Source organism: Jaculus jaculus, chromosome 11 (genome assembly GCF_020740685.1).
Source record: "Jaculus jaculus isolate mJacJac1 chromosome 11, mJacJac1.mat.Y.cur, whole genome shotgun sequence".
In the NCBI taxonomy this organism is placed as follows: domain Eukaryota; kingdom Metazoa; phylum Chordata; class Mammalia; order Rodentia; family Dipodidae; genus Jaculus; species Jaculus jaculus.
Window position 1 is genome coordinate 27,093,686 of NC_059112.1, and position 143,733 is coordinate 27,237,418.

The 143,733-nt window shown below is 44.6% G+C and overlaps 2 protein-coding genes, 1 long non-coding RNA gene and 2 pseudogenes across 4 annotated transcripts; 2 read left to right on the forward strand and 3 right to left on the reverse strand.

Moving 5' to 3' along the window:
• Nucleotides 1-1,007: 1,007 nt before the first annotated feature.
• LOC123453262 (TBC1 domain family member 1-like) lies at nt 1,008-41,622 on the reverse strand. 2 transcript variants are annotated; one of them, XM_045130026.1, is made up of 6 exons: nt 41,543-41,622; nt 33,427-33,539; nt 32,017-32,155; nt 11,179-11,268; nt 5,481-5,613; nt 1,008-1,404 (listed from the first exon to the last, which is right to left on the reverse strand). In XM_045130026.1, exons 1-6 carry the CDS (start codon nt 41,570-41,572, stop codon nt 1,388-1,390), a joined length of 522 nt encoding a protein of 173 aa, XP_044985961.1. In that variant the 5' UTR covers nt 41,573-41,622; the 3' UTR covers nt 1,008-1,387. The 2 variants fall into 2 exon arrangements, with proteins under 2 accessions (XP_044985961.1, XP_044985962.1); XM_045130027.1 differs by lacking the exons at nt 32,017-32,155; nt 33,427-33,539 and having other exon boundaries at nt 41,543-41,599.
• Nucleotides 41,623-49,071: 7,449 nt separating this feature from the next.
• On the reverse strand, nt 49,072-76,577 carry LOC123453340. The gene is made up of 4 exons (XR_006632738.1): nt 76,482-76,577; nt 57,312-57,479; nt 53,060-53,157; nt 49,072-49,197 (listed from the first exon to the last, which is right to left on the reverse strand). It is a non-coding gene; the product is annotated as an uncharacterized LOC123453340 (long non-coding RNA).
• A 139-nt stretch (nt 76,578-76,716) lies between these two features.
• Pgm2 (phosphoglucomutase 2) lies at nt 76,717-117,471 on the forward strand. Its single transcript, XM_045130318.1, has 14 exons — nt 76,717-76,856; nt 80,960-81,127; nt 88,022-88,128; nt 90,121-90,205; nt 93,576-93,659; nt 93,780-93,973; nt 100,370-100,559; nt 102,563-102,660; nt 103,535-103,715; nt 103,807-103,900; nt 105,159-105,288; nt 107,103-107,292; nt 108,632-108,765; nt 116,515-117,471. The coding sequence occupies exons 1-14, from the start codon at nt 76,752-76,754 to the stop codon at nt 116,615-116,617; spliced, it is 1,863 nt and encodes a 620-aa protein (XP_044986253.1). The 5' UTR covers nt 76,717-76,751; the 3' UTR covers nt 116,618-117,471.
• A 1,955-nt stretch (nt 117,472-119,426) lies between these two features.
• On the reverse strand, nt 119,427-121,284 carry LOC123453278 (annotated as a pseudogene).
• Nucleotides 121,285-129,906: 8,622 nt separating this feature from the next.
• Nucleotides 129,907-141,830, forward strand: LOC123464406 (annotated as a pseudogene).
• Nucleotides 141,831-143,733: the final 1,903 nt, after the last annotated feature.

Consider the following 143,733-nt stretch of genomic DNA (forward strand, 5'->3'; position numbering starts at 1 on the left):
ACCTCAAAAGGGCCCCCGGCTGAAACTAAGAAAAATTGGTGAAACAAGCAAGGGTGATATTTTCCTGGTGAACCGGATACCAGCACAAGGGGGAAGGAGATCAACACAGAGAAAAATCAACTCCTACCAAATCAGAGAGCCAGAGACCCAGAGGCCCCCAACACCTCATCACTGAAGCAGACTAAAAACGAACCCAACATGGCTCAGGGAAATTTAGTGGGAGGGAGGAAAGAATGCCAGAGCCACGATATACAGAGACATTTATCTTACCCATAGCTGTGGGCTCACTCCACAATGCATGGCCCATATACCTCAACAAGGAGGGGCCAAGGGGAAGGGGTAGGTCATGGATGAGCCTAATAATGGTACCAAACTGACTGTATTTGCTGAATACAAAACTAATAAAAATTTTTTAAATGAAAAAAGATATTTTTTACTTGTTTGAGAGAAAGAGGCAGTGAGAGACAGAGAGAATTGGCACGCCAAATCTTCCATCCACTTCAAACGAATTCCAGATGCATGTGACCCCCTTGTGTATCTGGCTTCCTTGGGTCCCGGAGAATTGAACCAGGATCCTTTGGCTTTACAGGCAAACGCCATAACCGCTAACCCATCTCTCCAGCCCCCCCCCTTTAAGACAAATTTAAAAAAATACATATTTACTTAAGAGAGAGATAGAGATAGAAAGAATGGGTGTGCCAGGGCCTCAAGCCACTGCAAATGAACTCCAAATGTATGTGGCAGACATCTTGTGCATCTGGCTTACATGGGTCCTGAGGAGTTGAATGTGGGTCCCGTGGCTTTGCAGGCAAGTGCCTTAACCATAAAGCCATCTCTCTAGCCCTAAGACAACTTCTTAAAAGAAATATTTTTTAATTTATTTTTTTTTTATTTATTTGAGAGCAACAGAAGAGAAAGAGGGGTATATAAAGATGTATACATATATGTAAAAAGTGGTATTTTTTTAATTTCAGCTACTCATAAAAAAATCACACAAAAGACATAAATTTATGCAATTTAAGGCATATTATTTACAATCTATGTTTAAGATTTATTTTTTGAAATCTTCATTAAAAAGTTTTGAGAATGCCCAGGCTTAACATTTCAATAAGAATGTTGGCTGGTAGGGTCTCATTATCTTTTACTTACTTTAGTGATCAAAAATAAAACAATGGGGAATCCAGATCTATTTAAAATATGTTAAAGACTTATGACATTGGAATCATTTGGTCCTCAGGAATATTGCTTTAAAAGTCAAGTTCGGCTTTGAGGGAGATAAAAATAGTGATGTACAGTCCTGGAATATTTATTCTGATTTTGCCTGTAGGTGATACTTTCCAGGCTGGAAAAACTTTTCTTCAATTGACAAGTTCCTTTAGTTCCTTCTTCAGCTGCTCAGGGTCACTGAAAAAGAAAGGGGAAAAAAATCCACATTAGTGGTTTCTTTTTTTTTTTTCAAAAATACTTATTTTTATTTATTTATTTGAGAGAGAGAATGGGCACGCCAGAGCCTCCAGCCATTGCAAATGAACTTCAGATGCATGCGTCACTTTGTATATCTGGCGTATGTCTGTTGGCTTTGCAGGCAAGGGCCGTAACCTCTAGACCATCTCCCCAGTCCTTTATTTTTATTTATTTATTTATTTATTTATGAGAGGGAGGGAGAGAGAATGGGTGTGCCAGAGTTAGCCACTGCAAATGAACTCCAGACACATGAGCCACCCTGTTCGTCTGGCTTAGGTAGGTTCTGGGGGATTGAAACTAGGCCCTTAGGCTTCACAGGCAAGTGCCTTAACAGCTAAGCCAGGCCTGGATGCTTTTTTCCTCTTCTCTGCCTTTAACGTCCTTCCACGACCCATGAGGAACCTCACCTGCCTGGGGAACGGGCTGAGGCTCTGCCCTGGCCACTGTCTCGTGGACTGAAGGGCAGGGTGGCGCTGGGTCGGGATGCCCTGGGGCACAAGCACCAGAATGCCCAGAAGTCTGGACAACCCCAATGGGGCAGTGCCCAGTGCACCCTCTAGCAGAAACAAGTTCTGCCCTGGTCATGTGTGTCCTACATGTCACTAAAGCCCCAGGGCCACATGAGTCCCTTTGCTTTCCATCTGGGACACCTGCCTCTTATACCTGGTACAACTATTTCTTCTCCACTTTCCCCGCCTCCTTTAGTTCATCTTTAATCTCTTCCTCCTCCTCATCTTCCTCCTCCTTTTCTTCTATCCTCACTACTTCTTCTTTTCCAGATGCACCTCTCTTCTCCCCTCTGTATCTGTATCCCCTCTGGCCCTTGCCTCCTTGTCCTTCTCACAAAGCTCTGGGTGGGGTTCCGCTGTCACAGCCTCTTCAGCCCCTTGTCCCAGGCGCACTGTCAGAGAAGGTGACAAAGTGTCCTGCCCAGAAGGACAGATGCACACACTTCTGTGGCATGAGGAGCTGTTAGTAGTTATGACAAGTTTTGACCATAGCTTCCCTGAAGATGGCACTGGCATTGTGGGGGCACTGTCAAGGATGCTCTGCGGAACTGCAGGATGGAAGTCGGGCCTGGACACTGGCAGCTTTGGCTGACCAGCCAAGGGTCTTGGAGGGGAACAAGGAAGCTCGACCTTGGCAGTTATTGGGGGTATGTGCGGCAGGCCGCGTGGGCTGACCAGCCAGGGTTCTTGGAGGACGATGATCCTCCTTGACGGTGGCATGAGTACCAGGTCTGTGTGGGGCAGGCAGGGCAGACTCACGAGCCAGGGAGGGCTGCCGGCAGGGTGGATGGCCACGCCGCCTCAGAAAGCCGTCCATACTGAGTAAGTTTTGCAGCAACAATGATGCTCAGCAGTGGGTCTCAGGAGACCTCACGCCAGGCTTCTCCAGCTTGGGGTTCCAGAGAAGTACTAAGGGTCCTGAGGGCCTCTTGCCACTTATGAGCAGTTGGCCTTTGTGACATCAGACTGGGACTTCTGACCAACAGGGGGCTCCTGGGGGGGAGGGGTAGACCAGGAAGTGGGTGATGAGCACAAAGGGGGTGGGGAGGGCTAAAGAGGTGACTCCCCCTGGGCAAGGGAGAAAGAAGCCCACTGTACTTTAGAGCTTCATGACTTTCAGATGCTCCCGCAGGTGTTGGAACTAGAAGGTCCACTGTGCACAGGGTGGGGATCACAGTCATGCCCAGCAATGCTCCTCACCCCTGCCAGGGCACAGCATGTCCAAAGACCAGGGCCCAGGCAACTCGGCCCTCCAGGGGCCTCTCCCGAGTCTGTGTAGTCTTGCAGCGGCCACCTTCGCAGTGATGACCCTAGGGGCACCGGCTACGCTGTACTTTTCTTTTCTGGTTACAGAAGCGTCTCTTTTCAGGTGGCGATGACCACTGGGATGACCCAAAGGCAATATAGTACTGAGAAGTAGAGATGGAGGAGTGTCCAGCACTGAAACATCTCACACCCGCCAAGGCTCAGGGTAGATTACAGAAGAGGTGGCGGAAAGAATGTAGGAGCCAAAGGAAGGGTACCACTTACATACAGCTGTCTGGACAGAACTTGGCCTCGATATCCAAGAGCTCCCATTGCCTAGCAACACCCACCCAAGACCTTCATAGTAGGACAAAAGACGATGCCATCAAATTAAAAGAGAGACTAATGGAGAGAGGGAGGGATGCGACGGAGAACAGTTATAAAGGGGAACGTGGGGGAGAAGAGGGAAATACCATGGTTTGACCTTGTCAATAAAAAATATTAAAAAAAAAGAAATAAACACTGTTTTTTTAAAAAGAATGAAAGTAACTTGTGTTAGGGATATAGAGAATTAGGATCCCTGCCTACTGCCAGCATAATCACTGCAGGAATGGTAGTTCCTTAAAATAAATAAACGTGCAATTACCACAGAACTCCTCGAGTTCACATCTGAGGATCCACCCCAAGGAACCAGGAGCAGAAACTGCACAGATATTTGTACAGCAGTGCTCATGGCGTCAATATTCACAACAGCCCTAGGGTAAAAACAACCCAAATGCCCAATGGGGAATAAGTAGATGGTTGAAATTGATTACTATTCAGCCTTAAAATGAAATGAAATTCTGACACATACTACATGAGTGAACTCAGAAGACATAATGCTAAGTGAGATGAACCAGAAAAAAGGTATCAAAACCTATTTATTCAAGTTATATAAAGCACCTAGGATAATCAATCAGTAAGCATAGAAAACAGAATGTTGGATGCCAGGCAACAGGGAAACTGAAAGAGACGAGTATTCAAGGAGTGGCGATTACAACAGATGGGCAAGTTTTGGAGATGGGTGGTGCTGTTGGTGGTTGACACAACACTGGAAATGGACTTAAGACCACTGAAGTACACAAGCTCCTTTAAAAGAGGTTAGAATGGGACTGGAGAGATGGCTCAGCAGCTAAGGGGCTTGTCTGCAGAGCCTAACAACCCAGGTTTGATTCCTCAGTATTCATGTAAAGCCAGATGCACCAAGTAGCCACACATCTGGACTACGTTTGCAATGGCTGGAGGCCTTAGTGTACCCACTCTCTCCGCATACCCTTTGCAAACATGAAAAAATATTTAAGGGATTGGAAAAATGGCTTAGCGATTAGACGCTTGCCTGAGAAGTCTAAGGGCCCAGGTTCAATTCCCCAGTACCCATGTAAGCCAGATGCAAAGGTGGCACTTGTATTTGTTTTTTGTGCCTAGAGAGCCCGGCAGATTCATTCTCTCTGTCTATCTGCCTCTCTTTCTCAAATAAATAAAACATTTAAAAAAGTTAAAACAAGGTTAAAATGGTAAATTTAAAGTTTTTGCTACAATTATTTGGAAGTAAAGGAAGTTAGGTCAAATGTCAATGGGGTTGTTCTTTATATGATTATAATTTCTAACAGGTATTCTAAATACATGCCCTCATCAAGTCTATCATTTTTTTTTTTTAACAATAACATGGGTAGTTTAAATCACACGACAATCCCAAATCTTGCCAAAACACTTCAGACATCCTCCTATAAGTGGGACAAAATACACACTCCAGAAGAGAAACCAACCTGTCACTTCGGGGATTCCCGCGCAAGAGCACCCAAACCATCATGTCTCCTGTAGCCTGTGTTGCTCCCCGCCAGGAAACTATCCTGCTGAGGGCCGTGGTGACCCTCTAGTTTGCAATCATTGTGGACGTCCCCTAGGTCTTAGCTCACTAGGTCTCGCTGTGGTGGCCAATATGACTGTCCTGCCCCCACACACACCTTGACCAATGTTGGCAGACATATTTCCCTAACACTTCCACACTTCAGAGTGCTTTGGAGGGGAGACGGAGTGAAGGGACGTGGGTTCTTATCTTTCTGTTTATAGAGCCCAGAAAAATCAACTGATGTACCAAAGACAAGAATCCACCTACAATCCCTGTGCTTGACACAACCTGTCAGTCAGAACCTTGCAACAAGCGCTCCCTCTTAGGCTTCCCCACAGGCACCTGTGCTGTAGCCTGCAAGTGGCCACGCTCACCTTCGATCCTCTCGCAGAGCTTGTGCAGGCTCTGCAAGGGGCAGTCCTCACACAGCTGGGCTGGCGCCTTGGTCGTCTGCTGCACCGCGGCCACTGTGAACACCTGCTTCAGAGTCATCATGATCTCGTCAACCTGAGGAGAAGGTGGAGCCAACAGAATGTCAACTGGCCGCTAGCTGGACCAAAATGTTGGCAAATTTGTAAAAGAGACTGTTGTAGTCAAGTTTGCATTGCTGGTAGAAATCACCCAAGCAAGAGCAGCTTGTGGGAAAGAGGTTTGTTTTGGCTTACAGGTTCAAGGGTACATGCCATGACGGCAGGGAAAACGATGGCATGAGCAGAGGGTGGATATCACCCCTGGCCCACATAAGGTGAGCAACAGGAACAAGAGAGTGTGCCAAACACTGGCAAGGGGAAAATAGAACACTCATAGGCCCACCCTCAAAAATACACTCCCTCCAGGAGGTGCTAATTCCAAAATCTCTGGAGATCAGCTGGGAACCTAGCATTCAGAACACCTCAGTTCATGGGGGACTCCTGAATCAAACCACCACAGTGACTTAGCACAAGCTGACAGAAAATAATGGCAGTAACTGACAGATTATTGTTCAAAACACTACCTAGAGAGTCAATGATCTTTTTTAAAATTTCTATTTGTATTTATTTGTAAGCAGACAGAGAGAATGAGCATGTGGCATGCTCTTGCCACTGCAAATGGACTCCAGAATCATGTGTCACTTTGTGAATGTGGCTTTACCTGGGTACTGAGGAATTAAATCTGGACACAAGCAAGTGTAATTAACGGCTGAGCCATCTCTCCAGCCCTGGATTCATCAATATTAAAGCATAGAAGGTACAAAGTAAGTGTGTGTGTGCTTTTTTTTTTTTTTTTTTTTTTTTGGGGGTTTGTTTATTTTTCCTTTTTGTTTTTCCAAGGTAAAGTCTTACTTTGGTCCAGGCTGATTGGAATTTACTCTGTACTCTCAGGGAGGGCTCGAACTCATGGCGATCCTCGTACTTCTGCCTCTCCAGTGCTGGATTGCAGGCATGCAGCATCATGCCCAGCTGAGTCTGATTTTTGAAGCAGGGTCTCACTCTAGTCCCATGCTGACCTGGAACTCACTTTGTAGCCCAAGCTGGCCGTGAACTCATGGTGATCCTCCTACCTCAGCCTCTTGAGCACTGGGATTAAATAAATGGGCCACCACACACAACCCAAGTAAAAATATTTATACTAAGTAAAAAGCAAATGCCTCTGTCTGAAAGTGCAAAATTGTTTTTTCTTTTTAAGAAGAAAAAAAAAATATATATATATATATGTTGGGGGCTGGAGAGATACGTTAGTGGTTAAGGCTCTTGCCTGTGAAGCCTCTTTTGACTCTCCAGATCCTTCATCAGCCAGACGCACAAAGGTGAGGCAAGTGCAAGGTCACAAATGGCCGCCAGGTGGCACAAGCGTCTGGAGTTTGACTGTACCAGTTGGGGCCTGGTGTGCCAATTCTCTCTATGTATCTCTGTCTCTCTTAAAAGAATTATTTGCAGGCAGAGAGAGAGAGAGAGAGAAGAGAGACAGAGAGAATGGGCATGCCCGGGCTTCCAGCCACAGCAAATGGACTCCAAATGCATGGGCTACTTTGTGCCTCTAACTTCACATGGGTACTGGGAAATCAAATTCAGGCTATTAGGCTCTGCAGGCAAGAGCCTTAACCACTGAGCCATCTCTCTAGCCCCAATTTGTTTGTTCTTAAACTTAAGATGGGGGTTTCACGATACAGCCCCAACTAGTCTTGAACTGGCCATGTAGCTGACCTGGAACTTGCAATCCTCCTGCCTCCACCTCCAGAGTTGTGGAAGCACAGGTACAGGCTACCACACTCAGACAAAATGATTATCAAATGTTATACCACACAAGAAAATAAATGGATCATGCTCTTCAAAAATAATGAAAGTTTAAAATGAAAATTCAAACAAGCTTCAGATGCATCAGACAGCATTAATCATGAGTGAATAATTAAAAGCAAATAACAAGTCAGTGAGGATATGTAGTTGTGCTAAGGACTGGAGTGCCTCCCAAGGTGCCGTGTAGGAAGCGCCCATCCTCTCTTACCAGAGCCTCACTGGTGCACTGGAACACGTAACAGACGAAATGAAAGCCGCCGCCGCCACTCGAGACTCCCGGCAGATGAACCCAAAGTGGTCCACGTGGCGGATGCCCTGAGGGAGGCAGGGGAAGAGGACAGAGGGGCTGAGTTCCATCCAGCAGAGACGCTGCTGCCAGAAAGGCAACCTCAGAGGGACACCGCCTCATCTGACAGAACACCACGAGACCACTATTTTCCCTAGTAGTTTTAAGTTTTAAAAAAATCTATTATATGAAGATCAACCATCATAAAATGTTTTTATTTCACACTGAGAACTAAGGTTTGAAAATGCAAGTTATTTTTTAGAGAGAGAGTAAGAGCGAGAATATGAGAGAGAGAGAACATCAGGGCCTCAGCCACTGTAACTGAACTCCAGGGGCTTGTGCTGCCACGTGCAACCTTGCGCTTGCCTTGCCGTTGTGTATCTGGCTTATGTGGAATCTGGAGAAAAATCGAGCATCAGTCCTTAGGCTTCACAGGGAAGCCCCTTAACCGATAAGCCATCTCTCTGCAGTCCCAAAATCCAAGTATATATATATATTTTTTCCTCCGAGTTAGGTTTTAACTTTAGCCCAGGCTGACCTGCAATTCACTGTGTAATCTCAAGGTGGCCTTGAACTCACGGCAATCCTTCTATCTTTGCCTCTCAAGTGCTGGGATTAAAGGCGTGTGCCACCACTTCTGGCTCACAAAATGCAAGTTTGGACAATCCTTTTAGTAGTAAAAAATTGGAGAAAAGGTGACAGAGATTTTTAAAGTTTTCTTGAGCATTAAAGGACTACTTACAAAAAAAAACAACAACTGCAGATTAACAAACACATCCATACACATACATGAACAAACAAGCACACACAAGTCTCATACAGAAGTATGCTGACGAGAGACTTAGACATGTTTGTACTCTTAAAATAACTAACAAGGAAATACTGAAGTAAACTGACTTGAAAAAATTTTACATATACTGAGTAGAGATGCTTTTTAGACATAAGATACTAAGGGCAAGGCTCTGCCCCAGGGTGCTAAGAGCTCTTTCTGATGATCAACACACAAACTTGTTTTAAAGGCACTGGCCAACAGAAGCAACCTAAATACAAATGACATCCTTCCTATAAATGTCAATGCACCGAGGTCTGACATGCACTGTCATGGAGAAATATGAATGCTCAGATTAATTTCTAGCTAATTATATAAACAAACTACTTCTTTAGGAAATAAGATTAACACACAAATGTATAGCATTATTTTCCAACATAAAAAGCAGCAAAAGAAGATCAAAACTCTGTGCATAATTTCATTTTCAAGCTCAGCACTTCTCAGTAAATAACTGCTGGCATAGTCTTGGGTTTTACCCATGTTCTCCAACAGAAGATTAAGCATATAATTAAGCAAATTAAATAGAGGGAGTGATTTAGGGGAGTGGGATTTAGAAAAGTGTCTTTTTGAAGATATGCATGAGGAGTTCCCTCTTTAATTTATTTAAGACTTTAATTGCATCTTTAAAGATCATCCCCTCGAGCCGGGCGTGGTGGCGCACGCCTTTAATCCCTGCATTCGGGAGGGCAGAGGTAGGAGGATCGCTGTGAGTTTAAGGCCACCCTGAGACTCCATAGTGAATTCCAGATCGGCCTGGGCTACAGTGAGACCCTACCTTGAAAAACCAAAAAAAAAAAAAAAAAAAAACCAAAAAACAAAAAACCAAAAACAACCCAAAAGATCATCCCCTCATGGACTGGAGGGATAATTTACTGGTTAAGGCATTTGCTTGCAAAGCCAAAGGACCTAGGTTCGATTCCCCAGGACCCACGTTAGTCAGATGCACAAGGTGGCGCATGCATGTGGAGTTCATCTGCAGTGGTTGGAGGCCGTGCTGAGCCCATTCTCCCTCTCCCCCTCTGTAAATACATAAATAAAAATAATAAAATATTTTAAAAAATCATCCCCTCTTGATTTGTTAAGTAGCTTGCATTACAGAACAACAAACACACAGATTTTCACTCTATCTCATTAATTATGGGAATAAAAAGTCAGAGTTTGTGCCTGGCGTGGTGGCGCATGCCTTTAATCCCAGCACTCGGGAGGCAGAGGTAGGAGGATTGCCATGAGTTCGAGGCCACCCCGAGATTCCATAGTGAATTCCAGGTCAGCCTGGGCTAGAGTGAGACCCTACCTCAAAAAACCAAAAAAAAAAAAAAAAAGTCAGAGTTTGACAAAGAAGAGTCAAAGACTGGCATAGAGATCTACTTGTCAGTACAATCTGGTGGAAAAGGCACAGCTCAACAGACTTGACAGATTCCTCCACAACCTGTCTATGACAAGCACCTGGAGGGTCCATTGTTAATCCAGAAGATGTAGTAGTCACTACATTCTGGGGTAAAACATCCTCAATGATCAGCACAATCTTTCGCACTTTTTGGAAAAAGAAATAATGGGGGTTGACATTTAAAACCAAGAATTTCTTGCCAGGCGTGGTGGTGCACGCCTTTAATCCCAGCACTCGGGAGACAGAGGTAGGAGGATCACCGTGAGTTCGAGGCCACTCTGAGAATGCATAATGAATTCCAGGTCAGCCTGGGCTAGAGTGAGACCTACCGCGAAAACAAAACAAAACTATGAATTTCTGCTGGGTGTCATGATGCACGCCTTCAGTCCCAGCACTTGGAAGGCAGAGGTAAGAGGATTACCCTGAGTTCGAAGCCACCCTGAGGCTGGCTGCATAGTGAATTCAGGTCAGCCTGGGCTAGAGTGAGACCCTACCTAAAAAAAATCTATGTATATGAATTTTTATAAAGTAGAAATATATATGTGTGGTATATGTGTGAGTTTATATGTACAAAATGCATACAAATGTACCCCTTGATGGCTGGAGAGATGGCTTAGCAGTTAAGTGTTTGCCTGTGAAGCTTAAGGACCCTGGTTCAAGGCTCAATTCTCCAGGACCCATGTATTTAGCCAGATGCACAAGGGGGCTCATGACTCTGAAGTTCATGCGCAGTGGCTGGAGGCCCTGGCATGCCCATTCTCTGTCTCTCTTAAATAAATAAATATACAAAAATAAACAAAACATTCCCTGATGATAATGCAAGACTTTACTACCAATAACTGGAAAAAGAAAAGCAGGTTTATTTTCTTCAGTGTGTTGGTACTTAAGAGCAAAATTCTGGCTGGGGAGATGGCTTAGTGGTTAAGCACTTGCCTGTGAAGCCTAAGGACCTGGGTTCGAGGCCCGATTCCTCAGGACCCACGTTAGCCAGATGCACAAGGGGGCGCACGCATCTGGAGTTCGTTTGCAGTGGCTGAAGTCCCTGGCGAGCCCATTCTCTATCTGCCTCTTTTTCAGTCTCTCTCTGTTGCTCTGAAATAAATAAATAAAAATAAACAAAAAGAGCAAAATTCTTCCACTTCAACATTATAATTCAGCTTGATACACTAAGGGAGAAATAAAAGAAAGACCACAAAGTGAGTACTTAAAACACATCCATGTGTCACACCACAGAACTTCGTCAGGGTGACAGATGTGAAAAGAACCTGGACCACATCACGGACCTGTCTGCACGTACGTGAGAGCAAAAGAAGATCTCCTTGAAACTCTTCTCCAGTGCTACTTTTTTGGTGTCAGGACTGATGAGGTAAACTTCTGATTGGCCAATCTAAAAAGACAAACAAACAGAAAACAAGCTGGCTTCTCATGGAAATTTAGTTCAATTTTATTATTGAATCCAATGAACTAGGTAGGGTTCAATTCCTAGTACCCAAGTAAAGCCAGATGTACAAACTGGCATAGGCATCTGGAGCTCATATGTAGTTGCAGGTGACCCTGGCATGCCCATCCTCACTCACTCACTCTGTTTCTCTCTCCTTGTGAATCAATAATAAAAATATGTTTTAAAATTCTAACTATATTACAGAAAAAAGAATTTCAAGGGCTGGAAAGATGGCTTAGCGGTTAAGCGCTTGCCTGTGAAGCCTAAGGACCCCGGTTCGAGGCTCGGTTCCCCAGGTCCCACGTTAGCCAGATGCACAAGGGGGTGCACGCGTCTGGAGTTCGTTTGCAGAGGCTGGAAGCCCTGGCGCGCCCATTCTCTCTCTCCCTCTATCTGTCTTTCTGTGTCTGTCGCTCTCAAGTAAATAAATAAATAAAAATTAAAAACAAAAAAGAATTTCAAAAGGTCATAGTTTATGTCACCGATTTCAGCTGACAAGCGGAAACTACAATACCTTCACCTATATAAAACAGCAGGCTTCAGAGAGGAATGGGCCACATATCTAAGTCAGTAGTAAGCCTCACAGCCCAGGACCCTGTCAAAGGCAGCGAGCTGGGCATGGAGCACGCCGCTAATGCCAGCACTCAGGAGGATGGCTGACTTTGAGGCCAGCCTGGGACGACACAGTGGGGCAGGATCCGCCCGGGCTAGAGTAAGAGCCTACCTTGAAAACCAACCAACCAGAACAAGTAAATAAATAAAAACAATATAAAGGAACCGAATTTTTGACACATATTTGAAAAATTAAAACTTTCAAAACACTTTCTAATCACCACGTTCACAACCCATCAGTGTTTTAAAATTACTGTCAAAAGTATCATTTGTACAGCCGCTATTATCGGACTTAACAGTGGGACACCAGCTCGACGTGGCGCTGACGTGCGGAGCCGGACGTCGTGACGCACAGCGCAGCGCGCGCTACCCCTCACTGCCATCGGCGCACGCGCTACCCGCCTCACTGCCGTCGGCGCATGCGCCACGACGGCCGCCGCCTCCAGCCCTCCTGGAGAGGGCAGAGTCGCACCCCACGCCGTCGGTCACTCATTCCTTCCTGTCTTCTGAGCGTCCATACTCTGCAGTGGACTACAAATCAGAACTCAACAAGCTGGTTGGAGGCTGGGGTGTAAATCTGGAGTAGCTAACTATACTCTCAATAGAGTCCGCAGGGCGGGAGAGATGGCTCAGCCGCTGTTGTGTGCCCGCAGTAACCAAGGAGCTGCGTTCCGTTCCCCAGTGCCTGCTTGAATGCAGGGTTACAGGCTAGGAAGTACCCATTCTCTACCTATGAAAGTACTTAAAAAATAATATTAAAAGGGTCTGCACTTCCATAATTCCTTCTCAGTTAGTTTCTTTCTTTCTTTCTTTCTTTCTTTCTTTCTTTCTTTCTTTCTTTCTTTCTTTTCTTTCTTTTCTTTCTTTTCTTTCTTTTCTTTCTCTCTTTCTTTTCTTTCTCTCTTTCTTTTGGTGGTAGGATCTCTCTAGCCCAAGCTGACCTGGAACTCACTCTGTAGCTCCAGGCTGGCCTTGAACTCATATTGATCCTCCTACCTCAGTCTCCCAAGCACTGGGATAAAAGGTGCACACCACCACTCCTGGCTCATTTTTAGTCTACAGTTCTACTGTATCGTCTACAGGGCACAGGTAGGCTTTAGGGTCAGAAGTTTTCTCTTCCAGTCCAGCCTAGAAAGATGACCTGGAGGCCTTTCATCCTTGTCCTTCCACAGAATTCAAGCATGGCAAATACATACGGTCAACAGCAGTATCTTCCTACAGTAGCCCGGACTGTGTCTCTCTGCAGACTCAGTATTCCTCACTTTGGATATATTTCATCTTATCTCATTATAGAGGTTGATGATTTTAACCAACATAATAAAGATAATCCACCCCCCCCCCTTTTTTTCTTGAGATAGGGTCTCTTTTTTTAAGATAGGCTGGTCTTCAGCTGGGCGTGGAAGTGCACTCCTTTAGTCCCAGAATTTGGGAGACAAAGGTAGGAGGATCCCTGTGAGTTCCAGGTCAGCCTGGGTTAGTGAGACCCTACCTCGAAAAACAAAGCTCAACTGGTCTCAAATTCACAATGTAGCTTAGAATGACCTTGAACTTCTGACCCTCTTGGACCATCATGTACAGTTTATGTGGTGCTGGTGTCCAACAAACAGTCCTTGTGCAGGCCCAAAGCATTTTTATTTAGTTGAGGCAGAGCTATAAAGACCCCATCAGAATTAAAGTCAGGCGAGGCTCCCGAGAGCCTTTGCACATCCACTCAACACTCTGTCCCTCAGCTCCACCTCCTGACATCTCATCCATCCATCCACCCTTCTCCACTCCACTGCTGTCACAGTCCGAGCACCCTACCTCTCGCCTGGAGTACTGCAACTGCTTCTGAGTCCTACTTTTCCTCCCCCAAGGACGTCCTCACTCTGTAACCAAAGCCACTGCATGCTGTGTTTTAAACTCTGCAGTGACTCTCCATTGCTTTCAGACCTAAAACAAAATTCTGGCTGGGTGTGGTGGTGCATCCCTTTAATCCCAGTACTTGGGAGACTGAGGTAGGAGGATTGCCACGAGTTTGAGGCCAGCCTGAGACTACACAGCGAAGTCCAGGTCAGCCTGGGCTATAGCAAGGCCCTACCTGGAAAAGCAACAACAACAAATCTGAATGTAAGCCATAAAGTCCCTGCTCCCCACAACCCATCTCTACCCATCTGTCCACTTCTTGGACAGTCATCTGGCCCTGTCCCTCAGCAAGGAGCCACCTGAACACCTACCCACCAGCTGTGCTTCAGGCACTAGTGACAATGGCAGTGAGAACACAGATGGAAACCTACACTGTCATGGAGTCTAAAATTCTTAGGTTTCATGGAATATAGAATATTTAATTTGTTTCTTTGTAATGAGGGTAAGAAGCAGTAATCGGGGGTGGGGTGCTACTGACATCTCTGACGTATCTCCATGATATATTATCCTCTCATCAGAGACCTAAGACCGTAAGGAGGCAAGACCCAGGACAACTGAAGGGAGTGTGCCAAGCACAGCAGCCGAGCAATGGCTTCGGGCTCTCTCGAGTATTGCGCTCCTTCCCACCCTTCATGCCTTCTCTCCTGCGGCTATCTGAATCCAGGACACCCAGCCAGCTGGCCACACTGACACCTCTGCTTGGTGAGACCTGCATCCTCAAAGATGCCTCTCGCGGTTCCCTGGGTGTTCCGCAGCAATCTCTGGCTCCTTACAGAGAGAGCTTGCTGTAGCTGTAACCGGATAGTCACTGGAGCCATCAGTTGTCTGCCTTTCTGGAATGTAACGTCCACATGGGCAGAGGCTGTTCCTGTCTTGCTCACTACAGCATTTCAAGCATGTTACAGCCCCCTTAAGGGCTTGTATAAATACCCCATGCAGGTAGCTCAGCGACATCCCACAGGGTTTTTTTTTAAATTTTCTTTGGTTTGTTTTTATTTATTTATTTGAGAGCGACAGACAGTAAAAGTGGCAGAGAGAGAGAATGGGCGCACCATGGCTTCCAGCCATTGCAGACGAATTCCAGATGCACGCGACCCCTTGTGCATTGGCTAATGCGGGTCCTGGGGAAATCGAGCCTTGATCCGGGGTCCTTAAGCTTCACAGGCAAGCGCTTAACCACTGTGCCATCTCTCCAGCCCCCTACAGGGTTTTTGAAAAAACTACACAGACCTCAGATTAAAGCACAAGTCTCACTGCCATCAAAAAGCATTCTCCAGTGTACTGGCTCAACTGTGATAAGGGCAACATCAGCCTTTTTCACTGACATATTGTCTAGATTTCAAACCCACAGTGCAGGTGTAATATGTGTACAAAGGAGATAACTAAGGTTTTCAAATGTCCCAGTCAGGAGATCGGCTCATACACAAGGGGGTGGCTGAAGCTTCGGGCACAGTGAAGGAATGAAGCAGGGTCCTGGACAAGCTGGCAACACTGCAGGAGGAGACGAGCAGGAGTGGAGGAATGTGAGGCAAGGAGGATGCCTGGGAGTTCCTTAAGATAGGGGAAGGGCTCAAGAGTGCTTAAGGCACTTGCCTGCAAAACGACTCGGGTTCAGTTCCCCAATACCCACACAGAGCCTGACGCACAAAGTGGCGCATACGTCGGGAATACATCTGCAGCACTGGAGGCCCTGGCACACCCATTCTCTCTGCCATGGCCCCTGGGTGCATGCTCACGGGCTGTGGGTTGTACACTTCTGGCCTCCGTGTACATGCGCATGGCATGTGCACATCTGCACACACATCATACCACATATGCTATACACACGCGTCAAAAAGAACAGAAGGGATGTCAATACTAACCCCAAGAGAAACAGACCAAAAAAGGGCCCGTGCAATCTCTAAAAACATACTTCAAGTGACAACCTTTCCTGCAGAAGGACAGACCCTTCTAGACTAATAGACTGAGGTCACGAGAGACAGTCTATTAAAGGAGCACTCCCAAGGGTGGAAGTGGGCACAGAGCTGGGAAAGGTTAGAAGCTCAGCTGCCCAGGCTATGAATCACGATCGTTTACATAGCAACGGCGCCTCCACTGGTATACCGCACACTTTTTCACAAACGCCCTGTCCCCCCACATGTACCCCCTGGTTGGGGGTTTCCAGTCTTTCTCTGCTGTTACTCTTTTATTTATCTATGTGTGTCTTTGTGCACACACACACGTGTGCACCAGGCTCTCTTGCTGCCACAACACTAGATCAAGTGCCACTTTTCATGTGTGAACAGTGACACCAGGACGACAGGCGGCTCAGAAAAACTGCCCAGGACTCTCTGACATTCTGGACAAAACCTGTTCACAAATACTGTTCTTAGTAGTAAATATGTATGCAAAGCTATTCTTTCTTCTATTTATTTTCATCCCATTTCTATTTATTTTACACTTTTTAAAACAATTTTGTTTATTTTTATTTGATAGCAAGGGGGGGGGAGGGAGAGGGAGAATATGGGCACACCAGGGCCTCCAGCCACTGCAAATAAACTCCAGACACATGCGCCCCCTTGTGCATCTGGCTAACGTGGGTCCTGGGGAATTGAGCCTTGAACAAGGGTCCTTAGGCTTTAGAGGCAAGTGCTTAACCGCTAAGCTATCTCTCTAGCCGTATTTTACAATTTTAAATAGCACTTACTAACAAAAGACTCAGGGTGGGGCAACCTGCTAAGGTCTAGACACCTTGTTATTTTTTTAATACTTGCTTTATTTAATTGAGAGAGAGAGAGAGAGAGAGAGAGAGAGAGAGAGAGAGAGAGAGAGGGAGGGGGGGCAGGCAGGGAGGGGAAGAGGGAGGACAGAATGGGTGTGCCAGGACCTCCAACCGCTTCAAACAAACTCCAGAAATATGCACCACTTTGTGCATCTGACTTACATAAGTCCTGGGATATCAAACCCAGGTTCTTAAGGTTTTCCAGGCAAGTGCCCTAACCTCTAAGCTATTTCTCCAGCCCAACTTTTTATTTTTGCTTATTTGCATGGCATTTCCTTCTATAATTTGCACAAAGCTGCTTTTTAAAACTTTTTTTGTTTCTTTGTTTTACAATGTAGGGTCTCACTCTAGCCTAGGCTGATGAGGAATTTACTACGGAGTCTAAGACTGGCCTCAAATTCACAGCAATCCTCCTAACTCTGCCTCCCAAGGATTGAGATTAAAGTTGTGCTCCACCACACATGGCTTGCTTTTGTAACCTTAAAAAAGCATTTTGAATTTACTTTATTACATGTGTGATGTATGTGTGGTGTCATAACCCACATGTGGAGGTCTGAGGACAGCCTCAGGATGGCTGTCCTCTCCTTCCACTTTGCTTGAGACAAGGTCTCCCTTGTTGCTCTGTTCTGTGGCTTCCTGTGTGCACCAGTCTAGCTGGCCCATGAGCTATGGGTTCTCCTGGCTCCACCTCCCACTGCCGTCAGCACATGGAGATCACAGGCACCTGTGTCCACCTCGTGTCCGCTCTACGTGGTGCTGGAGAACTCAGGCCAGCAGGCTTGCACGCAAGCATCACCAACTGCTGAGCCATCGCTCCAGCCCCTATTTTTAGTTTACATTTTAGAAAAGAATAATTTTTTAAAATATTTATTGATTGGGCTAGAGCGATGGCTCAGCAGTTAAGGAACTTGCTTGCAGAGCCTAATAACCTGAGTTCGATTCCCCAGTACCAACATAAACCCAGATGCACAAAGTGGCACATGCATCTGAGGTCTGTTTACAGTGGTTGGAGACCCAGGCACACCCATTCTGTCTCTCTTCTTTCTCTGCTTGCAAATTAATAATTAATATTTGTTGATTTGAGAAAGAGAAAATGGCAACACATGCCCTGCAGCCCCTGCAAACTCCAGGCACATGCAGCACTGGTGCATCTGGCTTTACGTGGGTACTGGTATTTTTTATGTGGGTACTAGAATTCAGACCACCAGGCTTTTCAAGAAAGCACCTCTAACTGGTGAGCCATCTCTCTGGGTCTCTACTGATGCCTTTGTTCAGCATGTCACCTGCAAAAACATACCTGGCAGCCAAGTGACAGCCCTGTCACCAGCACCCGTGAGTTACACAGCAGTTTCCAAAGGAATGTGTCAAACTTGAACTTGCTGATCCATGAGGTGGGCTCAAACATCAGAATGAGTTCTGCTCTGATCTGATCTCTTGTAAATCACCATCTGCCATCCTTCAGCACACCACACACAATGTTACAGTGGTACGGCAATCCTGTATAGTACCACACACGACCAAGACTCCTGAACTTCGTTCAGACCAGTGGCAGAAGCAGATCTTTGCTCCCCTGACCCTCCTGCCTCTCCCCTCTTCCTACAGGTGGGCACCACAAGCGGCCTGCCTTCTCTCATACCGTTCTGAGTCTTTCCTTATAATATCGAAACCTTTTCCTTGCTTCATCCTTTTCTTTAACCTGGTCCACAGGCAGATCAGAACTTGGCCACTAGCAGCTCAGTAAGAAGCAGTGTAATGATCCACATCACACTTTACACATCTTGAACTCTACCTAATACCAAGTGTGACAGAATTATACCGCTGCTGTTGGTTTTCTCCCGGGTATAAACATGAGACAGCTACAATATATACCTGTGAGCCTCAGGCCGCAGCCTCAGCACAGATCCCCAAACACAGCGGCCGGCCTTGTGCCACCGTCCACAGATGAAGCCATCGCGCACACATGCAACTGAGGCAGCATCAGGTCCCACAGAGAACAGACTCGAGGTCTTCGGTAGAAGCAGTGCCTGGCCTGCCACGAATGTTTCTCTTTGTCGCTTTACCTGCCCAGCTCCATGAGAGTAAAGCATACCTGAGGCACCAAGTGTCCCTCCAAGCCAGCTGCCCAGGATCATCTCCTCCCCATGTGCTACGAGAAAGGATTAGATTATTCCCATCACTTCTCGTTGCAGAAGCCTACTATCCTATAGCAATATGACAGCCAAAGGGGCCCAAGTCCAGGAAAGTCTCCAGCACCAGCAGCGCAGTGATTTATGTGAAATATTATATGTGAATTGTCAAAGACAACAAGAAGTGACAAAGTACCCATGTGGCAGACCCAGCTGGCCAAAAGATCATGTGAACTCAATTTAAGGATTTGGCTGTAAACCCAGGATAAACCCACAGAATGGCCTGGATACAAAGAAATGGAAGGAAGGAATCGCTAGGATAGTAGGAGAAATGTCAACCTGAAGTCAACAGAGGGATCACAGCCTTCCCATCGTGGAGGAGCAGGCCAATGAGTGAGTTTCACGTTTGGTTTTAGTAGCCTTCAAAAGCAGCACCAGGGGATGGAGAGATGGCTCAGCGGTTAAGAAGCTTGCCTACAAAACCTAACAACCAAGGGTCGATTCCTCAGTAGCACCCACATAAAGACAAATGCCCAAGGTAGTACATGATCTGGAGTTACCCCTCCCCCTCTAGTGGCTAAAGGCCCTGGCACACCCATTCTCTATGTCTTTTCTCTCTGAGTAAAGGAAGGCAGACTAAGGCACAAAGGGACTAGTGGTTTGAATGACACAAAGTACCAAATAAGTATATTCATTTTAGTAACTGACCACTGAAATTAAAAACAAAAAAAATTGGAGCAAAAGAAAAAAGACAAGCCCTGAGATCCTGTCTGAATCTGAGTGTCAGCACTGGTCCACGCCACGGGCAGCAGGCGTCTCAAAGCTCAGACGTCCTCTGCTCTCAGCTCAGGCCCAGCTCCTCTGGACTTCTGGGCCAGGGTGTGATTTCAACTCCACTAGATCTGCTAGTTTACAATCAGGAACATTCCTAGATATCCAGCCCCGAAACCAAGGCTGACAGAGATAACGACTGAGGGCAGCAGCCAAGAGCTGCTGGTGGGCACGCGCCCATGGCTGGCTGCCTCTCCCGTGCCAGGGGAGCACTCGAGTGTGTCCAGAAGCCTCCATGACTCACCCTGGCTGATCTTTGACCTCCCCACCATAGTGAGATTCAGTCCACCCAGTGGGAACTATAGACTGTGAATCCTAACATTTCCAAAAGTGACATTCACCGTGGTTTACGAGGACAAGGGGGACAGTAAAATGAAGACAGGCCCATGGGGAGGAAGGCAGCCATCCCATCTGGCTGACATCACTGCCTCTAGAAGGCCTTTAGTGAGCTGTATTTGCACTGGAGATATGAGGATGACTCCTGTGTCCTACTTGGCACTCCCCTCTCTCTGTAGGGGTCACAGCTATTCTCCCAAGGCCAACAGATCTGTTTAATCTACATCTGCACGTCCCCCCCACCCAATTCTTTTCTAAACTTAACTCAAACCTCTCATCACCTCTTTTTATTTTTTTTGAGCACATGAAGAACACATTTTTATTTTACAATCTGTCATATAATAATGGACTTACAACTTATAGAAGTTTAAGCACACAATATATGGGCCCCCATTTATGTATTTCCCTGGCTCTTTGGGTATTAGGGGTGCCTGGTGTCAGTCCAGGGTTGGGGTGGTTTTCTGTTATCCACTTCCTGTTACCTGCTTGGCTACTCAGTTATTCCATTGCCCTTCTGCTTTGTACAAATGGCCAGATGCCTTTTTTAAAAAGTATTTTTTATTTTTATTTATTTGAGAGTGACAGAGAGAGAAAGAGGTAGATAGATAGATAGATAGATAGATAGATAGATAGATAGATAGATAATGAGCATGCCAGGGCCTCCAGCCACTGCAAATGAACTCCAGATGTGAGTGCCCCCTTGTGCATCTGGCTAACGTGGGACCTGGGAAATTGAGCCTCGAACCAGGGTCCTTAGGCTTCACAGGGAAGTGCTTAACCACTAAGCAATCTCTCCAGCCCAAATGTTTATTTCTTTTTTTTTTTTTGGTTTATTTTTACTTATTTATTCGAAAGCGACAGACAGAGAAAGAGGTAGAGAGAGAGAATGGGCGCGCCAGGGCTTCCAGCCACTGCAGACGAATTCCAGATGCGTGCGCCCCCTCGCCATCACCTCTTTTTAAAAATCACCAAAGGTCAGGCATAGTGGCACATGCCTTTAATCCCAGCACTCAGGAGGCCAAGGTGGAAGGATCAGTTTGAGTTCAGAGCCACCCTGAGACGACATAGTGACTTCCAGATCAGCTGTGACAGAGCAAGGCAAGAACTACCTCCAAAACAAAACAAAACGAAAAAATCACCTATGTTTCAAGTGCCCAGGCCTTACAATAGCCCAAACCATTCATTCTCTTTGCCTGTAAGTAGGTCTCTCTCCTTACTCCTTGTTTTCCCTATGCTTTCCAGACATGCCGGGCTTGCGAGCAGGGTCACCTCTCCCCTCAGAGGGTCGGGTCAGGCTGGGGCTCTATGCCTCTGTCTACTTAATCAGGATTAAAGCACAAACTTGCCAAAGTCTACAGACAAAAATAGCAGACAGGCGTTCCACGACAGTGTGGGCTTTTCCTAACACCTACATCCAAACTGCAGTTCTAGCTCCCAGTCTGACAGTATTTTTAAGGATAACAATATCTAAGTAAGTCGTCTACAATTGGTTTTGATTAGTCTTGATTAAAATTGACAGTACTCCTGTAAAAAGAAGGGTATACTCTATACTCTAGACATGCTGGGAGGCCCGAGAGCTCCTAACCTGCCCTCTGGCAGGGCTGTTGTGACCGACTTTGCACACACGTGCCTTCTCCTCCCAGGTCAGGAAACCTGTCAGTGCCCCATGCACAGCAGACACGCACACGTACTCACACAGCACCGGATCAAACTGTGCCCTCAACTTGGAGGGGCAGCAAGACTCGGCCAAGAACGTCTGGCGACACCACCCTGCTCCGCTGGATGGCGCGGTCACCCCACACTACACACAGGGGGCACCCTGAGCGCTTTCTCTGGAGGAACAAAGGTCAGATATCCAGTCAGCAGACTTGCACGCTAGAGAGAGGCCAGTCAAGCCAACTTGGTGAGCATTCTTTCAAGCACACTGACGTTAAGTGACACAGACCACCACAACAGGGCAATACAAAGTCCTGTGTTTTACTTTCATCTGTCTAGAAACAGGATGTATTTCAGAATCCCTTCTTGTCATTGAAAACATTCAGGAATAAGGCTATTTCTGAGCCAGTAATGGGATGTAGCAGACTAGATGTCTTAATAGTATTCCATGCGTATAAATAACCTATTAATACTCAATACATAGTCACTAGCTTATTACTCCTAAGTAGGCAAATTTAGTAAGTTCCAGTATGTTATATATTTAGAAACATACATGTGTTCTTTTTTAAACTGGCACAATATAGCAGGCACAAGAGGCTGTGCAAATGTCTCCAAGCAAATATGGTCAGAAAAACCTTACAGTTCATTTTCACCTCATGACTGGTTTCCTTTGGGCCCACCCAGTAAAACAACTTCCGCAAAATACCATTATTGGCTAATTCTCTGCCTCTGGAGGACCTACAATTATAAACCCCACTAAACTAATGAACTTCCTGCCTATTTGTAAAGACTTCCAAACTTGGAGAATCGACATGTTTGGTTGGCAAACGTTTTCCAAAGTATAAAAATCTTGGCAATGGGGCTGGAGAGATGGCTTAGCGGTTAAAGCGCTTGCCTGTGAAGCCTAAGGACCCCGGTTCGAGGCTCGACTCCCCAGGACCCACGTTAGCCAGATGCACAAGGGGGCGCACGCGTCTGGAGTTCGTTTGCAGGCTGGAAGCCCTGGCGCGCCCATTCTCTCTCTCTCTCTCTCTCTCTCTCTCTCACTCTCTGTGTGTGTGTGTGTGTGCCTCTTTCTCTCTCTGTGACACTCAAATAAATAAATAAAAATGAACAAAAAAAAAAAATCTTGGCAATGAAGAAATCCATTTTGGTGCTTTGACCAGAAACTAGAAAGCAACCTCTCTGGGCCCCTATTTCTGGCAAGGGCAACTAGAGACACAGAGTTGTGACCTTGGGTAAGGTCACTCAGGCTGCTGGTGGCAGAATGAGTGTACTTCTTTGAGGCCCACTTACTTTCCTCTTATCTGATCTAAATGACCTGTGGCCTGACGACAGCATGCTGTTCCTGTTCTGCACTGCTGAGCAAGACCTCATGGCGACCCACACAGAGTCTCCATCTCCCAGCAAGAGATGCAGAGAGAGCTCTCGAGCAAGCGTCAGACAGCTTGCTGTAATAGTGGTTAACCCTCTAAGAGAGCCATGTCCCTACAGAGGGCTTCTTGTTTCTTATCTTTAAAAATGAGGGAGGGGGGCCGAAGAGATGGCTTGGTGGTTAAGGCAAATGCCTGCAAAGCCTAAAGACCCAGGTTCAGTTCCTCAGTACCCACCCCCATAAGCCAGATGCACAAGGTGGTGGTGCATGCATCTGAAGTTCCTTTGCAGTAGCTAGAGGCCCCGGCATGCACAATCTCTCTATCTGCCCCTCTCTCTCTCAAAATAAATAAATAAAAATAAATAAGAGGGAGGGGCTGGGGAGATGGTTTAGTGGCTAAGGCACCGGCATATAAAGCCTAAGGACCTCAGTTCAATTCCCCAGTACCCATATTAAGCCAGATGCACAAAGTGACACATGTGTCTGGAGTTCATTTACAGTGACTGGATGCTCTGGCATGCCCATTCTCTCTCTCTCTCTCAAACTCTGGTCCTTAGGCTTTGTAGGCAAGAACCTTAACCACAGAGCCATCTCTCCAGCTCCTTATTACCATTTAGAAACACAGAAAAGGAGGTTGACTCCCAGGATCCTTCTCTCCTCTGTGGAAGTGTGGAAATGGCTGACAATCTGAGACTATTGCAGTCAGAGAAAACTAGGCTCCAAATGGACAAAGGTACAGTGAACGTACAATGGCTGATCATTTGACTCCACGTGCCCATTTGAGATCAAGGACAGACCCTGGAGGCGTAATATGCACAAGTTCAGGGAACATGTATATACATGGTTACTTCCAGTTACTCCTACAAACTTGAGCTAGAAAAGAGAAAAAAATAGGGGAGGGACAAGGAAAAGAGAGGGAAGAGAGACCCACAGAACAAGTCAACAATAAAATGATTAAAAACAGTCTGTGGTCACCTCAAAACTGAGTCTAGCTGGACATGGAACCACACACTTTTATGATTTTTTTCTCAACGTTTATTAACATTTTCCATAAGTATAAAAAATATCCTATGGTAACTCCCTCCCTCTCCCAACATTCCCCTTCGAAACTCCATTCTCCATCATATCCCCTCCCCATCTCAATCAGTCTCTTCTATTTGGATGTCATGATCTTTTCCTCCTCTTATGATGGTCTTGTGTAGGTAGTGTCAGGCACTGTGAGGTCATGGCTATCCAGGCCATTTTGTGTCTGGAGGGAGCACGTTGTAAGGAGTCCTACCCTTCCTTTGGCTCTTACATTCTGCCACCTCTTCCGCATTAGACCCTGAGCCTTGGAAGGTGTGATCGAGATGTTGCTCACTACTCCAGCCACTTCTTTCCAGCACTATGATACCTTCTGAGTCATCCCAAGGTAACTGCTATCTGAAAAGAGAAGATTCTCTACCCAAAGTGAGAGTAGCATTAATACAAAGGTATGAACATTAATAGAAGTGCTTACTGGGCAGTTTGATGAGCATAGTATATACATTTAGCCAGACATCAGCACATGTTACACCCCTAGAGCTCATAACTACCCCTGTTTTAAGTTTTCAGTATTAGGGATATATTCCCTCCCATGGAGCCGACCTCCGGTCCAATTAGAGGGCAGTTAGTTTCCACCATGATAGATATGCCACGATTGCACCCGTTGGCTCATTTGGCCTGGCTGGCCAATTATAAGGTTTGCAGTGTCCACTGCTGAGTATCTTCACTGGTGGTATCTCTTTCTCCCATTGAACTACATGTAGAATGGCTTCTTCCAGCTTTCTGTTAGCTGGTCTACATAGAGGAGGTTATCAGCTCAGTTCCAGAAGGATTTCTCAGTGGCTTTGTAGCCCAAGTATGTGGAGTCTTCAGCAATAGAGTCTTACCATCTATTCCTGGTGGGAAACCAAGGGCCTCAGCAATAGCCTATAATTTTGGGGGGCATCAGGGACCTCCCTGGCCAACAATCACTGGAAGGTATCCCATCCCTGGCACTGAAAATTTTCTAGCAACGATCTATGGCTCCTGAGTGTTCCATTGTCCAAAACCAGAGGATTCCATATGATTTATTTATATCTTCGTAGATTTTCATTAGCCTTCCTTCCACATTTCCTTTATTCAGTCTCTTCCCCTGACCTCACTTTGGGCCTTTTCACACCCGTTAATCTATTCTTCTATTTACATATATACAATACCAACCTATTAAGTACCCTTCTCCCTTCCTTTCTCTTCCCTTTATATCTCTTTTTTAGCCTACTGGCCTCTGATACTGAGTTTTATGTGTCACACAGAAGCCCAATCATCCGTAGCTAGGATCCATATATGAGAGAGAACATGCGACCCTTGGCTTTCTGGACCTGGGTTACATCACTTAGTATAATCCTTTCCAGATCCATCCATTTTCCTGCAAATTTCATAATGCTGATTAGAACTCCATTGTATAAATGTGCCATATCTTCATTATCCACTCATCAGTTGAGGGATATCTAGGCTGATTCCATTTCCAACTATTATGAATTGAGCAGCAATAAACATGGTTGAGCACGTACTTCTAAGGAAATGAGATGAGTCCTTAGGGTATATGCCTAGGAGTGCTATAGCTGGGTCATATGGTAGATCAATCTTTAGCTGTTTTAGGAACTTCCACACTGATTTCCACAATGGCTGGACCAGATTGCATTCCCACCAGCAGTGTAGAAGGGTTCCTCTTTTTCCACCCCTGCCAGCATTTATGATCATTTGTTTTCATGATGGTGGCCAATCTGACAGGAGATGGAATTTCAATGTCATTTTAATCTGCATTTCCCTGATGACTAGGGATGCAGAACATTTTATAGATGCTTATATGTCATCCATATTTCTTCTTTTGAGAACTTTCTATTTAGATCCATAGCCCATTTTTAATTGGCGTGTTTGATTTTTTATTATTTAACTTTTTGGGTTCTTTGTATATCCTAGATATTAATCCTCTACCAGATATATAGCTGGCAAAGATTTTTTTCCCATTCTGTAGGTTGCCTCTTTGCTTCATTCACAGTGTCCTTTGCAGTACAAAATCTTTCTAATTTCATGAGGTCCCAGTGGTTTTATTGCCTCAGTAATTGGGGTTATATTCAGAAAGTCTTTGCCAAGACCAATATGTTGAAGCATTTCCCCTACTTTTTCCTCTAGCAGTTTCAGAGTTTCACATCTGATGTTAAGGTCTTTAATCCATTTGGACTTAATTCTTGTGCATAGAGAGAGAGAAGACTCTATTTTCAGCCTTCTACAGATACATATCCAGTTTTCCTAGCACCATTTGCAGAAGAGGCTATCTTTTCTCCAGTGAGTATTTTTGGCACTTTTATCAAATATCAGATGGCTATAGCTACCTGGACTTACATCTGGGTCCTCTATTCTGTTCCATTGATCTACATGTCTGCTTTTGTGCCAGTACCATGCTGTTTTGGTTACTACAGCTCTGTAGTATTGGTTAAAATCAGGTATGGTGATACCTTACCACCCACCTTATATTTGTTGCTCAGTATTATATTAGATATATGAGGTTTTTCTGTGATTCCAAATGAATTTTTGGATTTTGTTTTCTATTTCTGTGAAGAATGCCCTTGGAATTTTGATGGGGATTTCATTAAAAGTGTAGATTGCTTTTGATAAGATTGCCATTTTCACAATATTGATTTTTCCAATCCAGAAACAAGGGATTTTTTTTCCATTTCCTAGTGTGTTCTCCAATTTCTCACTTGAGTGTTTTATAGTTTTCACTGTAGAGGTCTTTTACTTTGTTGGTTAGGTTTACTCCAATGTACTTTACTTTCTGTGATGCAATTGTGAATGAGAGTGATTCGCTGATTTCATCCTCTGTGTGTTTGTTGTGAGCATATAGGAAGGCTACTGATTTCTGTGTATTTATTTTATATCCTGCTACATGGCTGTAGGTGTTTATAAGCTCTAACAGTTTGCTGGTAGAGTTTTTAGGATCCTTTATACATAGAATCATGTCATCTGCAAGTAATGATAACTTGATCTCTTCCTTTCCAATTTGTATCCCTTTTATGTGTGTCTCTTGCCTTACTGCTATGGGTAAGACTTCCAGTACTACATTAAATAAAAGTGGGACAATTGGGGCTGCAGAGATGGTTTAGTGTTTAAGCGCTTGCCTGTGAAGCCCAAAGGCCCCAGTTCAAGGCTCAATTCCCCAGGATCCATGTTAGCCAGATGCAAAAGGGGGCGCATGCATCTGGAGTTTGTTTGCAGTGGCTAGAGACCCTGGTGTGCCCATTCTCTCTCTCTCTCTCTCTCTCTAACTGCCTCTTTCTCTCTCTGTAACTCTCAAATAAAAAAAAAGTGGGAACAATGGTCACCCTTGTCTTTTTCCTGATTTTAGTGGAAAAGCTTCATTTTTTCCCCATTTAGTAATATGTTGGCTGTAGGCTTGTCATAAATAGCCTTTATTATACTGAGATATGTTCCTTCTATTCCCAGTCTCTGAAGGACTTTTATCATGAAGGGATGTTGGATTTCCTCAAATGCTTTCTCTGCATCTAAAGAGACGACCGTGTGATTTTTGTCCATCAGTCCATTTATATAATGTATTCCATTTATTGATTTGCATATGTTGAACCATCACTGCATCTTTGGGATAAAGCCTACTTGGTCAGGGTGAATGATCTTTTTGATATATTCTTGTATTCTGTTTGCCAATATTTTGTGGGAATTTTTGCATCTATGTTCATGAGGGAGACTGATCTGTAATTTTCCTTTTTTGTTCTATCTTTGCCTGGTTTTGGTATCAGGGTAATGCTGGCTTCCATTTCTTTATGCAGAAAGCAATTGGAATTATAGTGGAAGCTCCACTCTGCTCCCCGCACAACAGCATTTCTAAGTACCAGCAGGCTGAGCACCATCCCAGCCACAAGTACTGGCACACTATGCTGGGAATAAAAGAAAAGGGTCACTGAATTCTGACTCTCCCTGTGTCCCAATGATTTGGCTAACATGCCTTCTTCAAGGTTCAAAAAAGACTGGTATCTAAAACAAGACAAGACACAGGAAAATGACTCAGTAAGTAAATAAGGTGACTGTGATGCAAGCAGAGGACCTGAGTCATCTCCCTTGCACCCACATAAAGTGTATGCATCCTGTGTACTTCACACGGGCAGGTGGGCCATGCCATGATCCCAGCACTGGAGAAGCAGAGACAGGGAATCCCTGAGGTGCATTGGCTAGCCAGCATAGCCAAATTGGTAAAATGTTTGTTCATGAGAGAGCCTGTCTCAAATAAGATGGAGAGCAACTGAGCAAAACTCTCAGTGTCAACCTTGGGCTTCTACATGTGTGCACACAAATGGATGTTCACACACTATGGTAGACATGAACTCGTAACGAGCGTCCCACAGCCTGGCTGGAGAAGGTGTCACTGGCGGTGGATATTGGAGTCCACTCCTGAAGTGGGAAAAGAACAGTCTGGAGCTTTGGCTGTTGGTGTTGTCTTTCTACTTAGATCTATGGAAATGAGCCAGCTTCTTCCTAATAAGCTTGAAAGAAACCCTTTCCTCCCATAAGCTGTGTCTAGTTGTATGTTAGTCTGAGAATTAGAAGCTTATCTAAACATTCTACAAACATGGGGCTGGAGAGATGGCTTAGTGGTTAAGGCATTTGCCTGCAAAGCCAGAGGATCCCGGTTCAACTCTCCAGGATCCACGTAAGCCAGATGCACAAGGGGGCGCATGAATCTGGAGTTTGTTTGCAGTGGCTGGAGGCACTGGCATGCCCATTTTCTCTCTCTCTCTCCCTCTCAAATAAATAAGTAAACAAATAAAAATATATTTAAACATTCATACAAACGTGTACACATGCACACATGCAAAAAAAGAAAGAAAAACAAGGTACTTAGAAAATAACCCCAAATAATTCTGAAACATGCTAAAATTAGTACTAGAATTTCCTATTCTTCTCATAACCAGCTGCATCATGATCTACACTTGCCCTTTTCTAGAGACTTCACTCAGCCCTCACCTTCTCCCCAAAGCCCTGGATGGCTAGCTGATTCTCTGTGCAACATCAAGAGTCACAGTATAATACCTCAGTTGCCGTCACTGGTCTCCTCTCCCCATCAGACGGCAAGAAGCGAGAAGGCTGGGAGTGCCTTCTCATCTCAGTCCCCACAGCACATAGCACCGCCCGTTTAACAGCCTCTAACTTCCATTGCCCCATTCTACCAGGATGTTTTCTCCAGACTTTCATAAGCAGATTTTGACATTAGTCTGTCATTTATAAAAAGAAATACTGAGCTGGGAAGGTGGCACAGGGATAAAGGCATTTGCTAATAAAAAATAATGAATAACAAAAAATAAGTTTCAAGTTCTTTTACAAATGAGAAAATATACTTAGAAAAATTAACTTAGCCAAGTTCAATGAAAGGAAGTGAGCAGAGCCCATGAGTCTTATCTCATTATAACACATGACAAATACAAAGATAACTTTCAGGAAAAAAGCAACAACAAAGTAAAAAACACTAAGGAAATTATTTGCTATTATTATCTTTGTAGGTTTTTTCCATGTTCACAAATATCACTTTATAGGAATTCAAAAGACAACATTATTTCTTCTCCCTAAATTAATCATATCACAGTAGGAAAATACAAACTAAAACAGCCCTGAGACATTACTTCATTCTTATAATTACGAAAACCCAGCTCTGAGCCTCAGTACCCTCTTCCTCCTAGAAACTTCTGTGTCATGAGCAAAGCAGAGGAAGCAGCAAACGTGCAATTGGAAGTGTACACAGGAAAGATGAGGCAGGCGTCCCGGGAATGAATGGAGCCTGTGCACCCACTGGGCCTGCAAAGACAGGAATGCCCAAGGCTGCGGACACTGGCACAAGCTTTGGGATGGCATGCTACTGTTGATAATTTCTCAATGAATCTAGAACTTTCATCACCATCTGATGGCCAAGACCACCCCTCAGAGTCCTTCCTTGCTTACAACCCAAACAACCTGTTGGTCAGATGGACTTGCGGCACCCTGGGATAAGTTCTTAGTTGTGTGCCGTAAATGATGTCTTCAGCTGTCTCACAAGAAATAACAATAACAGGGGCTGGAGAGATGGCTCAGCGGATACAGCACTTACCTGCATAGCCTAACAACCCAGGTTTAACTCCCCAGTATCCACGTAAAACCAAGATGTGCAAAGTGGTGCATGCATCTGGAGTTTGCCTGCAATAGCAGCTACAGGCCCTGCTGCAACCATTCTCTTCCCTCCCCTTCTCTGTGTGCAAATAAAAAATAATTTAAAAACTTAAAATAATTTACCGAGTTCCAAATGCTGGTGAGGACAGCCGGCATGGACAATTGCCACTCACTGCTGGTGGAAATGCACAGTGGTACATGGGGTAGAAGACAGTTGGGCAGCTTCTTAAAGCTAAGCATACAGGCCCGAGAAATGGCTTAGTGGTTATGATGCTTGCCTATGAAGCCTAAGGACTCAGGTTCTATTCCCCAATACCCATGTAAGACAGATGCATTTGGAGTTTGTTTACAGTGGCTGGAGGCCCATTCTCTCTGCCTCTCTGTCTTACTTTCTCTCTCTTAAATATTTTTTTTAATATTTTTTATTTATTTATTTGAGAGTGACAGACACAGAGAGAAAGACAGATAGAGGGAGAGAGAGAGAATGGGCGCGCCAGAGCTTCCAGCCTCTGCAAACGAACTCCAGACGCGTGCGCCCCCTTGTGCATCTGTCTAACGTGGGACCTGGGGAACCAAGCCTCGAACCGGGGTCCTTAGGCTTCACAGGCAAGCGCTTAACCGCTAAGCCATCTCTCCAGCCCCTAAATAAAAATTTTTTAAACTTTAAACTAAGCATATTCTAAGTACATGACCTGGAAGGAGTGCTCCATGTGGTGTACACAGACAAGGTGAAAATATGACCACAAAAAGCCAATACACAGATGGTCACAGTAATTGTATTCAAAGCTGCCAATACTTGGAAACAACTAAAGTCTCCTTCTAGCACAAGTCAACTGGTCATCCACAGAACATCTACAGCAGCTCTTTTGCCCACTGCTGTGATCAAACACCTCACTGGAAACAGCGTGGAGGGGGGGGGGAAGCTTCTTTAGTCAGCTTACTTTCCAAGGGAATGCTTTCCATACTGCCTGCATGGTCAGGAGCCCAGCAGGGGCACATCACATCCCCAACCAGGAAGCAGAGAATGAACAGGCACCAGGCCATGCTATGGACCTCAAAGCCCACCCTGCAGGGATACTTCCTCAAACAAGGTTCCAACCCTTAAAGGCTCCACAGCCTTCCCAAACAGCACTACCAGCTGGGGACCAAGTGGTCAAATCCACAGGCTTATGGGAGACATGTTATTTTCAAAACCACATCCTTTAAGTAATGGAGTGTTTTTCAGCACTTAAAGGAAATAAGCTGTAAAAAGACAAGGGTGGAATATGAAGGCGTATCGCTAAGTGAAAGTAAACCTGTATTCCTCTCAGTACACAACACTCTTTACAGGCAAAACTCTCTTTGCAGAGAGTTAAAAGACACCTGAGGGTTACAGGTGTACAGAGAAACGACCGAGCACGACAAACTGAGAACAATGCAGAGGCCCCCAACACCTCAGCACTGAAGCAGACCAAAAATGAACCCAACATGGCTCAGGGAAATTTTGCGGAAGAGGGGGCGGAAAGAATGTCAGAGTCACATGTTGGGTCATGATATGCAGAGACATTTATCGTACCAATAACTGTGGGCTAACTCCACAATGCACGACCCATTTACATCAACAAGGAGGGGCCAATGTGGGGGGGATAGATCATGGATGAGCCTAAACAATGGTACCAAACTGCCTGTATTTGCTGAAAAGAAAACTAATAAATTAAATTTAAAAAAAAATGCTCTAGACAGTACGACAGCAGACATGCCACTACACAAGGACTGAGACAGGAATGAAAATGCTCCATACGATAAAGATGGCAGACACGTCACGACACACCGTGCATCTAGTGTAATGCCAGCGGGAGCTGTAAGCTCCGGGTGACCCAGCTGTGCCAAGGAGTGCTCACCGTGAGTGACAGCTGTGCACTCCCGTGGGGGTGTGGGTAGCACATGCGCCGAAGCAGGCCTGTCTGGGAAATCTCTGCGCACGCTCTCAGGCACATGTGCACGCATCCACACGTGCTCTGAGCAATGGTGGGTTTTTTCCTAAGAAAAGGAAGCATCGATCATTTTAACAAATAGTGTCTGATGTCTCATCTCCAGTTTCGATAACACCCTAACAGTATACGAGGCAGGGTTAAAACCACTGAAGAGTGAAGACCAGAGGCATTTGTAATTTGCTGAGAGGAGTAGTTAACACAGAACAAGTTCAATTGTTTTATATTTTGGTATGTGATGTGTGCACCATGGGGGAGTGTGTGTGTGTGTGTGTGTGTATGTAGGTATCTGCATGGTGTGTGTGTGTGGAGGCCAAAGGTCCATGTCAAGTGTCCTCCTCTACGACTCTCCACCTTACTGAGACAGGAGGAGTCAGCATTATTTACCTTCTCATTGCTGGGACAAACATCTGGCCAGAAGCAGCTGCTGGGATGAAAGGGCTCATATGCAGAATGGGTATGCCAGGGCCCCTTGCTACTGTAAATAAGCTCCAGATGCAAGCACCACTTTGTGCACCTAGCTTTACATGTGTGCTAGGAAACTGAATCTGACCATCAGACCTTGCAAGCAAGACCCTTAACCACTAAGCCACCTTTCCAGCCCTGGTGTTTTTTTTGTTTTTGCTTTTTTTAATATTTATCTCATAGGAAGTTAGTCCCTATATTCTCAAAACAATTGAAATCACAGCATTTATTCTAAGAAGTAAGAACTCCTAAACACAATGAGAGGTATAACAGAAAGCACACACACTGGGAATCTTGCTACTCAAAAGTGTAGGCCTCAAACCAGTAGCTTCCCTATCACCCAGGAGCTTGCTAGAAATGCAACACTAGGGACATATCCCAGAGCTCTAAAAACAGCCACTCTTTACAGGTCACCCACGTGATTTGTCTGCATAGGTATGTTAAACACCAGTGCCCTGGTTCACAGAGTTTACAGGCTAGCTGAGGAGGCATCACATGGAATGGACCAAACCTCCCTAAGGGATTTGGTCACAAATATGGATCCCTACTGTCCCAGATAAAACGGCAGCTTTCTGGGCTGGAGAGATGGCTTAGCGGTTAAGCGCTTGCCTGTGAAGCCTAAGGACCCCGGTTCGAGGCTCGGTTCCCCAGGTCCCACGTTAGCCAGATGCACAAGGGGGCGCACGCGTCTGGAGTTCGTTTGCAGAGGCTGGAAGCCCTGGCGCGCCCATTCTCTCTCTCTCCCTCTATCTGACTTTCTCTCTGTGTCTGTCGCTCTCAAATAAATAAATAAAAAATTAAAAAAAAAAAAACAATGGCAGCTTTCCTAGTCCCTGATCACATGTGCAGTCTCACCTGTGCTGCTTAACGGTCTCCCTCCAGCAGTGACAACCTCCCGTGACTGTAGTTCCCCAGTGGGCCTTCAGGCTTCTGCACATGCAATTCCAAAGCCAGGAATTACTCTCCACCTGTTTAACATGTGAAAAAGTGTTCTTAAATTGCAGATGCCTCAGGAACCGGGCAAAGGGTGTGACGTACAGCAGGGCAAAGCAGGCACTTGTAGGCTCAAATGGATTTACAGACCTTGTCCAGAGAACAATCTGTGATTAGCTTTCTCTTGCATTCATGATAGACCTGCACTGGGCCATGCAACCCTATGGATTAGGTGAGAGTTCTACTCCAGATCTCTTCTCTTCTCTCTTGGGAAGCCCAGCATGCACCTGAGTTACTGGCCACCAAAAGCCAAGTACATGATTTTCAACAGCTCTGCCGAAAGAAACCCTGCCTGGCTTATTTGAGCTGTGCAGGGCAGAGGTAACACATATGCCAAGTCCACAGAATGGTCTGACTGCGACATTAGGACTTCTTCACTCTTTATTAAACTTAAAACCACCACTAATTAAACGTACCACCAGTATGTACTAGAAAAATGCCTGCGTTTTTCTTTAAGTAACCATCCCACTAACCTAGATCAGGCATCTCCACTAACCTAGATCAGGCATCTAGGACAAGATAGCACTGACTTCAAGCAAGACAGCAGGTTGTTGCCTAAATAAACGCTTGGCAGCAGACAGACTGCCACCTTCCAGAAAGGCTACTGTGCTTGTGTGCTGGTAAACAGAAGAGTGAATCCAACTGGCCAGAGGCACCCAAGGTGGGCACTCCAGTGGACAGGGAACGTCAGAGTAGAAACAAGCCCAGAGCCAGGGCAGGATCGCTCCTGAATGCTGTGGCTGGCGGCGGCGGCGGCTGGGAGGAGGCGTGCGCTTGAACTCAGCGTGGGGGAAGCAGTGACTCAGACACAGGCAGAGCAAAGCCTCCAGGTCATTTCAGAAGAGGAAGATGAATGAGGTAAGGAACGGTCTTAGCCAGCAGTGGACTCTGCAAGCTACACAGCTGCCAGGAAAATAGTGACAACTGGTACAATGGTGGCTTGCTGATTACGGAGAAAACCAACTGCTCTCTAGTTGGATCTGAAGCTCGCTCCAAGGCAGCGAAGTCATGCCTGGTACTGAAAACGTAGTCAAAAGCCTGTGGCTGGGGAGGACATAAGCCCTGGGGGGAAGCTTCTACTGTTGTTTGGATAAATGGATATAATATGCCCATCAAATTGCTCTTGAAATATTTATGTTTATAAGCATATATAAATGCTGCTCTCACTTTTGGTCAGAGAAGCTTCTCAGTGTCACCATCAGATGGGTGAATACTGGGGAGACTTGAAACTCATCCAAGGGGGCTGGAGAGATGGCTTAGCGGTTAAGTGCTTGCCTGTGAAGCCTAAGGACCCCGGTTCGAGGCTCAGTTCCCCAGGTCCCACGTTAGCCAGATGCACAAGGGGGCGCACATGTCTGGAGTTCGTTTGCAGAGGCTGGAAGCCCTGGTGCGCCCATTCTCTCTCTCCCTCTGTCTGTCTTTCTCTCTGTGTCTGTCGCTCTCAAGTAAATAAATAAATAATTTAAAAAAAAAAAAACTCATCCAAGGGCTGAGAAGAGACACTAGTGCTCAGCACTAAGTGAGACCTCTCCACCACACCTCCCAAGGCTCAAGGACCCTTGAGGAAGAGGTGGAGGAAAGAATGTAAGAGCCAAAGGAAAGGGAGGAGTACTTTGCGTAACTGTCTTCCAAACATTAGGTGGGCATTGCATTCTCACAGTGGCTGATGCCACCTACACAAGACCTGCATATTAGGAAGGACAAAAAAGATGACATCAAAATAGAAGAGGGACTAGTTAAGGAGTACCCTGTGGGGTGGGGAGGTGGAGGGGGACAAGAGGATAATGGGAGGGGATTATGATCAGGCTACATTGTACATATGAATAGAGACTGTCAATAAAAAGTAAAACAAGCCAGGTGTGGTGGTGCACGCCTTTAATCCCAGCACTTGGGAGGCAGAATTAGGAGGATTGCTGTAAATTCGAGGCCACCCTGAGACTCCATAGTGAATTCCAGGTCAGCCTGTGCCAGAGTGAGACCCTACCTCGAAAAACCAAAAAAAAAAAAAAAACCAAAAACAACAACAACAACAAAAAAAAAAAAACAAGTAAACAAGGGAGGCTGAAGACATGGCTGAGCAATTAAGGCACTTGCAGCCAAAGCCCATACGAAACCATATGTACAAGGTGGCACATGCATCTCGAGTTTGCAGTGGCTACAGGTCTTGGTGTACCCATTCTCAATCTCTCTCTCAAACAAATATATATTTTTTCAAAAAAAAAGTTAAACAAAAGCCAGGTGTGGTGGCTCACGCTTTTAATTCCAGCAGTTGGGAGGCAGAGGTAGGAGGATCACCATGAGTTCGAGGCCACCCTGAGACTACATAGTTAATTCCAGGTCAGCCTGGACCAGAGTGAGAACCTATCTCATAAAACAACAACAACAACAAAAGAATAAAAAATAAAAATAAAAACACAGAAGAATAAGAACACTTAAGCAAGGGACTGGAGAGATAACTTAGCAATTATTTAGGTGCTTGCCTACCAAACCAAAGGACTCAGATTTACCACATAAGCCAGATGCATAGGGTGGTGCATGCATCTGGAATCAGTTTGCTGTGGCTGGAGGCCCTGGAGTAGCTATTCTCTTATCTGCCTGCCCCCTCCCTCCCTCCCTCCCTCCCTCCCTCCCTCTCTCTCTGTCTCAAAAAAAGAAAAAATAAGTAAAAATAAAAATTAGCCAGGCATGATGGTGCATGCCTTTAATCCCACCACTAAGGAGGCACTGAGATAAGAGGATCACTGTGAGTTTGAAGCTACCCTGAGATTACATAGTGAATTCCAGGTCATTCTGGGCTACAGTGAGACCCTACATTGAGAAACAAAATCAATAAATAATTTAGAATATAAACAAAAAATCTGGGCTGGAGAGATGTCTTAGCGGTTAAGCGCTTGCCTGTGAAGCCTAAGGACCCCGGTTCGAGTCTCGGCTCCCCAGGTCCCATGTTAGCCAGATGCACAAGGGGGCGCACGCGTCTGGAGTTCGTTTGCAGAGGCTGGAAGCTCTGGCGCACCCATTCTCTCTCTCTCCCCCTCTATCTGTCTTTCTCTCTGTGTCTGTCGCTCTCAAATAAATAAAAAATTTTTAAAAAAATGAAAAAAAAAAGGAAAAAATTTAAAACACTTTTTGCCAGGGTGGTGGCGCACATCTTTATTAGACAATAACATACGATGGTGTGTGATTTTCTGTTGGTAAAAATAACGGAATTTTTCTTTTGAGGTAGGGTCTTATAACCCAGGCTAACCTGGAATTCACTATGTAGTCTTCAGGGTTGCTCCAACTCAAGATGATCCTCCTACTTCTGCTTCCCAAGTGCTGGGATTAAAGGTGTGTGCCACCACACCTGGCTCCAAGTTGTTTTATGTGGTGCACATAAATGTTTGGGTTTGGAAAGTCTTTAAGTTGGGTGTGCATTCCAGCTCTATGTGAGCCTCCTCCTTGGTCTTGATGTCATATAAGTTTGAGACCTCTGATGTACGTGTGTCTGGAGTTAGAAAAAGTCTTTGAATTTCATGATTCATTAATATGGTAATTACCATTAAATCATTTTGGCATATATATTTTATATTGTTTTATGAAGGAACATTTTTAACGGTGGTGCTTTCCTTTACCTTGTAAAGATTATTATACTAATAAGAATGTAACTGAATTTTAAAAATCATTTCAAAATATTTTGTATTTAATAAAAGTCTATTTAAAAAGTTAAAAATAAATACATAAACAAACAAATAACAATAAAAAATTTTTTGCCAGGTGTGGTGGCTCACATCTTTAATTCCAGCACTCGGAGGGAAAGGTAGGAGGATTGCCATGAATTCAAGGCCACCCTGAGACTACATAGTGAAATCCTGATCAGCCTGAGCTAGAGTGAGACCTTACCTTGAAAAACAAAAAACTTAAGTTAAACAAAACATGGGCTAGAGAGATGGCTTAGCAGTTAAGTGCATGCCTATGAAGCCTAAGGTCCCAGGTTTAATTCCCAGGACCCACATAAACCAGATGTACCAGGTGACACATGCATCTGGAGTTTGTTTACAGTGGCTGGAGGACCTGGAGCACCCATTCTCTCCCTCACTCTCTCCTCTCAACCCCCGCTCTCTTGCTCATGGGCACACATAAATAAATAAATAAATAAATAAACAAATAAATAAATAAATGGTTTTTTAAGGTTAAACCAAAAAGAACAATGGGTAGGGCTGGAGAGATGGTTTAGCAGTTAAGCACTTGCCTGTGAAGCCTAAGGACCCCGGTTCGAGGCTCGGTTCCCCAGGTCCCACGTTAGCCAGATGCACAAGGGGGCGCACGCGTCTGGAGTTCGTTTGCAGAGGCTGGAAGCCCTGGCGCGCCCATTCTCTCTCTCCCTCTATCTGTCTTTCTCTCTGTGTCTGTCGCTCTCAAATAAAATAAAAATAAAAATAAAAAAATATTCAAAAAAAAAGAACAATGGGTAGCCATTGTTCCTCCTCACTCCCCAAGTCCAAGCCGCCATCACCTCTAACAAAACCACAACAGCCTCGTCTCCCAGCTTGCATCCAAAGTACACGGCAGCCAGTGTGACCCCCCCCCATTCTTCTCTCACTTCCCACTGTAAAAGCAAACCGAAACGGTGCTCAGAGCCACCACCCAGAGGGCCAGAGGCCTCTACACACCTTAGCCCACCCCTCTGCACCTGATGATCTACACACCCATTCTCTTTTTCCGTCTCTCCTGTCCTACCCTTCCTTTGGCTCTAACATTCTTTCCGCCACCTCTTCCCAATAGACCCTGAGCCTTGGAAGGTGCGATAGAGATACTGCAGTACTGAGCACTCTGGTCACTGGGTCATCCCAAGGTCACTGCCATCTGAAAAGACAAGATTCTCTACCAAAAGTGAGAGTAGCATTAATATAAGGGTATGAACATTAAGAGAAGTGCTTCCTGGGTACTTTGATAAGCATAGTATATACATGTAGCCAGACAGCAGCATCTTCAAGAGGTATTTTAAAATCAAATACATGGTGGCACACGAATTCAATCCCAGCGCTCAGGAGGCAGAGGTAGAAGGTTCGCTGTGAGCTTGAGGTCAGCCTGAGAGTAGATAGTGAATTCCAAGGTCAGCCTGGGCTAGAATGAGACCCTACCTCGAGAAAAAATAAAGTGACAGTTATGGATAGATTTACACCAAAAACACTAAATGAATTCTTTTTTTTAAGATTCATTTTTATTTATTTATTTATTAGAGATAGAGAGAGGGATGGAGAGAGAGAAAGAGAGAGAGAGAGAATGGGCACGCCAGGACCTCTAGCCACTGCAAATGAACTCCAGATGCATGCACCACCACATGCATGTGGCTTATGTGGGACCTGGAGAATCGAACCAGGGTCCTTAGGCTTCACAGGCATGCACCTTAACTGCTCAGCCATCTCTCCAGCCAACTGAATGAATTCTTGCTGTTGACATTCTGAGGTGTACAGAGTAATAATTCTGTAATGACATGATTCAAAATGGAATCTGGCCCACAGTCCACAGCTCCGTCCCTTAACTCCTCAAAGTCCTGCCATTTGGAGGAGAATGACAATCTTCACAAAGGTCCGTGGTGCTTCTGAAATGCCCTGGTATTTTCCCTGTCCTCTCTGTAGCAAAGTAAACAGAGATCCACCTCACTCTACAGTGAACAGCAACTTATAAAATATGTCTGGAAAAGTAAATAAAACCTAAAAACAGACTAACAGTAACAGCGTTTAAAAAGAAATAGCCCATCTTTAAAACTTACTCCTGCCGCTGGAGAGATGAGATGTCTGAGCAGTTAAGGCGCTTGCCTGCAAAGCCAAAGGACCTGACTGTGATTCCCAATTACCCATGTACAGCCAGATGCACAGGGTGGTGCATGCATTGGAAGTTAGTTTGCAGTGGTTAGAGGCTCTGATACGCCTATTCTATCTTCCTCTCTCCATCAATCAATCACTATATAAAATATTTTAAAAATATTAAAATGTACTCGTTACTGCTTCTGAAACAAAACAGCTCAGGTGTCTCAATTTCTACCCCCCTACATGTGGCTTTACAGGTACCACAATAGGATGACACATGGCAAGCACTCCCCTCCAGCATGAGCTAATGACAACTACAGATTGTCAGAGAGAACGAGCCATTCTCTTCCCGGACTCAGCCACTGGATAAGGGATGAGAGGGATGAAGGAAGGCAAAATAGGGTTGTTGCAGTCTGGTTCGCATTGCTGGCAGAAATCACCCAACCAAGAGCAGCTTGTGGGAAAAAGAGGTTTATTTTGGCTTACAGGTTCGAGGGGAAGCTCCACAATGGCAGGGGGAAACGATGGCATGAGCAGAGGGTGGACATCGCCCCCTGGCCAACATAAGGTGGACAACAGGAACAGGATGGTGTGCCAAACACTGGCATGGGGGAACACACCCAACAATAACACCACCTACTGGAGGTGTTAATTCCCAAATCTCCATCAGCTGAGAATCTAGCATTCAGAACACCTAAGTTTATGGAGGACACCTGAATCAAACCACCACATGTATACATGATGAAAATATAATACATATATACATGAAATATCAAAAATAAGCACATGCCCTCAGGAAGCTGGGGTAGAGGAGGGTCATGGGAGTTCCAAGACAGCTCAGGACTACAGAGTGAATTCCAGGTCACCCTGGACTAAAGTGAGACCCTACCTCAATAATAATAATTAACTTTTTTGTTGTTTTTTCTGATTTACTTATTGGTTTATTTATTAGAGAGAAAGAGAGAGAAGCAGATAGAGAGAAAGCGAGAATGGGCATGCCAGGGCCTCTAACCTCTGCAAGCAAACTCCAAATGCATGCACTTCCTTGTGCATCTGGCTTACGTGGGTCCTAGGAAATGGAACCAGGGTCCTTAGGCTTTGCAGGCAAACACCTTAACCCCTAAGCCATTTCCCCAACCCCTTTTGCTGATTTTTTTTTGAGCCAGGGTTTTGCTTATGGCAATCCTCCTACCTCTACCTCCCAAGTGCTGGGATTAAAGGTGTCTGCTGCCACACCCAGCTAATTTGTTAATTTAAAAAAAAACACAAGTATAACAAAAGCAACTCAACTCCTCAATCTAGATCCCATTACACACTAAATCACTTTTTATTTTTTTTAATATTTTTTATTTTTATTTATTTATTTGAGATCAACAGACAGAGAAAGAGGCAGAGAAAGAGACAGAATGGGTGTGCCAGGGCCTCCAGCCACTGCAAACGAACTCCAGACGCAGGTGTCCCCTTGTGCATCTGGCTAACGTGGGTCCTGGGGAATCGAGCCTCGAACCGGGGGACCTTAGGCTTCACAGGCAAGCACTTAACAGCTAAGCCATCTCTCCAGCCCCTAAATCACTTCTTCAATTGCACTAACATTTTTAAGATTTACTATTATATCTAAAAGCTGAAGATCCTTCGAACCACAACATGGACAAAATAAGCTTATAATGACTCAAAACTGTTTTTATAAGCCAACTCATTCCAACAGCAGCTGTTTCAGGAGGCGGTTCTGGTGGGGATGCACAGGGAATGTTATTACACAGGGCCTGCCTCGGAACTAGAGCTAGCTAGTTTGTCTCTCCACTTTTTGTCACTTAAATTACAGGTGAAGCCACATGTGCCCACAAGCAGGTATTCGGAAAAATGTAAGTGAATCTAAAAATAATAATTAAAAAACTCTAAAAGCATCGCATCATTGCTGCAGATGTAACCCCCACCTAGCTGGTATTTGTAAAGGGTCAAGAGACTAGTTCTCCCCAAGATATGTTTATTATTCAGCCTGTCCACACACACACACGCTCGGGGGAGGTCGCGCCGGGCGTCCCCCTGTGGGAAAACGGGCGGTCGGCCCCCGGGGCGGCAGGATTCGTGGAGGAACCGGCGGTTGGACGGCCCGAGACCCCCACCGCGAGCCCCGGCCGGCCGCGGGAGCCGCGCTCCAGGGCGCCCGCCCCGCGCCCGACACCGCCTACCTTGGCCACCCAGCTGAACAGCGGTGACATCGCCGCCCGGGCGGCGGCTCCTCGCCCGCCGGCTCCGCTCACAGGCTCCGCCGGCCCGTGGGCCCGCGGGCGGCCGGGGCCGGGCTCGGGGCGCGGCGGGGCGCGGGCATCCTTCCCGGCGGTGGCGGCAGCCGCTCCTGCCCGCGCGCGGCCGCCCAAAGAGAGGGGGCGCCCGCGGGCGGCCGGGAGAGGAAGGAAGGGGCGGGGCGGAGCTGGGGGCGTGGTCAGCCGTAGCCACGCCCACCTGGCCCTTGGCGGGAAGTTAGGACGCGCTGGGTGTCGCCCCCTACAGGAAGCTCAGGAAAAACCCGGCTGACTTGAGCAGCTCAGGAGCTTTCCAGGCCTCTGGGCTGTTTTTTTTTTGTATTTTTTTTTGGGGGGGGGGAAACAAGTTAATTTGGCTTACAGGCTTGGGGGGAAGCTCCACAATGGCAGGAGAAAACAATGGCATGACCAGAAGGTGGACATCACCCCCTGGCTAACATAAGGTGGACAATAGCAACAGGAGAGTGTGCCAAACACTGGCATGGGGAAACTGGCTATAACACCCATAAGCCCACCCCCAACAATACACTGCCTCCAGGAGGCTTTAATTTCCAATTGTCAACAACTGGGGAACCTAGCATTCAGGACACCTAAGTTTATGGGGGACACCTGAATCAAGCCACCACATTCGGCCCCTAGCCCCTGTAAACTGATAACCATACACAATGTAAAATGTAATGTGTTCATCCAACTTTAAAAGTCCCCGTAGTTTTTATCAATTCCAATGATGTTCATAGATCCCCAAGATCTTTTTTTTATTTAATTTTTTTTCTTTTCACAATTTTTATTAACATTTTCCATGATTATAAAAAATATCCCATGCTAATTCCATTTCCAGGCCTCTGGGCCATTCTTGGTGTTTTGTGTTTTTTTTTTGTTTGTTTGTTTTGTTTTGTTTTTTCTTTTTCTGCACAACTTGAAGGAATCTTAGACGTCTCCCCGCCCACCCCATGAGGTTTACAATCCACAGAGTTGCCCAGGGATGAGGGGAGAGGGATGGTGCACACACCCTTAATCCCAGCAGAGGTGAGTTCAAGGCCACACTGACACTACAGAGTGAATTCCAGGTCAGCCTGGGCTAGAGAAGACCCTACTTCGAAAAACAAAACAAACAAAAATGAATCCCGCAGACTTTGAGGGGACACCACTCAACGCCAGACAGTTTCCCAGGGGTCACCCCACCCCCAGTGCCCTCAGGATTCCAGATAACAAAAGGGCCAGTGTTGCCTGACCCCCTAAGACATTTATGTAACCAGAGGTGCTTTTCATGGCTCCTAACACCCAGCTACAGAGGAGTGGAATGGGATAGGGTAGTGGCAAAAGAACTGAGCCTCCAGCTTAGCTAGTTCAGAAGTGTGTGCTGAGAGCCAAAGTCTTTTTTTTTAATATTTTTTTGTTCATTTTTATTTATTTATTTGAGAGCGACAGAGAGAGAAAGAGGCAGATAAAGAGAGAGAGACAGAGAGAGAGAGAGAGAGAATGGGTGCGCCAGGGCCTCCAGCCAATGCAAACGAACTCCAGACACGTGCACCCCCTTGTGCATCTGGCTAACGTGGGTCCTGGGGTATCGAGCCTTGAACCTGAGTTCTTATGCTTCACAGGCAAGCGCTTACCAGCCCCAAAGTCTTTTTAAAACAATATATTTTATGTATTTGAGAGAAAGAGGCAGAGAGAGAGAGAGAGAGAGATAAAAAGGGGTGCACCAGGGCTGGAGAGATGGCTTAGCGGTTAAGCGCTTGCCTGTGAAGCGTAAGGACCCCGGTTCAAGGCTTGATACCCCAGGTCCCACGTTAGCCAGATGCACAAGGGGGCGCACGTGTCTGGAGTTCGTTTGCATTGGCTGGAGGCCCTGGCGCACCCATTCTCTCTTTCTATCTGCCTCTTTCTCTCTCTGTCGCTCTCAAATAAATAAATAAAATTAAACAAAATTTTTTTATTTAGAGAATACTTTATTAGTTTCTGTAATCAAACCCATGTAGATAAGACCTTATATATTTAATACAGTGCATTACCCCTGTACAAATGGAAAAAAAATTAAGTTTAACATTTCTAGACCAATATGGCAGTTAATTTCTTTACAATGCCAACTCAACATGGTAAACAGGGATTTTTTTCCAAAGTTGACAGCACAGCTAAAGTTTCCAAAAATTCAAATTATATATATATGTACATATATTTATATTTATATAAAAAGACCAATAATAGCAGTATGTTATGCGTCAATAGCAGCAACAGCTTTTCCAGGTTCTGCAGTTGTCTGAACAAAATTGTAGAGTCATCCAGCACGCTTATAAAAAAAAAAAATGTAAAGAAACAAAACCCCAGAAAACAGCCAAGTTCTGTTACTGTTATGGTACCTGGCACTAGTTATTTATTTTTTTGTTTTTGTTTTTTTAAGCTTCCCCATCATCATCTGGAAAGAAAACATTCTAGAGTAACATCATTACACACAGCTCCGATAAAGCACAGTCACTACTACGCGTCATAAAGAAGGTACAAGTTATTCTACATTCACAGAGGGATGATACAGTACTGCCCTACATCTATAATCCTAGAGGATACAATTTAAAAGGCATTATTTGAGACTTGATTCTACTTTTCCAGCAGAGGGCCCAAAGGATGCTACCACGCAGCTCTGTAGAGAAATGCACGCTTAGACAGGATTTCCTTTCCTTAGTGGCACAGCTCTAAGTGCTTGTTCTCTTCATGAACATCAGCTAAAAACCGTTGTGGGGGAAAAAAAAAACAGGAAAAATTCCCCATGAAACAAAACTGTAACCATTGAATTCATACAAAGATGACCAAGTGAAGGTAAGCAAGACTCAAGCTAGCATCCATTTTGCAAATCTGTCACATCGGGGTGCTGAGGCTCAGAGGAAGAGAGGGGAGGCCAAGTAGTGCCTCAAAGCTTCGGACCACAATCAAAACACAGCGTCACTGCAAACAGCAGCAGCACCCAAACACTGCTCGTGTGGATGCTGACATCAATATTGAATCATCTGCTCATTCATCCAGGAAGGGAAGATCAGTTACTACTGTACTTTAATTGTGTTCAACCCAATCACCACCTTACAAAAATAGCAAGCTGCCCTAATAAAAAATAAGTCTCCTTTATCCAGCACCAGTTATCTTCAGCTCACCTCAGCCTATCAATGCCATCACCGTATCTAAAGAACGAAAGGAAACAAAGAAGCCACAGCAGATGGATTATCTGGGATCACCCAGCTGGCCAGGCTGAGCTCCTCCTCAGTGGTATTATTTTCCTCCTATTTCTGGTGTTTTGTCTAACCATAAAGATTTAGGAAAAAAAAAAAAAAATGGGTGCACCAGGGCCTTCCAACCATCAGTCAGAAAGTTCTTTTGATTGTTGTATCTGATACATGTCCTTGAAATACTCTGGCTTTTTTTTTTTTTTTTTCATTCCTGCTGCCCTTACTGTAATCCATGACATTGCTTATGGGTGTTATAACCAGCCTCCCCTTGTCAGTGTTTGGCACACTCTCCTGTTGCTGTTGTCCTCCTGATGTTGGCCAGGAGGTGATGTCCACCCTCTGCTCATCGTTTTCCCCTGTCATCATGGAGCTTCCCCTCGAGGCTGTAAGCCAAAATAAGCCCTTTATTTCCCCACAAGCTGCTCTTGGTCAGGTATTTTCTGCCAGCAATGCGAACCTGACTGTAACACATCTCTTCTATTTTTTTCCCAATGAACTTTGGCTGGAGCACAGTTGTGAGGTGGACTGTATTACTGCCACAAATGCCCACTGATTGTCCCTCCAGAGGGAAGATGCCATCTTACCACGCTGAGATGTTAGATTTGGTCAATGGAATCATTTTTGGGCTCAAGGCTTTTCTGGGGTCTCGTGTCAGTTACCAGAGCAGAGCCCCCAGCATTCAAAAGTAAGAGGCAGCTGAGGGAGGCCTCAGAACACAGATGCTGGACCACCCACAGGGGACGTGTCTCTAGAGCAGGAACTTGAGCTCTGGGCTCTCTGCTAGAGGCTTGGGGGTCCCGCCCGTTGTTCTGGTTGGAAGAGGAGCAGACCCCTGAGGAAACACAGCCAAGTGGGGCCTCTGCAAATTTCCCTTGGTCAGATGCCCCTCTGCTGACCACCGCCGGTTTCCATCTTGCCAAAAGAAAACCCATCTATGCCTCTCTTCTGCTCTGTCATGTCTCCTTTCTGGATCTATCCTAATTGTGTGTGTGGCGGGGGGGGGGGGTTGGACAACAGCAGAGGCAACCCATCTTCCCCGTACCCCCTCCGATCTGTCCTTGCCCTGCTGCGGCCTTTGACTCATTTTCCTGGACCCTGTCTCTAGTGCTCAATCCCATTCTTTGGCCTGATTCTGGCTGAGCTCATTCTTGGCCCTGTCTCCATCCTGGGGTGACTTGCGTGGGCAGCCTGCAGTCACTCACGCTGGCCAGTCTCTGCACGCGCTGCCCCTGGGCTGCCCAGGCCCAGTGTCACTCGTCCTGCGCTCCCGGCCTCGCTGCTGGGTAGACGCCTGTGGGGTCAGTTGACCTCTCCAGATCCCAGGCGGTCTGGTTCCGCCCAGGGCCACAGTCCGGCCTGGCAGCCCCAGCACTCAGCCAGCAGGTCCAGAGGGGCACGGCTCACCTGGAAACAGCTGGCTGCACCAGTGTGTTCATGTATGCAGAACACGTGTGGCATAGGGGCTCTGCCCTCCTTGGGGCCTCCACGTTCAAAGCTTAATAATACTTACTGTCTTCCACACACAAAGTGGCCATGGTATTCATGACCTCACAGTGGCTAGACACTACCTACATATTAGAACCTGCATAAGAGGAGGGGAAAAATGACATCAAAAGAGAGAGAAGAGAGAGGGCTGGAGAGATGGCTTAGCAGTTAAGGCATTTGCCTGCTCAACCAAAGTTTGATTTTGGCCTAGGTTTGATTCCCTAGAACTCACATAAAGGCAGACACACAAGGGGCACATGTGTCTGGAGTTCATTTGCAGTGGCTAGAGGCCCTGGCATTCCCCTTCTCTCTCTGACTCTTTTCTCTCTATCTCTCTCTGCTTGCAAATAAATTCATTAAATTAAATTTTAAAAATCCAGAAGCTGCCTGGCATGGTGTGGTGACCCTACCTTGAAAAAAAAAAGAAGAAGAAGAAGAAAAAGAAGAAGAGAAAAGAGACTAATTGGAAAGAAGAAAGGATTCGGAGGAAAAGTGAAGGTGGTGGGAGGGGATTATGATCATGGTATATTGTCTATATGTAAGGAGTGGTCAATAAAAAGTCTAAAAAATTAGCCAGGCATGGTGGTGCATGTCTTTAATCCCAGCCCTCGGGAGGCAGAGGTAGAAGGATTGTCGTGAGTTCAAGGCCACCCTGAGACTACAGAGTGAATTCCAGCTCAGCTTCAGCTACCTCAAAAAACTAAAATAATAATAATAATAATAACAATAATAATAACGCAGTGACTGACTTCCCTTTGTTTACACCCAGACCCCAAACCACAGGAGAGCCAGGCCTTGCAGACAGGCTCACCCCAGTGAGACTAGGGTTACCCAGTCTACCGAGGCTGGTTGTGATCTGCATGGAGGCCAAGACCATGATTGGCACCTATCTTGTCTTCCGTTTACTCATCCCCAATGAGCTGTGCACATCATTCACGGGGGGGGGGGGGTGCACCTGGTGTTTATTGAACGCTTGTTAGATGGTAAGACAGAGGCCACACACTCAGTGTCTGTTCTGTTGTTCACGCTCAGTTGAAGAGCTGCAGTGTTTTCATGAGCATCATAGTGGTAAAACAGATCTTAAAGCTGGGTGTGGTGGTGCACACCTTTAATCCCAGCACTCGGGAGGCAGAGGTAAGAGGATCACTGTGAGTTCAAGGCCATCCTGAGACTATATAGTGACTTCCAGGCCAGCCTGGACTAGAGTGAGACCCTAGTGTAAAAAAAAACAAAACAAATAAACAAACAAAAAACCCCTCGGATTTTAAATGTATATATAATTATCTGAGGATATGCATGCAGAAGATGGAGGTTTGCCTGGCTCCAGAGCACTTATTTATTTTCCTATTGTGTTCTTGGTATATGTATTAGTCAGGGTTCTCTAGAGGAACAGAATTACTAGAATGAATTATTTTATAAAGGGAATTTATTGGATTAGCTTACAGTAGTCCAATAGCAGTTGCAGGCCTGAGAATCACCGAACCTGGTAGCTGCTCAGTCCACGTGGCCAGATGCCTCAGCAGTCCCGACCGGCACTGCAGATGGTGCCAGAAAGCCTGGAGGCTTCCTGAGGAGCCGCTGGGTTTCGATCCACGTGGGTCTTCAGTTGAAGTTGGTCTTTAGTCCGCACTGGTCTTCGATCCACGCTAGAAGGTAGGGAGCAGCTCCGGCAGCCAAGTGGGAGGAAGGAAGGAAAAGAGGGAACTCTTCTACCCAGAGCTTCCTTATATCAAGTCCCTCTCTGAGCGGGACCGCCCACTCTGGGGGAAGGGCTCACCCTGGGAGAAAGACCTCCTCCTTTAGTTGATCCTTCCTAGAAGCAGCCTGTGGATTACTAAACAGATCAAGTTGACAACACCTTAACTATCACAGTATATGTACAGAATATGAATATGCATATATATGGAATGTGTTTATGTATACACAGGGAGAGTTACAGATGTACATATAGGAAAATATGTACTCAAAGATATGTATATGGATAGTAAACCTCCAGATACATGTATGTATGTATGTACGTGTATATATGTACAGTTACATTCTGTGTATATGTATGTGAGTATATATGTATGTGAAATACATGTGCACATATATGTACATGTATACATATGCACACATGGGTATGTGAATTTGTAGGTAGTGAAGGTGTAAAATGTTTCTGATCTTCACTTAGAAATCGGGTACTATATTGCTTTAACCACCTTGCATCACATTGAAGGCAACATGATATCCCCCCTTTTTTCTTTTTTTTGAGACAGGCCCAACAGACTGGCCATTTATTATTATTATTTTAGAGAGAGACAGAGACAGAGAGAGAATTAGCATGCCAGGGCCTCAGCCACTGCAGTCGAACTCCAGATGCTTGCAACACCGAGTGAGCATGTGTGACCGTGAGCTTGCCACAAAGAGAGAGAAGAAAGAAAACTGTGCCCCTAAGGCTTCTGTCTGGACTCACCCCACGTCTCCACTGCGTCAGGGAGGAGGAAGTAAGGCCGTTAGAGCCCTCCTCACATGCTGTGCCATGGCCTGTTGACTCCGGTGATCAAATGCGGGAGACTGACATTTTGGCCTCATTTTTGTAGTTCTCTCTCTCTCTGAGTTAGCAAACTGGGCCCACCTTATGCAATTTTTTCTCTTGGCAATGTGGCTTTTTAGTTTTTAATAATGAAAATCAGCCACATAGTAACTGGTAGTCATTGAAATAACCTGGTTCCTGGGTGAGGGAGACAGGGAGATCTTAGTACCCACATGTGTGTCCAGGCTTCCATGCAAGAGTGCGTGCTAGGCAGCTTTATTCAGATAGGGTTCAGATTGAATCACATCATGACTTTCGGTATGATGGGTGTGGAGATCACTCAAGTCTGGAGACGTGTCTTGATTTTCCTGGAAATAAGAAAACTCACGTGGGTAAAAGTTCCGCACATGATTATTGCACTCTCTTTTTCTTTATAAAAAAAAATTTTTTTTTGAGGTAGAGTTTCACTCTAGTCCAAGCTGACCTGGAATTCACTATGTAGTGTCAGGGTGGCCTTGAACTTAAGGCAATCCTCATACCTCTGCCTCCCAAGTGCTGGGATTAAAGGTGTGCACCACCATGTCCGGCTTATAAAAAATATATTTATTTGCTAGCAAAGAGAGAGAGAAGGAATGAGTATGGGCATGCCAGGGCCTCCTGCCACAGCAAATATTTATATTATATATGTGTGTGTGTGTGTATATATACATATATATATATATATATATATATATATATATATATATATATGGTTTTCTTGGGGGTTTTTGTTTGTTTGTTTTGTTTTGTTTTCCAAGATAGGGTCCCAATCTGGCCCAAGCTGACCAGCAATTAACTATGTAGTTTCAGGGTGGCCTTGAACTCTCGGCAATCCTCCTACCTCTGCCTCCCAAGTGCTGCGATTAAAGGCTTGCACCACCACTTCTGGCTTTTTTTTGGTTTTTCAAAGTAAAGTCTCAATGTAGCCCAGGCAGACCTGGAATTCACTATGCAGTTTCAGGCTGGCTTCAAACTCACAATGATCCTTCTACCATTGTCTCCTAAATTCTGGGATTAGAGTCTTATACCACCATGCCTGGCTAAATTCTCTATATATTTTAATTTAGTTCTTCTTTTTAGATGCTTGGGGTCTAACCCAGGGCCTTGTGCATGCTTAGGAAGCACTCTACCACTGAGTTACATCACCAGGTCCCATTTTCTAGATAGTTTATAGGGTATTAACAATAATGTTAAAATCAGCTTCAATGAACTATATAAACAAATGAACCGGCTCAAGTTGAAAAACCAGCACACAGAGAAGTGTTCAGTTGACAGAAGTAAACGTGACTTACAGCTTTTCTATCAGGCCGGCTGTCATCATAGCTAGTTGTAAGATCTCTGACGGCAGAGATTTCAAAACTGCCACACATTTTGGGATAATTATTCTTCCATCATAGTTTCTCAGGTTTCCAACTTTTGTTTTTGCAATTCTTTTATTTTTAAGCTTTATTTTATCACTCTTATCCAATACACATCAGAAAACATCAATAGTGCATCTTATAGAAAGTCAGTTTACAACAAAACTGAACAAGGCATTTGTGTTTACAGAAACAGTTTTCAGCAAAAAGAACATGATACAGTCCATTGAAGGTACATAGGAAAGTGTAAAGTAAAAGTCCTTTGCTACTCAGCAAGCAAATGCAAGTTTGAAAGATTTAAATGAAAATCAGAAATTCGGGTATTTGAGAAAAGAACCTCTTAGTACTTAAACACATCTATCTACATTTATAGTCCCACTTAGTTATTAAAAAAAAAAAGCCTCACAAGACAACACACACACACACACAAAAAAAAACCCAAAAAATAACGAAAAAAAAAACCCCAGAGAACCATAGTACCAAGAAATGTCAAGACCAATAGACTACTGACACATTTGGTAGAAATGTTACAACTACTGACTGTATACTGTATTCTTGTAGTTCTGAGGCGAAGGTAAATCACAGGAGAGAAAACTCCTTGAAACTGGCTTTGGTTTAAGTGATCTTTCACAATTTTAACCAGACCTTCTGTTTCAAAAACAGCAATTCCATGTTTCCAAGGGAAAAGTTTTCATATTCTTAAGAACCACTCCAGTGCTGACAGTCTCAAGATACAAACTGTTCACTGAATTGGTCAAAACTGGATTTCTTTTTTTTTTTTTTTTTCGAGGTAGGGTCTCACTATCACTCTGGCCTAGGCTAGGTAATCTCAGGGTGGCCTCGAACTCATGGTGATCCTCCTACCTCTGCCTCCCAAGTACTGGGATTAAAGGTGTGTGCCACCACGCCCAGCCAAAACTGGATTTCTAAATCATGGGAAACAACAAAGATGGAGCCCTTCATAGGAAAAGAAAAAAATGCCTTCTACCCCAGATTTGACACTATTTAGAATATTCTGAGGAATGTTAAATTATCTAATATTTTAAAAATTAAGAATGAATGAGTAAATCCTTCTGGAAAGAACTGTGACAGTGTTATCCTCTGCTAGGCAATCTACACACATCGAGCTTACCTGTCCCTAACCACACTAAATAAACACCACTTAGTTCCATCAGGTGCTAGATCACTGGTGCCACCCAGCACACCCATGTGCAAAAGGAAACAGATGGCTGATCCCCATCTTGCTGACCCTTGGTGTGGATGAACGAATGGCACAGGACATCAAATATACAAAAGCTGGAATTCAAATACTTTATATGAATATTTAATCTGGTTTCACAAACTCTTAACAACAGCTTTCTGGGAGAATGAGGAATGTATAGGCAAGGCAATAGGTCTATGTTACAGATACAAAGTCTGGGTTTTTAAAAATAAATTTTCTTTCTAAAGCATGAACTATATGGAAGATTACTAAGACCAGTGAGGGAGCTATTTTCTTCCCTCTCCTCTTTATACTTGCATTAATCTTTCTCCTCCTTACTCTTAATTTTGAGTCGTTGGACAACACACCTTAATATGATAATACAGTTCTAGATAATTCAAACAGCTGAAGAGGTTGTGAGTTAACACATGAGTGGGTGTGAAATACCTCTCTACATCTGCTTTTGCAAACTGTCCTGGGATGTTAAATACTATTAAGCAGAGAAGAGGAAATCAATTCCAACATAGAACTTAAGAAAAAAGACAGAAACTAATGCTCACTGCTAATCAACAGTTTATGTAGCAGTAGCTCTGATTTTTATATATGGGTTCCCCAAAGGAAACAAAGGTATCAAATGAAAAGCACCAACAATTCCAGAGCTTTTCCCAGAATGCAACCCATTTTCATTCCATAAACAACATGAAAGAACCAGTCTTCTCCTGCACAACAAAGATTAGTCTGCAAGACTGGTCTCATCTTTACATAACTGGTCAGAAATGGACCTGCCACTTCACTAATATCTGAGCAGCTTATAAGCACTGCATCTTTGAAGAAGGCACACGGTGCTCACGCCAAACACGATGCAGTATACTCTGATTTTCATCTGTGCCAAAGGTTTGGTTTGCAACCGTAAGAGATAACAGGGTTATTCCTTTGTATAGACCCCATGGCCACACTTGTCCTGGGAACTGTGTCACACCCCACAGGTATTCCTGTCTGTACCATTTAAGTTCAACATTGCCAGGCTGGAGAGATGGCTTAGTGGCTAAGGCACTTGCCTGCAAAGTCAAAGGACCCAAGTTAGATTCCCCATGACCCACACAAGCCAGATGCGCAAGGTGGTGGAGTTCATTTGTAGTAGCTGGATGTCCTGGCATGCCCATTCTTTCTCTCTCTCCTGCTTTATCTCCCTTCCTCTCAAAAAAAGAAAAAAAAAAACTTTCTAAAAAAAAAATAAATAAATTCAACATTGCCTTGAAGATCCAGAGCCTCACCAAACCCACTGGCAAATACTGAGCTGCAAAGCCAGCCCCATGCAAAGGACTTTGCCCTCATTAGGCATGGAGATAAGTACACTGAGACCAATTACAAAGGGAGGGCTGGCTGGAGGCTTTTCAATTCCAAATATATACGTTGGGCTGTTGTACTCTGCACTGCATGTGGCAAAGCCATGATCTCCTGCCCTTGGGAGGCACCTTGTCCTGCGTTAGAGTCCAGTGAGATGACTTTCAAAATAAATGCAAAGTAATGGGAAACATTTTCATATAGGTTGAGCCTCCCCAGGAACACGTTATTGCCAAGATGGTGTCTTTTCTATTTTCCATGAATAGATGAACAATTAATTAATTTCACCTGTCTTGCTTTTCTGCCACAGCCAGTCTGTCAGCATCAGGATCATTGGCTAAAACAATTTTGGCCTTGGTTTTGTCAGCCAATGCAAAAGATAGTGTCTGAAAGAAGGTAGAAACACAAAATATTACTTAAATCAACAATTGAGAATAATAATTTAGTAATTTAGGGTTTTTTTTTTTTGATGTAGGGTGTTGGTCTAGCCCAGACTGACATGGGATTTACTATGTAGTCTCAGGCTGGCCTCAAACTGACAGTGATGCTCCTACCTTGGCCTCCTGAGCGTTGGGATTTAAGGTGAACCACCCCACCAGACCTGTTTGTTTTTTAAAAAAGTTTGGGCTGGAGAGATGGCTCAGTGGTTAAGACGCTTGCCTGCTAAGCAAAAGGACCCAGCTTCGATTCTCCAGGTCCCACATAAGCCAGATACACAAACAAGGTGGTTCATACGTCCCGAGTTCATTTGCAGTGGCTAGAGGCCCTTGTGCACCCATTCTCACACACACTCTGTCACTCTCCCTCTCTCTGTCTCAAATAAATAAAATAAATCTTTTTTAAAAAGCATGGGTTCTTAAGCACTAAAAGACTGTTGCCCAGAGGAAGGAGAAAGTGTTTTCTGGAGCTGGTCTTGCTTAGTCAGAGGTCAGCTTCCCAAGCCAGAGGCCGGGTAGTGAGCATCCGCGCTGGGCCCAGGCCTGCCCTGCGGCTGCACAGAAATGAGGTAACACGTACGGTTGGACTGGAATTTGATCAGCCTCACAGACCAAAGCAAACAGACTTTCTCTATACTGTTATCTAACTTTTAAATAGGAGGTGAATCATAATTTAAGTAATACTCCTTAATGAAGCCAGCTGTGGTGGCACATGCCTTTAATCCCAATACTCAAGAGACAGAGGTAGGAGGATCACCATGAGTTCAAGGCTGCCTTGAGACTATATAGTGAATTCCAGGTCAGCCTGGGCCAGAGTGAGACCCTACTTGAAAACCAAAATAATAATAATAATAATAATAATAATAATAATAATACTCCTTAATAATAATTAAGGGATAAAATACAAGGTCTGGGGAGGTTGCTTAGTGGTTAAAGGCATTTGCTTGCAATGCCTAATGAACCAGGTTCAATTTCCCAGTACCCATATAAAGCCAGATGCACAATATGGCAAATGTGTTTAGACTTTATTTACAAGAGGCTCTGGCATGCCCATTCTCTCTCTCTCTCTCTCTCTCTCTCTCTCCCTCTCTGTGGCAATAAATAAAAAATAAAAACATAATATGAAGACCCCCTTCTATTATTGCCATTTCTTTGCACTAAGGAAACACAGTAAATTAGATTTAACGTAATTAAGTTTTCAATTTTAATTTTTTAGAGAGAGCGAGCAAGAAAGAGAGAGGGAGGAAGAACTGGCATGCCAGGGCCATGGCCATAGCAATTCTCACACAATGAAAATTACAAAAATGAAGTTTACTTGATAGTGATAGCTTTGTCTGTGAAAGGGGTAGCTGGTGGCCCAGAGGTTGAAGGCCACGGGTGTGAATGTGATAGGTAGGTTTTATTATTTGATAAAGGTCGGTTACCAAGATGTCTTTACCCTCTTCAGAGTAGTCCTTACCATCCACCTTTATGAGGCAGGGTCTTGTGCTCATTCAGATTTTTAAAATATTTTATTTATTTATTTATTTTAGAGAGAAAGTGGGACAGAGAGAGAGAATGGGCATGCTGGGGGCCTCTAGGCACTGCAAAGAAACTCCAGACATGTGCACCACTTTGTGGATTTGGCTTACGTGGGTCCCTGGGAATCAAAACTGGGTCTTTTGGCTTTGTAGGCAAATGCCTTAACTGCTAAGTCATCAAACTCAGAGCCATCCTCCTACTTCCACCACCCAAGCGCTAGGGTGATAAAAGGCTGGAGCCACCACACCCAGCTACATTTCATTGTTATTTATTTATTCGAGAGAGGCAGAGAGAGAGAACAGGCGTGCCAAGGCCTCCAGCTGCTGCAAGTGAACTCCAGTTGCATGTTCCACCTATGCATCTGGCTTACATGGGTCCTGGGGAATTGAACCTGGGTCCTTTAGTTTTTGCAGGCAAGTGCCTTAACCACTAAGCAATCTCCCCAGCCCTGTTTTATTTATTTATTATTTTTTAAAGTTTTGCATTTCTTCTTTTTTAGATTTTATTTATTTATTTGAGAGAGCGAGAGAGAAAGAGGCAGGCAGAGAGAGAGAGAGAGAGAGAATGGGCACACCAGGGCCTCCAGCCACTGAAAACAAACTCCAGACACATGTACCACCTTGTGCATCTGGCTTAAGTGGGTCCTGGGGAATCAAACTGAGGTCCTTTGGCTTTGCAGGCAAATGCCTTAATAGCTAAGCCATCTCTTCAGCCCCTGTTTTATTTATTTTATTTTATATTTTTTTGCCCCTGTTTTATTAATTTATGTGCAAGGGAAGAGAGAGAGAGAGAGAGAGAGAGAGAGAGAGAGAGGGAGAGACAGAGTGAGCTTGAGAACATAGGTGTGTCAGGGTGTCTAACCACTGCAAACAATCTCCAGATGCATGCACCACTTTGTGCATCTGGCTTTATGTGGGTACTGGGGAACTGAACCCCAGTCATTAGGCTTTGCAAGCAAGTGCCTTAACTACTGAGCCATCTCCCCATCTCAATAGTAATCTTTTTAACATGGTGCCAGGCAAACTGAACACCTATGGGCAAGAGAATGGGTGTGGGCTCTTCTGTCCATGTACCAAATCTCCCTACCTGGGGACACACGTCCAAGCATCAGTTCAAGAGCTACGTAAAGTACAGAGCTCTTCATGTTGGTCACTTTCCGTCACTGTGACAGAAAACCCCAGCAAATGATTTGACACAGGGAAGGTTTGTTTTGGCTTATGGTGTCAGAAGTCTCACTGCACTGTCACTGGATCTGCGTTGAGGCATAGCATCATGGCGGGTGGGAAGCCCATGGAGCTGCAAAATGTCACCTGTCACCTGATGGTGGACAGGAGCTTCCAGCTCCAACTGACACATTCATATGTTCTATATGGTCTTTTTTTGTCAGCTCAGTGAGTAGGCTAGTGTTTCAGTTGGTTCCCATTGCTGGTAGAAATCACCCAACCAAGAGCAGCTTCTGGGAAAAAGAGGTTTATTTTGGCTTACAGGCTCGAGGGGAAGCTCCACGATGGCAGGGGAAAACGATGGCATGAGCAGAGGGTGAACATCACCCCCTGGCCAACATAAGGTGGACCACAGCAACAGGAGGGTATGCCAAACACTGGCATGGGGAAACTGGCTATAACACCCATAAGCCCGCCCCCACCAATACACTCCCTCCAGGAGGCGTTAATTCCCAAATCTCCATCAGCTGGGAACCTAGCATTCAGAACACCTAAGTTTATGGGGGACACCTGAATCAAACCTCCACAGCTAGTATGGAAATAAGGAAATCAGTTTTGTTTATTTTTACTTACTTACTTGAGAGCTATAGACAGAGTGAAAAAGGCAGGTAGCGAGCAAGAGAGAATGGGTGCGCCAGGACCTTCAGCCACTGCAAACAAATTCCAGGTGCGTACACTCCCTTGTGCATCTGGCTAACGTTGGTCCTGGGGAATTGAGCCTTGAACCGGGGTCATTAGGTTTCATGGGCAAGCGCTTAACCGCTAAGCCATCTCTCCAGCCCGGGAATTTGTTTTAATAATCTCCCATACCTGTCACACGGTAGGCAGTCAAATAAATTTGATAAATGGTTGGCTGGCTGGGTGGGTGAAGGAAGAAATACATGGATATGAGGGAGGTGGATGGAAAATCATTTGAATTTCTAAAATATTTTATTTATTTATTTGAGAGAGAGAGAGAGAGCATACCACAGCCTCCTGCCACTGCAAATATACTCCGGACACATGAACCATTTTGCATCTGGCTGTATGTGGGAACTGGGGAACAAACACAGGCCATCAGTTTTGCAAGCAAGTGTCTTTAGCCACTGAGCCACCTGGCTCTATGTGGGAAGTGGGGAATCAAACCCAGGCCGTCAAGTTTTACAGGCACGTGCCTTTAGCCACTGAGCCACCCCTCCGGCTCCCCACTTGAATTTTTAAATACACACTGCACAAGCCTCACTTTATGGAGTAAGTGGGAGTGATCCCTTTCACATGGCCAAGTCCAAAGACATACCCGTAATTAAAACAAACAAGGCTCATCAAGTAGAAAAGGAGCAAGGGACTACAGGAGTGACAGGAATGACAGCCGGGGGGTACCTGTGTAGTCTGGATGATGGTCAAGTCGTTCATGCGAGAAATCCCCGCGCCCATAGGAGCGCGAAGACCAGCTGTTCCAAACTCCATCCGGGACCCAAAGCATTTTTGCAGCTCTTCCTTATTGCCTTCTGCAATGAGTCGTTTCACTGCCTCCAAGGTTAAAGGGTTCTGCAAAACAGAAGCAGATATTCCAAACAGATGGATTACTGACAGGATAACACATCTTCCTTTAAAACCCTCAGGAGGGCTGGAGAGATGGCTTAGTAGTTAAGGCATTTGCCTGAGAAGCCCAAGGACCTAGGTTTGATTGCCCAGGACCCACATAAGCCATAGGAATAGGGTGGTGCATCCATCTGGAGTCCTTTTGTGATGGCTGGAGGCCTTGGCATGCCCAATCTCTCTCCATCTGCCTCTCTCTCTCTCTCTGTCTCTGTCTCCTTCTCTCTTAAATAAATAAATTAATTAATGAAATTAAACTCCCACAAGAATTTGAACCTCTAGGCAAAAGCTACTTAAACACATGAATTTTAATTTTCTGTTGCTGTTGAAATCTGAGGTAGCCGGCTGGTTTGACATTATGATGTATTTTTTTTAACCTACCAAAAAAAAAAAAAAAAAAAAAAAAAAGCAGGCAGTTTGGGAGCAAAGGAACAAGGGGTGTTGTAGAAGATCTATCTAAACCCACACAGGAACTCCCAGACCCATCACTTATCTTTCTAGTTTTTCCAGTGCTTACTTTCCCCATCTGCAAAATGGTCATAACCCCACACTGTACACAGCTTTCAACGTTCTATTTTTATATTTATTTATTTATTTTTATATTTTTTTATCTTTTCACAATTTTTATTAACATTTTCCATGATTATAAAAAATATACCATGGTAATACCCTCCCCCCCACACTTTCCCCTTATTTTTAAATTTAATTTTATTTATTTATTTTAAACTTTTTATTAACATTTTCCATGATTAAAAAAAAATATCCCATGGTAATTCCCTCCTTACCCCCTGACACTTTCCCCTTTGAAATTCCATTCTCCATCATATTACCTCCCCATCTCAATCATTGTACTTACATATATACAATGTCAACCTATTAAGTGCTCTCCTCTCTTCCTTTCTCTTCCCTTTATGTCTCCTTTTTAACTTACTGGCCTCTGCTACTGAGTTTTTTCCTTCTCACGCAGAAGCCCAATCATCTGTAGCTAGGATCCACATATGAGAGAGAACATGTGGCGCTTGGCTTTCTGGGCCTGGGTTACCTCTTATTTTTATTTTTAAAAGTATCTATCTATGTGTGTGTGTCTCAGCATCATCGGTGTCCTCGGTCTTTCTTTCGCTGGCCGTACTCTTTCTTCATGTAGGCCCCTTTCTGCAGTGCTCTGGAAAACAGATCAGTTAGAAGCCTGAGATGGTATTTATAGACTGACTACATGTTCATTTTTATTTACCTAGTCCTCCCATCTGCATCCGCTATTTTGATTCGGATCTAACCTGGAGCCCTTTGGACAAGAAAGTTTTGGTTTAAACACCAGAGAATCCATTTGCAGACACTTGAGGTTAGATGTGGCAAGGAAAAGTGATGCGAGATGTGCCACATTTTAACTGCCTTCTAAGCTCATTGCTTAGTCTTTCAGGTTTTAACCCCAATCCCGGTCCTGACCTCCAGAACTCCTGGGGTCTACCAATCCTGACCACTCGGGTGGGTCCTGCCTCTGATCTGACTCGTTGCTGGCGTTCCCATTGCCAGTCCGGAGGGCTGTCAGGAGACCGCCGCGCTTCCCACTGCTCTCTGCCTCTTGGCTTTCTTTTTTTTTTTTAAATATTTTTTTTGTTCATTTTTTTATTTGAGAGCGACAGACACGGAGAAAGACAGATAGAGGGAGAGAGAGAGAATAGGCGCGCCAGGGCTTCCAGCCTCTGCAAACGAACTCCAGACGCGTGCACCCCCTTGTGCATCTGGCTAACGTGGGACCTGGGGAACCGAGCCTCGAACCGGGGTCCTTAGGCTTCACAGGCAAGTGCTTAACTGCTAAGCCATCTCTCCAGCCCCTCTTGGCTTTCTTGCTGTGTTCTGCACTTCCTACTCTCTTTGTCCTAAGATATTCCTTCATTTCCAGTGCAGTGTGATTTTAGAAAAAGTTAGGGCCAATGTGTATAGCCAAACTGCTTTTTTGTTTTGAAATGAGGTGTCCTTATGCTGTCCAGGTTGCCCTGGAACTTGCTTATGCAGTCTGGGCTGGCATCAAATTGTGATTGTAAGTATGCACCACCATACCTTGCTCAACTTACTGTACAGCTTCAACCCATCAATAAAAGTAATATTTACTGGTAAGAAAAGTAATATTTAATGTTTATTTATCACATCGAATGAGCGATTTGAGCTTAGTTTTTTTTTTTTTTAATATTTTTTGTTCTTTATTTATTTATTTATTTGAGAGCGACAGACACAGGGAGAAAGACAGATAGAGGGAGAGAGAGAGAACGGGCGCGCCAGGGCTTCCAGCCTCTGCAAACGAACTCCAGACGCGTGCGCCCCCTTGTGCATCCGGCTAACGTGGGACCTGGGGAACCGAGCCTCAAACTGGGGTCCTTAGGCTTCACAGGCAAGCGCTTAACCGCTAAGCCATCTCTCCAGCCCCGAGCTTAGTTTTTAACCTTTAATTTTTTTTTTAATTTCACTTTTTTTAAAAATTTTATTTATTTATTTATTTGAGAGTGACAGAAACAGAGAGAAAGACAGATAGAGGGAGAGAGAGAGAATGGGCGCGCCAGGGCTTCCAGCCTCTGCAAACGAACTCCAGACGCATGTGCCCCCTTGTGCATCTGGCTAACGTGGGACCTGGAGAACCGAGCCTCGAACCGGGGTCCTTAGGCTTCACAGGCAAGCGCTTAATCGCTAAGCCATCTCTCCAGCCCTTTACCTTTAATTTTTAAAAATCTTTTCTTGTCTGTTGTACTAGCTCCTACTTTTTAGATCAATATTGCACAAAATTGAAACACTACATGTTGCTCTTCCTACTTCTTCCTTGCTGACGTGAAGATGTGACACTGGCTTCCTTCTCAGCCTGTGGTGCCTTCCCTGTCATAACAGACACTTCCCTTCAGAACTAGAAAGGACTTGGGTTTGCCAAATTAAACTCCTTCCGCTTAAGTAATACTAGTGGTTTCAGGTGTTTTGTTATAGCAGCAGAAAATACAATGAGAAAGAATAATGTTCCCTCAACCAGGACAGGAAAGAAATTCCAGCCCTTAGGAGACTGGACCCTTCCTGAGCCAACGAATGTGCCCCAGAATGCCATTCACTGGTTAATTCAGCCCAGCATTAGCCTGCTGTTGGAGTGATGCTGGTTCAAAGAAAATGAGCTTGCCTTCAAAAGCTAAACCACGCTGGGCACAGTGGTGCAGGCCTTTAATCCTAGCACTCGGGAGACAGAGTTAGAAAGTTCACTGTTATGTTTGAGACCAGCCTGACATTACACAGTGAATTCCAGTGAGACACTGACTCAGAAAACAAAAAAGTTAAGCCACCTCTGAAGTGGGAGATGCTGTAAACAGCAAAACCATAAGACAACCATGTAATAGGCAGGAGGAAAATTGCAGTGGTAGGAATTATCTTAATTCCATCCAAGGGCCGGGCATAGTGGCACACACCTTTAATCCCAGTACTTAGAAGGCAGAGTGGGGAGGATCATCATGAGTTCAAGGCCACCCTGAGACGACGTAGTGAATTCCAGGTCAAACTGGGCTATAGGGAGACCCTACTTAGAAAAAAACAAATAAATACATAAAGAAAGAAAGAAAGAAAGAAAGAAAGAAAGAAAGAAAGAAAGAAAATAATTCCCTCTGAGGACTTTCTCACATATTTTTGTTTGTTTACTTACATAACAGCCCCTTACATAGCGTTACTGCCCATCATAACATAGTTTGAATTAAACTTTAGAAAGCTACCAGTGAGGGCTGGAGAGATGGCTTAGCAGTTAAGGTGCACGCCTGTGAAGCCTACGGTCCCAGGTTTGATTCTCCAGGCCCCACGTAAGCCAGATGCACATGGTAGCACATGCATGTGAAGTTCGTTTGCAGTGGCTGGAGGCCCCGGCATGCCCATTCTCTCTTTTTCTGTCACTAATAAATAAATAAAAATAAAAAGCTACCAGTGCTATCTTTAATGCAAATGTTATTAACTTAATATTTAAATTTATGTTTTCATTTATTTATTTGAGAGAGTGAGAAAGAGGCAGAGAGAAAGGATGGGCATGCCAGGGCCTCCAGCCACTGCAAGCGAACTCCAGACACATGCGCCACCTTGTGTATCTGGCTTACATGGGTTCTGGGGAATCAAACTGAGGTCCTTTGGCTTTGCAGGCAAACACCTTAACCAGTAAACCATCTTTCCAACCCTAACTTAATATAATAAATAATAATATAATAAATAATAAAAATATTGCTATTAGAGTTTGAAATATACAGAAAAGTAGAGAAGGAATATTATCTCACTGGAGTGGATAACCATTGTTATAATGTATTTATTATGTCTCTATTGTGTGCATATATATGTTATACACAAAATTATGTGTGTCTATGTTTTATTTTATATTAAGTGGGTTTTTTTGCTTCTGTGTGTACTGTGTGTGTGTGTGTGTGTGTGTGTGAGAGAGAGAGAGAGAGAGAGAGAGAGAGAGAGAGAGAAGAGGGAGGTGGTGTGTGAGCTGTATGCACGTGCGTGTGCCCTTGCAGTACCCCATATGTTCACCTGAGTGGGGACTGCTCACCGGAGAATGTTGGGTGTTCCACTCCACTGCTGTTCCTCCTTGTCTTGTTTTGAACCCAAGTCTCTCTCTTAAAAAAAAATACTATTTAATAAAAATAAATAAATAAATAAATAAAACTAAGCTGGGTGTGGTGGTGCATGTCTTTAATCCCAGCACTTGAGAGGCAGAGGTAGGAGGATTGCTGTGAGTTCAAAGCCACCCTGAGAACACAGAGTGAGTTCAAGGTCAACCTGGGCTAGAGTGAGACCCTACCTTGAAAAACAAACAAAATAATGATAATAATAATAATTACAATAATAAATTTAAAAAACCTAAGTCTGGCTGGAGGAATGGCTCAGCAGTTAAAGCTTTTGAATGCAAAGCCTGATGACCCAGGTTCGATTCCCCAGGGCCCATGTATTGTTTATTTTATTTTTTTGATTTTTGGATTTTTAAAGTAGGGTTTCACTCTAGTCTAGGCTGACCTGGAATTCACTATGTAGTCTCAGGGTGGCCTTGAACTCACAAGGATCCTCCTACCTCTGGCTCCTGAGTGCTGGGATTATAGGCGTGCGCCACCACGCCCAACCAGGACCCATGTAAAGCCAGATACACAGATGCACATGCATCTGGAGTTGGTTTGCATAGGCTAGAGATCCTGGGGCTCCCCATTCTGTCTCTCTTCTCTCTCTGCTTGCAAATAAGTAAAAATATTTAAAAAGAAAACTAATTTTAGAGCTTGAGGGAGCTCCAGTGGCTGTCAGGTCTCTGTTCCCCTGAAGGACTGGCCCGCTCAGCTGTTCACGTCTGGTCTGGAGATTTGAACTCAGAGAGTTTCAGGACCCTCAGGCCCTTATGTCTTTACTGGAAGTGTATTTAACCACTGAGGACTCCCCCCAGCTCCTAAATTAAGGTTCTTATTTTTGGTGTTGTTGTTTGTTTGTTTGTTTGTTTTTGTGGCTTTTTTTTTTTTTTTGAGGTAGTGTCTCACTCTAGTCCAGGCTGATCTGGAATTCACTATGTAGTCTCAGGTGGCCTTGAACTCACAGCGCTCCTCCTACCTCTGCCTCCCAAATAAAAGGCGTGTGCCACCACACTCAGCTCCTAAATTAAGTTTTATTAATTTATTTATTTGAGAGAGGGAGATAGAGAGAGAGAAAGATGGACATGCCAGGGCCTCTAGCCATTGCAAATGAATTCCAGAGACATGTGCTACCACAAGCATGTGGCTTATGTAGGTTCTGGGAAATCGAACCTGGGCTCTTAGGCTTCACAAACAAGTGCCTTAACCACTAAGCCATCTCCCCAGTTCCCTAAATTAAGTTTTCATTCTGTTTTTCTCTTTATTATAATAGAAATATTCAGTAAAAAAATAAAATGTTTTAGAAAATTTCTGTGAAAAATATTTTGAAGTGTAATATTATAGGAGGTTTGAGGTATAATTTAGGACACACACAAAAAGCAATGTTATGATTGAGCATGAACTTTTTTTCTCCATTACTAAAATGAAAAAGTAATGCACACCTAAGTGAACGCTTGTAGCTCCCAGCCCCTAGCACCTGCTAAACTCCTACGCCCACCAGGGGGCGCCCCGAGTGCATTATACTTCACCACTGTGACAAAATACCTGACAGAGACGACTTCAGTGAGTATTCCTGTTTTGGTTCTTTCATGGTTTCAGAGTGATTTTGATGAACCGTGGCATGGCCGAGTTCATGTGGCATAAGCTTCAGTGAGTATTCCTGTTTTGGTTCTTTCATGGTTTCAGAGTGATTTTGATGAACCGTGGCATGGCCGAGTTCATGTGGCATAAGCTTGTGACCAAGCCTCCTCACATCACAGGGGACCAGCAAGCAAAGGCCACCGCTGGATCCAGAGTCCTGCCCACAGGGTGACCACTTCCAGCCACCAGTCCTCCTCTTGGCACCTCCACAGCCCTTAGAACAGCTCCCGAGCTGCCGCCCAGTCAGTGAACCACGTATCTGCAAGGGACAGCTCAGCCTCAAAGCAGACACGTGCATACACAGCGCCCTGGGTTCCATCCCTATACTGTTAAATAAAAAATGGTGTGTGTGGGCGGGGGGGTGGTGGTGGCTGGAGGGATGGCTTAGCGGTTAAGGCATTTGCCTGCAAAGCCAAAGGACCCAGGTTCGATTCCCCAGGACCCACGTTAGCCAGCTGCACAAGGGGGCGCCCACTTCTGGAGTTCATTTGCAGTGGCTGGAGGCTCTGGCATGCCCATTATCTCTCCTTCTTTCTCTGTCAAATCAATAAATAAAAATAAATATATATTGAACTTATTTTTTAAAAAAAAAGGGTTGGGGGGGAGGGCTGGAGGGATGGCTTAGCAGTTAAGGCGTTTGTCTACAAAGTCAAAGGACCCGGTTCCAGTCCCCAGGACCCACTTAAGCCAGGTGCCCAAGGTGGAGCATGCAGTGGTTGGAGCCCTGGCGCGCCCACTCTCCCTCTCTCCCTCTTTCTCTCTGTCAAATAAATAAATAAATAAATATTTTAAAATGGTGGGTCTTTGGAGGGGGTGATGAATTAGTGGGAACTAGATGATAATGGAATTAGTGTCCCTATAAAAGAAGCCAGAACTGGCCGCGCGTGGTGGCACACGCCTTCAGTTTTAGCACTGGCGCAGTAGAGGTAGGAGGATCGCCTATAGTGAATTCCAGGTCAGCCTGGATTAGAGTGAGACCCTACCTTGGAAAACCAAAAAAAAAGAAGAAGAAGGAGAAGGAGTAGAAGGAAGGGGGCGGGGAGGAGGAGGAGGAGGAGAAGAAGAAGCCAGAACCAGGCATCTTTAGACCCAGCACTTGGGAGGCAGAGGTAGGAGGATCACTGTGAGTTCGAGGCCACCCTGAGACTACCAAGTGAATTCCAGGTCAGCCTGGGCTAGATTGAGACCCTACCTGGGGGGGGGGGATCCCATGGCCCCTTCCACCATTTAAGGACACAGCAAAAAGACTCCATCTGTGTAAAGTGAGCCTTCATCAGACACCAAGTCAGCCTCCACTTTGACCTTGGGCTTCCAAACCCCCAGCACTTCTATTGTTTTTAAGCTACCCAGGCTGCAACATTTGTCAAAGCTGCCTGCATGGACTAGGGCACAAGTAGATATAAAAGCAAAACTATTGAGTCAGGCATGGTGTCACACACCTTTAATCCCAGTGCTCCGGAGGCAGAGGTAGGAGGATTGCTGTGAGTTTGAGGCTGTCCTGAGACTCCATAGTGAATTCCAGGTCAGCCTGGGCTAGAGTGAGACCTTACCTCGAAAAACCAAAAAGAGAAAAAAGAGAAAAAGCATAACCATTAAGTCATGAACATATGAATTGAGGGATATCTGACAGAGGAATGATGAAATTTGCTGAAATCCTTTAATTATTTAGATGTCCATCTATGTAATTACCTTACCCTTTAATTGGCAAAGGAGCCTTGGTAGAGTACGTGATAGTTGTCAAACCATATTTTGGCAAGATCCAACCAAGTGAAACTATGACATTGTGTTTTCAGAATGGACAACTGGCAGCAGTGAAGAATTGGAGGCAGTTTTTCTCATGCTTTTTGCAGAGGTCTATCTCTGAGCTAGTCCAAAGACATTGTGCAAAGCCATCATTTTAGCAGGAGTAACTGTTAAATTCTTTTACACTTATGGTGTCTGTGGAGTTGATTGAGAAACAATAGGTTTTCTTTACCATTGAGAGGGAACTAAGGACCCTGAGAATCAATCACAAAGGCCAGCAATGTGTGTGTGTGTACAGGTTATAATCTTACCAGGGGTCATGGAATTTCTGCAGGTGGAAAAGGAAGAGGGGTTGGGAACTTCAACCACTGAACAAAAATGGGATATGCAAGCTGGAGAGATGTCTCAGCAGTTAAGGCACTTGCCTACAATGCCTAACGACACAGGTTCGATTCCCCAGTACCCACATAAAGCCATATGCACAAAGTGGTGCATGCATCTGGAGTTGGTGCACCCATTCTCTCTGTTTCTCTTCTCTCTGTCTCTCTTTGCTTGCAAGTAAATAAAACTAAATATTTTTAAAAATATTCTTTCTTGGACTGGACAAATAGCTCAACTGGTAAAGATATTTGCTTGCATAGTCTGTGTTTGATTTTCCAGGACCCACATAAAGCTTGACACACAAATTGGCACATGTCTGAAGTTCGTTTGCAGTGACTAGAGGCCCTGGGCATGCCTATATGCATTCTCTCTTGTCTTAGACCCTCTCCTCACAAATAAATAAATAATATTTTAAAATTAACACTTCAGGGATGGAGAGATGGCTTAGTGATTAAGGTGCTTGCCCGCAAAGCTTAAGAACCCAGGTTCAATTCTCCAGTACCTACATAGCCAGATGCACAAGGTGGCACATGTGTCTGGAGTTCATTTGCAGTGGCTAGAGGTCCTGGCAAGCCCATTCTCTCTCCTCCTTCTCTCCCTATCCCTCAAACAATAAAATAAAATAAAATAAAATAAAATAAAATAAAATGGAAATGGTACAAGTCATGTTTGGTGGCACACACCTTTATCTCCAGGGCTCAGAAGGCTGGGAAAGAAGCATCATAGAGAGTTCAAGGCCAGCCTGGTCTGCAGAGTGAGTTCCAGATGTTATATACAGACATTAAATTAAGCTGTTGTGATGATGCAAGTCAGTAATCTAGCAAGTAAGCTGAGGTGGGATCATCTTAGTGAGTTTGAGGCCAGTCTGGGCTGTTTACAGCAAGATGTCATCTCAAAAATACCAAACAAAAAGGGAGGGGAGAGGGGCTGGAGAGATGGCTCAGCGGCTAAAGCTCTTGCCTGCAAAGGCCAACAATCTGGGCTAAATTCCCCAGTACATGCATAAAGCCAGATGAACAGAGACACAGGCATCTAGAGTTTTCAGTGGCCTTGGTGTGCCCATTCTCCCACCCGTTCTTTGCAAATAAATTAAAATACTTAAAACAGAATAGGAGATTAAATCAAGCACAAGGAGAAATGATGGACTTGGATATAGTAAACATTATAAACCTGCTGTCTGTTTAACAAAGATACTGTTTTACCACATTTTTTTGTTTGTTTGTTTTTTCGAGATAGGGTCTCACTCTAGCCCAGGCTGACCTGGAATTCACTCTGCATTCTCAGGGTGGCCTCGAACTCATGGCGATCCTCTTACCTCTGCCTCCCAAGTGCTGGGATTAAAGACGTGAGCCATCATTCCAGCTCCTACAGCATTTTCTAAAGAAGCAACTGTGTACACTCTAAATCAATAATTTAAAAATATAGTAACAGATGGAGACGCAGCTCACTTCACTAGTATGCACAAAGCCTTGGGTTTTATCGCCAGCATAGTGGAAAAAAATGCATAGTAAATACATAAGCCAGTCACAACACTATTTCATATCATTAGCATGTATTCTGTACTGTGCATAATTATATGCGGCATGGTTTTATATATTTGGCAGCGCAGTAGGTGTGCTTAGAACAGCAACCACAGACAAGTCAGTAACATCGCCCTTACAGTGTGTGCACATCATTAGGGCATATAAATTCCTCAGCTCCAATTATAATCTTTCCTTTTTTTTTCAAGAGAGAGGGTCTCTGTCTAGCCCAGGCTGATCTGGAATTCACTATGTAGTCTCGGGGGGGGGGGGGGCGGGCTCAAACTCACAGTGATCCTCCTACCTCTGCCTCCTGAGTGCTGGGATTAAATGCATGCGCCACTGCGCCCGGCTTCCAATTATAAATCTTATGAGACCATCATCTTCCATGAGGTCCCTTGTAAACTGAAACATTGTTGTGCCACACATGACTGTATTTACATCTACTGTAGCTCTGTGTTAAAAATATTACAGGGCTGGCTGGGCGTGGTGGCACACACCTTTAATCCCAGGACTCAGGAGGCAGAGGTAGGAGGATTGCCGTGAGTTCGAGGCCACCCTGAGACTCCATAGTGAATTCCAGGTCCTGAGTGAGACCCTACCTCGAAAAACAAAACAAACAAACAAACAAAATGTTGCAGGGCTGAAGAGATGGCTTAGCTGTCAAGGCGCTTGCCTGTGAATCCTAAGGACTGAGGTTCGATTCTCCAGGTTCCAAGTAAGCCAGATGCACATTCTTACTCTCTCTTTTCTGTCTCTCTTGCCCTCCCTCTGTCTCTAATAAATAAAAATAAAATCTTAAAAAAATATTACAGGAAGGGGCTGGGAAAATGGCTCAGCAGTTAAAGGTGTATATTTGCAGAGCTTGCTGGCCTGGGTTTGATTCCCCGTACCCACATAAAGCCAAATGCATAAATGGCACATGTGTCCGGAGTTCATTAGCAGCAGTGAGGGGCTCTGGTACACCCAATCTCTTTCTCCTCTCCCTCTCTACTAATAAATACAAAGATAGGAAAACAATTATTACAGCAAGGCGTGCTACTGTGATCTCATCTGAGGTCTGTTTGATGATGTCATTACAGTTTTAACTCAGTCACAGCGGCCGCATTTGCGCCATGGAATGTGACGAACACTGATATCAGGTTTTTACCCCAGAGATCCGCTTGTTACATATTCACTAGTACTTGGCCGAAGACAGCCCTTTGATTGAACTGCTAGCTGAGCAGAAACCTGAATTAGATGTTGACATTTGTCAGTGAGCTCAAGGCCAGCCTGGGCTACACAATGAGACACTGTCTCGCAAAATACCAGAAAACCTTGTTTTTAATTTTTTTGGTATTTTTTAACAGAAGGATCCTGCCATTTTATTTATTTCACTTGTTATAATTTATTTTATTTGTTTGAGAGAAAGAGAGGGAGAGAAAGAGGCAGATGGAGAGAGATACTGGGTGAGCCAGGGCCTTCAGCCACTGTAAAGGAACTCCAGATGCATCTGGCTTATGTGAGTCCCGGGCAGACTTTAACACAACTGCCAAGGCTCAGGGGGCATTGCGGAAGAGGGGGCAGAAAGACTGTAAAAACCACAGGGTAGGAAGGAGTATTCAGAGGCATGACACCCCCCCCCACAGAGAATGATGACTGGTGACCCCACATTGCACACTAATGGACCCACTGTGAGGGACCCTCAGTGGAATGGATGCAGGGAAGAGAAGATGTAAGAGGACAAACCAAGAGAAAATAACCAACATGCATTTGTCCATGCAGTAAAGTTCATAACAAAAGTAAAACTTAGGGCTGCAGATATGGGTTAGTGGTTAAAGCACTTGCCTGCAAAGCCAAAGGATCCAGGTTTAATTCCCCAGGATCCATGTAAGCCAGATGTGCAAGTTGACACATGTGCCTTGAGTTTGTTTGCTGGAGACCCTGGCATGCCCGCTCTCTCTTTCTCTCTCTCTCCCTAGCTATCTCTTTCTCAAATAAATAAATATAAAATATTAAAATAAAAAATTGAAGTAAAAATTGAAAATGATTAGAGGGGCTAGAGAGATGGCTCAGTGGATAAGGCACTTGCCTGCAATACCTAATAACCCAGGTTGGTTCAGTTCCCCAGTATCCAAGTAAAGCCAGATGCACAAAGTGTTAAATGCATCTGGAATTCACTTGCAGTGGCTAGAGGCCCTGGTGTGCCCATTCTCTATCTGTCTCTCTCTCTCTGCTTGCAAATAAATAAATGAACACATTTTAAAGAAGTAATTAGAGACATTGTGGTGGTGCATGCCTTTAATCCCAGCACTCAGAAGGCAGATAGATGTAGGAGGATCACCATGAGTTCGAGGCCAGCCTGGAACTACATAGTGAATTCCAGGTGAGCCTTAGCTAGAGCGAGATCTTACCTTGAAAAACCAATAAACAAACAAACAAACAAATAAATAGAGAAGGATGATGAAAAAAAGATGTCAGGTAGAAATGACTCAATCAGGAATTGGACTAGAGGCCATTCACACTACATTCTGGCAAAAACAAAACAAAACAAAAATCTGTCTATATTTTGTCCATGCCTTGAGGCTTTAAAGGAACTGGAATGTAAAAGATAATAGACTAATTAATTTGACAGAGGAAAGTTCTAGATAGCAGTATAACTGCTGAATTCTCTCTCACTAGCATACAGAAGGCCATTTTTGGACTACACAGCTTCCAATGTGGTAAGTACACACACACACACACACACACACACGGTTCTGCTCCAATAGAGAACTCTGACTAATGCATTATTATTGCCTTTATTTTAGAAACAAGGCAGTAGAGGCCAAGAGAAATTAAATGACCTGCCCAGGGTCCCCCCACAGAATAAAGCATGAGTCAGCAAGGGCCAGTGCCAGGCAACCTGACTCTATAGCCCTCCTGGTTCCCACCTCAGGAAAGAACCAGCAGACACCTGATTTTTTAAAATATTTTATTATTTATTTATTAAAGAGTGAGAGATAAAGAGACAGAGAGGCAGAAAGAGAAAGAAGAGAGAACGGGCGTATCAGGGCCTCCAGCCACTGCAAACAAACTCCAGATGTTCACACCAGCTGTGCATCTGGCTTTACATGGGTACTGGGGAATTATATTTGGATCCTTAAGGTTTGGAGGCAAGTGCCTTAACCGCAGAGCCAGCTCTACAGTCCATTGTTCATTTAAAAAAAAAGATCATTTGATACTTGCAATGTTAGGTTCTGAAATGGCAAAGATAAATACAATGGTATTCCTGCCCTCTGGCAGGTTCACAGTTCAGTGGAGGAGAGGCTATAAAGAAGAAATTGTAGTGAAATGAGTCTGCAGGAAATAAGGGTGAGAATGGAGCAGGCCAAAGGACCACAGACATGATCAGCAAAATTCAGGATGTAGGCACTGGTGACATGAAGTAACACTGAAGGACTCTTGTGTCCTCCTTCCTAACCTGGGTCCTTTGCCTTTGCAGGCAAACACCTTAACAGCTAAGCCATCCATCCCTCCAGCCCTAATCTTAAAATTTTTAATGAAACAATTGTTTTGTGCTCATTTTTCCAAAGTGTCCAACATTTCAGAGGTCTATGACAAAAATATTATAAGCAATATTGGGGCTGGACACATGTTCTCTCTCATATGTGGAGCCTAGCTACAGATGACTGGGCTTATGCATGAGAATGAAAATACTTAGTAGCAGAGGCCAGTAAGTTAAAAAGAAGCCATAAAGGGAAGAGAAAGGAAGGGAGGAGGGTACTTAATAGGTTGATATTGTATATATGTAAGTACAATGATTGTTATGGGGTGGTAATATGAAGGAGAATGGAATTTCAAAGGAGAAAGTGTGTGTGTGGGGGGGAGGGAATTAACATGGGATTTTTTTATAATCATGGAAAATGCTAATAAAATTTTCAAAAAAAATATTGGGGCTGGAGACATGGTTTAGCAGTTAAGGCACTTGCCTCCAAAGCCAAAGCACCCAGGTTTGATTCCCCCGGACCTACATAAGCCAGATGCACATGCTTCTGGAGTTCGTTTGCATTGGTTAGGGGCCCTAGCATGCATAAGACACTTTCTCTCAAATCAATAAAATAAAATAAAAATAACATAAACAAAACGGTACAATGTCTGGAAGCATACTTCTTCAGAGGAACTCAAGAGGAGACAGCGGGTGGATGAGGCGAGATTGACCATGGACTGGTTGTTACGCAAGTGCATGACGGTGACACAGGATCAGTGTTAGAAAATGTCTAAAACTTTCCACAATGAAGAATGGTGCCTGCATTGGATCCAGGGGATTGCTGCAGAAGTGTTGTGACATGGAACACTTCCACGTCAGGTAGGAAGGAGGTCACGCAGAGTCATTCAGTGTCACCTCATGTCATCAGTGCCAGAGATGGTTAATATTTGTTTTTCGTGAAGAGCCAGCTACCACCACATGGGGCCACCATGTGTTACAATGGAGCAAGTGGGATGGGATTGAAAGTGGGTTTAGGAAGTAAGGAGACTCAGGGGAGAGACCAGGCCTTGTCAGGAGAGCGCGGTGAATGTGAGTGATAGAGAGGGCTCATCATTTGCTCATCCATAATACAGGAAGTCAGACTTACTCCCTAAGAGCCCTTCCTGACCCAATCAGCTAATGAACGTGGGCTTTCTCTGCATGTAAAATGATCATCGCGGCCAGGCGGGGTGGCGCATGCCTTTAATCCCAGCACTCAAGAGGCAGAGGTACGAGAACCTTTGTGAGTTCAAGGCCATCCTGAGACTACATAGCGAATTCCAAGTCAGCCTGGGCTAGAGTGAGGCCCTACCTCGAAAATTAAAAAAAAAAAAAAAAAAGATCATTGTGGGGTCATATATGGGAAATCAATAGCCTCAGGTCAGTGGAGTAACTCTGTCTGAAGGGAAAAGACCTCCGGTGTTAGTTTCTTTGTTATAGGACACAGCACAGTATTCTACTGCCTGTAGGGAGTCACCCCACCACTGTGTAGCCTGATTGTTTTCTACATCACGTGGGAAGCTGACAGGAGTAACGGATTTTCAGCACAGTACCTAAGAACTTTGTACCTATCAGCAAGGAAGGGGAGCTTATTTACAATTTAGCAACTTCCTTGTTGAAAGTTCCTCTCTGGTTGCAAATATTATGTGCTTTCTTTTTTTTTTTTAAACATTTTTATTTATTTATTTGCAAGCAGAGAGAGAGAGAGAGAGAGAGAGAGAGAGAGAGAGAGAGAGAGAGAGGAAAGATGGACAGAGAGAATGAGCATACCAGGCCTCCAGCCACTGCAAACGAATTCCAGATCATGTGCCACTGTGTGCATCTGACTTTACATGGGTACTGGGGAATAGAACTCCAGTCTTTAGCATTTGCAGGTAAATGCCTTAACCACTAAGCCATCTCTCCAGCCCTGCTTTCTTTTCTAATTCTGTATTCTGTAAAGAAATATTGAGAAACATACTCCTTTTTTAAAATTTATTTATTTATTTGAGAGAGAGAAAGAGGGAGGGAGGGAGGGAGAGAGAGAGAGAATGGGCACAGCAGGGCCTCCAGCCACTGCAAACTCCAGATGCATGCGCCCCTTGTGCAACTGGCTTATGTGGGTCCTGGAGAATAGAACCTGGGTCCTTTGGCTTTGCAGGCAAGTGCCTTAACTGCTAAGCAGTTTCTCCAGCCCAAGAAACCTACTCCTTGACATATCCAAAGATGTTAATGTAGTTCTGACTGGACATCATCCAGGGCCAATAGTTTCTCACATAAGAAAACGGTGTCTAACGCTCCCTTGCTGACCCACTCCACATGGTTTTTAAAAACTATTTTTCATTTATTTGCAGACAGAGAGAATGAGATGGAGTGGAATGGCCACACCAGGACCTCCAGCCCCTGCAAACGAACTCCAGACGCGTGTGCCACCTTGTGCATCTGGCTTATGTAGGTTCTGGGAGTCTAACCTGGTTCCTTAGGCTTCACAAGCAAGCACCTTAAGCCATATATCTATTTGCAAGCAAAGAGATAGAGAAGACACACACACACACACACACACACACACACACAGAGAGAGAGAGAGAGAGAGAGAGAGAGAGAGAGAGGGAACAAGCATGCCAGGGCCTCCAGCCACTGTCAACCAATTTCAGACACATGAGCCACTTTATGCATCTGGCTTTATGTGGGTACTGGGGAGTCAAAACCAGGCCATTCGGCCTTACAAGCAAACAGCTTTAACCACTACTGAACCATATCTCCAGTCTCTATATTTCTTTCTTTTTCCTTTTTTTCTTTTTTAAGGTTGGGTCTTGCTCTAGTGCAGGGTGACCTAAAATTCACTATATAAAGTCTCAGGAAGGCCTTGAACTCATGGCAATCCTCCCATATCTGCCTCCTGAGTGCTGGGATTAACAGCGTGTGCCACCACACCTGGCCCCCTATGTTTCTTTTTTAAATTGAAGTTAAATGCATAAAGTAAAATACATGATGCTTAAGACTGTGGTTCAGTGAATTAATACATGCGAACATGCTGTTGCAGTTACTTTCATGTCGCGGGGACAAACACCTGACCAGAAACGGCTTATAGGAAGAAAGGTTATTATTTTAGGCTTACAGAATGCAAAGGAAACAACCTCATAGTGGAAGAAACTGGCTCCTCTCCACAGAGCCATAGCAGAGACACCATCAGTAATCAGCAGACATGACAGGCCAGAGCTCCAACACACCTTAGGGCTAAACTAGAGATCCACTCCCTGTGACGCTTCCTCCAGGAGGCTGCTGGAAACTTAAATTGCAAGTTTAGTCTTTAATCAAAAATACCTCAGGCTGGGGGGGGGGGCATAGATCCAAACGACCACAAACACACACCTATGCGTCCTCCACCCTGCTCAAGAAATAGAGCAGGAGGGTTGGGGAGATGGCTTAGTGGTTAAGGTGCTTGCCTGCAAAGCCTAAGGACCCAGGTTTGATTCCCCAGAGCCCACATGAGCCAGATGTACAAGGTGGCACATACGTCTGGAGTTTGCAGTGGCTAGAGGCCCTGTGTGCCCATTCTCTTTCCCTCCCCCCTCTCTCTTTCTCTCTAATAAATAAATAAAACTTACAAAAGAAATAGAGCAGGGGTAGAGAGATGGCTCAGCAGTTTAAGGCACTTATCTAAGGACCCGTGTTCCATTTCCCAGTCCCCAAGTAAGCCAGATACACCAGGGGGCACATGTGTCTGAAGTTCATTTGCCGTGGCTGGAGGCCTGCGTGCCTATTCTCTCTCTGATTTTCTCTCTCTTTCTTTTTCTTTTTTTTTTTTTTTTTTTTGGTTCTTTGAGGTAGGGTCTCACTGTGGTCCAGGCTGACCTGGAATAAACTCTGTAGTCTCAGGGTGGCCTCGAACTCACGGCGATCCTCCTACCTCTCTGCCTCCCGAGTGCTGGGATTAAAGGCGTGCGCCACCACGCCCGGCTTTCTCTCTTTCTTTTTCAAGGTAGGGTCTCACTCTAGCCCAGACTGTCCTGGAATTCACTATGTAGTCTCAGGCTGGCCTCGAACTTACAGTGATCATTCCTGCCTCTGCCTCCTGAGCGCTGGGATTAAAGGCGTGCACCCTCATGCCTGATATCTCTCTCTCTCTTAAGTAAATAAATAAATATTTTAAAAAAAGAAAGAAAGAAATAGAGCAGGTACAAATTGGGTATGATGGGGTACTCCTGTAACCCCGGCAATTTGGGAGGCTGAGACGGGAGGATTGAAGGTTCTAGGTCAGTATACACACATATCAAGTTCAGGACCAGCTGGATAATTTATGGAGTGCCTATGTTAAAAGACCAGAGTGGTGGGCTGGAGAGATAGCTCATCAGTTAAAGGCACTTGCCTGCAAAGTCTGACCACCAGTGCTTTCGTCTGGAGTTTGTTTGCAGTGGCAGGAGGCCCTAGTGTGCCCATTCTCTTTCTTTTCTCTCTCAAATAAGTAAATAAATAACTTTTTTTTTTTTTTTGAGGGCTGACCTGGAATTCATTATGTAATCTCAGGGTGGCTTTGAACTCATGGGGATCCTCCTACCTCTGCCTCCCAAGTGCTACTATTAAAGGCGTTCACCACCATGCCAGGCTTTGTTTCTTTTTGAGATAGGGTCTCACTCTAGCTCAGGCTGACCTGGCCAAATGCTGGGATTAAAGGTGTGCATCACCAAGTCTGGCAATAACCTTTTTTTTTAAGACAAAAATGCCCGGTGTGGTGGTGCACACCTTTAATCCCAGCACTTGGGAGGCAGAGGTAAGAGGATCGCTGAGTTCAAGACCAGCCTGAGACTACACAGTGAATTCCAGGTCAGCCTGGGTTAGAGTGAGACCCTACCTCAAAAAAAGAAGAAAGAAAGACAGACAGACAGACAGACAGAGAGGGGAGGGAAGGCAACCATGAGAGAAGTGGTGGCGAAGTAATTCAGTGGCTAAGTGCTCACCTAACATAAGGAAAGCCCTAGGTTCAAACCCCAACCGAAGCGCTGGGATTAAAGGCGTGCACCATCTCGCCCAGCCAGAAACTTTATTATTATTATTTTTTTTTGAAGGAGGGTCTCATGGATTATTCCACGCTGGCTTCAAGCTCTCTACATAGTGGAGGATGACCTTGAACTTCTGATCCTCCTCCCTCAGCTTCCTGAGTCACCAAGCTGTGCTCAGAAACATTCTAGAACGTGCTGTCTCATGCTCAGATCCATGCATCAGTCACACGTGTGACCTGACATTCTTACTCGTGTGTGATGTGAGGTGTATGTGTGTGTGTGTGCGCGGGGTGGGGGGGATTGAGTTTCTTTGTTCGTTTTCCGGTGTGGAGATCCAGTTGTCCCAGCACTCTGAAAGTGGAAGCCATCCTTCAGGGTGCACATTGGCGCCACCTCTGAGATCAGCTCTCCATCGGTTCTGCCTGTCTATTCCCTTTACTCTTCCCACTTGGAGCTTTTGCAAATCCAACCCCCCCCCCCCCCCCCGCCTTCCCGTTTCCCCCGTTGTTCTCTGAGCTCGCACCCCGGCGAACTTGACCTTGGACTCCAACACCCGACACGCGTCTGACAACAGGAGCTGAACTCACAGCTGATGCATGAATGCAGGTCGCCGCGACCTCAGAGATGGGGACAAGGGTGTTCCCACGCTCCGACCCCCGCAGCCGCAGGCCAGGCTGTCCCAGAGGCGAACCTGCGAGTTGCAAGAAGCCCGGGCCGGGGACAGGCGACGCGTCATCACCATCCATCCCGCCCCGGCAGGCTGAGCCCCGGCTTTCCCCGCCCCTCTGCCCGCCTCTCTCCCCCGCCCAGCCGGAAGAGCGATCGGGTCTCCTGGCCTAGATTGTGGCCGCCCGGGGATGGCAGCGGCGGTGGCGACGGTGACCCCGGCTCCGGAAGGCAGCGGCCCCGGCATGGGATCCCGGCTGGACCAGGAGACCGCGCGCTGGCTGCGCTGGGACCAGGTAAGGGGCGACGGCGCTCCGGCTGCGCCCAGGGCGCGCGGCTCCTCGGGGTCCCCAGGCGCCCCGCGAGCCAGCGCGGGCCCGGGCATCCTCCCTCCTCTCCCCGGCCCTGGGACAAGCAGGTCCCACGCGGGCCTCAGCAGCAGGCGTCGGTGACGGTCACTCTCTGCCCCCCCCCACGCCCCCCAAACAACCCCGGTTCGGCCAGCTGGTGACCTGGTCGAAGTTAGTCCGGAAAAGCCTGTCCCGGGACAAAGCCAGCCGTCTGTCCAGCGGGGGCAGCTAGATAACCTGGGCTGGACGCAGCGGGACTAGACTGGGGTGGTCCCGCAGATCCCGGGCTCCTCCCTAGGGATCCCCGAGGGTGCAGAGTCGCTCCGTCCCGCCCATCCCCGCGTCGCCGGCATCTGTGCACAAGGTCCCCACCCGCCCTTCCCTTCCGGAGGACTTGACTACAAGCTGGTTCTCCCCGAAGGGCCCAGATGCCCCCCGGATTCCTTCGGGACTCTGGCTTCACTGAGAGGTGACCGAGGGACTCTGGCCGCAGCTTTTCCCTGCTTGCTAACTTTCTTCCTGCGGAGGCTGAGGCAGAGTCAGCGAGCCAGCTCCAAGCATCACTTCCTCTCCTTGTCTAAGGACCTCTGTTCCTGTATCCCGTGACCCAGAACGTGCTCGGGTGCTGTCTTGTTCCTCACGCGGTCCTGTCCCCTGCGTGGGGTCTGAACTGAAGGTGGCTTTCCTAGGGAGGCCCTCGCTATCACTCTAACATCCCAGGTCTTTTCCTTCCTAGCTGTTACTGAGGTTGGAAACACAGGGAACCCTTCCTTGTAGTTTCGTTTAACGTTGCTGACTGTTAGGGAGTCCCATGTAGAACCAATGCTCGCCAAAGGACCAAATTCCTAATTTAATGTTTTGCTCAACGTGGAAGTCCTTCGTTTTCATCTTCCCTGGGCTTCTGAAAAGTATGTAGCTGGTGCTGTCTGCTCCCACTAACTCCTATGGGTGACAGGGCCTGGCACAAGGTCCTTGTGGACATTTGGTGGACAGTTGTCGTATGACCATCAGCAGGGGCCAGGCGTGGACTCACCGCTCTCAGCCCTGGAAGTGAAGTATCAGCCCATCCCATTTCCAGGGTGTTTCACTGGGCGATTGTAATTGTCTGAAAGTTAGCCTACAATGTGTAAGAGGAGGAAAATGTTTCCATTTCAGGTAACTCAGTAACTTGCAATGTGGGGAGCCCTCCTAAAGGCCAGTAAGTGAAGCCTGGTCCCCGCTGTGATGGAAATGCCCGACATGCAGGGAAAGCAAGGGTGGCTCTGCCCGGTCCAGGGCTTGGTCCCCCATGGTGGTGACTGGCAGGACAGCGACAAAGAGAGGAAAGGGAGGGCGGCAGGAAGTGGCCAGGGCCAGAGAGAGCGCCCAAAGACACACCAAACCTCCTCCTCCACCTGGCCCAGCTCCTACCTTTCAACCCTGCCAATATTTTGAAAACACCTAGGAGTTAACCGTTTATTACACCAGAGCCCTCATGGTCCAGTTTCATTGGGAACATCCTCACAGACACCCCCAGAAGTGAGCCTCACTACTCCTAGGCTTTTCTTAATCCGATCAAAGTTGGCAATCGCAAGTAAGCATCACACCCCGTGAAACTTACCCTCTGAAGAAAAGAAAAGGAAATTTCTACGGAATGTGGCATCTGTAGAGGGATTGGAATATATATAGAATATAAATCAAGGGAAATTGGACTTCTGTTTTGGTTTGGGATGTGATTTTTTTCCTCAGGACTCATTCCTTTCGGGGCTTCTTTGGTTTGAGACACAGGGCCTCTCTGGGAAGAGCCCATTCATCCTCCTTAGAAAACATTTGCAGCTGCTCTGATCCTCCCACACTGGCAAGGCCCTGGCAGGTGCCCTCTGAACCTGCATGTGCCCTGTGTCCTCAGTTCAACCTGCACTTTCAGCCCTGTGCCCTTAGCCCTGCCCGCTCAGTCCTGTGCCCGCCGCTGCTGCTGGTCTCGGTCACTCCCAGGCTGATCTTCATCTCTCCTGCCCTCTTTTTCATTTTTTGGTTTTTTGAGGTAGAGTCTCACTCTAGCCCAGAATGACCTGGAATTCACTACGTAGTCTCAGGGTGGCCTCAAACTCAGTGATCCTCCTACCTCTGCCTGCCTGCCCAGTGCTGGGATTAAAGGCTTGGGCCACCACGCCTTGCTCTGCCCTCCTTTTCATTACCTTTCTGTCTGCTTTGTTTCTCTTAAGTTACTGTTTTTTTATTTTAATTGTTTTGTAGTAGGACATCCGGTGTCTACACTAGACAATAGAGAAGTGCTGGATATTGGGTGTGGTCGGGAAGCTTGTTTCTTCCACTCAGGACTTACTGAGCTCTTTCATATGCCAGATCTGAGCTCTTTCTTTCTTTTTTTAATTTATTTATTTGAGAGAAAGAGAAAGGGGCACACAGAGAGAAGTAGTGAGAATGGGTGTGCCAGGGCCTCCTTCCACTACAAATGAACCCCAGACACATGTACCACTTTGTGCATCTGGTGCTGGAGAATTGAGCCCGTGCCATCAGACTTCGCGGGTAAACACCTTTAACTGCTGAGCTACCTCTACAGCCCCCTGAACCCTTGCTTGAGGGCACCTGATGATCTCATGGGTAAAGCTATGTTCTCTGATTGGAATCTGTTAATGAAAAGGTTCCACAATCTGGAAATGCGAGCTTAATTCCAGACTGGAAGGTTTTATTGAAATAGCATTTCAAAGCTTAATTGTCACGTCCTGCCTGAGACTTCATCTAGGTGGAGCGATGACTGGAAGATAGAAGCCAAGCACTCCATTAGTTCCCTGAACACTTCATTTAAAATCTGATATGGAGTTAATGTGACAGTTACTGTTTTGCCAACCTTAATAATTCCCACAGTTGTTATGCAAAGAAAATAGAGCAAAGTGTTATGAACTTCAGTGATGTATGTTAGTGTCTATTTGAAGCAATTAATATAATAGAAAAAGTCCCAGGTCAATGCTTAGCATGCAATGTAACCAAGTTCCTGCCTTTTCTGTATAGAAACTACCACAGATGCCCTCCATCTGTTATCTGCCTGCCTTGTAGAGTCCCTGCAACACCCAACCTGACAGGCATGCAAAGAAAACTAGAAAGCACTATGAAAGGAAGGTGTTGATCTAAATCAGATTATCTATCACTCTGGGAGAACCTGAGGATACTAGGGAAGAAGGTGAATATTAAATCACAAGTAAGTACCAGGCAGAGAAAGATACCATATGCTAATTTCATTTAAAGCCTCAAAAGCTAGCGTTGGGGAAATGGTTCAGCAGTTAAACGCACTTGCTTGCAAAGCCTGACGGCCCAGATTCAACTTCTCAGCCACTTCTGTAAAGCCAGACAGGCATTCCTTTGTAGCAGCAAGACACTCTAGTGTCTGCACACACGCACACACGAATAAATACTTTTAAAAATAAAAATAATCATAGAATGTTGAAAGCTGTGTACAGTGTGGGCTTATGACCATTTTGCAGATGGGCAAAGTAAGCACTGGAAAACTAAAAAGACTCCCAGGCACATAGTGGTAAGTGATGGGTCTGGGAGTTCCTGTGTGGGTTTAGATAGATCTTCTAAAACACTCCTTGTTCCTTTGCTCCCAAAATGCATGCCTTGGTAGGAAAAAAAAAAAATACATCGTAATGTCAAACCAACCAGCTACCTCAGATTTCAACAGCAACAGAAAATTAAAATTCCTGTGTTTAAGTAGCTTTTGCTTAGAGGTTCAAATTCTTGTGGGAGTTTAATTTCATTAATTAATTTATTTATTTAAGAGAGAAGGAGACAGAGACAGAGAGAGAGGAGGCAGATGGAGAGAGATTGGGCATGCCAGGGCCTCCAGCCATCACAAAAGGACTCCAGATGGATGCGCCACCCTATTCCTATGGCTTATGTGGGTCCTGGGCAATCAAACCTGGGTCCTTGGGCTTCTCAGGCAAATGCCTTAACTACTAAGCCATCTCTCCAGCCCTCCTGAGGGTTTTAAAGGAAGATGTGTTATCCTGTCATTAATCCATCTGTTTGGAATATCTGCTTCTGTTTTGCAGAACCCTTTAACCTTGGAGGCAGTGAAACGACTCATTGCAGAAGGCAATAAGGAAGAGCTGCAAAAATGCTTTGGGTCCCGGATGGAGTTTGGAACAGCTGGTCTTCGTGCTCCTATGGGCGCGGGGATTTCTCGCATGAACGACTTGACCATCATCCAGACTACACAGGTACCACCCGGCTGTCATTTCTGTCACTCCTGTAGTCCCTTGCTCCTTTTTTATTTGATGAGCCTTGTTTGTTTTAATTACGGGTATGTCTTTGGACTTGGCCATGTGAAAGGGATCACTCCCACTTACTCCATAAAGTGAGGCTTGTGCAGTGTGTATTTAAAAATTCAAGTGGGGAGCCGGAGGGGTGGCTCAGTGGCTAAAGGCACGTGCCTGTAAAACTTGACGGCCCCAGTTCCCACACAGAGTCAGATGCACAAAGTGGTTCATGTGTCTGGAGAACATTTGCAGTAGCAGGAGGCTCTGGTATGCCCATTCTCTCTCTCCTATAAATAAATAAAATGTTTTAAAAATTCAAATGGTTTTCCAAGCCAGGCGTGGTGGTGCACGCCTTTAATCCCAGCACTTGGGAGGCAGAGGTAGGTGAGACCCTACCTCAAAAAAAAAAAAAAAAAAGAAAGGAGAATGTCAAATGATTTTCCATCCTCCTCCTACCCACATATCCATGCATCCCTCATTCACCCGCCCAGCCGGTCAACCGTTTATCAGATTTATTGCCTACCTACTGTGTGCCAGGTATTGGAGATATATTAAAACCGATTTCCTCATTTCCATACTAGCCTACTCACTAAGCTGACAAAAAAGAGCATATGGAATATATGAGTGTGGCAGTTGGAGGGGGAAGCTCCTGTCCACCATGCGGTGACAGGTGACATTTTGCTGCTCCATGGGCTTCCCACCCGCCATGATGCTATGCCTCAACGCAGATCCAGTGATGGAGCAGCGAGACCTCTGACACCATGAGCCAAAACAATCCCTCCCTGTGTCAAATCATTTGCTGGGGTTTGCTGTCACAGTGACGGAAAGTGACCAATATGAAGAGCTCTGTACTTTACGTAGCTCTTGAACTGACCCGTGGACATGTGTCCCCATTCTTTTGCCTGTGGGTCTTCAATTTGCCTGGCACCATGTTAAAAAGATTACTCTTGAGATGGGGAGATAGCCCAGTGGTTAAGGCACTTGCAAAGCCTAATGACTGGGGTACCTATATAAAGCCAGATGCACGAAGTGGTGCATGCATCTGGAGATTGTTTGCAGTGGCTAGAGACCCTGGCACACCTGTGTTCTCATGGTCTCTCTCCCTCTCTCTTCGTTTGCACATAAATAAATAACACAATGGCTGAGGAGATGGATTAGCAGTTAAGGCATTTGCCTGCAAAGCCAAAGAACCATGGTTCGATGGCCCACGTGTCTGGAGTTCATTTGCATTTGCTGGAGGCCCTGGTGCACCCATTCTCTCACACATACTCTCTATCTCTGTCTGCCTCTTTCTTACTCTCATAAATAAATAAGTAAGTAAGTAAATAAATAAATAAATAAATACTTTAATCCAAGCACTCGGGAGGCAGAGGTAGGAGGGTTGCAGTGAGTTCAAAGCCACCCTGAGACTACATGGTGGATTCCTGGTCAGCCTGGAGCAAGACCCTATCTCAAAAACCAAAAGAAGAAAGGGGGGAAAAAAAAAACCCAAAAGCAGGGCAATGGCTTAGAGGTTAAGGCATTTGCCTGCAAAGCCAAAGACCCCAGGTACAATTCCCCAGGACCCATGTAGGCCAGATGCTCAAGGTGGCACATGCATCTGGAGTTCATTTGCAGCAGCTGGAGGCCCTGGCATGCCCATTCTCTCTCTGTCTCTCACAAATAAATAAATAACAATAAAATATAGCTGGGCTTGGTGGCACAGGCCTTTAATCTCAGCACTTGGGAGGTAGAAGTCGGAGGATCGCTCTGAGTTTGAGGCCACCCTGAGACTACATAGTGAATTCCCAGTCAGCCTGAACTACGGTGAGACTCTACTTTGAAATTAAATTAAATTAAATTAAATTAATAAATAAAAAGTGGATGAAAGGCCAGGTGTGGTGGTCTATACCTGTAGTTCCAGAACTTGAGAGGCAGGTATAAGAGAATTATGAGTTTGAGGCCAGCCAGTAGAAACCATGTTAAACAAAGAAACAAAAACAACGAGAAAATGTCAGTTATCCAAAGAGAAGGCCCATAGACCCACTTCTCAGTGACAGAAGGTCAGTGTCACATGTGGGATGGAATATAATGTTATGACTAATTCATCACACCTGCTTTTAGCCCCAGTTGTTAAGGCTGCTAGGGAATTCTTGATTAACCCAGAACTTTTTCTCCAGTGTTAGTCTGTCTAGTTTCCAAAAATGAGGAAATATATACCTAGCAAATTCTTAGCATCTATTTCACCTACCTTTTACCTAGAAGCACTTCAAGAATACTCTTCTCTAGGAGTTAAGAATCCCATAGTCGGGCTGGAGATATGGCTTAGCAGTTAAGTGCTTGCCTGTGAAGCCTAAGGACCCTGGTTCGAGGCTCGATTCCCCAGGACCCACGTTAGCCAGATGCACAAGGGGGCACATGCGTCTGGAGTTTGTTTGTGGTGGCTGGAGGCCCCGGCATGCCCATTCTCACTCGCTTGCTCGCTCTCCCTCTTTCTCTCTGAAGTAAATAAATAAATAAAATATTTGAAAAGTCAGAATGAGCACAAGACCTTGCCTCAAAAAAGTGGATGGCAAGGACTACTCTGGAAAGTAGTTTTCTGCCTTCTGCAGGCACGCTGTGGCACATGTGTGTCTACAATCACACACACATATGCACACTTTATACACACCATAAAGCAACAACGACAAAATAGAGCAGACAGGAGGAAACAGTGCTGTCTAACTCGTTGATAAAGGTCATAATTTTCTTCTGACACTTCATATCTATTTTGTGACCTTATGCTTTAATGACTTAATGTAGAATGGACAAATCAGCAACAGGGAACTCGACTGCTGTGTGAAGTAGCCAATCCAATGTTTGTATTACTCGCATTAAAAAATACTTTCAGAGCTGGAGAGATGGCTTAGTGGTTAAGGCACTTGCCTGCAAAGCCTAAGGACCCAAGTTCAATTCTCCAGGTCCCATGTAAGCCAGATGCACGATAGTGCATGTGTCTGGAGTCCATTTGCAGAGGCTAGAGGCCCTGCACACCCATTCTTTCTCTCTCTCTCTACCTCCCTCTCTCTGTCTCAAATAGATAAATAAATGTAAATCTTTAAAGTGACTGAGCGGTTAAAGATGCTTGCTTGCAACACCTGCTGGCCTGGGTTTGATTCTCTAGTACTCATGTAAAGCCAGATGCACAAAGTGGCATGTGCATTTAGAGTTAATTTGCAATGTTAAGTGGCCTTTGTGCACTCATTCTCTCTTTCTCAAATAAGGAAAAATATTTTTTAAGGAGTTTCAGCTGGGTGTGGTGGTGCACACCTTTAATCCCAGCTTTTGGAAGGCTGAGTTAGGGAAATTACTGTCAATTTGAGGTCAGCCTGGGCTACAGAGTGAGTTCCAGGTTAGCCTGAGTTAAAGTGAGACCCTGTTCAAAAATAAAAAGAAAATAGATAAATATTTTAAAAATCATAATTTTTAAGCCAGGCATGGTGGTGCACGCCTTTAATCCCAGCACTCGGGAGGCAGAGGTAGGAGGATCGCTGAGAGTTCAAGGCCACCCTGAGACTCTATAGTGAATTCCAGGTTAGCCTGAGCTAGAGTGAGACCCTACTTTAGAAAACAAAAAAATCATAATTTTTGCCAGGTGGGGTGGTGGCACATGCCTTTCATCCCAGCTCTCAGGATGCAGAGGTAGGAGGATTGCTGTGAGTTTGAGGCCACCCTGAGACTCCACAGTGAATTCCAGGTCAGCCTGGGCTAGAGCGAGACCCTACCTTGAAAAAAAAAAGTCATAACCTGTATTGGTCATAGGTCTACATGTTACAGCCATACAACAAGTCTGTGTCTTTTTAAAAAAAATATTATTTATTTATTTGAGAGAGAGAGAGAAATAGGTGTGCCAGGGCCCCTAGCAGAGGAACTCCAGGCGCATGTGCCCCCATGTGCATCTGGCTTACATGGGTCTTGGGTAATGAAACCTGGGTCCTTTGGCTTTCCAGGCACACACTCTTAACTGCTATGCCATCCCTCCAGCCCTCTCAAGTCTGTGTCTTGTGTTTTATTTATGTCTTATTGATTTATTTATTTGAGAGAGAGAAAGTAAGAGGCAGAAGCAGATTGAGAGAGAAAGAGAGAGTGGGTGCACCAGGGCTTCTAGCTGCTGCAAACGAACTCCAGATGCATGCACCACCTTGTGCATCTGGCTTTATGTGGGTACTGAGAAATCGAACCTGGGTCCTTTGGCTTCGCAGGCAAGTGCTTTAACCACTGATCCATCTCTCCAGCCCTATGCAATTGTTTTAAAATAGCATTTCAATTCTGAAAACTTTCCTCATCCCCACCAAATCATTTCTCCTTTCCCCTCAGCATGCTCTGGTCCAAAGTAGCCTTTCAAGACTTTTAGGGCATTTGGTTACATGGAATCTGGACTAAGGCTTCATTCTTCTTCCCCTGGAACATTGAGCCCACAGCACAAGGGTTGACGTGCAGGAGCCAAGCATGCTGCCGCCAATGTCAGCCGTGAAGGGTTAGGTGTCTAGGTTAAGTGACTTCTCAGGAACCCACAACATCATGTTTACATCATAGTTACTTAGCCTCAGAAGGTGTACTCAGTAAAAAAATTAAAATAAACTAAAAATTTTTTAAGTTGCTCTTAGTACAATTAGGAAAAATAAAAGGCATTCCAGGGACTAGAAAGAGGTCCAGAGATTAAAGGCAGGCTTGCAAAGCCTGCAGGCCTGGGTTCAATTCCCAACCCATCCACGTAAGCTGAATGCAAAAAAAATAAAATAAAAATTGGCCCAAGCATCTGATGTTTGTTTAGAGTGGCAAGAGACCCTGGCCTGCCCATAAACACAGACATACATGCAGACGAATAAATAGTTTTAAAGGCATTCTAAATTGACACAGCTTTACTAATCAAGGTGACGTAGTCTCCTACCAAACACCATTGTTCATTGTTTTACTTTCTTTTTTATGAGTGGATAAGTGTTATGAAACACGATTGCCCGGTCAGCCAGAGGTCACTTTCTCTTCCAATTATGCCCAGTAATCTTCATCTTTTGGAAGCCAAGTTTCTTACCTCTAACCTTTGCCGTTTGAGATTGTTGCGATGCTGTCTTCCTGGTGAGATTCTGGACGTGTCTTATTTGCCCAAGCTTTATTTGTCTAGCTGGATATGCCCTGTACTTGGACTGATTCTGGCCACTTCTTTTTTTCTTTGCACATGTGTGTGTGTGTGTGTGTGTGTGTGTGTGTGTGTGTGTGTGTTTACTTGTGTCTGTGCGCGCGTGCATGTGGAGGTCAGAAGTGGACGAGGGCTGTCCTCCTCAGACCCTGTCCTTGTTCACCAGAGCTGGGTGTCTCGCCTGGACTCAGGACTCATCAATCCAGCTAGACTGGGTAAGGAGGACTCCCTCGTTTCTGCCTCCTGGGTCGACAGGCAGCCTCCACACCATTCACGTGCGTGCTGGGGACCCGAACTCTGGCCCTCATGCCTGCAGGACAAGGGCTTTATCCACTCAGCCATCTTCCCTGACTCGAATTCTGGCCTCTTTTAGACCTCTGGGAAATATCACTAACAAGTAAATAGGTTTTTATCAGTTAATCGTCCAAACCTTATAAAGTGTATTGGGCCTCTTTGCCTTCTTTTTTTAAAAATTATTTTAATTTTTTTTATTAGAGAGAGAGAAGGAGGGGGGGGAGAGAGAGAGAGAGAGAGAGAGAATGCGTGCACCAGGACGTCCTGGCTGCTGCAGATGGACTCCAGATGCATGTGTCCCATTGTGTATCTGGTTTACGTGGGTCCTGGGGAATCAAACCTGGGTCCTTAGGATTCACAGGCAAGCACTTTTACTGCTAAGCCATCTCTCCAACCCTTTTTTAAAAAATCAATTGAATTTCTAGTTATTCATTAGAGAGAGAGAGAGGCAGTTCTTTGGCTTGATGCAGACTCTAGGCTGGTACTGTAAAAGAGACAAGGATAGTGTGTGAAAAAAATAAAAAGCATGGGCATGCCAGGGCCTCTAGCCACTGCAAATGAACTCCAGATGCATGTGCTAGTTTTTGGATTTGGCTTACGTGGTTACTAGGGAATTGACCCTGGGTCCTTAAGCTTTGCAGGCAAGTACCTTAACTGCTGACCTATCTCTCCAGCTCTGACAAAAATATTTTTATTTACTTATTTGAGGAAAGGAGGAAGAGAAAGAGGTAGGCAGAGCGAGAGATAGTATGGGTGTATGCCAGGGCCACTGCAAATGAACTCCAGAATCATGTGCCACTTTGCACATCTGGATTTACATAAGTACTGGGAAATTGGAGCCCCAATCAGTACGCTTTGCAGGCAGACATGGTTAACTGCTGAGCCGTCTCTCCAGCTCCCTTTGTGTGTTTTCATTTCACTTAATCCTGAGGACATCCCTGTGTGGTAGGTTCTCTGAGCTTAAACCAGTACTGGGGAACTGAACTCAGGCCATTAGGCTTTTCAAGAAAGTGCCATTAGCTACTGAGCCATCTTTCCAGTCCTCTGTTCATTTTATTTATTCATTTATTTGCAAGGAGAGAGAGACAGAGAGAATGACATGCCAGAGCCTCCAGCCACTGCAGACAAACTCCAGATGCATGTGCCACTCAGTACATCTGGCTTCGTGTGGGTACTGGGAAACTGAACCCAGGTTGTTAGGCTTTGCGGGCAAGTGCTTTAACCACTGAGCCATCTCTCCAGCCCCTTTGTTTGTTTTCTAAGTCACCGAACAGTCTCTCTTTCTCTGCTAATGATATTCTCCTGTGAAAGCTGAAAAAAAATATTGTTTTGGGCTAATTTTGTATGTCACATGTGTGTCATATAGATTTGTAGCTATGTTCTATTAATCGGTGAGGTGTTTTCAGGGATTTTGCAGATACCTGGAGAAACAGTTCAGTGACCTGAAGCAGAGGGGCGTTGTGATCAGCTTTGATGCTCGTGCCCACCCCGCCAGTGGAGGCAGCAGCAGAAGGTATTTAGATTTTTTTTGTTTGTTTGTTTTGAGGTAGGGTCTCACTCTGGTCCAGGCTGACCTGGAATTCACTCTGTATTCTCAGGGTAGCCTTGAACCCATGGCAATCCTCCTACCTCTGCCTCCCTAGTGCTAGGATTAAGAGTGTGCCACCACACCCATGTATTTAGCAGTTTTATATCTAATAGCCATTGCAATAACTTAACTAAATACTTGACTCATTTAGGTAAGATGATGTGTGAATTCTATTAGTAGCTCTTAAAAATTCTGACTTGGGATCTGGGGAAAAGGCTCAGCAGTTAAACGCTCTTGCTTACGAGGCCTGATGGCTTTGATTCCCAGAACCCATGTAAATCCAGATGCACAAACTGCTGCATGCTTCTGGAGTTTGCTTACGGTTTCAGGAGGCTGTGGCATGCCCATGCTCACATTTTCTGTTTTCCACTTTTTTTTTTCTATCTCTCTCTCAAATAAATAAATAATAATAAGGTAAAGAAAATTGAGCCAGGCGTGGTGGCACATGCCTTTATCCCAGCACTCAGGAGGCAGAGGTAGGAGGATCACTGTGAGTTCGAGGCCACCCTGAGACTCCATAGTGAATTCCAGGTCAGCCTGGGCTAGAGTGAGACCCTACCTCGAAAAACAAGAAAAAGAAAAAGAAAGAAAGAAAATTGTGTAGGTGTTGAGAATGTGGTACTTAACTAAAGGAAAAGAATTTTTTTAAATATTTCATTTATGTAGGTATTTATTTGAAAGAGAGAGAGAGAGAGAGAGAGAGAGTGAGAGAGAGAGAGAGAGAGAGAGAGAGAGAGAGAGCGAGCACATGCAGTAGGGTCTCCAGCCACTGCAAATGAACTCTAGACATGGCACCACCTTGTGCTTATGTGGGTGCAGGGGCATCGAACCAAGGTATTTTGGCTTTGCCGGCAAGCGCCTTAACTACTAAGCCATCTCTGCAGCCCAAAAGGAAAGGAATTTTTGATTTGAAGCTGTTAGAATCCACAGCTCCGTGGGCCCAACTACACTTTTCTGTCTGCCCTGCTGTCATAAAGTGGCGGGCATGATCCAAGCATAAGGAGGCACCAAGGGTTGGCAGGCTTTGTCTCTAAAGGGCAAATAGTAACTTTTCCCTCATTGCGTATGGGATGGTCTCCATCACATCCACTGTACCCATTAATTGCCAGTAGCATATGCCTACCTCAAGTGTGACAACCAAGCATGTCACTGTGTTACCCCACGAGGAGGCAGAACCACTGAGGGAGGCTAAGGCCTGTGCAGGCCCGGCTCTGACACTAAGTGGCCAGTGCCATGAGGCAAGGCGTGTGGCCTTTGGAGACAAAAGGTGGAATGACAGGTCCTATGTCTCTGATGCTCTATACCAATGTAAACATTCATAAAAAGGCATTTTCTGGGGCTGGAGAGATGGCTTAGCAGTTAAGGCACCTGCCCGTGAAGCCTGAGGACACAAATTTGATTCCCAGAACCCATGTAAGCCAGATACACAGGTGCTGCATGCTTACAGTGGCTGGAGGCCCTGGCAGATCCATCTTCTCTTCGTCCCCCACCTATCTCCAGATCGCGTGCACCACCTTGTGCATCTGACTTTCATGGGTACCGGGGAATCAAGCCTCAAATAGGGGTCTTTAGGCTTCATCAGCAAGAGATGGCTCAGCCATCTCTCCAGCCCTCTCTATCTCTCTCTCTCTGCTTGCAAGTAAATGTGGTGTGTGTGTGTGTGTGTGTGTGTGTATGCGTCTGGTGTGGAAAAAAAAAGAAAAAAGAACAGAAAATTTTTCTTTCTCTAGTTTCTATATGCAACCTAAATATTGAAAGGAGCTGAAGATGTAGCTCAGCTGGTAGCATTTGCCTAACGCACCGCGGCCCTGGGTTCAATTCCCGGAGCAGCAAAAAGAAGTGCTAGGCGCTCATTTGCCTGTTTCTGTCACCTGCATCTCTGACAGCTGACTTTTTTCTCCGCCTTTGTGGTTTTAGGTTTGCCCAACTGGCTGCCACCACGTTTATCAGCCAGGGGATTCCCGTGCACCTCTTTTCTGATATTACCCCAACCCCTTTCGTGGTAAGTAACCGTTTCCTTTTCTAACTTCCCATTGGGGTGTCAGGCTGAATCCAATGGGCTTTGGTGCTACTGGGCGTTAGGCATTTCAGTGACCAAGAGCTCCTTGGCCTTCATTAGGCCAACTCTCTCCAGGGAAGTTTTACTCACACTTTAGGATTATATTTCTGGTACTTAATTTCTAATTCATTGGAATGGTGATTTGTTTTTGTTGTTTTGTTTTGTTTTGTTATTTTGGTTTTTTTTTCTAGGTAGGGTCTCAGTCTTGCCCAGGCTGACCTAGAATTCACTGTGTAGTCTCAGGGTGGCCTTGGGCTCACGGCGATCCTCCTAGCTATGCTTCCCGAGTGCTGGGTTTAAAGGTGTGCGCCACCATAGCTGGCCTGTTATTTTTGCTATAATGTCCTTCTGTGGCGAAACTCAGTGGTACTGTGGGCACAGACCTGGGTTTGATCATCAGCACTGGAAAAAAAAAGGTATCATTTTCCTTTTCTTTGGCATTATATGGGTTTCTTAGCAAGTTAGCAAATGTTTATTTTTTTTTAATTTGATGAGCAGATCGTTACCCCAGTTATCAAAATTAAATTACTTAGGTCTAATTATGAGTTCACCACAAGCACTGTATTATCATGACAACTTTATTTTATTTATTTATTTATTTTGTTTTTTTTAAAATCGTGTCTTACTCTAGCCCAGTCTGACCTGGAGTTCATGATGCAGTCTCAGTGTGGCCTTGAACTCAAAGAAATCCTGTCCTACCTCTGCCTCCCAAGTGCTGGGATTAAAGGCATGTGCTACTACAACCAGCCTGAGAGGTTTTTTGAAGTAGGCTGACCTCATTCTGTAGCCCAGGCTAGCCTCAAACTCACGGTGATCCGGCTACCACGGCTTCTAGAGTACTGGAAGTAAAAGTGTGGCACACCACACAGCGCTTGTCATGAATGCTCCTGACAAGTTTGAGTATGTGCCCTCTGTAAATGCAAAATACTTCATTCAGATTTCCCTGGCTAGATGTTTATGAAGTCATGAATGACAGGATCTAAAGAAAGGACCGCTAGGGACTGTGACCGCTGTTGCTTTTGTGTGGATGCAGCGGTGAAGATCTGCCCGATGCCGGGCCTGTGTCGATGATAAGGCTTCAGGCGCAGCTCCTCCCATCAGGAGAAATGAGAGGGCCAGCGCAGGAGATGGGGTGTGTCTGCTGCCTCTGGTGCACTGGCTGGCAAATGCAGCTCCTCTGCACTTGTCCGTAACCTAGGTCACACCCACATGCGGTTTAAGTTTCATGTTTCCATGGAAACACTGCATTATGTTCAGGATCCTAACCATCCCTTCTATTATCTGTATTAATAGCTGTCAAGACTGTGTCAGGCCAGAATGGGTGTGTCCCACACTGTGACATGGTTCTGACATTATTTTCATTAAGCATATGTTCTTCTTGTTTGGTTTTATTAAGGTAGGGTCTCACTCTAGTCCAGGCAACCTGGAATTCACTCTGTAGTCTCAGGTTGGTCTTGAACTCACAGCAATCCTCCTATCTCTGCCTTCTGAGTGCTAGGATTAAAGGCATGTGCCACCATGCCCAGTAATTTTCTTTGTTTGAAATGAGGTCTTGTGGGGGCTGGAGAGATGGCTTAGCAGTTAAGCCATTTGCCTGCAAAGCCAAAGGATCCCAGTTCGATTCTCTAGGACCCACATAAGCCAGATGCACAAAGGGGCGCATGCATCTGGAGTTTGTTTCGTGTGGCTGAATGCCCTGGTATGCCTATTCTCTCTCTATCTCTTTCTCTCTCTCTTTTTCCCTCTCAAACAAATAAAGAAATAAATAAAGAAATAAACTATGTTTAAAAAAAGAAAAGAAGAGAAATTAGCTCTTGCTATATAGTCCTGGTTGGTCTGGAACTCACTATGTCAATGAGGGTTGCCTTGAACTTGCAGCACTGCTCCCAGTTCTGCCTTCTTGGCATGGGGTTTCAGGCGTGCACCACCAAGCCCCACCAGTTCTGGCCTTTCTGTTTGTACCAGGCCACCTCAGGGATGTCACGTCACTTCCAAGGGGACTCATGAATGCTGTGATTCTTGGTGGGAGAGCAGATGGGCCTCTGGTTCAGCCTCAGCTTGCCTGTGTATGGAAATTTCACCTCAGGGCTGGAGAGATGGCTCAGTGGTTAAAGAGACTTGCTTGCAAAGCCTGAAGGCCTAGGTTTGATTCCCCAGTATCCTTGTAAACCAGATGCACAAAGCAGTATATGTGTCTGGAGTTTGTTTGCACTGGCCGGAGATTCTGACACACCCATTCTCAATCTCTCTCTCTCTCTCTCTCTCTCTCTCTTTCTCTCTCTCTCTCTCTCTCTCTCTCTCTCTCTATATATATATATATATATATATATATAAATAAAATGACTTTAAAGAAAAAATATATATATAAATTAATAAAATGACTTTAAAGAAAAAAAAAAAAAAGAAATCTCATCGAAGGAAGTCTATTCAACCCGGGGTGAAAGCTAAGAAAACAGCCTTTGAGGGTGCTCTCTCCATCTTCCCAACTTTTTCCTTGGAAGCAAATGATAAAGAGAAGAAGGCAATTTGTTGAAGAGAATCAAATGAACATTTAAGTTTCTGTCCTGAGCCGAGACTTAAGTGAATGCAGAGTGCTTTTTCTTTCCAGAGTTTTCTAGCTTACCGAGAAGACAGCAGCAAGGGATCACCTAGGAAATCTTTCACCCATCTTGTTAGGACAGACACCCTGGGACCTTGGGCAGCCAGTTGGTTCCAATGAGAGCACAGTAGTCCCCCGCCCCACTTAAAGAAAGGGATGTATTATAAATCCCCCACCCTGTGACAGCCTGAAGTCACACAGTGTGAGATGTTCTCTATCCCATGCTTTTCCTATAATTCCTTTATATAACAAAGTTTGATCCATAAAGCAAGCATATAGGATATTAACAGCAATAACTGGCCATTAAACAGAACACTTATACCATGTGTTATCCTAAAAGTTAGGGGGATGTGGCCTCTGCTCACATGGGCATGGGTTAATGAAGCTGCTCAGGCACAAGCCACAGATAAGGGAGTCCCCTGTTTGCCAGCTGGGCACAGAAATGCTGACTGGCACACTATGCTTACGAAAAGAAGAACAAGTTGGTATAAGCAATGTACAATAGACATTTAAAGTGTATCTTTTTCTTTTTTTTTTCACTCTAGCCCAGACTGACCTGGAATTCACTATATAGTCTCAGGGTGGCCTCGAACTCACGGTGATCCTCCTACCTCTGCCTCCCGAGTGCTGGGATTAAAGGCGTGCACCACCATGCCTGGCTCATTGCAAGTATATCTAATCTTTTGTTCAAAGCCATCTTGTTTTCTGTCACAGCCCTACACAGTGTCACATCTGAAACTTTGCGCTGGGATCATGATCACAGCCTCCCACAACCCCAAGCAGGACAACGGTTACAAGGTAACAGCCCCGCTCTCTCCACACGGGCTGCTTGTACGGGATGGGTGTGTGTCTGTCCTGTGTGGGAGCGTGAACACTGGATGCTCAGTCTCCCTCCCCGAATGTCCCTGGCTTCCCTAGGTCTACTGGGACAACGGTGCGCAGATCATCTCTCCACACGATCAAGGCATTTCCCGGGCCATTGAAGAAAATCTTGAGCCCTGGCCGCGGGCTTGGGATGTGTCTTTGATTGACGGTAGTCCCCTTCTCCACAACCCTAGCGCATCTATCCACAATGACTACTTCGAAGACCTAAAGAAATACTGTTTTCACAGGTAACTAAACTGTTGTTTACTGACTTTAAGTGAATCAGTTAATGTGATTGGGTCAAATTCCATCCATGTCCATTAAAATTTTTTTTTTTCTTACCAGGCGTGGTGGCACACGCCTTTAATCCCAGCACTTGGGAGGGAGGCACAGGTAGGAGGATCACCGAGAGTTCGAGGCCACCCTGAGACTACATAGTGAATTCCAGGTCAGCCTGCATCAGAGTGAGACCCTACCTCGAAAAATAAACAAACAATATTGTTTTCTTTAGTTGGTGCACTTAATGTGACAAGGGCCAACTTTAATAATAATATGATAATAATAAATAAATAAATACATAAATAAATAAAAGGTCAGCTTTTCTTAGAGGGACAGATACTGAATACTGTGAATTTGAAAGCTACACAGAGATACGCCGGCAACACAGGTGACCCGTCAGTAAATCCATGCAAAGGTGGCTTTGTTCACAAAAACAGTTCTTTTTGTTTTGTTTTGTTTTGATTTTTGTTTTTTGAGGTAGGATCTCACTCTGGCTCAGGCTGACCTGGAATTCACTATGTAGTCTCAGGATGGCCTTGAACTCACAGCGCTCCTCCTACCTCTGCCTCCCGAGTGCTGGGATTAAAGGCGTGCGCCACCACATCCAGCTACAAAAGCAGTTCTTAAATCAGGAGGCCAGTCCATGGCCACGGCTTGCTAACCTGTTGTAGACACACATGTATGTGTATATATGTATATGCGCATATGTGTATGTGTATGTAGATTTAAAAGGTGTCAGAAAGGAAACACTCACAGCTTTCTTAACTCTCGGAACTTTTCTGTGCACGTACAAGCAGGTACCTATTACAAGGCTGTAAGAGGAACACAGTGTGAGTTTCATCGGTCTTGGCCTCCCCAGTGAATGTTTCTCGGTGTGGTCCTGACCTGGTTGTTGTAAAGGCCCCTCGTCCACAGGTTCAGCCGGAGGCTGGCTTGATCCTCACAGTTGGGTCTTAAGCAGGAAGGCCTGGTGGCAGCATTGCCCTTCTACAGTGTGCCCTGGGTCACCCCATCCCTCATTGGTCCCTTGCGAGAAAGCACTGGTTTTAAGAGGTTGAATTTCCATGTGGTCTCGAGTACTGTGTTAGACAACCTGGGCATATCAGTTCGGGTGCAGGGTGGGGACCTCAGGACCACCTGGAAGAGAAGCCAAAGCAACAACGGGGCTCCCTCAGCCACACAGAAGGATCTGAGTTGCTGGTCATTAACTTTTTCTTTTCCTCCAGAAAAATATCTCCAAATTTCTAAATGTGGCTCTCAATCCTCCCACCCTCTCCCTACCTAATACAAACCAAACATAGCTATGCCCTTTCCCTCTGCCCCTCTGAGTCAACTTCATAAAAAGTTGGCAGGGGGCTGGTGAGATGGCTTAGTGGTTAAGCGCTTGCCTGTGAACCCTAAGGATCCCGGTTCGAGGCTCGATTCCCCAGGACCCACGTTAGCCAGATGCACAAGGGGGCGCACATGTCTGGAGTTCGTTTGCAGTGGCTGGAGGCCCTGGTGTGTCCATTCTCTCTCTCTCTCTCTCTCTCTCTCTCTGCCTCTTTCTCTTTCTGTCACTTGCAAATAACTAAATAAAAATAAACAAAAAAATTTTTTTAAGCTGGCAGGTTTTTGTCACCCCAAGCAGTATTGGAGCCAATCGTTGCTTGAATGTCTAGCTCTGTGTGTGTCCATAAAAGAATCTTCTGGCAAGAGGCCCTGGTACACACATAAAGAAGAAAAATAAATAAAAATATTGATATTCCTCATGATGTTATTTTTGAGTTTTTTTTTTTTTTTCCAAGGTAGGGTCTCACTCTATCTCAGGCTGACCTGGAATTAGTCTCAGGGTGGCCTCAAACTCATGGTGATCCTCCTACCTCTGCCTTCCAAGTGCTGGGACTAAAGGCATGTGCCACCACGCCCGACATGAGATTTTTTTAAAAGAAATATATTTATTTATTTGCAAGCAAAGAGGAGAGAGACAGACAGAGAGAATGGGTATACCAGGGCCTCTAGCCCTTCCAAATGAAGGTCAGACACAAGTGCCACCTTGTGCATATGGCTTTCCATGGGCTCTGGGGAATCAAACTTGGTTGTTAGGCTTTGCAGACAAGTGCCTTAACTACTGAGCCATCTCTCCAGCCCTACTTTGAGAGTTTTAATTGAACTTTTTGTGGAAATTCTAACGTTATTCACATTTTTTTTTTCTATTAGAGACAGAGAGAGAGAGAGAGGGAGAGAATGGGCATGTCAGGGCCTCCAGTCACTGCACCCAAACTCCAGATGCATGTGCCACCATGTATATCTGGCTTATGTGGGACCTGGAGAATCAAACCAGGGTCCATAGGCTTCGTAGGCAAGCACTTTAACCACTAAGCCATCTCTCTAGCCCCATTATTAACATTTATTAGTCTTTTCTTTAGTCTTTTTTTTTTAATTTTTATTTATTTATTTGAGAGTGACAGAGAGAGAGGCAGACAGAGAGAGAGTGAATGGGCGCACCAGGGCCTCCAGCTACTGCAAATGAACTCCAGACACATGTGCCCCCTTGTGCATCTGGATGACGTGGGTCCTGGGGAATCAAGCCTTGAACCGGGGTCCTTAGGCTTCACAGGCAAGTGCTTAACCGCTAAGCCATCTCTCCAGCCTCCAAAGCACCATTTTTTAAATCGTGTGTGACTGTAGGTGTGGAGGTGTAGTGTATGGGGAATCTCTTCCTCTTTTTAATGTTTTAATATTTAAAAAAATATTTTATTTGAGCTGGGCATGGTGGCACACACCTTTAATTGCAGCACTTAGGAAGCAGAGGTAGTGGGATCCACTGTTAGTTCAAGGCCACCCTGAGACTACATAGTGAATTACAGGTCAACCTGGGCTAGAGCGAGACCCTACCTAGAAAAACCACAACATAAAGATAAAAAATCTTTTATTTATTTATTAGAGAAAGAGAAAGAAGCAGATAGATACATAGAGAGAATCAGCATGCCAGGTCCTCCAGCTGCTGCAAACGAACTCCAGATGCACCATCTTGTACATGTGGCTTACATGGCTCCTAACTCTGACCTGGGTCCTTAGGCTCCACAGGCAGAAGCCTTAGCCACTAAGCCATCTCTCCAGCCCAATTTTTTTTTAATTTATTTTTATTTTTTGGTTTTTCAAGGTAGGGTCTCACTCTAGCCCAGGCTGACCTGGAATTCACTATGTAGTCTCAGGGTGGCCTCGAACTCACGGTGATCCTCCTACCTCTGCCTCCCGAGTGCTGGGATTTCCAGCCCAATTTTTAAAAATACGTTACTTATTCATTTGCAAGCAGAGAGTGCGAATTGGCACACTAGGTCCTCTTTCCTGTGCAAATGATCTCCAGATTCATGCGCCACTTTTTACAACTGGTTTTATGTGGGTACTGGGGAATCAAAGTGCAGACTGGCAGCTTGAACCTCTGAGCCATCTCTCCAACCCTCAGGGTGGGTTCTGATATTTCACCATCTGAGACTACTGAGGCACACAGTTTGTGAGTGACAGAACATCAGTGCAGTATTTGAATTTGGTCAGATTCCAGAGAATGTGAGCCCCCAAGCATTACCCATTCACACTACCACATTTGATCAACTTCTAGATGGTTCCTTTTCCTTATAATCTTGCCAAAGTTCTAATCTGTACAGCTTTGAATTTTTTTTTTTTTTTAATAAGGTAGGATGTCACTGTAGCTCAGGCTGACCTGGAATTCACTATGTAGTCTCAGGGTGACCTCAAACTCTTGGCGATCCTCCTACCTCTGCCTCCCGAGTGCTGGGATTAAAGACGTGCGCCACCACACCCAGCTTGAAATCTATTTTAATCTCAGATGCTGTACAGGTTTATTCTCCTTGCTCTTACATATTTATTTTTCCAGATGCATTTTTGTTGTTGTTGCTATTTTTCAAGGTCGGGTCTCACTGTAGCCCAGGCTGACCTGGAGTTCACTATGTAGACTCAGGGTGGCCTTGATCCTCATACCTCTGCTGGAATTAAAGGCATGTGCCATCACACCTGGCCTCCAGATGCACTTAAAACACTGTTTTTTAATTATTTATTTGCAATCAGAGACAGAATGGGCACACAAGGACCTCTAGCGGCTGCACAGGAAGTCTGGTTGCATGCACACCCTGCACGTATGGCTTTACATGGTTGCTGGGGAATCAAGCCCAGGTCATTAGGCTTTGCAGGCAAGGGCCCTAACAGCTAGACCATCTCTCCAGCTCCCGGATGCATTTCATTTTCGATTAGCGACTTCTTTTCAACCACTGTTCTCTTAGAGGAAACCTTGTTTATTTATTAATTTCCAAAACAAATGGGTCCATTTCTAGCCATCAGAGCAGTGGAGGCTTTTAAAACCTTAGGTTTCTTTTTCTGTGTCTTCTGTTGATTTTTAGTGTGATTATTGTTCTGTCATTCATGGCATTGTGCCAAACAGTATTGTAACCTGGCATAGAAAAGCTTGTTTTTTACATTATATACATACATACATACATACATATATACATACATACATATATATATTTATTTATGTTTTATATATATGTATATATATATTATATATTATATATACACACATATATAATATATATATTATGTACATATAATATAAATATAAAAATATTTTTTATATCATATATATATATGTATTCACAAATTTGTCTTTGTTTCATCACAAGATACATGGAGCCCCTGCTGTTCAGCACAGGCACTTCCAAGGCTAGCACCCATGGGCCCCACTGTGGGTTTGCTCCTGGAGCCTGAGTTTGGGTCTTTGTTGTACCCCACTGCAGTATGTGAGAGCTGGACCATCAAGCACAATCTGAAAGGAAAGGAGGCACATTTGCTGAGAACAGCCTTATCTAAGAGGGAAATATGTATGTTTAGGGAAAGGGTGAATACGTTTTTGCTTGTTTGTTTTGTTTTCATTTCATTTATTTATTTTGACAGAGAGAGAGAGAGAGAGAAAGAGAGAGAGAGAGAGAGATACATTCAGACAGACAGACAGACAGAGTGAATGGGCACACCAAGGCCTCTTGACTTTGCCATTTTATGCATCTGGCTATAAGTGGGTACTGGGAAATTGAAACGGGGCTGTTAGGCTTTGCCAACAAGTGCCTTTAACTACTGAGCCATCTCTCCAACACCTCTTTTTAAAAATGAAAAGGCTGGTCAGGCGTAGTGGGGCATGCCTTTAATCCCAGCACTAGGGAGCCAGAGGTAGGAAGATTGCAATGAGTTTGAGGCCACACTGACAATATAGAGTGAATTCCATGTCAGCCTGGGCTAAAATGAGACCCTACCTCTAAAAACAAAACAAACAAACAAAAAAGAACCAGCTGGGAGAGATGGCTTAGTTGTTAGGTGCTTACCTGCAAAGCCAAAGGAACCAGGTTCTATTTCCCTAGGACGCATGTAAGCCAGATGCACAAAGTGGTGCATGTATCTGTAGTTTGTCTGCAGTGGATAAAGGCCCTGGCACACCCATTCTTTCTCTCTCCCTGTCTGTCCCTCTCTCTCTATCTGCCTTTTTCTCTGCCCTTCTCTCTCAAATAAAAACAAATTTAAAATCGAAAGTAGAAGGCTGGAGGGATGGCTTAGCAATTAAGGTGCTTGCCTATAAAGCCAAAGAACACAGGTTCAGTTCCCCAGGACCCATGTAAGCCAGATGCACAAGGTGGCTCATGTGTCTCCTCTGTAGTGGCTGGAGGCCATGATGTGCCCATTCATTCTTTATCTCTCACAAATCCTAATCGTTCAATTATCTTTCTGCATTCTTACTTCATGGATTTCTTACAGTTTCAATAATTCAGCTCCTTAATAGTTTCTACATCTACTTTTTAAAAATATATTTTTATTTATTTACTTAGAGAGAAAGAGGCAGAGAGAGAGAGAGACAGAGAGAGAGAGAGACAGAGAGAGAGAGAGTGTGTGTGTGTGAGAGAGAGAGGGAGAGAGAATGGGTGTGCCAGGGCCTCCAGCCACTGCAAATGAACTCCACATGCATGCACCCCATTGGGCATCTGGCTTACATAGGTTCTGGAGAATCGAACTGGGATCCTTTGGCTTTGTAGGCAAATGCCTTCACCACTAAGCCATCTCTTCAGCCCTCTAGATCTACTTTAAAAAGAATATTTATTTGTGAATAGAGAAAGAGAGAGAGAATGCTGCTGCAAACGAACCCCAGCTACATGCACCACTTTGTGCATCTGACTTTAAGCGGGTACTGGGCAATCAAACCTGGGCTGGATAACTTTACAAGCAAGTGCCTTTAACCCCTGAGCCTTCTCCCCAGCCCTAGGTCTTTAATTTTCAAGAGCCATGTTTGAATCTTTTGTCATTTTCTATGATGTGTCTGGCTCTAGGAGTGTGAACAAGGAGACCAAGGTGAAGTTTGTGCACACATCTGTCCATGGCGTGGGTCATGAGTTCGTGCAGTCGGCTTTCAAGGCCTTTGACCTCGCTCCTCCGGATGCTGTTCCCCAGCAGGAAGATCCCAACCCTGAGTTTCCAACTGTGAAATACCCCAATCCTGAAGAGGGTAAAGATGTCTTGGTAACCGACCTTTATCAAATAATGAAACCTACCTATCACATTCACACCCGTGGCCTTCAACCTCTGGGCCATCTTTCCAGCTACCCCTTTCACATTCAAAACTATCACTGTCAAGTAAATTTCATTTTTGTAATTTTCATTGTGTTAAAATTTCAGTGGCTGTGGCCCTGGCATGCCAATTCTCCCTTCCTCTCTCTCTCTCTCACTTGCTCTCTCTGAAAAAATAAAAATTAAACTGGGCGTGGTGGTACACGCCTTTAATCCCAGCACTCAGGAGGCAGAGGTAGGAGGATTGCCGTGAGCTCAAGGCCACCCTGAGACTACATAATGAATTCCAGGTCAGCCTGGGCTAGAGTGAGACCCTACCTCGAAAAACCAAAAAAAATTAATTAAAATTTAAAAAACTTAATTAAGTTAAATGTAATTTACTGTGTTTCCTTATTGCAAAGAAATGGCAATAATAGAAGGAAAGGGTTTTTCATATTACATTTTTATTTTTTTGCCACAGGGAGAATATAAATGGGCAGGCCAGAGCCTCTTGCAAACAAAGTGTAAACACATTTGCCATATTGTGCATCTGGCTATATATGGGTACTGGGAAATTGAACCTGGTTCAATAGGTATTGCAAGCAAATGCCTTTAACCACTGAGCAAACTCCCCAGCCCTTATATTAATATTTTTTAATCCCTTAATTATAATTAAGGAGTATTATAAATATAAATATAAATATAAATATATATATATATTTGCATGTGTATATATATACATATATATATATTGGTTTATTGAGGTAGGGTCTCACTCTAGCCCAGGCTGACCTGGAATTTACTATGTAGTCTCAAGGCAGCCTTGAACTCATAGTGATCCTCCTACCTCTGTCTCCTGAGTATTGGGATTAAAGGCATGCACCATCACACCTGGCTTCATTAAGGAGTATTACTTAAATTATGATTCACCTGCTATTTAAAGGCGAGATAACAGTATGGAGAAAGTCTGTTTGCTTTGGTCTGTGAGGCTGATCAAATTCCAGTCCAACCGTACGTGCTACCTCATTTCTGTGCGGCCGCAGGACAGGCCTGGGCCCAGCACGGATGCTCACTACCCGGCCTCTGGCTTGGGAAGCTGACCTCTGACCAAGCAAGACCAGCTCTAGAAAACACTATCGCCTTACTCTGGGCAACAGTCTTTTAGTGGTTAAGAACCCATGCATTAAAAAAAAAAAAAAAAAAGATTTATTTTATTTATTTGAGAAATAAGAGAGAAAGAGAGAGAATGTGTGAGAATGGGTGCACCAGGGCCTCTAGCCACTGAAAACAGACTCGGGACGCATGTGCCACCTTGTGCATATGGCTCATGTGGGACCTGGAGAATCGAAGCTGGGTCCTTTTGCTTAGCAGGCAAACGTCTTAACCAATAAGCCATCTCTCCAACCCAAACATTTTTTTTGAAAACTAAAATAGGGGGCTGGAGAGATGGTTTAATGGTTAAGTGCTTGCCTATGAAGCCTAAGGACCCCAGTTCGAGGCTCGATTCCCTAGGAACCACATAAGCCAGATGCACAAGGGAACGCATGCATCCGGAGTTCCTTTGCAGTGGCTGGAGGCCCTGATGCATCCATTCTCTCTCTCTCTCTGCCTCTCTGTTTTTCTCTCTCTCAAATAAATAAATAAAATATTTTTTAAGAAACTAAATTATTGGGCTGGAGAGATGGCTTAGCGGTTAAGTGCTTGCCTGTGAAGCCTAAGGACCCCAGTTCGAGGCTTGATTCCCCAGGACCCACGTCAGCCAGATGCACAAGAGGGCGCACGCATCTGGAGTTCGTTTGCAATGGCAGGAAGCCCTGGTGCACCCGTTCTCTCTTTCTCTCTGCCTGTTTCTCTTTCTGCCTGTCACTCTCAAATAAATAAGAATAAACAAAAAATTTTTTTTAAAAAAAAAGAAACTTAATTATTATTCTCAATTGTTGATTTAAGTAATCTTTTGTGTTCCTGCCTTCTTTCAGACTCTATCTTTTGCATTGGCTGACAAAACCAAGGCCAAAATTGTTTTAGCGAATGATCCTGATGCTGACAGACTGGCTGTGGCAGAAAAGCAAGACAGGTGAAATTAATTAATTGTTCATGTAATCATGGAAAATAGAAAAGACACCACCCTTGGCAATAACATGTTCCTGGAAAGGTTCAACCTATATGAAAATGTTTCCCATTACGTTGCATTTATTTTGAAAGTCATCTCACTGAACAGTCGGTGGCTTCCTCAAACATAGGACAAGAGTACAACAGCCCCTGCTTTGTAACTGGTCTCAGTGCCTAATAAGGGCAAAGTCCTTTTCATGGTTCTGGCTTTGTGGCTCAGTATTTGCCAGTGGGTTTGGTGAGGTGCTGGGTCTTCAAGTCAATGTTGAATTTATGTTTAGAAAAAAACTTTTTTTTGAGAGAGAGAGAGAGAGAATGGGCATACCAGGACCTCCAGCTACTGTAAATGAACTCCACATGCATGCACCACCTTGCATGTCTGGCTTATGTGGGTCCTGGGGAATCGAACTTGAGTCATTTGACTTTGCAGGCAAGTGCCTTAGCCACTAAGCCATCTCTCCAGCCTGGCAATGTTGAACTTAAATGGTACAGACAGGAATACCTGTGGGGTGTGGCACAGTTCCCAGGACAAGTGTGGCCATGGGGTCTATACAAAGGAATAACCCTGTTATCTCTTACGGTTGCAAACCAAACCTTTGGCACAGATGAAAATCAGAGTATACTGCATCGTGTTTGGCATGAGCACCATGTGCCTTCTTCAAAGATGTGGTGCTTATAAGCTGCTCAGATATTAGTGAAGTGGCAGGTCCATTTCTGATCAGTTATGTAAAGATAAGAACAGTCTTACAGACAGTATGCTGAGCCTGGTTGACCAGTTGTCTTTGTCCAGTGACTTCTATGCTTCCTGAAGGTCACTGGAGCAAATGTTTTTCTTACAGTGGAGAATGGAGAGTCTTTTCAGGCAATGAGCTGGGGGCTCTCTTGGGCTGGTGGCTCTTCACTTCTTGGAAAGAAAAGAACCAAGACCGCAGTGCTCTCAGAGATGTGTACATGTTATCCAGCACTGTCTCCTCCAAAATCTTGCGGGCCATTGCCTTGAAGGAGGGTTTTCATTTTGAGGTACTGTTGTCTGTGGGATTGGCCTGCAGTTGCCCTTTCTTGTGCTGTGTAGACTGTTTAAGGCATTTTTTTCTTTTCACTCTTCCTTAAGGAAACATTAACTGGCTTCAAGTGGATGGGAAACAGAGCCAAGCAGCTAATAGACCAAGGGAAGACTGTCTTGTTTGCATTTGAAGAAGCTATAGGTGAGAAGTGATAAGGAGGGGTCTGGGGAGATGGTTCACTTGGTAATCAGCATGAGGGTATGGATTCAGATCTCCACACCCATATGAGAGCCAAGCAGAGCAGTGTGATCCTATAAACCCAGTGCTGGGGACAGAGATAAGAGAATCTCAGGGGCTGATTATCTAGGCAAATCAGCCAGCCCCAGGTTTAGTAAAAAAACCCTGATTCAAAAGTTAAGGTGAGGGCTGGAGAGATGAATTAGTGGTTAAGGTGCTTGCCTGTGAAGCCTAAGGATAAAGTTTGATTCCCTGGTACTCATGTAAAGCTAGATGCACTTGGAAGGTAGAGGTAGGAGGAGCGCTGTGAGTTCAAAGCCACCCTGAGACTACATAGTGAATTCCAGGTCAGCTGAGCCAGAGTGAGACCCTAGTCCAAGGGGTGGGGAGAACACTGTCTGTAAGACCGTTCTTATCTTTATGTAAATGGTCAGAAATGGACTTGCCACTTCACCAATAGGTGAGCGGCTTTTACGCACTGCATCTTTGAAGATGGTACATGTTATATGAAAGATTTGGATTTCAGTTTCAAAGATCTCAGTGAAGTCAGAGAATACAGTTTGCTTCTCTTTGGGTCAAGTGTGGAACTGACCTACTTCCAAAACTGTCATCCCCTGCTTTATTTGACAGAAAGGAATGCCATATTTAGCATCAGGCTGTCCACACGTTAGGTAGCGCTGACATTCTGCACACAGCTGCAGAGTGCGAATCCACACGTTGGAGCTGTGGTTTTCTCAGTCCAGCTCCCAAAAGTGTTAATGAGGATGTGAGCTGCGTTTCTCCCAGGAGCAGGAAAAGGCCATCTCTCCAGCCCTATCTTATTTTTTTGAGACAGGGTCTCATGTAGCAGCCCAGTCTAGTGTGAAGCATTTTGTGTGGCCAAGGATGACCATGTATTCCTGATATTCCTGCCTGTACCTCCCAAGTGCTAGGATTATGGACATGTTCCGTCATGCCCAGCTCCGTGGAAGCTACACCGCACCACACTGGCTGGGGCTTGGATCCAGGCCCTTCCGCATGTAAAGCCGATGTGATAACCACTACCAAATGTGGAACTTCAGCAGAACTAAATGCTTCAACGTATGGTGGCAAATTAGAATCATGTGTGTGCCATATGCACTGAGGCTGTACCTCTAATATGTCACAGCCAGCATGCATGCACCTGTGTGGCCTGCCCCACCATAGTAAAGGCAGGCCATGTGTGTGGCGCGTGTCTCTGCAGGATACATGTGCTGCCCCTTTGTTCTGGACAAAGATGGAGTCAGTGCTGCTGTCATAAGCGCAGAGTTGGCGAGCTTTCTAGCAACCAAGGATATGTCTTTGTCTCAGCAGCTGAAGGCCATCTACATGGAGTAAGTTTAAAAAGCTTTGTAGTTGTTATTGTGCGTGAAATACTGGCATGTTACGTGCTTTTTTGGTGGTTGGTTCTATTGCTTGTGTAAAGTCAGATTGACTTTTCTGCTTGATGCTGAACCAGTTATGATAGTGTCATGGGGTCCGGTGTCGCACAGGTAACACCATCAACTCACGGAATGTGAGGCAAAGTTTTATTGGGAAACAGAAAAAGAAAAGAAAAAGAAGAAAGTCTGGTATACCAGGTCTGCATTCCAGAGTAGTAGGTATCTCAGGATGCAGCCCTGAACTCTTTGGAGTGTCAGCTTTTATTGGAAATAATCACATGATTTTTATAGAAAAAAAAAAAAACCCAGGATGGGAGTTAAACCAGAAATCACAATTCACGTGTTACAGTGACAGCCATAAAAGTAATTTTAAACATAGTGGGGAATTTGGTGTGTCTTAGAAGATGATAGGGAATGTAGGGAATGAAAACATGGGCCCTTTTTTTGGTTGTTGTTTTTTTGAGGTAGGTTCTTGCTCTAGTCCAGGCTGACCTGGAATTCACTATGTAGTCTCAGGGTGACCTGGAACTCACAGTGATCCACCCACTTCTGCCTCCCGAGTGCTGGGACTAAAGGCATATGCCACCATGCCCAGCTCAAAATAGGAACTTGTCAACAGGTCTGTTGGTCAGTTGCAGGAAGCGCCTGGGGGGTGTGAGGTAGGCCTGGGCCCAAGTGTCTCCCTGTGTCCTGCTTATCTGCTCTTAAGGGTTTTGTTCAACAATGTAGGCCCTGGGGTAATGCTGTATAGACCATCAGAGCCCCATTTATCTTCCATCCCCATCTGCTTAAACAAGTATTTCATTCCATTCTTTTATGAGTTCCTACAAGGAACTGACTTGTATTTTTCTTTAAGCTAGGGATAAAGAAATATAACATTTTGCTCACTTTACAATAGTATGAATTATCAACAAATGAGACCATTGTGGCCCAGTTGAATACTGCTATTTTTTAAGTGTTAAATGTCAAAAAAGACTAAATGTGTTTATAATCTATTCAATCTTTGAAATGAGTATTGAACTTAGCCTAGGAGCAGCAGAGACAGCAAAACTGTGATGGAAGTGATATGGCTGTATTCTAGCAAAACTTCACCACTATAGGCTGATCCTTAGAGTAAATTGTTGGTTTTTTTTTTTTTTTTTTTTTTGAGGTAGGGGCTCACTCTACCTCAGGCTGACCTGGAATTCACTATGTAGTCTCAGGGTGGCCTTGAACTCATGGTGGTCCTCCTATCTTTGTCTCCCAAATGCTGGGATTAAAGGCATCACCAAACTAATTAAATTAAATTTATTTATTTACTTATTGCAAGGAGAGAGAGAGAGAGAGAGAAAGGGAGGGAGAATGGCTGCACCAGGTCCTCTTGTTATTGCAAACGAACTCCAGATGCATGTCCACTCTGTGCTTCTGGCTTTATGTGGGTACTGGGGAATCAGTCCCAAGCCACCAGGCTTTGTAAGCAAGCACCTGTAACTGCTGAGCCATATCTCTCTTCAGCCCCACTTTTTTGTTTTGAGATAGGGTCTAACTTTAGTTCTGGATGACCTCAATCTCACTCTGTAGTTCCAGCATGGCCTCAAACTCAGGGCCTCCCTAGTGCTGGGATTAAAGCCATGCTCCACCATTCTGGGCTGTACCTTGGTTTTAATGCTAGGTTGCTTCTTTGAAGTGGTTTTGGTTACTTTAGAATATATTGTTTGACATATCCTGTGTACTCTATAAAAGTATTGGTTGCTCATTTTGCATGAATTTGTGTTTTTTTTTGATAGGTATGGATACCATATCACCAAAGCTTCTTATTTTATCTGCCATGATCAAGGCACCATTCAAAAATTATTTGGAAACCTGAGAAATTATGATGGGAAGAATAATTATCCCAAGATGTGTGGCAGTTTTGAAATCTCTGCCGTCAGAGATCTTACAACTGGCTATGACGACAGCCGGCCTGATAAGAAAGCAGTAAGTCACGTTTACTTCTGTCAACTGAACACTTCTCTGTGTGCTGGTTTTTCAACATGAGCCGGTTCATTTGTTTATATAATTCACTGAAGCTGGTTTTAGACATTTCAACATTGTTATAAATACCCTATAAACTATCTAGAAAATGGGGCCTGGTGATATAGCTCAGTGGTAGAGTGCTTCCTGAGCATGCACAAGGCCCTGGGTTAGACCCCAAGCATCTACAAAGAATAAATAAATAAATAAAATATATAGAGAATTTAGCCAGACACGTTGGTACAAGACTCTAATCCCAGTACTTAGTAGACAATGGTAGGAGGATCAATGTGAGTTGGAGGCCAGCCTGAGACTACATAGTGAATTCCAGGTCTACCTGGGCTACATTGAGACTCTACCTTGAAAAACCAAAAAAAAAAAAGCTGGACGTGGTGGTGCATGTCTTTAATCCCAGCATTTGCTGACAGAGGTAAGAAACATTGCTGAGAATTCAAGGCCAGCCTGAGACTACATGTTAACTGCAGGTCAGCATGAGCCAGACTGAGACCCTACCTCAACGCCCCCCCCCCCAAAAAATATGTGTGTGTGTGTGTGTGTGTATTTGTGAGTATGTATATACACATATATGTAACAAATATGTATATGTATATATATATACACATATGTATGTATATGTATGTTTATATATATGTATGTATGTATGTATGTGTGTATATATATATATATATATATATATACACACACACACACACACACACACACACACACATATATATATAAAATAAATATTTGCAGTGGCAGGAGGCCCTGGCATGCCCATACTCATTCTTTCTCTCTCTCCATTTGCTAGCAATAAATAATAAATAAAAATATTTGTATAAGGAAAATACACCCTACTACAACTTTAGTGGCATTGTGGCCATTATCAATTAAACAATCTCTTGTGGGCTTTTTAGCCCAGATTGACCTGGAATTCACTATGTAGAATCATGGTGGCCTCAAGCTCAGGGCAATCGTCCTACCTTTCCTTCCTGAGTACTGGGATCAAAGGCATGTGTTACCATGCCTGGCTTTTAGGGTCTGGGTTGTTTTTTTTTTCTGAGGTAGGGTCTTGCTCTGGCACTGTAACTCAGGCTGACCTGGAATTCACTATGTGGTCCTAGGGTGGCCTCAAACTCACGACAGTCCTCTTACCTCTGCCTCCCGAGTGCTGGGATTAAAGGCGTGCGCCACCATGCCTGGTCCACACTTTATTTTCTTGCTTACGCGGGGACAACATCAGCTAGGCCAGAAGAGTTCACGTGACTATTAAAGCGTGTGACATGTGTGCATTAATTCCTAGGTCCTTCCTACTAGTAAAAACAGCCAGATGATCACCTTCACCTTTGTCAATGGGGGTGTGGCCACCATGCGGACCAGTGGGACAGAGCCCAAGATCAAGTACTATGCCGAGCTGTGTGCCCCCCCTGGCAACAGGTATGACAAGCATGCCAGGTGCTGTGAGTTTTGTGTTTTTGTTGTTGTAGTTGTTGTTTTCAAGGAAGAGTCTCACTGTGTAGTCCCAGACTTGGCCTCGAACTCACAGTGATCCTCTTACCACTGTCTCCTGAGTGCTGGGACTAAAGGCATGTCCCACCATGCCTGGCTCAGGTGCCAAGAGTTTATAATTTTTTCTTGAGACTTCCTATTTGGTTTTGCTCAGATAGTAAGTAAAACAGCTCATGTTTCCAACAGATAGTTTAATTAGAAACTGCAGCATCACTGTAATATCCACAACTGTTTGAGCACCCTTGGATAACCGTGCTTGCTCCTTCCTCCTCCCTTACATCTCTTCTGCCTTTCTTTGTATGGGAAAATTATATACCTAATATCAGTAATAGCAAAATATTGTGCTTTTCCTGTGTTTTTGTTTGTTTGTTTTTTTTGAGGTAGGGTCTCACTCTAGCCCAGGCTGACCTGGAGTTCACTATGGAGTCTCAGGGTGGCCTCGAACTCACAGTGATCCTCCTACCTCTGGCCCCTGAGTGCTGCGATTAAAGGGGTGCGCCACCATACCCGGACTTCCTGGGTACTTTTATTGCTAACCAGTGCCAATAAATTTTTTGGTTTTCACTCAAGTGGTCTTCCCATGTCTCTGATAAAATAAATTAAAATCCATTCCAGGGCTGAGGACATGGCTCAGTGGTTAAAGGTGCTTGTTTTCAAAGCCCCGGTGGCTGGGGTTTGATTCTCCAGTGCCCATGTAAAGTGCCCCCCCCCACACAAAGTGGTTCATGAGTCTGAAATTCATTTGCAGGGGTAAGAGGCCCTGCCATACCCAAACTCTCTCTCAAATAGATAAATACAAATAAAAATAAAACCCTAAACCAATTCCATATGCACTCAGCATTTTTTTTTAATTTTTTTTGGTTTTTCAAGGTTGGTTTTCACTCTAACTCAGGCTGACCTGGAATTCACTATGCAGTCTCAGGGTGGCCTTGAACTCATGGCGATCCTCCTACCTCTGCCTCCCAAGTGCTGGTATAAAAGGCATGCGTCACCATGCCTGGCTCTCTAATTTCTTAATATAGGCACTTAAAGCTAAATATTCCCTCTTAGGACTGCCTTCATGCGTCCTAAAGGTCTTGGTATGTTGTGTTGTCATTATCATTTGATTCTGAGTTTATTTTATTTACCTTCTTGATTTCTGCATTGACTCATTAATCATTTAGTAGCATACTATTTAGTTTCCATGATTTTGTGTATGCTCTATAGCTTTCCTTGCTATTTATTTGTAGTTTACTCATATGGTGGGGGAAAGTGGTTGAGGCACTTACCTGTGATGTGTAAGGACCCAGGTTCAATTCCATAGGATCCACATAAGCCAGATGCACATGGTGGCACATGCATCTGGAGGTCATTTGCAGTGGCTGAATGCCCTGGCACACCCATTCTCTCTCTCTCTCTCTCTCTCTCTCTCTCTCTGTCTCTCCCCACTTTAAATAAATACAAAATCTCATTGTGATCAGATAGAGTACAAGGAATTAATTCAATTTTCCTGTATTTGTTAAGATTGACTTTGTGTCCTAATATATAGTCCATTTTAGAGAATGTTCCGTGTGCTGCTGAAAAGAATGTGTATTCTCTGGCATTTGGATGAAATGTTCTGTAGATATTTGTTAGGTCCATTTGTTCAATGACCTCATTTACTCCAGATGCTTCTGTGTTTATTTATTTATTTATTTTTACCAGGATGACCTATCAATTGATGAGAGCGGGGTATTGCAGTCACCCACTACAGTTGAATTTGGTGTTATCTGTGACCTTAATTCTAGTAGTGTTTGTTTGATGAAATTGGCAGCCCCCATATTAGGTGCATATATGTTTAGAATTATTATGTCCTCCTTTTGGATTATTCCTTTAATCAATATAAAGTGACCTTCTTTCTCTTTGCTAACTAACGTTGGTTTGAAGTCTACCCTGTCAGATATTAGGATAGAGGGACCTGCTTGTTTTCTAGGCCCATTTGCTTGGAATGCTGTTTTCCATCCTTTCATTCAAGATAGTGTCCATCTTTTATAGAGAGGTGAGTTCTCCATCCCTCCACCCCTCTCAGAGGCAACAAATAGAAAGATCCTGCTTTTTTTTTTAAAGATTTTATTTTCATGTATTATTTATTTATGTATTAGAAACAAAGAGAGGGAAAGAAAGAGAGAGAGAGAGAGAGAATGGGCACACCAGGGTCTCTAGCCACTACAAACGAACTCCAGATGTATGTGCCACCATGTGCATCTGGCATCCTGTTTTTTAACCCAGTCTGCAAGCCTTTGTCTTTTGGTTAGGGCACTGAGGCCATTGATATTAAAAGTTATTATGGGGCTGGAGAGATGGCTTAGTGGTTAAGCGCTTGCCTGTGAAGCCTACGGACCCCGGTTCGAGGCTCGGTTCCCCAGGTCCCACGTTAGCCAGATGCACAAGGGGGCGCACACGTCTGGAGTTCGTATGCAGAGGCTGGAAGCCCTGGCGCGCCCATTCTCTCCCTCTCCCTCTATCTGTCTTTCTCTCTGTGTCTGTCTGTCTCAAATAAATAAATAAATAAAATATTTAAAAAAAAATAAAATAAAAGTTATTATGGAGGGCCAGGTATGGTGGTACACACCTTTAATCCTAGCAGAGGTAGGAGAATTGTTATGAGTTCAAGGCCACCCTGAGACTACATAGTCAATTCCAGGTGAGCCTGAGTTAGAGCGAAATCCTCCTACCTTATAAAAGAAGGAAGGGGAGGGAAGGGAGGAAGGAAAGGAAAGGAAAAGGAGTTATTATTGAAAGGTGTATATTTATTCTTGCCATTCTTCTTGTTTTGTAGTTCTTAGTTCTTCCTGTGTTTCCTGTACTGTCTTATATTAACTATTATTTGAGTAAGGTTTCTTTTTCCCAGGTCCCTTCTGTGTGTGCTTTTCTTTCTCTTCAGCATGGGGGATTTGTTCAAGTATTTTCTGTAGAGCTGGTATGGTGGTCATATATTCCTTTAGCCAGGTTTGTTGTGGAATGTCCTTATTTCTCCATCTATTTGGATGGGTAGCTTTGCAGGATAAGGTAATCTTGGTTTACATTTGTTATCTTTCAGAACTTGTAATACATCTAAAGTTCCTTTGGCTTTGAAAGATTGTGTTGAGCAATGTGCTGTGATCCTGATGGGCTTGCCTTTATATGTGACTTGATCTTTCTCTCTAACTGCTTTCAATATATTTTCTTTGGTTTGTGTGCTTTGTCGTTTAATTACAATGTGGTGGTGAGAGGCTCTTCCTTGATTTTATCTGCTCGGCATTCTAAAGGTTTCCTGTATCTGTATTGGCACCACTTTCCTTGTTTGGGGGAAATATTCTTCTATGGTTTTGTTGAAAATACCTACTATACCTTTGGAGTCAAACTGTGCCCTGAGTTCTTATGTTTGATTCTTTCATAGTTTCCCAAATGTCTTGAAAGTCCTGTTCCTGCCTTCCTCTTAGCTGGTCTTTCTCTTTGTTGGACTGTACCAGATCTGCCACCTGGTCTTCTAGTTTCAATAGTCTGTCTTCTCCTACTGGTGAGACTTTCTACAGTGTTTTCAATTTGACTTACTCTGTTTTATGTTTCTGCTAATTCTGATTGGTATTTTTTCATTATTTCTATTTCCTTATTCATGTCTTATATTGACCTGTGTATTTTATTGAGTTGCTATCCTGTATTCTCTTGGGAATCCTTCAGGAGTCTGTTTTCTTCTTTGATTTCTTCTTTGCTTTCTTTGAGCATAGATACGATCCTTTTATTGTGGTTTTTTTTTAATTATTTATTTATTTATTTGAGAGCGACAGACACAGAGAGAAAGACAGATAGAGGTAGAGAGAGAGAATGGGCACGCCAGGGCTTCCAGCCTCTGCAAACGAACTCCAGACGCGTGCGCCCCCTTGTGCATCTGGCTAACGTGGGACCTGGGGAACCGAGCCTCAAACCGGGGTCCTTAGGCTTCACAGGCAAGCGCTTAACCGCTAAGCCATCTCTCCAGCCCATTGTTGTGGTTGTTTTTTTGAAATCTTTATTAGGCATTTCATCTAAGTCAGTCTCAAGGGAGGTCATTTCTGATGATTTAAATTTTTTGTGGAATTGTATTATCTTGATTTTTTTTTAAATGCATTTTTTGTTTGTTTGTTTGTTTGAGAGTGAAAGAGAGAAAGAAAGAGAAGAGGCGTGCCAGGGCCTCTGCCACTGTAAACAAACTCCAGATGCATGTGCCACCTTGTGCATCTGGCCTACATGGGTACTGGGAAATTGAACCTGGGTCCTTAGACTTCATAGGCAAGCCCTTTAACTGCTAAGCCTTCTCTCCAGCCCATATTGTCTTGGTTTCTTGTGTTTCTTGTATTATAATGTAGGTACTTTTGCATCTTGTGTTAATTTTATTTTCTTTTTGGTTTTTGAAGGTAGGGTCTTACTCTAGCTCAGCTGACCTGGAATTCACTGTGTAGTCTCAGGTTGGTCTCGAACTCACAGCGATCCTCCTACCTGTATCTCCTGCGTGCTGAGATTAAAGGCATATGCCACCATGCCTGGCTCATCTTGAGTTAATTTGATGCTTGGGTTTTCATTATCTGCAGGATTCTTAGCCATGTAAATCCAACATTATATATCTTCAGAGTAGCAGTTTAAGGTGACAGGTGTGGCTCTCATCCTCTCAGAGTAATAGCAGAAATGACCCTAGGTGTTGAGTTTGCTTGCTATTCAAGAATTCTAGCCAGGCGTGGTGGCACATACCTTTAATCCCAGCACTCAGGAGGTAGAGGTAGGAGGACCGCTATGAGTTCAAGGCCACCCTGAGACTACATAGTGAATTCCAGGGCAGCCTGGGCCAGAGTGAGACCCTACCTTGAAAAACAAAAACAAACAAACAAACAAACAACAAAAAAAAGAATTGTAGCAGGCTAGGTGGAGCAAATTATTGGCAAATTCTAAAATTTAACTAAGCAATATATATATTCAATCAAAACCAGCAGAGTATTTCTGCAAAATGGGAATTAAAACAAACAGATAATATAATAAAGTGAAAGTCCCTTTGGTTGCCCCACACTCAAACTTTTCAACCGGAAGCCTGAGCTTTCTGGTCTGAAATGGGTTCCAGGTCAGCCTGGGGCTGAGTGAGACCCTGCCCCCAATAGTGTCTTAAGAAAAAGACAAAGGGCCTATAAATCAGGACACATCAAAGGCAATAAGAGTCAACACCACAGGACAGCTTCTTTGAGAATGGTAAAGCTAACCAAGAATACACCAGTCAAATCTAACACATAACCTGCCCTGATATGGAAGGAGAGATCAGCACTTGTACCTGGCTTTGCATAAGTAGGCCCTGTTACCTCTTGAAAAGGCTCCCAATCTCACCTCCGCTGAGGGCCCACCTTACACCCCCTCTGCTGCACTGGGGATTTGTCAGACGGCTTCGTCGCTGGATCTGGGGTTGTGATTGGCTGTGCTGGATGCTGTGCAGCCAGGGGGTCAATGAGTTCTCCAGTGGTTTGAGGCACCGGTGGGTGGTGAAAAGAGGCTGTGCAAGGAACCTGGAGTTGTACTGCATCTGCTCACCTTGTCCCCTTTGTGATCTCTGTCAGCTGCTGCTGAGCTGGTCCCTGCTGTCTTCCACTTCGGGTTTCTTGACTTTGTGCGAGGCTGTGAGTGGAAAATCCCTTCACCTGTCTTCTCCTGCAGCTCTGCAGTGCACCAGGCCACGCAGGCGCATGGGTCAGGCCACCAGCATCGCAGCAGGAGCCGGTTTTGTGCTTCCTGTTTGGTAGAAGTTCTGGGGTTCTCCTATTTCCCTGCTATGGTTGATAATTCCTTCTACATTTTCACTTTTTGGTAGAAGAGTGTACTTTGCTGTTTTTCTCCTTACCCTCCCCCCCACCCCACCAAAGGGCTACTGGGAAGTCAACACGATTTTATTAAGAGGGACCAACCTCTTGCCAGGTGTGGTGGCGCATGCCTTTAATCCCAGCACTCGGGAGGCAGAGGTAGGAGGATCACAATGAGTTCAAGGCCACCCTAAGACTACATAGTGAATTCCAGGTCAGTCTGGGCTAGAGTGAGACCCTACCTCGAAAAAAAAAAAAAAAAAAAAAAGAGGGACCAAATCTCCACCCGTGTTTTCTTTATACTTTAGTTGTGATGGCTTTTTGGAGGTAGATCAGTAGATGTATAACACTCAGTGTACCGTTTCCTGGTACTTGTGGTCTTGTTGAAGTTCTTATGGCAAAGCCTGTCCACACGGGACTCAAAAGCCTGACTTTCGTCCTTTCCTTCCTTTCCCTTCTTTGGATGCTGGCCAAAGCATGCTTGCCCTTGAACTTTGAGGCTCTTCCGTCTTTATATTTCCAACCTCCAGTGCCTGATCTGATACCAACCCCCCTTTTGAGGAGTCCTCTCACTGCCTTAGGAGTCTCTTTCCCCTTCAGCAAATCTCCCTTGCCTTACTCAAAGAAGAGGAGCAAGGGGTAATTTTGTAGTTGAGACCTTTGAAAAAACCTTTAGAAAGAAAAATTCATATAGTCTCAGGTTCATTTTATTTTATTTTATTTTTAAAATTTATTTACTTATTTGAGAGAAAGAGAGACAAAGAGGCAGATAGAGAGAGAATGGGCACAGCAGGGACACCAGCCACTGCAAACGACAAACTCCAGACACTCGCATCACCTTGTACAGCTGTACTTATGTGGGTACTGGGGAATCAAACTCTGGTCCTTAGGATTGCAGGCAAGTGCCTTGACCACTGAGCAATCTCCCCAGATGGAGATTTTTTTTCCTTTCTTTTTTCCTAAATCAACAAATGTGTTTGCATGCATAAACCACTAGAGTTCTATTGTTTTCGTTTTTTGCCCTCTTCTTAAGGTCAAACATCAGTCTCACTAGGTCAGCGGAGGAAGCCTTTTAAATCCGCTTCCAAGCATGCAGCTCACCCTTGAGATCCCAGCACTGGTGAAGCCGAGGCTGAAGGGTTGCTTTGCGCTTTCCAGTGCTGCACAGCAAACCCTGTCTCACAGAAGAGACATGGTGTGAGGACAGTGTGGCTGCAAGGTGTGTCACCCATTGTTGCCAGTTGAGTTGGCTGCTCCGGCCGGCTAGGCGGGTGTCCCCTTCCTCCCTCGCCACTCCATGTGTGTCCCTCCCGAAGCCACACTGGGTAGAGTAAAGAGGGTGACCATCCATGAATGGAGATGGACAGGTCTCTAGTCAAGGTATACAAGTAGCTGCGCTCCCCTGCTGGAATCTCTAAACAGAAGAGGAATAAAGCATCCAGGCCTGGAGAGATGGCTTAGTGCTTAAGGCACTTGCCTGTAAAGCCTAAGGACCCAGGTTCAATCCCCCAGAACCTACCTAAGCCAGATGCACATGGTAGCTCATGTGTCTGGAGTTCATTTGCAGTGGTTAGAACTCTGCACATCCATTCTCTCTCCCTCTCGCTCATAAATAAATAAATAAAAATAAAGGACTAGGGAGATGGTTTAGAGGTTAAGGCCCTTGCCTGCAAAAACCTAAGGACCTAGGTTCTATTCCCCACGTCCAATGTAAGCCAGATACACAAGGTGGTTCATGTACCTAGAGTTCGTTGTGGCTAGAGGCTCTGGCATGCCCATTCTCTCTCAAACAAATAAATATTTAAAAAACATAAAATATTTTTTTAAAAGAATCCATTAATCTGTATTTTTTCCCTTTAATTTTCAGTGACCCTGAGCAGCTGAAGAAGGAACTGACGGAACTTGTCAATGCTATTGAAGAAAATTTTTTCCAGCCTCAAAAGTATCACCTACAGGCAAAGTCAGAATAAGCAATCCAGGACTGGCAGTCATTATTTTTACCTCCCTCAAAGCTGAACTTGACTTTTAAAGCAATATTCCTGAGTACCAAATGATTCCAATGTCACAAGTATTTACCATATTTTAAATAGATCTGCATTCCCCATTGTTTTATTTTTGATCTCTAAAGTAAGTAAAAGATAATGAGATCCTACCAGCCAACATTCTTATTGAAATGTTAAGCCTGAGCATTCTCTGAAATCTTTTTAATGAAGACTTCAAAAAATAAATTCTAAACATAGATTGTAATTACTATACCTTAACTTGCATAAAGTTAAGTCTTTTTTGTGATTTTTTTATGAGTAGCTGAAATAGAAAATTTATATCACTTTTTAGGTATATTTATACTTGTTTCTATCAGTTGCTTATAAAGTAAAATAAGTGAACAGATCAAATGTGTCAGTGATTGGAGAAAATAAAATTGCAAAGATAAGCTTTGTTTTTAACTTCAACTTTTTACTTCTCATAATGTCATCCATGTGCTAGAGTCAGTGGACCTGTCACGGTGCTGTTCCTCAGAGCTGATGACCACTGTGGCTGGAGACTTAGCGTGTTCCAGATCTGAAACCAAATCACCTTGGATTATCTTTGGTCCCCTGGGGAACCATTCTCTGCTCACCCCTGTGTTTGACCTACCATCCTGTTGACTATCTGGTGGCATTCTTGAATTTGGGGTCGGCAAAAATTGATTTTAACCTGATAGTTACAACCCTACAGACACGTGCTGTAACCTGGCTCCCTGCCGTCCCCACCAGAGTGTGTGGTGAATGCCTTGATCTGTGACTTTCTTCTGCTTTGTAACGAATAAAAGCTTACATAACCAGTCCTACCTTGGTATTTGTAATATTTTTTTTTAATCTTATTTTATTTTTTCGCAACTTTTAAAAACATTTTCCATGATTATAAAAAATCTCCCATGGTAATACCCTCCCCCCTCTTTTCCCCTTTGAAATTCCATTCTCCATCATATCTCAATAAGTCTCTCTTTTATTTTGATGTCGTGATCTTTTCCTCCTCTTATGATGGTCTTGTGTAGGTAGTGTCAGGCACTATGAGGTCATGGATATCAAGGCCATTTTGTGTCTGGAGGGAGCACATTGTAAGGAGTCCTACCCTTCCTTTGGCTTTTCGCCTATCAATAGTCATCTCAGTGTTTCCTAACATCCATCCTGACTTTAGTGACATAGCTTCTTACCTGTGTACACGTGCCTGCTCTCATAGGAGAAGAGAAGCCAAAACCTAGTGAAACATTCCAGGGCTACTCCAGTGCATGCAATGGAACAAACCCTTTGTTAGGTCAAGATCATTTTACCAGAGTTTAGATTTCAGAGTTCAAGTGTTAATCAACATCCGCTGTCTGCAATCTTTTTTACAATCATGAAACTTCACATAGCAACTGATAATGGTCTGTGAATTTACCCTTCTGTTTCTTTTTGTTATGTATAACAACTCTTGCATTTCTCTAATTCTTATCCTAATGGTATTTCTAATTAGTTGTCAAGAAATGAACTGCATTATATAATAACCCATCACAGCGTAGCAAATAAACTGGTGAAATTATGCCAGTGTGACCATAAAAAAGCTACTATCAAATTGACAGTTAAAATCTTTTCTTCTGGGGCTGGACAGATCACTCAGCCATTAAGGCGCTTGCCTGCAAAACCTTATGACCCAGGTTTGATTCCCTAGTGCCCATGTACAGCTACATGCACAAAGTGGTGCATGCATCTGGAGTTTGTTTGCAGCCACTGGAGGCCCTGGTGCACCCATTCTCTTTGTCTGTTTCTCTTCTCTATCTCTCTCTACTTGCAAATAAAATGAATAAAAATATTTTTTAAAGTATTTTCTTCTGAAATGGCATTCAACTTGTCATTGTAAACAATTATAAAATTTCATTCTGGGGAACCAGAAAGAAATGATGATCAAGAGAAACTTCACAAACATGAGACACATACTAGCAAATACCAACTTATCTTTCTGTTGTTCATCTGTACATGTTTATCTTCCTATACCTAAATTTATCTTGGCACTCAAAGATTTTAATATCCTTATGTTCCTATTAATTTTCTATCTTCAAGATATGCTTTCCCCTTAATTGAGTGGTTCTCAAATTAAATTATGTGAAATGGTTGCAGTGAAATCTTACAGAGAATCAATCTTAATATGTAAATAGTTAAAAGCAAAAATGCTCTCAAAGGAGAGGGCTGGTAGTCACGGTTTGAAAACCACAGCTCTACATTATTCATGAAAACTGAAAAAAAAGACACAGCCAATTGGGACTTCTTCATTTCCAATGATCACAAACAACTTCTCCACTGATTCCTCTATTTAAGAACATTTTTGAATGTAGCTGGTTTTACCTCAGCCCATTAATGGAATAAAAGCATGGTGTCTTATTATACTACATATTTAGATAAGGATTTGGTGGGCTGAATTCTAATTTCTTTTCTCTACCCTACTCAAAAGTACAAATTTGGGCTGGAGAGATGGCTTAGAGGTTAAGGCACTTGCCTGTGAAGTCTAAGGACTCATGTTCAAAACTCAAGGTCCCATATAAGCCAGATGCACAAGTTGATGCAAGTGTGCAAGGCTGCACATGCACACAAGATGGCACACATATTTGATTGCATTGGCTGGAGGCCGTGGGGTGCCATTCTCCACCCCCACCTTTCTCACACTAGAAAAAAAACAAGAAAGAAAGAAAAAAGGCCAGTCTGTTCAGCTAGCCTAAAAAAAAAGTACAAATTTGTATAAAATATAATCCCACAACAACATTATTAAAGTAAGTCTTAAAAATATTTAGCATGTGATAGCAAAGTTTTCTAAAGATTATCATTACTTTTGCAACTACTTTAGTCCATGTCCAAGCAATTCTTTAAGGATACACAAATCACTCTAAGCACATCTCCTGTGCAATGATTCTGTTGTGAGATTTGGGGATTTAAACAAATCCTATTTTATATACCATACTGTATTTCAAACCTGATTTGCTTAAGTGGCAAAGAAAAACTGTCAGGTCACTTGTTGGTTTCATCAAGCTTAGCTTAGAAAGATTTTACAGTGAAAACTGAAAGCTTCTTTTCTGCAGTCTGCCCTTAGGTCTCAGGTTGCTCGCTCACATTCATATTCCACAGGACTGGGAGACCTTGAAACTGATGCTTCATAAGCCTAGGCCTTCTACAAGCCACTCTGCGCTTAGCGTTATAAAAGGCACCCTTGTTCTTCGATGTTCCGGACTGGCTGGACAGGCAGCACCAGGTGGGAAATACGGCTCCACAGGCCGCTCAGTTTGTCAGAGTCCATGTGGTTGAAGGAACTGGGGGTATCAGAGTTGGTGAACTTGGCCCAGAGTAAATCCCTCACTTTTTCTTCAGTTTCCCTGGGGCCGACGTTTGCCTCTAAGGTTTCCTCGTCCAGTACGGTCAGGACGAGGGCCACATCTTTGAAGGCAGCATTTTCATGATCACAATACTTGTAGAAGATCAGGGTGGCGCCCGCAGGGAGGGACTCAAAGTGGTGTACTACAGCAGCCTTCTGACCATTCTCAAATCCATAGCTCAGCTCCAGGTCAACCCACAGCTTGACGGTGTCACTGTCCTGCAAGGCTCTTTCAGCCCCATCAATGGAGATGGCCGAGACTCTCTGGGAAGAGGCGTAGGCATCGGCAACATGGTGGCTCAGGCACCTGAGCGTCTCTTTGCCCTTGCGGGCGGCCGAAACGATGATAGTGGCCGGCTCCGTGGGGTTGGAAACATTGAGGTGCTTTTGGAGAAACTTGCGTCCTCGCTGCCACAGAAAGGAACTCTGGCCTGGAAACTTATCTTTCAATTGGCTAAACTGAGCCAGGGAGGACTCCAAAGCTGGGTTTGGGGGCACTTGCTGAGCTGGAGAGGAATAGCAGCTATTAACAGAGCTGAGCACAAAGCTGAGCACAAATGCCACGACCAGACCGCCCAAAAGCATGGGAGCATAGTTCCAGAGATACTTTTTTTTTAATTAGTCTTTTCTATTGGATCCCGTGGAACCTCTTCATTTTCACTCACTATTTGTGTTTCCTCTTCATGACTTCCAGCCTCTGGTGCAGGCAGTCGCCTCCTCACGGAAGCCTGGTTCTCTGGACCCTCACTGCCATGACCAGGACTCTGAGTGTCCCGGGAGTCGCTAGTAGGTAGCTCCTGAGATTCTCCAGAGCTGTCATCTGCTCCCTCGGGGAGGGTTGCATGCTGCTCTCTGGGCGTGCAGCTTCTCTTCCTGCGTCACCGTTGCTTGGAGAGCAGTTAGTGTCAGCATCCAAGAGCTCCTCACTCGGATGTTCTGAAGAGCGCTGACTCCCTTGTTCTCCATCCTGAGAATTCAAGTTGTCTTCACACTCTGTTTTAGCCTTTGGGTGTTTTTCAAGTTGTCCTTCATCTGGAATTTCTGACTTACCACGTGTGTCTGCGTTTTCTGGACTGTGTGCCCCTACCTCATGGTGGTCCTTGTTAAGGCCAGAGGCAGGATGGGGGGTCTGAGCTTCTTCAGTCTTTGCAGCATTACTCGGGGTGACTGTGGTATCCTGTGCCTGAGAGTTTATTGATGAATCATTTTCGAAATCCTTTTGAGAGGCCTTTGGAGGATCCCCAAGTCCACTCTCCGTCATGGTTGTGTTCTAGCTCGTCAGAGTGTGGGACAATTTTTTAGTGTCTGGTTGTCCTTGGGAAGGTATCTTGTTTTCTTCTTGTCCTAAGTCCCAACAAACTTATGCTTCCTATGGAGCCAGGAAGCAAGGAGTACATACAGTGACTTGCTTTCTGTTTGAGCCGGAGGGAGGTGGGGGCGGGGAGGGATCCTTTCTGAAAGACCTTAAATTCTAGGCAGATTTTGATCGTGGAGCTGTCAGTATGGCCGGAGCCCCCGCTGCTCCCTCTGCTCACTGCACAAGGCTGGCTGCAGCCCCGGCCACCACGGCGGACTGGAATATTTTTAAAAAACATTTTTAGGGCTGGAGAGATGGCTTAGCGGTTAAGCGCTCGCCTATGAAGCCTATGGACCCCGGTTCGAGGCTCGGTTCCCCAGGTCCCACGTTAGCCAGATGCACAAGGGGGCGCACGCGTCTGGAGTTCGTTTGCAGAGGCTGGAAGCCCTGGCGCGCCCATTCTCTCTCTCTCCCTCTATCTGTCTTTCTCTCTGTGTCTGTCGCTCTCAAATAAATAAATAAAAAATAAAATAAAAAATAAATAAAAACATTTTTAAATTATTTATATTATTTGAGAGAGAAAGAGGCAGATACATAGAGAAAGGCCTCTAGCTACTGCAAACAAACTCTGGACACATTCACCACCTTGTGCATCTGGCTTATGTGTGTCTTGGGGAATCAAACCTGGGTCCTTAGGCTTTATAGGCAAGCATCTTACCCACTAAGCCATTTCTTCAGCTCCTTAAAAATTGTTTTTAATATTTTCTTTATTTGAGAGAGAGAGACAAAAAGAGAGAAAGAGGCAGATAGAGAAAAGAAGGGTGAGAGAATGCGCATACCAGAGCATCCAGCCATTGCAAATGAACTCCAGATGTAAGCACCCCCTTGTGCATGTGGCTTACAGGGGTCCTGGCAAATTGAGCCTGGGTCCTTTGACTTTGCTGGCAAGTGGGTTAACTGCTAAGCCATCTCTCCAGCCCTTCTCTTCCATTTTGATGTCATCATTTCCCACCGCCCCCAATTTTGCAGGTCTTCTGTAAGTAGTTTTAACCAGTATGAGGTCATGAATACCACGGACACTTTCTTGGAGTGCTCGCCCCCTTCCTTTGGCTCTTGTATTTTTACCACCACCTCTTCCACAAGGGCCCCTGAGACTTGGCAGGTGTGATAAAGGTGGCTCCGTGCTGAGCACTCCTGTGTCATTTCTTCTCAGCACTCTGGTGAGTTCTGTGTCATCTCAGTGGTCACCACTGTTTGAAAAGAGAAACTTCTCTAACCAAAAGTGAGTGTAGCATTAACATATGGGCATAAACATAAGTAGAGGACAATTTTGTGGGCATAATATACCCATGTGGCCAGAAAACAGTGGTGGTGGCTATGGCCCCTCCAGCTGTATGCTTTTGATTAGGTTTTCAGTACTAGATACGGCCTTGTAACTTTCAAAAATTGTGCTAATTGGGCTGGAGAGATTGCGTAGTGGTTATGGCATTTTCCTACAAAGCCTAAGGACCCAGGTTTCATTCCCTAGTACCCACGTAAGCCAGATGCACAAGGTGGTAGAAGTGTTTGGACTTCATTTGCAGTTGCTGGAGGCCACACATTCTCTCTCTCTCTTTGTCATTCTCTCTCTTTCTCTTTCAAATAAATAAATAAAATATTTAAAAAGTGGTTCTAGGGCTGAAGAGATGGCTTAATGGTTAAGGTGCTTGTCTGTGAAGCCTAAGGACCCATGTTTGATGCTTCAGATCCCACCTTAGCCAGATGCACAAAGATAAGGCAAGCCCAAGGTGGTGCATGCCCACCAGATGGTACAAGTGTCCAGTGTTCTATTGCAGGGGCTAAGGCCCTGATGTACCAATATTCTCTCTCTCAAATAAAAAAAAATTAAAGTCAAGTACCCATGAGCTAGGACTCAAATTTTTTTGTATATATTTTTTTGAGAAAATTGGCACACTAGGGCCTCCAGCCACTGCATTCAAATTCCAGACGCAAGACGGGCATGGGGGCGCACACCTTTAATCCCAGCACTCTGGAGGCAGACGTGAGTTTGTGGCCACCCTGAGACTACATAGTGAATTCCAGGTCAGCCTGAGCCTGAGGGAAACCCTAACACACACACACAAAAAAAAAAAAAAAAAAAAAAAATTCCAGACGCATGGGCCACCTTGTGCTCATGTGTGACCTCACAAACTTTCGTCACCTGGTGCATCTGGCTTCCATGGGATCTGAGAGTCGAATGTGAATCCTTCACAGGCAAGCGCCTTAACCATGAAGCCATTTTTCCAGCCCTCTGATATTTTTATATATTTTATGTTGCTTGATGCCTTTTTCCCTCCCTCCCTGCCTCCCTTTCTTCCTTGCTCCCTCCTTTCATGGCTGAGATGGAATCTAGGACTTCACACGTGCAAGGTGAGTCCATCACCACTGAACTGCATGCCAAGACTTTTCGCTTTTTTTTTTTCTTTGCATGTATTTCACTACATAGAGGTCATTTCCTGCTGCAGATCTTTAAATTGTGTAGAAATCGATAAAAGACAACCATGAGCAGTACATCACTGGAAATGCTCTCTGGCCGAGTGATGAGCCTGTCTTCTTATAAGGTCTAACCTCTCAGGACAAAAGTATTTTAAACCACAAGAACCTCCCTTGTGTTCATACCCTGCCTTGCTGGGAGTCTGAATGTGTGCGGAAACTGGGGTCTTTGCATGTGTGAACTTTTCCCAGGGAGAGGAGCAATGTCTGTTCTCCCCAAATATGGCACCAGTGACAGACCAAAGAAAGTTCCACCAAAATCTAGCTTAGTGAGCCAATGAGTTCAGGGAGATGTACAATGTCTGTTCACCGCAGATAGGGCGCCAGTGACAGCAAAGAAACATCCACCCAAATCTAGCTCGGTGCGCCCATGAGTTTCCTTCCTGGGACACAGGCAATCTAGAGTGGTGACCGCGCTGAGAACAGCGGGCAATGTCTGGTCACGCCCAGAGGACAGCACTTGACAACACAGGCAGATGCTGGGGCAATGCCTGTAGGAGTGAGGCAGAGGCCACCTGCCTGTGATCAGGACTGAGAACTGTCGCCTGGGTCTGTCCTGATCCTGAGATCTGGATGGGGAAGATGGCCCAACGTGACAGTTCACCTCTGCTGCTGGTCTCTGTCAATCCCAGGCTGATGTTCATCTCTCCTGCCCTCTTGTTTTGTTTTGTTTTGTTTGTTTTTTGAGGTAGGGTCTCGCTCTGACTCAGGCTGACCTGGAATTCCCTATGGAGTCTCAGGCTGGCCTCACACTCACAGTGATCCTCCTACCACTGCCTCTGAGTGCTGGGTTTAAAGGCGTGCGCCCCCATGCCTGGCTCTGCCCTCTTTCTCATTACCTCTCTGTCTGCTTTGTTTCTCTCAAGCTGCTGGATTCTTGCAGTAGGACTCCAGGTGTCTACAATAGACTATAGAGAAGGGCTAGATATTGGGTGTGGTTGGGAAGTTTCCTTTTTCATCCACCCAGTACTTATTGAGCTCTTTCATATGCCTGATCAGAGCTCTTACTTTAAGATATATATATTTGAGAGAGACAGAAAAGGGCACACAGAGAGAAGTAGTGAGAATGGGTATGCCAGGGCCTCCTTCCACTACAAATGAACCCCAGTCACACGCACCACTTTGTGCATCTGGTGCCATCAGACTTTGCGGGTAAGCACCTTTAACTGCTGAGCCATCTCTACAGCCCCTGAACCCTTGCTTGAGGGCACCTGATGATCTCATGAGTAAAGCTATGTTCTGTGATTAGAATCTGTTAATCAAAAGATTCCACAATCTAGAAATGCAAGTTTAATTCCAGACTGCCAAGGTTTATTGCGATAGCATTTCAAAGCTTAATTGCTTGCCACGTCCTGCCTGAGACTTCATCTAGGTGGAGTGATGACTGGAAGATCGAAGTCAAGCACTCCATTAGTCCCCTGAACACTTCACTTAAAATCTGATATGGAGTTAATGTGATAGTTACTGTTTTGTCAACCTTAACATTTCCCACAATTGTTATGCAAAGAAAATAGAAAAAAAAAACAAAAAAAAGAAAGAATATAGACTAACATGCAATGAACTTAAATGATGCATGTTAGTGTATATTGGAAGCAATTAATATTACAGAAAAGGTCCTAGGCAATGCTTAGCTATGAGTGTAAGTAATCTCCTGCCTTTCTGTAATAAAAAATAGCACAGATACTCATGAGGGAGATTGGTCTGTAATTTTCTTTTTTTGTTCTATCTTTGCCTGGTTTTGGTATCAGGGTGATGCTGGCTTCATGGAAAGAGTTTGGTAGAATTCCTTTTTTTTCTATTTATGGAAAAGCTTTAGAAGCAATAGTGTTACTTCTTCCATGAAACTCTGGTAAAATTCACCAGTGAATCCATCTGGGCCTGGACTTTTTTTTTAGTTGGAAGATTTTTGATAACTGCTTGGAGCTCCATACTTGTTATAATGGTTACTCTTATCTTGATTTAGTTTAGGTAGGTCATCTATATCAAGGAAATCAACCATTTCTTTCAGATTTTCAAATTTGGTGGAGTATATGTTGTTATAGTATGTCCCTATGATTTTGCTAATTTCTCTGGTATCTATTTTGATGGTGTATTTTTCTTCTCTAATTTTATTCATTTGTGTCTCTTCTCTCTTTCTTTTAGTCAAATTTGCTAAGGGTTTAGCAATCTTGTTTATCCTTTCAAAGAACCAACTGTGTTTCATTGATTCTTTGGAATTTTCTTTTTTTTGGTTTCTATTTTATTAATATATACCCTAACATTTATTATTTCTTCCCATTTACTGATTTTTGGTTTGCCTTGTTCTTTTTCCAAGGCTTTAGGGTGAAGCATTAAGTTGTTTACTTGTGACCTTTCTCATTTCTTTTTTAAATTCTTTTTTTGTTTTGCTTTTTGTTTTGCAAGGTAGGGTCTCACTTTAGCCCAGGTTGACCTGGAATTCACTGTAGTCTCAGCGTGGCCTCGAACTCACAGCGATCCTCCTACCTCTACCTCCAGTGGGCTGGAATTAAAGGCATGCATCAATCTGCCCAGTTTAATAATTTCTTAATGTAGGCAATTAAAGCTATAAATTTCCCTCCTAGGTCTGCCTTCATTGTGTCCCAAAGGTTTTGGTATGTTGTGTTCTCATTATCATTTGAATCTATGAAATTTTGATTTCCTTCTTCATTTGTTCATAGTGTATTGCTTAGTTTCCATGAGTTTGTGTATGCTCTATAGCTTTTCCTGCTACTGATCTATAGTTTAATTCCATTGTGATCAATGGAATGAAAGGAATTATTTCAGTTTTCCTGCATTTCTTAAGATTTGCTGTGTGTCCTTATATATGCTCTACTTTAGGGAATTTTCCAGGTGTGGCTGAAAAGATTGTGTTTTCTGCATCATTTGGATGATATATCTGTTAGGTCCATTTTTTCTATGACCTCTTTTAATCCAATTTCATCTCTGTTTATTTTTTGCTGGGATGACCTGTCAATTGATGAAAGTGTGGTGTTGAAATCACCCACTATAACTGTGTTTGGTGTTTTCTGTGATGTTAGTTGTAATAGTGTTGGTTGATAAAGTTGGGAGCCCCCATGTTATGTGCATATATGTTTAGGATTGTAATGTCCTCCTGTTGGAGTGTGCCTTTAATCAATATAAAGTGACCTTCCTTATCTTTGCTTACTAATGTTGGTCTGAATTCTACCTTGTCAGATACTAAGATAGCAATCCTTGCTTGTTTTCTAGGTCCATTTGCTTGAAACACCATTTTCCAACCTTTTACCCTAAGGTGGTGTGCATCATTTGTAGAAAGGTGGGTTTCTTGGAGGCAACAAACTGAAGGATCCTGTTTTTTTTTTTTTAATTTTTTTGTTTATTTTTATTTATTTATTTGAGAGCGACAGACAGAGAAAGAAGCAGATAGATAGATAGAGAGAGAGAGAGAGAGAGAGAGAGAGAGAGGGAGAGAACAGACGCACCAGGGCTTCTAGCCACTGCAAACGAACTCCAGACGCATGCGCCCCCTTGTGCATCTGGCTAACGTGGGACCTGGGGAATTGAGCCTCGAACTGGGGTCCTTAGGCTTCACAGGCAAGCGCTTAACCACTAAGCCATCTCTCCAGCCCAGGATCCTGCTTTTTAACCCAGTCTGCAAACCTATGTCTTTTTGTTGGGGCATTGAGGCCATTGATATTAAGAGATATTATTGCAAGGTGTACATTTATTTTTACCATTTCTCTTGTTTTGTAGTTCCTCCGGTTTTACCTTTGCTCTCTTATATTAACTAGTATTTGAGTATGGTTTGTTTTTTCCAGGTTCCTTATATATGTGCTTTTCTTTCTCTTCAGCATGGAGGATCCTGTCGAGTATTTTTGTAGAGCAGGTTTTGTCTTCAAATATTCCTTTAGCCTGCTTTTGTTGTGAAATGTCCTTATTTCTTCATCTATTTGAATGGATAGATTTACAGGATAAAGTAACCTTGATTGACAGTTGTTATCTTTCAGAACATAGAATACATCATCTAAGCCCTTCTGGCTTTTAAAGTTTGTGTTGAGTAATCTGCTGTGATCCTGATGGGCTTGATATGTGACTTGATTTTTGTCTCTAACTGCTTTCAATATATTTTCTTTGATTTATACGTTTGGAAGTTTAACTATAATATGGCAAGGAGAGGTTCTTTTCAGGTTTTGTGTGTTTGGTGTTCTAAAGGCTTTCTGTATCTGTATTGTCATTTCTTTCCCAATTTGGGGGAAGTTTTGTTCTATGATTTTTGCTGAAAACGCCTACTATGCCTTTGAAATGAAATTCTTCTCCTTCTACTATACCCTGAATTCTTATGTTTGATCTTTTTATAGAGTCCTGAATATCTTGAAATTCCCACTCATACTTTTCTATAAGTTTGTCTTTCTCTTTGTTGGACTGCATTAGGTCTGCCATCTGGTCTTCTAGCTTAGATATTCTGTCCTCTCCTTCATCCATTCTACTGGTGAGATTTCCTACAGAGTTTTTTATTTCACTGACTGTGTTCTTCATTGCTAGTATTTCTAACTGTTTTTTTCTTTATTATTTGTATTTCCTCACTTATGTCTTGTATTGACATGCTTATTTTATTAAATTGGTTTCCTGTGTCTTCTTTGATTCCTTTGATTTCCTCTTTCATTCCTTTGATTGCCTCTTTGATTTCTTTGAACCTATTTATAATCATTCTTCTGAAATCTTTCTCAGGCATTTCCTCTAAATCAATCTCACTGGAGGTCATTTCTGATGAATTAATACTTTTTGGTGGATTTATATTGTCTTGATTTTTTTGTGTTTCTTATAATGCAGAAATTTTTGCATCTTGGACTATTTTAATGCTTGGATTTTCTAATTATCTGCAGTATGATTAGATGTAGTAATCAATCTGATGTTATATATCTTCAGGGTAGGAGCTTAAGGTGCTAGGTGTGGGTCTTAAAACTCTTAAAGTAACCAGAAAAGTGACCCTCGGTGTTGGATATGCCTGCTATAAGATTATTCAAGTAGGCTGAGTGGAACAAATAGGCAGATTCTAAAAGTTAACTAAACAATGTACATAGTCAATGAAAAACAGCCCAGAGTATGCAAGAGTAGGTATTATGACAACCAGATCCCCTAGCACAGTCACAGTCCCTAAGGATGTGTGTTGCCCCACACCCTTAATCCTGTCAACTGGGAGGCTATGATTTCTGGTCTGTAGAGGGTTCCAAGTCAGCTTGTGACCAAGTGAGAAACCCTTCCCCAATGAAGGAAAGAAGAGGAAACAAAGGCACTATAAGTCAGGAAGCAACAAATGACAAGTTCAAAATATAGCTTATTTATGAATGACAAATCTGGGCTGGAGAGATGGCTTTGTGGTTAAGGCATATGCCTGTGAAGCCTAAGGATCCTGGTTCAATTCTCCAGGTCCCACGTAAGCCAAATGCACAAGGAGGCACATGCATCTGGAGTATATTTGCAGTGGCGGGAGGCCCTGACATGCCCATTCTCTCTCTCACTCTCTACCTCTTTCTCTCTCAAATAAATAAATAAAATATAGAAAAAAAAAGAGTGGCAAATCCAACCACCCATTAGGTTTAACATATAATTTACTGGACATGGAAAGTGCAATTAGCATTTCCAATTCAAGCGTGCATATCAGGATTTTTTGGCATGTACTGACCTGGTGTAATCCCAGTTATCTTTTGGGATGGTTTTGGTCTCAATTAGGTTGCGTGCCTGCTTGGGTCTCTCTTTGCTGTGCTGTGGGCTCAGGTAGGCTGGCTGGGTCAGTGGGTTGTTACTCTGATCGCCTGTGCCAGATGCTGTTTAGATGAACGCCCTTCCCAAGGTCTCTGGGGCTTGCTGGCCCTTGCACTGGCAGTTGGCGGGGGGGGGGGGGTGGTGGCTATGAATGGTGGCTGAAGTTCTCCTGCTGGTCCTCACGACCCTCTTCCTCAGGAGCCCCTGCCATCCTCCCCTCACATTTCTTGAGTTTGTGAGGAGGCCGGTGTGAGTGAGAATCCCCTCACCTGGCTTTCCCTATGGCTCAGGCCAAGCCTTGTGGCTGTGGCCATGCAGACCTGGTGCCGCCACTGTTGGAGCTGCTTTTGCCTGCTTCTGTGCTCTCTAGATGCTCTGAATCTCTCCTACTCTGCTGCAGTTGATAATTTCTTATACACTTCACTGTACAGTATGAGTGTATTTTGCTCATTTTTTAAAAATGTTTTGACTTTTTTCCCCCTATGCTGCTTTGGCATGGTTCCTACACTGCCATATTAACCAGAAGTCCCCATATGAATTTTGAGATTGTTTTTTTCAATCTCTGTGGAGAATGATGCTGGTATTTTTATTGGTATTGCACTAAATCTACATATTGCTTTTGGTAGAACTGCCATTTTCACAATATTAATTCACCTATCCAGGAGTATGGGAGGTCTTTCCATCTTCTCAAGTCCTTCTCTATTTCTTTCTTGAGTGTTTTAATGTCTTCATTACATAGGTCTTTCACATCCTTGGTTAGTGTTGTTCCAAGGTATTTAATTTTTTTTTTTTTGTTGCTATTGAAAATGGGACAGCCTCACTGATTTCTTTCTCTGTATATTTGCCCTTTGCATAAAGAAATTGATTTTTGTACATTAATTTTGTATCCTCCCACTTTGCTGAAGGAATTTATGGCCTTTAGAAGTTTTGAGATGGAGACTTTTGGGTCACTTATATATAGGATCATGTCATCTGCAAATAGGACTAACTTGACTTCTTCCTTTCCAATTTGAATCCCTTTTATTTCTTTCTACTATCTTATTGCTTGGGCTTGGACTTCCAGTACTGTGTTGAAGATCAGTGATGAGAGTGGGCACCCCTGTCTTGGTCCCAATCTCAGTGGGAACTCCTTAAGTCTTTCCCCATTAAGTATTATTTGGACATCAGATGCTTTCTATATAGCCTTTATTGTGTTGAGTTATAAACCCTCAGTGACTATTCATTCCAGTGGTTTGATCATGAAATGGTGTTATATTTTGTCAAAGTCCTTCTCTGTATCAATTGAGATGATCATGTGGTTATTATGGTTCAGTTTATTCATGTCGTGTGTAATGTTGACCAATTTCTGTATGTTAAACCATCCTTGCATCCCTGGGATGAAGCCTACTTGAACAAGGTGCATAATGCTTTTGATGTGCTGTTGAATTTGGTTTGCAAAGATTTCGTTTAGGATCTTTGCATCTAAGCTAATTAGGGACGTAGGCATATAATTTTCTTTCCTTGTTGCATCTCTGTCTGGTTTTGGTATTAGGGTGATGCTAGCTTCATAAAAGGAATTGGGGAGGATTCTCTGGTCTAATTATGCAGAACAGTTTGAGAAAAAATGGTTTCAGGTCTTCAATGAAGATTTGATAGAATTCACCTGAGAAACCATCTGGTTTCAGACTTTACTTTTGGGAGAGGTTTTTGGTTACCTTTTCAACCTCCATGGATGTAATAGGTTTGTTTAGGAGATTAATCTGCTCTAAATTTAGTTTTGGTAGGTTGTATGCATCTAGGAATTCATCCATTTCTTCCAGATTATTTAATTTTGTGGAATAGAGGGTTTAATTTTATTTTAATTTTTATTTATTTATTTGCAAGCAGAGAGAGATAGAGAGGAGACAGATAGAGAGAATGGGCATGCCAGGGCCTCCAGCCACTGCAAATGAACCCCAGACACATGTGCCCCTTGTGCATTTGGCTTACATGGGTCCTGGGGAATTGAACCTGGGTCCTTTGGGTTTGCAGGAAAATGCTTTAACTGCTAAGCCATCTTGGAGTGGAGGTTTTGGAAGTATGCACTGATGATTCTTCCAATTTCATCAATGGCTGTTGAGATATCTCCTTTTTCATTTCTGATGTTGTTAATTTGAGATTTTTGCTTGATAAATTTGGCCACAGGTTTGTCAATCTTATTTATTTTTCCAAAGAGCCAGCTCTTCTTTCATTTTTATTGATTTATTTGAGAGCTACAGACAGACAGAGAAAGAGGCAGATAGAGAGAGAGAATGGGCATGCCAGAGCCTCCAGCCACTGCAAACGAACTCCAGACACATGCGTCCCCTTGTGCATCTGGCTAATGTGGGTCCTGGTGAATTGAGCCTCAAACCTAGGTCCTCAGGCTTCACGGGCAAGTGCTTAACTGCTAAGCCATCTCTGCAGCCCCCTTTCATTTTAAAATTTGTTTTCTTAGTTTCAATTCATTAGTTTCTGCTCTAATCTTGATTATTTCTTCCCATCTGGAGCTCTTTAGGCTAGATTCTTCTTGTTTTCCCAGCACCTTTAGGAGAACAGTAAGGCTGCTGAGAAGAATATGTAGTCTGTAGAGTTGGTGTGGAAAGTTCCATAGATACCCATTAGGTCTAGTTGATCTATGATGCTGTTGAGCCCTATTATTTCCCTGTTGATTTTCTGCTTGGATAATCTGTCTGTTGATAATAGTGAAGTATTGAAGTCTCTGACAATAATGGAGTGACAATGAGAAGGAGGCATCCTCTGACCCCCTCGTGCAACTGAAGGTGGGTCCAGGGGTATGTAAGATGTGTCAAGATCCAGCACACCCCCATGTGGTTGCCACAGGTGGAAAGAAAAATGCTTTGAAAGTGTGGGACCTTCAGCAATCTGAACAACCTGTGTTCAGGGCCAAGAATGTGCCGAATGATTGGTTTGATCTTCGAGTTCGCATCTGGGACCAGGATGTACACTGCCTCCCTGGGTCACAGAAGCTTGTCACATGCTCAGGGTACCATCAGGTCCGTGTCTATGATCCAGTGTCTCCTCAGCGCTGGCCAGTTCTAGAGACCACCTATGGAGAGTAGCCACTGACAGCCATGGCTCTTACTCCTGAGGGCAATTCTATCATCATAGGCAGCTGGCAGGAATTGATTTTGGCAAGGGCACCTACTGGGATGTCTGAAGGGACTGGCAGGTGGTGTCACCCTTCAAAACACCTAGAGTCTTGAGGATACACAGGATCTGGAATCCACGTGACCTGGAGCAAAAGTTCTTCTCAAGTCTGGTCTGAACTGCCTCCTCCTGTCAGGCAGGGATAACTGGGAGGATGAGCCTGAAGAACCACAGAAGCCCAACAATGAAAAAGACACAGAGACAGATGAGCTTTGGGTGGCTTTGCAGGCAGCTGCCAAGAGGAAGCTTCCCAATGCGGGTCTCCAAGAGACTCTTCAAACTGGAAAGAGAAAAAAAGAAACGTTCTAGATCACCAGTCGCTTAAGACTCTGTGCTTTCTAAATAAACAGCTAAACACTCTCTCTCTCAAAAAAAAAAAAAAAAAAGAATTTTAAGTGTGATGTGTCTTGGAGAGTTTTTCTTTGGTCCTGCCTATTTGGTGTTCTGTGGGCTTCTTGTATCTGGATGGTCCTCTCATTTGAAAGATTTGGAAAACGTTCTTCAATAATTTTGTTGAAGATGGTGTCTATGCCTCTGGCCTGGATTTCCTCTCCTTCTGGTATACCCATGATCCAGATGTTTTGTCATTTTAGGTGTCATGCAGTTCCCTCATATTCTGTTCACTTGATTTTTTTTTTTTTGTTTTTTGAACTTAGCAAAGTTTGTGGCCTCCCAATCAATTTCTTGTGCCATGTCTTCCAGGTCCGAGGTTCTGTCTTCCACTGAGTAACTCTGTTGGTGAGAGGTTTTTATAATTTCTATTTGATTTTTGTTTACTGTTGTGTTATTTTCCATCATGTCCATCTCTTTTTTTGAGGTATGATTTCAATTCGAATTCTGATTTTCTTGGTGCTTCCTGGAATTCATACTTGCATTTGATCAAGTCTTCATTCAGCTTACAACTGGTTGTCGAGATCTCACATTTCTTGACGTACCTTCCATTTATTCATATCGCTTTGGATGGTTCTAACATTTTCTTCAAACAAGGTAAGCCTATTGTCAAAAGCTGAATGGTCTAGGAGACTATTCTATTCAATTTCATTGATAAAATTGTTGATTCTTTGATGGTTTCCAATTTAGCAATTTATTTTTTAGTTTTTCAAGGTAGGGTTTCACTCTAGTTCAGGCTGACCTGGAATTCACTCTATAGTCTCAGGGTGGCCTTGAACTCACAGTGATCTTCCTTCTTCGGCTTCCCAAGTGCTAGGATTAAAGGTGTGTGCCACTATACCCAGCAGTTCAGCTATTTTTTTTTTTTTTTGATCATGATCTCAGTGATTGTTGTGTTTTCATTTTGGGAATGAATTTCTTTTGATAGCTCTAGATTTTTATTGGAGGCTTCTTTGTAGGACTAGGCATCTTTGGTGGATATTTCTCAGTTTTCTGACTTTCATTGGATTTTCGGCATTGTTGTCTACCCATTTTAGGAAGACTCTTACTTATTTATTTATATGAGACAGAGAGACAGGGGTGAGAGAGAGTGTATGAGAATGGGTGCACCAGGGCCTCCAGCCACTGCAAATGAACTCCAGCTGCATGCGCCACCATTTGCATCTGGCTTATGTGGTACCTGGAGAATTGAACCTGGGTCCCTAGGCTTGGCAGGCATGTGGCTTTGCTTTTGTCTTTCAAGGTAGGCTTTCACTCTAGCCCAACTGACCTGGAATTCACTGTGCATTCTCAGGGTGGCCTCAAACTCGCAGCAATCCTCATACCTCTGCCTCCCAAGTGCTGGGATTAAAGGCGTGCGCCAACACACCTGGCTATACAATCCTTTTTTCTGTTTTCACCTCTGACATGGCAACATCCTTAGAGCACATGCATGAAGTTATTCCTTCCAGAGTGGAAACTTTTCCTGATGCCACTGGCTTCTCTAAGGATGGTGTAAGTCTTCCAGCTCTTGAGTCCTTTCCCTGTGGAGGGAGGGGCAGCTCCCAAGGCCCAGGAAGTCACAATCAATGACAAGACCCAATCTCCCCTTCCTGAGGAGGCGCAAGCTGTAACACTGCTGGAGAGGAGGCTCTGCAGGGCGGTTGTCTGGTTCTGCGGAGCCAACTGTGGTGAACATTCACCCAGCCAGGGCGAGCTCTCCAGGGGTTCCCCTGCCTGAGTGATCCCTGCTCCCGTGGATCACCCCAGATCCTCCTCTATGAGTATCTCCAACAAGTTTATTGGACTTGGATGAAGTTTCCCTTTAATCTGTCTATCTGAGTGAGTAGAAACACTCTTCCCAGGATAAGAAATGCCTCACCCATTGCAGCATACAACTCTCACCATCCATTTCTCCTCACGTGGGTTTTCTGCACATGCTCTTCCCACCATCCTCTTCCAATGCCAACTCTGCTTTTTCACATTCTCAGGCTGGCCTCCAACTCACAGCTACCCTCCTACCCGGGCCTCCTGAGTGCTGGCATTAAAGGCGTGCACCACCATGCACGGCATAATATTTATTGATTGATTTAAGAAAGAGAGAGAGAGAATGGACCCACCAGGGCCCCCAGCCACTGCAAACAAACTCCAGACACATGCACCACCTTGTGCATCTGGCTTTATGTGGGTACTGAGGAATCGAATTCAGGTCCTTTAGGCTTTGCAGGCAAGCACTTTAATTGCTGAGCCATCTCTCCAGCCAAAGTTACACTTTTTTTTTTTTTTTTGAGGTAGGCTTTCACTCTCCCCCAGGCTGATCTGGAAGTCACTCTGTAGTCCTAGGCTAGCCTCGAACTCACAGTGATCCTCCAGATTCCTTTATTCTTACCTCTGTGCCTGTGTTTCCTTCCTCCACCTTCATTTTTCTGCTTGGCTGGAACGACAACCAGAGGGGAGTGTTAGGGTGACTCCTTCTCCTCTCCCAGTCACAGGAGCTGGGACTCCTTCCAGAGCTGCTGCTTGGGAAGGCTCTGCCAGTGGTCCGTGCAGAGCACGACGCCTGGTCTACTGCTGGAGCTTTCTGGTAAACTTCAAGTGTGTAAGGTCTGGAAACAGCACATACTAGATTATTTTTGTGTGTGTATATCAAATATGCAATTTTTTATTTACAAAGAATATTACATAAATTGAATTTTGAACATTCAAATAATAGTTTAAATCCAGTACATGAACTACTGTAGGAGAAATCGAAAAACTATGGAATGCTTCACGAATTTGTGTCATCCTTGCGCAGGGGCATAAAAGATTACTTTCAATACAATGGTGTCTAAGATGATATGGGGAATAAATATTATGTTCCATTTAAAGCTACAATAATAATAGATAAATGCTTACTAATTTAGTAAAAAAAGCAACTTTTAAAAATGTTAACATTAAAACAGAAGAGACTAGTTGGAATGAAGAAGGGATTCCATGAAGGGGAGATTTGGGGGAAGAAAGGAACGTGGTGGGAGGGGATGATGATCGTGGTATATTTAGAATATGGAAGTTGTCAATAGAAAAGTTTTTGAGCTAGAGTGAAAGCCTACCTTGAAAGACAAAAGCAAAGCAAAACAAAACAATAAAAAAGGATTTTGTAAATGCTCAGCATTACATTGGAGGGTCTCCGAGCGCCAAGACTGTCTGCACAGCAACGTTGGAGTCACTTTGATGTATAATTCAGGTAAAGATAGAAGTCTCGAGTCACACGGAGAACTTCTGGAATAGGCTAAAATTAATGAAACAGGCATCTCAGGTTCTAGACATACTAGTGACATCCAGTGGATGCCAAAGATACTGACGCTATCTAAGCTGGCTGTGTCCTGAGGGTTGCTCTATAGTCAGGATCTTGGCCTTTTTTTTTTAATTTTTGGTTTGGTTTTTGAGAGACTGCCTGGTAAGTTCATGACACCATAGTGAACACCTATACACCCGCTGAGGAGGCCCTTAGTGGAATAGGGTTGGGGGACCAGGGACATAAGAGTGTAACCCAGTGGGACTATCACTAATTTATAATAATGTTCCTAAATAAAAAGGCTTAAGCTGGGCATGGTGGCACATGCCTTTAGTCTCAGCACATGTGAGGCAGAGGCAGGAAGATCACCATGAGTTCAAGGCCAACCTGATACTACATAGAGTATTCCAGGTCAGCCTGTGCTAAGAGGGAGACCCTATCTTGAAAAAAGAAAAAAGTTTTTAAAGTCACCAGTGAGGATTGGGAAGGAGAAGAGACCGAGTTGCTATCTCTTAGGGAAGAAATGCAGGCCAACTGACTTTATTGTCTTCTTTGTGGTCTCTGAAATAAATAACAGCTCTTTCCCTTTGAGTTTGTAGCCACCCTAAGATGGCGCTGAGCTATAGTGAGACACTATTTGGAAAAACCAAAAAGAAGGAAGGAATGAAAGCAAGCAAGAAAGAACCACTGGGAAGGCTTCTTATTTATCTCATTGATTTTCCCAGTCACAATGCTCTTAAAAGAAAATATTATTTCACTGACAATGGAAGCCCAGGTGGTTTTAAAAACAAAGAAGTTAAGTGACATGTCAAATATGTGTGTCCCACTTTGAAGAGCTTTTGAGTGGACAGCAGCTCAATGTTAATTTCCATGCCTTAAAGTTAGGCATCCTCAGAGCGACTCGTTGGTCCATTCATAGTTTTCTGCCTGAGTCACATTTGCATCCTGCCAGGGACCAGGCATCTGTCTGCAAATTGATAGAAACATACAACGCTGACCTCACAGCTAAAGAGAAAGGCACAGTTACACACTCATATGCACATACTCTACCCACCTTCAATGTAGACGTGTTTGAACTGTGGAGCATACAGTTTTCTAAGCTCCTCTTCTGACCTTATCTCTTTCAAAATTGTCATGTTCAAGTTCTAGCATTTGTGATGAAAACAAAATGATTCTAGAAGACTATTTTCATGTCTTTTCCTGCATGATTCCTTTGTCCCACTCTTATCAATGCAGAGTAGTAACTCAGTCATTAAAAACACGCCATCAGGAGGCTAGAGAGATGGCTTAGGGGTTAAGGCACATGCCTGAGAAACCCAAGGACCCAGGTTCGATTCTCCACGTAAGCCAGATGCACAAGGGGGTGCACACATCTGGAGTTTGTTTGCAGTGCTGAAGGCCCTGGAGTGCCCATTCTTTCTCTCTCTCTCTCTCCCCCTCCCCTGCCCCCCCCCCGTCTCTACTAAATAAATAATAATAAAATCTTAAAAAAAAACAACCCATCAGGGGCTGGAAAGATAGCTTAGCAGTTAAGGCATTTGCCTACAAAGCCAAAGGATCCTGGTTCAATTCTCCAGGACCCACAAAAGCCAGATGCACAAGGGGGTGCATGCATCTGGAGTTCATTTGCAGTGGTTAGAGGCCCTAGCACACCCATTCTCTCATTCTCTTTCTCTTTCTCTCTATCCCTCATTCTCTCTCAAATAAATAAATTAAATATATATAAAATACTTTAAAAAATACTAAAAACAAGACATCAGGAGCCTGGGCATGGTGGCACACACCTTAATCCCAGCACTCAGGGGGCAGAGGTAGGAGGATTGCCATGGGTTCAAGGCCACCCTGAGACTACATAGTGAATTACAGGCCAGTCTGGGCTATAGCTAAATCCTACCTCAAAACAAAAACAAAAAATTGCAGGAGAAAAGGCTTAGCAGGTAAGGTATTTGCTGATAAAGCCAAAGGACCTAGATTTGATTCCCAAGGACCGATGTAAGCCAGATGCACAAGGTGGCTGGAGGCCTGGTGTGCCCATTTTCTATCTGCCTCTCTCTCTCTCAAATAAATAAATAAATAAACATATTTTCAAAATGCTAGGTGTGGTGGTGCACACCTTTAATACCAGCACTAAGGAGGCAGAGGTAAGAGGATCCCCATGAGTTCGAGGCCACCCTGAGACTCCATAGTGAATTCCAAGTCAACCTGGGTTCAAGTGAGACCCTACCTTGAAAAACCAAAAAACAAAACAAAAAAAAAACAAGAAGAAGACTACATCAGGGGCCGGAGAGATGGCTCAGCAGGTAAGGCACTTGCCTACAAAGCCTGGCAACCCTGGTTCAGTTCCTCAGTACCCACATAAAGCCAGATGCTCAAAGTGACACATGCATCTGGAGTTTGTTTGCAGTAGTAGGAGATCCTGACGCACACACTCATTCTCTCTCCTCTCTCTGTTTCTCACTAACTCTATCTCAAATAAATGTAGCTGCATGATCAAGTGCTTGTCTAACATGCATAAGGCCCTGGTTTCAGCCCACAGCACACACGCAGGCACGTACACACACACACACACACACACACACACAAAACATTACACTTTGGGGGCAAATGAGAAAGTTTGAAATATCATCACACCTATGGCTTCTCAGTGGGAGCAATGCAAACTGACTGCTTATCTGAACTGGCAGAGAACAGACTGGAGGATATAACCCAGCACCCATGGTCTCGAGGGTGGAGGAGCAGCCTGAGGACTGCCAGGGCTTCCAGGGGCTTCCTCGCGTGCTCAGATCGTGGTCTCGAGGGCAGAGAGAAGGCCTGAGGAGGGTGAGGTTTTCCCTCCTGCCTCTTTGCTAGTTTCCTGAAGATTAAACTTGATTAACAGAGCTCTCGGCCACTTCCTCCTCAGGACCGGTGAAAGCTGGGGCAGAATGGTGTGGAGCACCCAGACCCCAGAGCCAGGCCTGGGTCTAGTAGCTTTTAAAACCATTTCAACCTGTGGTGTGCAACTTCCAGAGAGAAGTTAGGGTTGCAAGTTAAATGATGACTAACCTTGATTATGACCTGAACTCTGTCACCTTAACCGGAAAAACAACAAATTAAAAAAAAAAAAACAAAAACCATGGGGCTGGAGACATTTCTTGGTAGTTAAGGTACTTGACTGCAAAGCCTAATGACCAGAATTCTATTCCCTAGTACCCATGTGAAGCCAGATGAACAAAGTGGTACATGCACCTGTGGTTCATTTGCAGTGGCTAGCAGCCCTGGCACACCCATTCTGTCTATCTTTGCTTGCAAATAAAGAAATAAAAATTCTTAGATTCTGTGTTTGTAAGAAATTGACAGTTGATGTTTGTGCTGTTGGTCCCCGGACACACCTTGAGTGGACAGGCTTAGAAGAGAAGGGATCTCCCTTTAACGAGCTGCTCAGCTTGCTTCTGTTTGCTGAGGAAGAGGTGTGCTGATAGCTTCAGCTAAAAGTGGCTGTGGCACGCCGGGCTTCTTCTCTGTGACCTTCAGGAAACAGCACTACCTAAAGAAGGAGGGCACTGTGCCTCCCTAAGATGTGCCCAAGGCCCCTCGCAGTACCCTGGGCCTTGGAGTGACCACTCTGGATTTTCCCTGTGCCTTTGTGGTTTGTGTTCTCAGGAAGGGGGCGGGTGTCCACTCTGCCCCCAATCCTTTCCTGTTTCTTGTCATGCCCTTGTGTTTTCTCCCTAAATACAGCTCCGACATTTCTTTGTATTAAGGAATCAAAGGCAAATGTGCTGGGAAGTTAATTTAACAAAATGTCTGTGGTTCGATTCATGTGTACCAGAAAAACTTCTGTGTTCTTCTTTTGTTTGGTTTTTTTTTTTTTTTTTTGGTTTTTCGAGTTAGGGTCTCACTCTGGCTCAGGCTGATCTGGAATTCACTATGTAGTCTCAGGGTGGCCTCGAACTCTCAGTGATCCTCCTACCTCTGCCTCCCGAGTGCTGGGATTAAAGGCGTGCGCCACCACGCCCGGCTTGTTTGTTTGTTTGTCAAGGTAGGGTCTCCCTCTAGCCCAGGCTGACCTGGAATTCACTGTGTAGTTTCAGGGTGGCTTCAAACTCATGGCGATGCTCCTACCTCTGCCCTAAGAGTGCTGGGATTAAAGCATGTGCCACCACACACAGCCTAAATTGTGTTTTTTAAAATTTATTAATACTTTAGTTTTTATTTAATTGACTAGGAGAAAGACAAACAGAGAGAGAGAATATGGGTGTGCCAGGGCCTCCACTTGCTGAAAACCAACACCAGACACATCGCCACCTTGTGCATCTGGCTTATGTGGGTCCTGAAGAATCAAACCTGGGTCCTTTGGCTTTTCAGGCAAGTGCATTAACCACTAAGCCATTTCTCCAGCCCAACTTATGTGTTCTGAAGGCCAGGACCCCAGCTGGTGACAGGTTGGGAATTGAAGCCTCCTGGAGGCAGTGTATTATTTGGGGCGGGCTTATGGGTATCATAGCCAGCTTCCCCTCGCCAGTGTTTGACACACTCTCCTGATGCTGTGGTCCACCTTATGTTGGCCATGGGGTGATGTCCACTGTCTGCTCATGTCTCATTTTTCCCTGTCATCATTGAGCTTCCCCTGAAGTCTGTAAGCCAAAATAAACCTTTCTCCCACAAGCTGCTCTTAGTCAGCTGTTTTCTGCCAGCAACACAAAGTTGTCTGAAAAAATGACTAACTTCTCTTTTGGACATGGAGGTGTTGGGGGTTCCCAGCTGAGCAGCTCTGTGACGACCAGCAAGACTTGGTCCATATCCCACAGGCCTTGACTGTTGGAACAACTCTTCATGAAGGCTTGGAAGTGCTTAATTAAACACAAAATCATTTTGAGGTGGGGTTCTCACTCTAGCCCAGGCTGACCTGGAGTAACTCCCTCTGTAGTCTCAGGCTGGCCTTGAACTCACACCAATCCTCCTATCTGTGCCTCCAGAGTGCTGGGATTAAAGGCATGTGCTATCACGCCTGCCTTCTAGTCCCTTTCAGTTGTGGAATAAATGGAGTCCCAGCTAACAGCTTGACTGCGACTCAAGCAAAACCTTGTTGTACAGGGAAAAAAAAATAACAACCAGAAAAAAACGGCCCAGAGGCCTGGAAAGCCCCTGAGCTGCTCAAGTCAGCCGGGTTTTTCCTGAGCTTCCTGTAGGGGGCGACACCCAGCGCGTCCTAACTTCCCGCCAAGGGCCCGGTGGGCGTGGCTACGGCTGGCCACGCCCCCAGATCCGCCCCGCCCCTTCCTTCCTCTCCCGGCCGCCCGCGGGCGCCACCTCTCTGGGCGGCCGCGCGCGGGCAGGAGCGGCCGCCGCCACCGCCTCCTCGGCAGCCTCGGCCACCGCCACCGCCGGGAAGGATGCCCGTCGAGCCCGGCCCCGGCCGCCCGCGGGCCGGCGGAGCCTGTGAGCGGAGCCGGCGGGCGAGGAGCGGCCGCCCGGGCCGCGATGTCACCGTTGTTCAGCTGGGTGGCTGAGGCGGAAGGTGAGGACCTGCACCTGGAGGTCCTCTGACTCGCACGGCACATGTGGCAGTGAGCACGCACCCACTCACCCGTGTGCACGTGCAGCAGCCAAATAAAAGAAAAAGGGAGTAAAGATAGACCTCCACTTGTCTCATGCTGAGGCAGATGTTTCACAAAAGGCCAGCGGTACCCACTGTAGAGGAAGAGCGCGCGGAGCCAGAGGCTCACGTCTCTGGGAGATTGGATGGCTCGTTTGATGGCAAACTTTCGTGGAAGGAGAGAGTATTCCTGTGGTAAGTTGGTAAGGTGGGGAATTTCAGGAATTTGGTGTGATGAACATTTTTTGTCCTCACCTAAGGCTTTCTGGATGTGTCATAAGGCAGATGCTTGATGGGAGCAGGCGCTTTTGCAAGGCTAGTGACATGGAGGTGCCACTGTGATGGAGCCAGGGACAGTTGGTGGTCATCGCGGTAGTCATGTGGCCCCAGCTGGTTTTGCGTTTCTGGACCGGCTCTGCAGTTGCATCAGCCTCCAGCCACCTTGCCCTCCCTGCGCCTGTGTAGCCCGTCTCCGTTTTCTTGGGTCTTTTGCCGGCTCCCTCCTCTCCCTGGGCCTCCTTTAGTCAGTGGTCTTTACCTGGGGTCAGGGGTTCCATACACTTGGAAGAGAAAAAAATGCTGCCTTGTTATTTTCACTAATTACCATTAAGATCTCCTTATTAATGTAGTCAGCAGCCAAGTGTCTTCAGTACTTCTTGTGAGGATATGAAGTAGGGGAATAGGGCAGAGAGGGAGGTTCTGGAACACGAGGAGCAACGTGTGAGAGAAACCAGCCACCCCTCCCAAGTGGGCGACCTGGAACAAAATGGAGCATGCCCAGGAGATGCCCACCAAAGGTCCCAAGGAGGAGAAACCAGGAGGTAAAACGAAGGGGCCGGAGAGATGGCTCCGTGCTTAAGGCACTTGCTTGTCTGCCAAGCCTAAGGACCCAGGTTGAATTTCCCAGTACCCATGTAAGCCAGATGCCCATGGTGGTGCATGCATCTGGAGTTGTTTGCAGTGGCCAGAGGCCCTGGTGTGCCCATTTTTTCTCTATCTGCCTCTTTTTCTCTCAAGTAAATAAAAAGAGAAACAGTTTCAAAAACAAAGGGTGATGGTCAGGCATCTTGATGAGTCAGGACTTTTTGGACTTCCGCTGCTGGACCTGGAGCTGTCTCCTGGTCCATCCGGGACAAGTTGCTGTTTGTTATTTGGGGCCTGTGCTCCTGTCTGTCAACAAATGGGGCTACCTTGCTCCTCATCCCTACCATAAGTAGATACCACCAGATCTCATTAAATACGGTAGCAAGATACAGCACTTCATCATCATTGCTGGGATAATTTCAGAATAATTAAGTTCTTTTATATTCCTTTGTGTTCTGTTTTATGTACTGATAAAATAATTTTTAAAAGGTTGTCAAAGTCTGTGGGGAAAAAAAGAAGAAAGACTCTGCTTTATCCCTTGGGATGCCTTCAAGGGAGAGAGACAAAGGTAGAGGAGTTTCATGGAGAATTGCTAGGAATGCGGGGTGTGCGGTAGAGAGAGCTGAGACCACCTCTCACCTTAGAAGCCTTCTGTTCCCAAGCAGTCTTGCCCGTCACCTCAGCCTTCTGCAGCACTAATGCAGCTTTGCTGGCCTGTGGTTATTGGCACATATGCTGATTAACAAAACACAGAAGGTTCAACTTCATTCCTTTTGAAAGTATATTTTATTTTTATTTATTTATTTGAGAGAGTGAGAAAGAGACGGAGAAGGAGAGGGAAAGAGAAAATAGGCATGTCAGTGCCCTCAGCTGCTGGAGACGAACT

Coding starts and splice junctions, on each gene's coding strand:
- LOC123453262 (XM_045130026.1), bottom strand. CDS start 41,572: ATGTCACCGCTGTTCAGCTGGGTGGCCAAG. Junction 33,540..41,542: donor TGTTCAGCTGGGTGGCCAAG/GTAGGCGGTGTC, acceptor CATGTTAAACAG/GTGGAGAGTAATTCCTGGCT. Junction 11,269..32,016: donor GTGCACAGCTGTCACTCACG/GTGAGCACTCCT, acceptor TTGTCTTTTTAG/ATTGGCCAATCAGAAGTTTA.
- Pgm2 (XM_045130318.1), top strand. CDS start 76,752: ATGGCAGCGGCGGTGGCGACGGTGACCCCGGCTCCGGAAGGCAGCGGC. Junction 76,857..80,959: donor GCTGGCTGCGCTGGGACCAG/GTAAGGGGCGAC, acceptor TCTGTTTTGCAG/AACCCTTTAACCTTGGAGGC. Junction 90,206..93,575: donor TTACCCCAACCCCTTTCGTG/GTAAGTAACCGT, acceptor TTTCTGTCACAG/CCCTACACAGTGTCACATCT.